The 110,406-nt window shown below is 48.4% G+C and overlaps 2 long non-coding RNA genes across 8 annotated transcripts; both read right to left on the reverse strand.

Moving 5' to 3' along the window:
• Nucleotides 1-4,738: 4,738 nt before the first annotated feature.
• Nucleotides 4,739-48,978, reverse strand: LOC148107260 (uncharacterized). 2 transcript variants are annotated; one of them, XR_015722820.1, is made up of 6 exons: nt 47,738-48,978; nt 24,744-25,537; nt 18,890-20,511; nt 17,961-18,076; nt 7,905-8,002; nt 4,739-6,335 (listed from the first exon to the last, which is right to left on the reverse strand). It is a non-coding gene; the product is annotated as an uncharacterized LOC148107260 (long non-coding RNA). The 2 variants fall into 2 exon arrangements; XR_015722821.1 differs by lacking the exons at nt 4,739-6,335; nt 7,905-8,002 and adding an exon at nt 8,011-8,726.
• Nucleotides 48,979-49,562: 584 nt separating this feature from the next.
• On the reverse strand, nt 49,563-95,376 carry LOC148107261 (uncharacterized). 6 transcript variants are annotated; one of them, XR_015722784.1, is made up of 5 exons: nt 81,164-86,307; nt 79,373-79,844; nt 63,493-65,578; nt 49,710-49,823; nt 49,563-49,608 (listed from the first exon to the last, which is right to left on the reverse strand). It is a non-coding gene; the product is annotated as an uncharacterized LOC148107261 (long non-coding RNA). The 6 variants fall into 6 exon arrangements; XR_015722785.1 differs by lacking the exon at nt 49,563-49,608 and adding an exon at nt 95,172-95,376 and having other exon boundaries at nt 49,633-49,823; nt 81,164-81,458; XR_015722786.1 differs by lacking the exon at nt 49,563-49,608 and having other exon boundaries at nt 49,633-49,823; nt 63,493-63,964; nt 65,284-65,578.
• Between the last annotated feature and the right edge of the window lie 15,030 nt (nt 95,377-110,406).

Raw genomic sequence — 110,406 nt, forward strand, 5'->3', positions numbered from 1 at the left:
GTGTGTAACACCCAGTGCTCCATGCAACACATGCCGTCCTTAATACCCATTACCAGGCCAGCAGATCCCCCCACCCCTCCCCTCCTAAACGCTCAGTTTGTTTCCCAGAGTCCATAGTCTCTAATGGTTCATCCCCCCTTCAGCTTACCCCCCCCTTCATTCTTCCCTTCCTTCTCCTACCAATCGCCCTGTTCATCAGTCTTATGTCAACTTAATTCTTGGACCAGCTGTAGAACCCAGAAGGGAAGAGGGAGAAGTCCTCACCCCTACACTATGAATCAAGAAAACAACTAGCCCCCTCTTAGTGCCTCTGCATTTCAGGCACAGGACGCATGTCCATTTTACCCCCGAGGGCCAGAAAAGGACACAGTGAACAGAGGACAGAATTGGGCCTTCAGTGTGGGAGCCCCGTCCTGCCCAGGAGGCCCTCCTGCTTCACACAGCTCCTTCCTGCTCTAAAATGGTAACATTCTGATGATTTGAATAAAAGAGAGACAAACGGAAAAGAAACTGGTCACTCTCCAGGAAGGGGATTTTGAGGGACTGGGAGAGACTGCAAGGCATGTGGGAACAAGGGGAGGCACATCCCAGTGCCAGGGGGTCAACACCAGCACAGCAGAGGGGCAGAAACTCCAGGGCCAGGGTTCCTCTGGAGAGGATGAGTTGTTTTGTAGAGTGGACAAAAAAACCGGGGTTGTCTGGAAGAGCCTTGGGGTACCTGCACCAGGAATAAGGTCAGGGCGGTGGGTCCAAGTCCCCCACAGCAGGGCCTGGAGCCAGAGCCGTGGCTAGGTCTATGACGGGCATGAGAACCTGTGAGGAGCAGCCCTGCCCAGCCCAATGCCAGAGCCCTCGGCCACTGGAGCCCAGAGCACCAAGGAGGGGTAGAGAGTGCACCAGGAAGGAGGTGGCCCAGAATCCTCTGCATGTCACATCCCACGGGCTGTGGTGGGTCACCGTTGGCCGTGCTGGCCAGCAGAAGAGGAAGGAGCCGACTACGCAGGGGCAGGTGCTAGAGACGCCAGGGCTCTGCCCACACAAGATGCTCTCTGTACTGTGGATGTTGCTGCCTGACTCCTGAGGGGCCCAGGGAGCTCCAAGAGAGCCCAGAGTGAAAAGTTTTCTCAGGAGGTGAGCCCAGGAAACAGAAGAAGCTGACAGAAGGCCTGTTGAAGCAGTTGCTCTGCTGGGCCCCCAAGGATCTGCCCACTGGGTGGGGGGGGGTGGCAGGGGCTGCGGCGGCATCCCCCCAACCCCCAGGAGTCATGGGCGGGGGGCTGCTGGTCGGCAACTCCCCTAGAAGCCCGGCCCCAGGGTAGAGAGCACCTTCGGGCACAGGGCACTGCCAGCGTCCCAGACGCTGCGGGATGGGCCTTGGCGGGGAGTGCCGGGCCCCGACCACGCACACGGCATCTGCCACCATCCAGAGGTCACGGTTTCTATCTTCGGGGCTGCTTCTGGCCATCATTTTTCTATGCATATGAACGTGAAACAAAACTGATTTTACTCCAAGTGCAGACTTTTCATTCGTGTCTTCTCACTACATCTCCCAAGCGTCATTCTTTTCCTTCAGAAACGTGAGTTTTGATGTCTGTACCATTCCACCGCATGGACCTGCTCTTCCAGGTGCCACCAGCACTGAGCCAGAAGCAGGGTGTTCGCAGCTCGATTTCCCAGGGCTCCTCTGCCACTGAAACACAGAGACGACGAGGCCCACTTCCTACAGCCACGGCGCTGGCTCTGAGGCAATGCATGGGACAGCAAGGACAGCATCACCATGTGCACCTGCAGGAAACCCGGCTTATTATCCCTGCCTCTGCTCCAGCTCCCACATGAACCACTGGGAGAAAGCCCCTCAGCCTGCGGGTATGTTCGTACTTTCCTCTTATCCGCCCTAAACTCAGGGTGATATACCCCAGTCCCCACTCTGGCCTGGTGAACATACAGACGGGCACCTCAAATGTCCTTACAAAGCCCTAGCCTCAACGGACAATAGAAGAGAGCCCTTTCCTGTGCCTAAATGGCAAAAGCAAGCAGCTGAGTACCCGTTCTTGCATTTCTAGAGAATAACAGGAGATAGTTTTGAGGGAGAAGAGTGTTTTGACGGAAAAGACTAGTTACATAATTACACTTCGAGCGAGATCAGAAACATTAGTGTGTGGGAAGCCAGTCTTGCAAAGAGATGTTTCCATTTATTTCCTATGAACACTGATCTGAACATTTGGAAGCTGTCTTCTCAACCCTCCTACAGCATCTGCAATTTGGGGTGCTAGCTGTAATAATATTCAGGTCACAGGTTACCCTGACAACATTTGCTACCATTACAACTGGACCATTACAACAAGATGTTCAAATGTGGTGTTTTTCTGCATTACAGGTAGACATAGCACTATTGTACTTTCTGTCTGTCTTGCCATGGTTGGAATGCTTAAAGTATTTATATACTGCCCTCTCCTTACCTGGATTTTTGTGATTTTTAGTGACCCCCCCCCACTGCCCTGGGACTATGGATCAAAATGTAAACTTTTGAATGTCCCTTAGGAGCTCTTATAACCTGGCTCCAACCTGCCTTTCCCGGTTCTTCTCCCTGTCATGTCCGTGTGAAACCTCTGCTGGGGAGCACCAGCTAGATGCTGGCACAGGGTGACGTCTTGGGCGACAAGAAGAAATTCTCTGGTGCGGGAGACACGGTGAAATACTAAACGGCCATGCGTTCCAGTGAACATTCGCTGAGTGCTTACCACGTGCTGGGCGTTGTCCTAACGTCCTCAGGCACAACTCAGTCAACACTAGGAGGGAGGGGGTGTTATTCCCATTTGAGGGATAGGGAAACCGAGGCACAGAAAGGCTCAGTAACGTGCTTAAATTCATCAGGCTGGGCTACTGAGTCTGCAGGGTTGCCCACATTGCCTTTGGCCTGTCTGGAGCATGGTGCTTCAAACCCAGGGGAGAGCAGAGCAGGCATCCCGGGATTCTTGAGTGCATTGTGCAGATCTTGGCTTGCTGGGGGTGCAGGGGAGAGTGAATCACACCACCTCGATGTGAGGTTGGGGAAACTTCCTGAGAACAGCTGGCTGACTCAGATCCTGAGATCGGTGTTGTTTGGCCTTTCCTCTCGCTGGGTCTCGCCCTCCACAGCCTGAAGAGGCTGAGCCCGTCGACCCTCCCACATGCCCCAGTCCTGCCACTGTGCCCCGAGTGGACTCAGTGCCCAGGGAGTGACGCGGCTACAAGTGCAGGGTGGCAAGAGGGGCCGCCACTCAGAGTGAGGAGTGGAAGGAGCCACAATGGCCCTGAGAGGGACTGGGGGCCCACTGACCCCAGCCTACGGGGCCTGCGTGCAGGTGACAGCACCTGCTCCATCCACCATGGAAACGGCACACGACGGGAAGGCACACAGGTTTCAAGTCCACATGAAAGTCTCTGTGACCAAAATTAAAAGGGGAACTTTTGCAACATCCGTGACATTGAATATTGTTAATTAGTTAATGATCATGTTGGGTGGTGTTTACTGGGCTAAGTTGCCCAGACCCTGTGTCACGGCACTAACAGAGCAGAGTCAGGCCTCCAACCCAGATTCAGAGCCCAACAGCGGACTCAGGTCTCTCAGCCACTTGGTACTCTGATGCTGCCAACGAGTAAGGTATGTGAGAGCCCATAAGGAAGGGGCGACTCCCCAAGAGAAAAATGGCCAAAGGACGTGTTACGGGCTGAATGGCATCCCCCAAATTCACAGGTTACAGTCCTTGCCCTGAGCATCTCCAATGTGACTGTATTTGGGGAGAGGGTCTTTACAGAGGGGATTAAGGTGAAATGAGGTCACTAGGGTGGGCCCTGATCCAGGGGGCACTGGCACCCTTACAAGAGGAGATCAGGACACAGGCACACACAGCGGGATGACTAGGTGAGGGAAGACATGGGAGGGGGGACAACGAGAGAGGCTGCTGGAGACACCAGCCCAGCCATGCCTGGATCTCACACCTCCAGCCTCTGGACTTGACAGAAAATAGATTCCTGCTGTTTAAGAAACAAACTAGTACAGAATATAAACTGGAAATTCCCCCCCCAAAAAATAATAACTTATGGCCAGTAAACTTTGAAAATGTTCTCTTCATATGTTCTATTTAATGTATCAAACTGGCCCAGATAAAAACAAACAAAAAACAAACAAACAAAAAGCCCATTAATGTTGATGTTGGTGAAGGTGGAGTGAGATGGGCACTGCTGTCAGGAGAGCTGACTGACCCAAAGTTTCTGGAGGGAAGAAGTTTCGATCCCGAGCCTATCGAGTGTTGGCAACGACGTGCAGAACCATGGGGGTCCTTACACCTGCTGGTGGGAGTACAAATGGCTATTACTGCTCAGGAAAGTGGTCGGGCGTCATTGTGCAGAGTTGAAAAGGCTCCAACTCTGTGGCCCACCAAGGCTGTTCCCGGGTGTGTGCCCCGGGGAACCCTTCCACCTGCGCGCCAGGAGGCAAGCACCAGGATGCTGGAGGCGCTGCGAGCATCCCGTCCGGTGTGTGCAGAGCCAGACAGCCAAGGTGTGTATGTAGGAAAGATTTGTGACGTGGGAAGAGAGGAGCAAAGTCACAGAAAAACACAGGACAGGAGTTTGCATGAAATCTAAAAATATGCAGCACTAGTATTAGCTTTTTAGGCTTAAGTTTACCTCTACGAAACTCATGCAGAAAATTGAAGGAGAGATAAACACAAAGTCCCTCAGGGGGCCTGGCGGGCTGTCCATGCTAGACGGGGTGGCAGGGACACGGGCAGGCCACCGCTGCTAAACATGCACGTGCTAGAACGAAGAGAATCCTTTCTAAGTAGGAACTATTTGTAATTAAAATAGTAGAAAAATGAACAGAAGAAAAAAATCGTAACATTATTTTGGGGTGGTGGAATTGTGGGTGATTCTCATTTTCTGCCTGTTACTTGTTTGAATTTTCTGTTTTTTAAAAAGTCTATAGTGAACGTGTTGTTTTTATCTTATGATCGTCCTTTTTTATTATAAATCTTTCAAACATACAGGAAATACTGGGAATGATACAGATGAAACACCCAAATATTGATTGTACCAAACTGAACAAATCTTGAGATTTTGCCAAATTGGACTGTTTTTGTTTTCATATAAGAGAAGAGACAGAAAAAGTTGAGGTTGTCTGGTGGCCCCACCAGCTCCTCTTCCTCAGAGGCCACGCCCCGTCTCAACTCCGGGTGTAGTCCTGTCCATGAGCTCACACGTTGACTGTACATGTAAATGACTATAGTAACACTCCTGGAGGTTTAAATGTACAGGAACATTCTCACGCTCTGTGGATTCTCCTGCAACTTGTTTTCCCCCTGAACACATGCTTGTGAGACTTCCTCACGTTGGCTCGTGTAGATCTTGGTCATTCCTGTAACTGCTATCATGTTTTCTGTTGCGTGAAGAGCCCAGGATACACATTTCTGTTGCCTGATTGATGGACACTTGGGTGTCTGGCTCTTTGTTTTTCCCTGTTATTGAACACGACACTGCAAGAGTGTCCCGTGTGTGTCTCCTTGGGTAGAGGTGTGAGAACTCCAGGATTTAAGACCTGACAGGAAGGGCCTCCGGGATGGAGAGGACAGATGGGGTCACCTCGCCCAGACATGACCATATCATTCTCCGGGAGCATATGAGCATGTGTTTGCCCACTTACCCATCTCACCTGGGTCGTATCAAGACTTTCTAGGACTCCCAATCTGAATAATGTAAATGCTACCCCATCATGGTCTGAGTTCTCCTTTCACAGTGCTTTCTCAAACAGACACACAAACGTTACAGATGCCCTTCAAAGTACGTGATGAGATTTTATCTTTGGACAGTGAGACTCGTGTGATGACAGTGGGCACAACCAGGCAGGGACGGCCGTGGAGTCACATCGAATGTAGACTTTAGAGGCACAGAAGGGGCAAAGGACCAGCAAGCACAGTGGGCTGGCCCTGGCTCAGGCCACAACGTCCCCATGTTTGCGAGGAGGACCCAGGATGAGACTGTGACAGGACAGAATTCACATTCTGTGCTCCAGAAAGGTTTCCTGTCTCACAGCAAGCTGGAGACACCCACTGGGTCATCAGATGTTTAGCCCTGCTCTGTCCAGAAGAGGCAGCAGCCGGGGCGTGGTGCTGAGGGGCTCCAGGAGACTTCTGGCCCATCCATGCACTCTGCAGACCATCTCCCGCCCCAGGTCTGGAGCACAAGGTGTGGGGCCTAACAGGTGTCTGGGATCCCATCTCATCCGACAGGATCTGAAATACCATTTCACCAGCAGCTTCCTCGCCGGCTCCTTGTGATTTTAAAATAGCAAGAACCTGCGGTTCCGAAGGTCACCCATTTCAGAAATACTGTACTCAGCAAAATACCCCACCCAGCAACTCCAGAAATCGCACGAGGAAGGGTCAGACTGAGGAGGGCCCAGCCTGGCAGCAGACGACGTCAGGATGCCTCAGGCTCTGTCCTCCCCATGTTCGTGACTCAAGAACTCAAAACTATTTGCCTCTCTAGTTGTTACCTAGAAGGCAAACCTGATTCCATCACTTTGCTGCTCAAAGCCCTTGGGGGACTCCCTACTGCCCTCAGCACAGATTATTTAAAAATGTTTTCTAATGAAGTAAAACCCTTTTTCAAACTGAATCTTAGAATCCTAATATCAGAAGCAGGTGTAAGTGGTGAATTTCACTACCTGTCTGTAAGCTCAGGTTTATAATCTTCCTGTAAACCACCCAGTACACGAGCTAACATATCTGGGGGTCTGCCGCGAGTCTGGATTAGGGACATAGCCTATCAGAGGCTGGCCTGGGTCTGGAGAGTAGATCGAGCCTGGGGCCCTGGCCGTTAGATGCCTGATTTCACAGGTCTGGGCCCCTGGGCACTCCCTGCATGGCAGAGCCGGCCATCCCCAGGCAACCCAGGCCCGGCCCTGCCCACATCCGCAGGCAGGGATCTGTCTACACTCTCACAGGAAGAAGGCATTCCCTCTGGCTGAGTGGACGTCCCTCTTCCCTTCCTCCAGGACTCCAGAGGCCACTCATCGACAAGATCCAGCTCTAAAGCCACCTTCCGTCCGCTGAGAGCCCCTTGGCCTGGGGGACCCGCTTGTGGATCATCTCGTGAACCGTTATTAGTCACCTATCACATTGCATCATCCTTGTGCCTCTCCCCAGTGGTGCCGTGAGCCACACGCCTCCTGAGGACAGGTGCATCTTCTTCACTCCTTACTGCCCACCATGCAGGCGACACCATGCATAGGGGAAGCCCTGAATTTGTCATGGTGAAGGGGTGACTAAATAAGGGAACTGATGATTTCTTTTTTAAATAAAACTTGCCTCCTTTGGGGAATAAGAAAAAATAAGGCTTTTCATCAATGCTATCAGAGTTGCCCCCCTGAATGAAACATTAAAAGTAAACCATTTCCTAGGGACCCAAGGCACAAAATTCACGCTGGAAACTTCTTAGAAGGATGAGGTGAAGGCCCTGCAGCCGAGGATGTTTCCTGGAACTTGGGAGCAAAGTCCAGGTCTCTGGTTCCCATGAAAAACGAGGCTGCTGCTTCCCAGACACCCATGGAAACAGCCTGGTTATGTCAGAGCTGAAGGAAGGGCCAATTACAGATGGTTTTGTTGTGAACCATGAACAAATGGAAGAAATTCTGGGCTAACAAAATGTAAATTTCAATCTGCAAAGAAACCTCAGAACACAGCTCCCAGGACAGTAGAGGGTCCCACATTTCCCAGCGCTAAAAATGCCGGGCTGTGGCAGGCAGGATTTTGTTGTTGTTGTTGTTGTTCAACCTCTTTGACATGTAACAAGAACAGAGGAAATCAATGCAATTGCGATTTCCCTCTGAGCTACGATCTCTTTAATCACGGCCGCTTCCTTACCCAGAGCGATGCCGTTGGGCTCCTCTGGTGGCTGCCACACCATCCACACGGACTGAGTGTCACTTCTGGCAACACGAGCCTCACTGGCAGGCCCAGGGCTGGAGGGAGGAGAGGAAACCATGAGGCAGGTGCCTCTACGGTGTTACGTGGAGACATGACGTGGAGACAGCCCAGGACTCTGTGGGCTGGCCGAGCATTCTCTACCACAGCTGACTCTGTGCATGGACCAGACACTCTAAGGCCACAGATGACTTCTGGAATCTAGCTGACTCCGTGTGGCCCCCTAATGATGGTAAGAAAACACCTCATTTAGAATCCAGCTCATCTGCTTTTCCAACTTCTAGAAGCGGTGCTCACACACTGTGCTGGGAGCCCATGAGTGCAAGGGGTGCGAGGCTGCAAGCACATCAAGCTGGAGGTCAAGATTCTGCCCATCTGGGCTGAATCCTTTCGGGAGCTTGACACCTGCCAGCAAGTGTTAGGTAAATCAGATGGCCTAAAGTCCCTCCCCACTGACAAAGTCACGTATTTACAAGGAGTGATTTTTCTCGTGTGCACCGTCTTAGAAAATTAAGAGTTGGCGCACGAATGCACAAAATAATCCCGTGTGATGTGGCCCCTTTGCCTCCAGCTCACAGCCGTCATAAATATATTCACGTAAACAGCCCGGTGAGTGAGTGTGCGGCCAGCACCAGAACTTGTGGTTGGAGCTTACCTGACTCCCAGATGAGAGGCAATGGGCTCGGAGCAATGCATACAGAGACAGGAGGATGTGTGTTACAGTCATTCCGGGGCCACTGAATTCTGCCTCTGGTTACTAAGCTGAGAACGGTATTTAAAAGTTTAAACCCGTGTTTGAATACATCTGTGACCCTTGCGCTTGGTAACCTAAACGTAAGGAGGCTATGGGCTCCCACACCAGGACCAACTGCACAAACGGGCAAATTTTGATGGCAGCCTCATGGGTCCCCATCCCCCGCGCCATCCCCAAAGCTGATCATTTGGATCGTGCTGAAATGAGGGAGAGGAAAACCTGCCTCCAATCACACTGCAGGAGAAGAAGGAAAAGTATTCTGTGACTTACAGCCTCTACTTTAGGAAGTTGTAACTGGCCAAGGTTGGAGGCTCCTTTTTCTTTTCGTTTGTGTAACCGGGACTCCATGGCTTCCCATAGTTTTGCAAACAACCTTGATCCAACTGCCCCCGTCAGACCCTAGCCCCCCGAGGCTCTGCACCCAGGAAAGGATGGTGTGAAGAGCTCCTTCCTCTCCTTGACTGAAGCCCAGCGCTGGTGCTGTCTCCTAGCAGAACACAGAGATGCCTTCCAGCTCGGCAGCCGAGCACCATGGGGGCTAATTGAATGACTTTGGCCGACATGTATCAGGAAATCTACAGTTGTCCTACTTCTGTGAGAAGCTTCTGATCCCTAACGTGTGTGTGTGGGGGGGAGCAGTATCTCCCCCAGGATATACACCCCTCCCTGACTATTTGCTACAGTCAGTGTAACAATAAAAATGTAAAAGGAGATAACCTTTAAATGTCTGACAAACTGGAAAAACATTTGCTGATGATTTAGACGTCCATAGAAGCAAAGCCATCAAGAGGCGCTTGTGATTCTGGCCCAGAAACACAGGTGCAGGGCAGTGTGGGAGCCCGTGGAACCCACCGCACTCTGTGTGGGAGCTTCTAGGGACCTCCGGGCATGTGGACGATGGGAGTGGGTGGCACCACGGAAATCAAGGCACCCAGGCTGGGAGTGGGGCTCTTAACCCGATCTGTGCTGACACTGCCAGCGGGGCGTTTTATGGCCCCCGCCCACCCAGCCTTTACTGTGCTGCCTCTCATAGAGTTATGACAGAAATTTGCAGAAGTTCATCATTAGGCTGTAGAAATTCACTCCAGGCTAAAATTGGCCATATAAATGCCCAGTGACTGAAAAACAATTCTGTTTTGTTTTCCTCAACTGAAAAAAGGGGTACAAAAGTGGTTCGAAATTTAAGTTAAAAATGACAACTGGGAGGGAGTTAAGATGGCGGAGGAGTAGGGGACCCCTTTTCAGCCGGTCCCCTGAGTTGAGCTGGATAGGTACCAGACCAGCCTAAATAACCACGGAATCAGCCTGAGACGCAGGATGATGCATCTGGATCTCTACAAATGAACGTCTCCAGCGCTGAGTATTGAGGTACGAAGAGGGGAGCTGTAAACCGTGCACAGATATCGGAAGATAAATGGAAGGGGGAGGGAGCCGCCGTGTTTGGGCGCCGGGAAGCGGCAGCCACCTGCACGGGGGAGCGGGCGGACTCACAGAGGGCACCCGCGAGAGAGCGGACTGAGACCGGTGAGCCGTGAACACGCGCCACCAGGCATCTCCCGGAACACCGGAATCCTGGTGTGCTCACGGGATCCAGACTGAGACCGGGAGCTCCTGGAGCGCGCGTGGGGCGGCTGGTGGCTGGCGGGCCACCTGCACGGGGGAGCGGGCGGACTCGCGGTCAGCACCCGCGAAACAGCAGACTGAGACCCTGAACCGGGTGCGCGCGCCACCAGGCTTCTCATGAAACTCCGGAATCGAGGTGTGCTCACTGGGTATAGACTGAGACCGGGAGACCCAGGAGCGTGCGGGGTGGCCGGTGGCTGGCGGCATTAGAAACACAAAGGACAGAGACGCGCCGGCCCTGGAAGTGAGGGCAGGGACTCCGAGCTGGTGCACACATCGCGGGACGCTGCAGGGTTGAGCAGCACCAACAGTAACAGAGTAAAAGTGGCCAGAACATCAGTGGAGAACGGGCCACAATCCCTCTGTTCTGTGACAATGCTGCCTCTGCTGCTCTGACTCTCAGAAGAGGCATAGCCGGCCGCCAGGGAAAGCCGCCAGAGAACAAAAGCCTGGAGATACCGGCTCAGAGAGTGCCCATCCCCATCCTCCCTCGCAGGGGACACGGAGACTCTAACCAAACAGGGTTGCCTGAGTATCGGCGCGGCAGGCCCCTCCCCCAGAACACAGAAGGCAGGCTGAAAAATCAAGCAGCCCACAACCCGAGGCGCCTGGGTGGCACAGTCATTGAGCGCCTGTCTCCGGCTTAGGGCGTGATCCCAGCGTTCCGGAAAGGAGTCCCTCATCGGGCTCCTCCGCTGGGAGCCTGCTTCTTCCTCTCTCACTCCCCTGCTTCTGTTCCGTTCTTGCTGACTGTCTGTCTCCCTCTCTCAGATAAGTAAATAAATAAAATCTTTAAAGAAGAAGCCCACATCTCTAATATCCCTATAAAACAAGGGGCACGGCCTGGGACCCAGTCAATAATTTTGGGCTCTGGACAACCCCGCAACCTCTCCTCATTAGAATGACAAGAAGGAGAAGCCCGCCCCAGCAAAGAAAAGACAGTGAGTCTGTGGCCTCTGCCACAGAAGTAACGGATATGGATGTAACCAAATTATCAGAAATGGAATTCAGAGTAACAATGGTCAAGATAATGAGTAGACTTGAAAAAAGTATTAAGGAAAATGTTACTGAGAATATAGAATCCCTAAGGGCGGAAATGAGAGCAAATTTGACAGAAATTAAAAATTCTATGAGCCAAATGCAGGCAAAACTAGAGGCTCTGACGGCCAGGGTCACGGAAGCGGAGGAAAGGGTTAGTGAATTGGAGGATGGGTTAATAGAGGAAAAAAAAAAAATAGAAGATGGTCTTAAAAAAATCCACGCCCACGAATGTTGGCTACAGGAGATTACTGACTCAACAAACGATCCAATGTAAGAATCATCGGCATCCCCGAGGGGGTGGAGAAAAACAGAGGTCTAGAAGAGATATTTGAACAAATTGTAGCTGAAAACTTCCCTAATCTAGCAAGGGAAACAAAAATTCGTGTCCAAGAGGCAGAGAGGACCCCTCCCAAGCTCAACCATGACAGACCTACACCACGTCACGTCATAGTGCAATTCGCAAATATGAGATCCAAGGATACAGTATTGAAAGCGGCCAGGGCAAAGAAATTTCTCACGTACCAAGGCAAAGGAATCAGAATTACCCCAGACCTGTCTACACAGACCTGGAATGAGAGAAAGGGTTGGGGGAGCATTTTTAAAGCTCTTTCAGAGAAAAACATGCAGCCAAGGATCCTTTATCCAGCAAGGCTGTCATTCAGAATTGATGGAGAAATAAAGACATTTCAGAATCGACAGTCACTAGCCAATTTCGTAACCATGAAACCAGCCCTACAGGAGGTATTACGGGGGGTTCTATAAAAGTAAAAAGGCCCCAAGAGTGATACAAAACAGAAAGTCACAGCCAATACAAAGACTTTACTGACAACATGGCAGAATTAAAAGCATATCTCTCAGTACTCAGTCTTAACATTAATCGTTTAAATTCTTGCTTTAAACGCCACAGCATTGCAGATTGGATAAAAAGAAATGACCCATCCATTTGCTGTCTACAAGAGACTCATTTCGAACCCAAAGATGCATTCAGACTGAGAGTAAGGGGATGGAGTACCATCTTTCACGCAAATGGACCTCAAAAGAAAGCTGGGGTAGCAATTCTCATATCAGATAAATTGGATTTTAAACTACAGACTATAGTTAGAGACGCAGAAGGGCACTATATTATTCTTAAAGGAAGTATTCAACAAGTGGATATGACAATTATAAATATATATGCCCCCAACAGGGGAGCAGCAAGATACACAAGCCAACTCTTAACCAGAATAAAGAGACATATAGATAAAAATACATTAATAGTAGGGGACCTCAACACTCCACTCTCAGAAATAGACAGAACACCCTGGCAAAAACTAAGCAAAGAATCAAAGGCTTTGAATGCCATACTCGACGAGTTGGTCCTCTTAGATATATATATATAGAACACTACACCCCAGAACCAAAGAATACTCATTCTATTCTAATGCCCATGGAACATTTTCAAGAATAGACCATGTTCTGGGACACAAAACAGGTCTCAGCCGATACCAAAAGATTGAAATTATCCCCTGCATATTCTCAGACCACAACGCTCTGAAATTGGAACTCAACCACAAGGAAAAATTTGGAAGAAACTCAAACACTTGGAGACTAAGAACCATCCTGCTCAGGAATGACTCGATAAACCAGAAAATCAAAAATCAAATTAAACAATTTATGGAGACCAATGAGAATGAAAATACAACAGTCCAAAACCTATGGGATACTGAAAAGGCATTCCTAAGGGGGAAATACATAGCCATCCAAGCCTCACTCAAAAGAATAGAAAAATCTAAAATGCAGTTTTTATATTCTCACCTCAAGAAGCTGGAACAGCAACAGAGGGACAGGCCTAATCCACGCACAAGGAAGCAGTTGACCAAAATTAAAGCTGAAATCAATCAAGCAGAAACCAGAAGTACAGTAGAGCAGATCAACAGGACTAGAAGCTGGTTCTTGGAGAGAATCAATAAAATTGACAGACCACTGGCAAGACTTATCCAAAAGAAAAGAGAAAGGACCCAGATTATTAAAATTATGAATGAAAAAGGAGAGGTCACGACGAACACCATTGAAATTGGAAGGATTATTAGAAATTTTTATCAACAGCTATATGCCAATAAACTAAGCAATCTGGAAGAGATGGAATCCTTCCTGGAAACCTATAAACTACCAAGATTGAAAAAGGAAGAAATTGATTTCTTAAACAGGCCAATTAATTATGAAGAAATTGAGTCAGTGATAAACAACCTTCCAAATAACAAAACTCCAGGCCCGGACAGTTTTCCTGGGGAATTCTACCAAACATTCAAAGAAGAAATAATACCTATTCTCCTAAAGCTATTTCAAAAAACAGAAACAGAAGGAAAGCTACCAAACTCATTCTATGAGGCCAATATTACCTTGATCCCCAAACCAGGCAAAGACCCCCTCAAAAAGGAGAATTACAGACCGATTTCCCTAATGAATATGGACGCCAAAATCCTCAACAAGATACTTGCTAATAGAATCCAACAGTTCATTAAAAGGATTATCCACCACGATCAAGTGGGATTCATACCTGGGATGCAAGCGTGGTTCAATATTCGCAAATCAATCAGCGTGATACATCATATCAACAAGAAAAGACTCAGGAACCATATGATCCTCTCAATCGATGCCGAAAAAGCATTTGACAAAATACAGCATCCTTTCCTGATTAAAACCCTTCAGAGTGTAGGAATAGAAGGTACATTTCTCAATCTCATAAAAGCCATCTATGAAAAGCCTACTGCAAATATTATTCTCAATGGGGAAAAGCTGGAAGCCTTTCCCTAAAGATCAGGAACTCGACAAGGATGCCCACTCTTGCCACTATTATTCAACATAGTACTAGAAGTCCTTGCAACAGCAATCAGACAACAAAAAGGGATCAAAGGTATTCAAATCGGCAAAGAAGAAGTCAAAATGTCTCTCTTCGCAGACGACATGATACTCTATATGGAAAACCCAAAAGAAGCCACTCCCAAACTATTAGAAGTTATAGAGCAGTTCAGTAACGTGGCGGGATACAAAATCAATGCTCAGAAATCAGTTGCATTTCTGTACACGAATAACGAGAATGAAGAAAGAGAAATCAGGGAATCCATCCCATTTACAATAGCACCAAAAACCATACGTTACCTTGGAATTAACTTAACCAGAGACCTAAAGGACCTTTATTCTAGAAACTATAAATCACTCTTAAAAGACATTGAGGAAGACATAAAAAGATGGAAAGATATTCCATGCTCATGGATCGGAAGAATTAACATAGTTAAAATGTCCATGCTACCCAGAGCAATCTACACTTTCAATGCTATCCCGATCAAAATACCGAGAACGTTTTTCAAAGAACTGGAACAAATAGTCCTTAAATTTGTATGGAACCAGAAAAGACCCCGAATCTCCAAGGAACTGTTGAAAAGGAAAAACAAAGCTGGGGGCATCACAATGCCGGATTTCGAGCTGTACTACAAAGCTGTGATCACAAAGACAGCATGGTACTGGCACAAAAACAGACACATAGACCAATGGAACAGAATAGAGAGCCCAGAAATGGACCCTCGGCTCTTTGGGCAACTAATACTTGATAAAGCAGGAAAAAACATCCGGTGGGAAAAAGACAGTCTCTTCAATAAATGGTGCTGGGAAAATTGGACAGCTACATGCAAAAGAATGAAACTTGACCACTATCTCACACCATACACAAAAATAAACTCCAAATGGATGAAAGACCTCGATGTGAGACAGGAATCCATCAAAAAATAGAGGAGAACATAGGCAGCAACCTCTACGACATCGGCCAAAGCAACCTTTTTCATGATACATCCCCAAAGGCAAGAGAAACAAAAGACAAAATGAATTTATGGGACTTCATCAAGATTAAAAGTTTCTGCACAGCCAAGGAAACAGTCAGAAAAACTAAGAGGCAGCCCACGGAATGGGAGAAGATATTTGCAAATGACACCACAGATAAAGGACTGGTATCCAAGATCTACAAAGAACTTCTCAAACTCAATACACGAGAAACAAATAAACAAATCAAAAAATGGGCAGAAGATATGAACAGACACTTTTCCAATGAAGACATACAAATGGCTAACAGACACATGAAAAAATGTTCAAAATCATTAGCCATCAAGGAAATTCAAATCAAAACCACACTGAGATACCACCTTACGCCAGTTAGAATGGCAAAAATAGACAAGGCAAGAAACAACAATTGTTGGAGAGGATGTGGAGAAAGGGGATCCCTCCTACATTGTTGGTGGGAATGCAAGTTGGTACAGCCACTCTGGAAAACCGTGTGGAGGTCCCTTAAAAAGTTCAAAATTGAGCTACCCTATGATCCAGCCATTGCACTACTGGGTGTTTACCCCAAAGATACAGACGTAGTGAAGAGAAGGGCCATATGCACCCCAATGTTCATAGCAGCAATGTCCACAATAGCTACATCGTGGAAGGAGCCGAGATGCCCTGCAACAGATGACTGGATTAAGAAGTTGTGGTCCATATATACAATGGAATATTACTCAGCAATCAGAAAGAACGAGTTCTCAACATTTGCTACAACATGGACGGCACTGGAGGAGATAATGCTTAGTGAAATAAGTCAAGCAGAGAAAGACAACTATCATATGATTTCTCTCATCTATGGAACATAAGAACTAGAATGATCAGTAGGGGAAGAAAGGGATAAAGAAAGGGGGGGTAATCAGAAGGGGGAATGAAACATGAGAGACTATGGACTCAGAGAAACAAACTGAGGGCTACAGAGGGGAGGGGGGTGGGGGAATTGGATAGACCGGTGATGGGTAGTAAGGAGGGCACGTATTGCATGGTGCACTGGGTGTTATACACAACTAATGAATCATCGAGCCTTACATCGAAAACCGGGGATGTACTGTATGGTGACTAACATAATATAATAAAAATCATTATTAAAAAAAAATGACAACTGTCTCCGTTGTTTGGGCTGTTCAAGCACACCGCTACCATACTGTCATCCTCGGTCCACTCTAGGATGAGGGGAGAGCTGGGGACTCCGTTGCCAATGCGGACGAACGTCAGCACCCGGAGCTTGCATAGCATGAACTTCTGGAGACCGGCCAGCAGCGCCGACTGTGTGTGGTTCCCTTGCACGATGGGACTGCGGGGCTCGGGGGTCCAGGTCGTTGGCCCGGAACAGAATCTGGAGCATCCACACACAAGCGTGCATGGTCATGGGGATGCAGGGTGCCAGGAGGGGGCCTCTCAACCACAGGGCAAGGACCAGCAACTGCGGCTTCTCCCCCACAGCAGCGGTGTTTAAGGCTTATGGATCTAGTTTCCATATGCTGGTATTTAGTGGGGAAGACGTGCTCCAGAGCAGAAGAGGAGCTGAGTTAGGACCCAGCCCATGGCAGGGGGAGCTCTCCTGAGCCGTGATTTCCCAGAGCTGAGGCACACGACAGCAGGCACACCAACCACATCCACTAGAACGAGGACTTGGTCATAAACACCGACACTGTGCTTCCTACAGAAGGAGCCAGCGCCCCCTCGGTTTCCCAGGTTCTTGGGAAATTGGGCTCCTGTCTCGAGAGAGTTGCTGGAATTCCCTGCACCCTGGGCCACAGTCCCCCTGGGCTCTGTGCTGCTGCCCATGCACAGACACAGCACCCTGGGAAACTCCAGTCCACGGCCCTGCCTGCTCCTGCTGGTTTGCTAAGTCCTCACTCGCAGCTCATCCTTCCTGAACTGGTCCCTTAGTCCAGGACCCAGAAGGCCATAAGAGATGGCGGACCTCAGGGAGGAGCTTGAAAACAGCAGGGCAAGCTCTCTTCTCCAGGACCCAGGTATGTGCTGTGGAGTTGTGGTCACTACACCTGCCCAGTGAGATCCCCACGTCCAGCAGGGCCTGGGGGAGCAACTGAATGCCCACGAGAACAGGAGGGGGAAAACCAGAGGCTGGGGATCAAAACCAAGGAAAGCCTGGAGTTCCGATGCTGGAAGGCTGTACAGGGAGTAACAGACAGGTGTGGGGCCCTATGGGCCACATCCAGGAAAATCCGTCCCACTGCTCGGGGGAAGTGATGTAAACAAAAGCACAGGTGGATAAGTGCAGGTAAGACTAAACCCAGCAAGGGCCCCCCAAGAGGCAGAAAGGTGCTCGCCCCTCCTGCTGTCGCCATTGCCCTGGATGACCCAGGATGCTGGTGTGCGCACCAGCATGCAGGTAGCTAAGAACACCCACTCAGCACACGCTAGGAGCACACCGCAGCTCACAAAATCAAACCCCCTTCCCTCTCAGACCAGATCAGAGTCAGCCACCATGATGACTCCCGTTGTACAAGCCAGGAAGCAGAGGCTCGAGCTTAAGTAGCCGGCTCCTACCCATGTGTTGTTTGGGCCTATGTTAGGAGGTTGTAGTCGTGCCTCCTCACCAGATGGCAAGGAAGTTTAGAGGAGAAAACAGATGTGAACATCACAACACAGGACGGTGCTGCAGGTCTGGAAGACGCCCTGCGCTCCTTAGTCTAAGGGAGTGACACGCAGGAGCACCTGCACAGTCTAAGCACAGGACGGTCACCTCTGACACATACCTTGTAGCCCAGTATGAGCCCGTTCTGGTCCTGTTCAGGCACCAAAGCCCACGTCAGTAAAATCTGGGTGGAGCTGACGGCCTCAGCAGACGTGTTTTCAGGAACGTCTGAAGGAACTGCAAAGGATGAGTAAAACAGATTGGTGCCCAAAGTCCAAAGGCTTCAATAAATAAAGGTCTAATTTTTAGCTAATCAAGTTGTCCTTGAAAGAGCAACCAGTTCTGAGCATTTTGGAATGATCAGATTAAGCCGGCAGAGGTATAACAGAAATGTAAATCCCTAACATTAGCAACAAATCCCACAAATCCTGGGTATGTAGGAGCTCAATTTTATCTGAATCTACCCAGCAAGAAAATGTGCTTGGTCTATTTTTAGATTAACTTGTGGGAGCTGCAGACTTGGATCTCAAATGGGAAATCCTCACTCTCAGCCACCCGGGCATCCATGACGCCCCACCTGCGCCATCCCCACTGCTCTGTAGTTACCCAGAGAGCTGTGGGCAGACTGGTTCTTTATTAGCCCATAACACTGTCTAAAACAGGTCTTTAAGAAAATGGCACTATTATGCACAAACAAGCACTAAGCGGGGTTTTTCCCCTTCCCATTTTTTGGAATGGAAACAGATTTATCTCTACCACCAGCATCTTCATTACAGGAAACCTGCTCGAAGCAGCCTTTAGAGAAGACTAGATGGTATCTTGGCTATTAGAGCACAGAGAATGGTTGCAGATGGCAGGGGTTTACAGAGAGAGCGAGAAGGCAAACGGGAGCGGCAAACGAAAACATAAAACATTTGCATTCTCCCCTTCTTTGTGCACCATAAAAATGCGGGTAGCAAGGTTTTGCTCTCTCTACAGTCAACAATTACTAATTAAACAAAGCAGAACCAGAAATACTTATAAAAGCTGCTTTCTAGAACTTTAACCCACATCTGAGCATCGGCTTAGTACAGGGCCTGGCAACGCGTGCTCCTCCAAGGATTAGGGTCTTTCCTTCCGTAATTCACTGAAAATAATGCCAAGTGATACAACCTTCCTGGTGTGCTTTCAAAGCAGTCAGAATTTAAAGAAAAGTTTTCTGCAAAGATGATGTGATTAAGTGGATCAAAAAAGAAAATACTGGTGTCCCGCCACGAAGTGTTTGGTAGGAGCCAAATCCTCAATCCTGGAAAGCCGCTCCGCTGTTGCCTGCCCTGCCCAACCTTCATGGCTCCTGGAGATGGGGCGCGATGCCACCTCCTCCTGGGCCTCCACCGCTCCCCAAGCCAGGGCGGTCCCTCCTCCCTATGTTCTGCTGGCACCCCAGGCTCACTCTGAAATCGCCCCCTGCTTTCAGTGTGATGAGTCCTTGGACGGCCGACTCCTCACCGGACATGGTGCTCCAGCCTCTTGCTCATCTCTGACGTCTGGCCTGCGGCCAGGCAAAGGGCAAAAGGCTGGACAAGGGAACCTGGAGTCTCGTGGCATAGAAAGCCTGGGTTCAGCTTGCACCCAACCAAAGAGAATTAGGTGAGGGATGTTCCAGAGATTTCACCTATCCCAGTGACAGTCTCAAGGGCCATGTTGCTCTGAGTTTAGGCAAGTTGGAGCCTGCCTCGACCACGGAACCCACTGAGATATTCTCGGAGAAGTAGCTGGTGAGCTGAAGAGAGGCTTCAGGGAGGGAACTCGACATGGGCAGACAGTACACATGGAGGCCAGGGACACAGTCCCTGCGGCCTGGAGGGCTGGCAGATACCAGAGGGGATTTCATTTGTAAAGTACCTCATGGCTAGAGAAAGCAGAGGTGCACACATCTTAAATAAGTCAATATGACAAGGTGTTCTAATTCTCTAGCAACCCCTCAGAGCAGGCAGTAACCTCCGTGCGTCACAGTCAAAGCACCTGAGCTGGGTGGCTTGCCTGTGGCCATCCCGCTGCGACGTGGCAGAGCTGGGGTTCAAGGTCCCATCTCTCTGACCCCAACGCTTGTCCCATTTGTTCTCATGTCACTGGCCATTTCATCTGGGCACCAGGTAGCCTCAGGGAACTTGTCTGTGGCCTTTCCTGGAGGATGAGTCGGACGGTGATCCATGGAAGGTGGTGAATGTCCGGGGGGGGCAGGGGAGAGGGGCAGGATGGGGTTTCCTGAAAGATCCCATGGCCAGAGTCCTGGCAGTAAGAGTAAGAAGAGGGACCGCAAATCTGCTCTTCCCCTGGAAGAGTGTCTGATTCTGCTGGGTCCCCACTTTCTGAACCTCCTATTTTCCTGGAGAAATGTGATTTTCCCCTGGTCTCTGTTCAGTCCAGTGGGGCCTCATGACCACAATTTATTCAGCCCCGGATTTCACCACGATTTTAGACTCAAAAGCCCCAGCAAGATCCTGAATCAACCCCCATGGAAGGGAGCTTATGTGGTTAGAGACCAGGCAGAGCATCTCCTAAAGCACGATACAGTGATGGAAGGCACTCATGGGTCCCAAGGCAAGGGCGATGGCTGAAAATGCGCTTCCTTCTTTCCGGTCATTAAACTCGGGGATTCCAGAACACCAAAAGGTGTCGTAAAGTTCATTCTGATGGAAGCAATAAATATAGTTAGGAACTTGTGCTTGCAGGTAAACAAGAACTTAGAGAGCATCTCAGGGACTTTAATATTAAAAAAAAAAACTGTCAGAATCTGCTGCCCATCTGCAGTCCCACAGCCCACCAACTCGTGCGTGGACACCGAGCCCCCAGGATGGGCAGTGCTGACGCGACATCCAGGGAGGGCAGCAGAGGGGCACTGGCCATGGCTGTCTGGTGCCTCCACGCACACGGCATCTCCCCCATTACCTCTGGTCTCCACCCACGTCCCTGGGCTCTGTGCAGCCCCTCTGGGCTGTGGGTTCCCCCAGACCTCGCTTCTCCTGCCTGCTGCCCTGCTCCCTCTGGACCTCAGACTCTCCCTCCTCACGCCCCTTGCCCCACGTCCAGCCTTCCCCCACCTCAGTGCACCAGACCAACCAGTTCTTTCCATTTTGTTAATTCAGAATTTTGGATCTAATGGAACAATTAAAAATCAAACCTTCTGGGCAATGAGTATCAATAGCTTCAAGTATCCCCAGTGTTCCCGACGTTCCTGTGGTGCTGTGAGCATGTGGCCTACGTTAGTTCATTCAGTCCTCACAGCAGAACTTCCAAGTCACTATCCCCGTTTGCAACTGAGAATGCTCAAGCGCAGAGAGGTTCGTGAACTTGCTGGAAACTAGCAAGGGTTTCTAGGGTTGGCCCGGGCTCCACACTTCCCCACAGAGCCTCCGTCCACACACAGCCTTCTCTCTGAAGCACTGATGTGTGTGTGCACACCTGACCGCCCCCCTGACCTCAGTGGGTCACACCTGATACATGGCTGAACGGTTTGATCCAAAGAGTCTTCCCTGAATGTACAGGAGGACAGGGCTTTATGTTCCAAGCTTGTCTACCAATTTTATTTTTTAAAATCTGATCTTGACCAAAATTTACAAAAATACGGCATGTTGTTCATCATGGTAACCTGGATCCCAATCCCAGCACTTCAAGCACCCTCCAGGGCAGCGTTGCTGGGGTCTGTGACGTCACCTTGATATGTGGGTGGGCTGGTGTTGTGGACGTGGACAAGACCAAAAGACACAAGCAAAGCCCCTGTGGCAGAAAGCACAGCCCGGACACATCACAGGGAACGGCATGGGAGGCTTGCCACACACAGATGGACAAAGCGGGGGGGCACGTGGCCGGTAGAGAGGCGCTTGGATTCCTGCACTGCTCCTCAGGGGGCATGCTCCTTGGGGGTGTGTGGCAGCTCAGGAACGTTCCACCTGCTCCAGCCTGCCAGGGGAGGTGGAGGGGCTGCCCCGGCCGGAGCTGGGCACCTTCAGCAGGCAGGTGTCTTACCTGCTCTGAAGGCTGCGTAATTGAGACTAATGACCGCAGGAGCTTCAGAAACCATTTTCTGTTGATCTGAAGTAAATTCTCCACAAGAGAGCAGTACGTCCAATCACAAGCTGTCCGTCTGCCTCCTGGCCCTCATAAATCAGAGTTTATGCAGGGAGAGTGTAAGACGCTGGAATTCACAATAAGCACGATGAGCAATATGCTCAGTGGGCCAGCCGCCCCTCCTTGGGGCTGCCTCTTTCTGATGCCGAACTGACAGAGGCCCGGGGCTGCTCACTGTGCATCGTGGCTGCTAAGTTACGGCTCCCCCAGGTGTCTGGACCACCTGGTGCCCCATGCGAAGGACCACACTGGACCGCTGTCGTCCACCCCACAGCCATTCCAAGGGCAGCTGCAGTAAGAAGGAGGCTCTGGAAGGATGGTCCGTGGTTTTCAGAGGCTGGGTTTGCCCACAGACCCAGCTTTTCTTGTGCTCCTCGGTGAGATACTCAGCCTGCAGTCTGGGATAGACTCTGTGTCGCTGCCGGCACGCCCCACCCAGAGCCCATCCATGGTGGGTGCTGGCCTGTCTGTGGGGGCAGAGAGAAGGCTGCACCGAGGGCAGGGGTCACCGGGGAGGTGGCTGGAAGAACGAGTAGTGAGGCCCAGGAGACAACAGCCACTGAGTTCAGCTCCCGTAGGCCCTCTTCCTCCGCAGCCTTCCCAGAGCTCCTGGATGCTGGGCATACGTCATAGCATGCATGGAAAAGGCAACAGCATGGGCCAGACAGAGCGAGATGGGGATGGGGACCGTGCCGCTGCTGGGAGGGACTGCAGAGCATCGCCCACAGCTCTGAGGTCACGGTGGTGTTGCCAGCCCAGGACCCCAGCGGGCAGCCGTGAAAATGCCAAGCTCCACGGAGACTGCTACTTTAATGACATGGATTTGTTGAAATAAAATACAAAAAGGAGTTCATTAAGCCCTATTAGCTGGTGAGAACAGAGGCTCATAAATGGAATATTGGCAACCACCGCTCATCTGGGATATGCTGGCCCTGCTCGGTGATGACGTGTGCCCATGGCTTCCCCAAAGCTTTACACCAGGAATGAGCTGTGTGTTGTGTTCACCAATGACCACGTGTGTATCTGAAGGAAGGAAGTCTCGGTGTGCATACGTCTACCCAGGCCTAGCCAGGGTTCTGAGGCTTGGCCCTCGTGAAGTCCGCGGGCCAAGCAGGCAGCCGTGGACACTCTGCCTCCGAAATCGATGGTGAGCGCAGCTCTCATTCCAGCCACGGGCCTGACCGGTCCCCGAGGCGTCTGCTGAGAGTCTTTGCTTCCAAGGGCAGCCTCCGTCTATGCACTTTTGGTGTTTCAGCTTTTTTGTTTTCCCTAGCACTGCCTGGCTTGCTTTTTCCTCCCTCTGTATGGCTTAAAGTTAAACTGAACGGGCTCCCTTCTCTGCCCACCCCGCACCATGTTCGGTTCTTCTGCTCCGGGAGACAGGAGGCCTCTCGCAGGTGATCCTGTGCTGAGAGACTGGAGAATGAGCTACCTGGTTCCTGCACTGCACTTTCAGTAGTGACTTCTCCCCTTTCCTGGAGCTACGTTGTTCCTGATGGTGACTATTTCAAAGCATTAGGTCTGAGGGCAGAACCAGACCCATACATGCACTCTGGTTAGAAGTGAGGGGCACAGGCGGCTTCAGAGCAGAGGTGCCCTCTGGGGTCTGTAGGGGTGGTCTGCAGGGGGCCCTGGCCCAGCACAGGCGACTATGTGTGGTTTTGAGACAAGAAGCAGGAGGGGTTGGCACCAGGAAGTTCCCTGACTAATGGGAGAGAAAAGAGTTTAGGGGAGGAACGCAGTCCCCAGGCTATGCCCTCAGGCACCCAGGACACGGCCTGGAGCCTCAGACACAGCACCGCGACACAGTGATGCTGGGCACCTCCCGCCTTTGTCCCTGGGGGACAATGGGGAGCTTAAGCTTGAGCTGTTCCGAAGTTCAGGGTGAGGGGGTGCTATACGCCTGTCTGTGGACACAGCCTGTCTTTGTGAAGCTGAGTTTCTGGTGGTTTCTGTGATACGGGAGCAGGTACAGCATGAAGACCAATGAGGGAAATTACGGAAATTAAGGTGGTGGCGTTCACTCCGATCCCACATTCAAGAAGGTGGGCAGAGCCCGATCCCATCAGGAACATCAGGAACACACATCCCTGAAGCCGCAGGATGCAGGTTGAGAGGACGGAGGCAGAAGCCCCAGGCATGGCAGGAGGTGCTGCAGGCAGAGTCCCAGAGAGCGCCTGCCACAGACTGTGTCCCAGACTGAGTGGCTGAGGTGTGGAAACATGAGCGGCTGGCTTGACGTTTCAAGTAATGCTCAGGAAATGGAAGGGGCCGCTGGAGGCTGTGGCCCTAGTGCCTCCTCCCTGCAGGCCCACGAAGAAATGGAGGGTCTGGAAGATAAGGTAAGGCTCCCACCTTCCTCTGAGGCCGAAGCCACCCAGATTTTTTTATTTTGAAGCCAAGATTTAAATTAAGCTTCCACTTTTCAGGTTAAAGCTCTTCTGTTCTAAAAAAAAATCATCGAAGCCCCACAACAGACACCTGCAGCCCGTGAGCAGTCTGCCTGGCAGCCTGGCTGTCCTCACTTCGAGTCCCCAGGGGACACTGGGTGGAGCACAAAGGGTGTGGGAGCCAGGACACACGGGCTGCACTGTGAGGTCCAGGTTTGGGCAGGGGTCAGTGCCGGGTGTGGTGACTGAGCTCTCTGCCCTCTGCCGACAGCCAGGCAGATGTGTCCACTTCCCTGAGAGGCTTCTGGTGCCCGTCCCCCAGCCAGCTGGGCTGTTTACAGCGATGCCCATCTCCCTTTTGGGGTGAGATTGTTTTTCCTTTTTCCAAAGACAGGGATACTAACCTGTAATGATGCCATTTTTCTCCAGGGGCTCTTACAAGCTGACCTTGAGCGACGTGTCCAGAATCTCCATGAAACTCAGGTGTCCCACAGCTCCTGGTTCTTGCAATGAAACCTAAAGTCACCAGTTAACACGAGGGCCCCCTTCTCCTTGGGTCAGATGTGCGTGGAAAGTTCTAACCAGGGAAGGGAAGTGGGAGCCCAGGCTGGGGCCTGCAGGCTGAACTCGAAGGAAATGCCAGCAAAAACTCAGAAGAGGCAAGGGACTTTGAGGTGCAAAAGGCCTCCTAGGTCTGAGCATGTAAATTGTTTTGCTCAGCTGCATCCCGGCCATGGCGAGAACCAAAAACAGGCAGTGGGAGATTTATACACACCTCCTTCTCCCTTACCTACTCTACTGAGAACAAGCAGGGGCAGAATCAGTGGCAAAGGAGGAACAGGAGGAGAACAGAGAGGAGCCGAGGGACCCACTCGCTCAGCACAGACTGAGGAAGTGCAGGCCACGTGCCCGGCAGGGACACCAGGCTCCTCCTGAGCTGCCCCGGCCTCATGACTCCCTTGGGCAGGCCCTGAATGTGCTACACCAAGATCTTTTTAATCATACCACATGCAGTATTTCAAGCTTTAAGTAGGAGAGCATGAAGACAAGGGTGTTGGTTGTCCTGCCCGAGAGCAGAGCTCGGGGCATCCCCGCAGAGAAGCCTCACCTGTTCTGGCAACTGCCGGCATCACTTGCAGACGGCGGATTCAGTACCCGCTGCTCAGCGCCACTCAGACCAAGCTCCCTAACACAACTCCTAATTAAAAAAGGAAGCAGGATGAGAGACTATGGACTCTGGGAAACAAACTGAGGGCTTCAGAGAGGAGGGGGTGGGGGAATGGGGTAGGCTGGTGATGGGTAGTAAGGAGGGCACGTATTGCATGGTGCACTGGGTGTTATACGCAACTAATGAATCATGGAACTTTACGTCAGAAACCAGGGATGTACTGTATGGTGACTAACATAATATAATAAAAAAAATTAAAAAAAAAAAAAAAGGAAGCAGGGCGCCTGGGTGGCTCAGTTGGTTAAGCCACTGCCTTTGGCTCAGAGGTCATGATCCCGGAGTCCCAGGATCCCAGGATGGAATACCGCATCAGGCTCCCTGCTCACCGGGGAGTCTGCTTCTCCCTCTGACCCTCCTGCCTCTCGTGCTCTCTCACAAATAAATAAAATCTTTAAAAAAACAAAAACAAAAACAAAAAAGGAAGCAAAGGTGGAAACAGCCTCAGCAAATATACTCATCTGGGTGAAACTTTCAAAAGACATTTTATGGATAAGCTCAAAGGGCCACTCTCTGAGTCAGGGAGATGGTAAAATAGAATGGTTGTCGAATCCAGCTCATATTCCTCTGGGTTTAGTTTCCAGAAAGACGATCTGATAGATTTTTGAACGGACTTGTTCTTTTCTTGATCGATAGAGCAGCAAAGAAAGTTTTTTGCTCCTTTTATACTCTCAGTGTCTCTGCTTCTTGGATTCCTGTCCATATCTGCTGTCCTCTAGCTCTGCTGGAACCAGCTGGCAACATCTAGTCTTAAAATTTATATTCTGTTTCCTCTTTACTGTGTTGCCCCCCCCTCCCTGCCCCACTCGTGAGTTCTTATCACTTGGAGCTTTGGAAAAGGAGGCCTGCAAGATGTGGAGCCACGGGAGGTGCCCTCAGCAGGAGAGCACAGGTGGGGGGGGGGGGCGGGTGCCTCCAGCACTGGCCAGTCCAAGCCATCTGCCCTCCTTCCACCTTTCCATAACACAGTGCATGCTCTGAACAGCATCGATAGGCTCCCCAGCTAACAAAAAATTGTGACTCTGTTAGAAAATTCTAAAAAGATGACATTGCTTCCAGTTTTCTCAATTTCCAAAAAGGAAATTTCCAATTTCTCTTTTTACCTAATGGGGGAATGCACTTAAAGTTCTGTTTCCTGGCCACAGAGCTTAATGGGAGGTGTCCCCACTATGTCTGTTGGCTTGCTTAACTGGCAACAAGTGTGTGTGTGTGTGTGTTTCGTAAGTGAGGAATTCAAGCAGGAGTCTTAACTCTCTTCTTTGGAAGGAGTTGCCTTCTTTTGCCACTTTTTATTTTTTAATAAACATCCTCCGAAAAATGAAATCTGATATTCAGTTGGACATGGCTGTGGCTGGAACAGAGGTGCTGCGCTGGCCTCTTCTTCAAATAAACGAAATAGAGGAAAACATCCACATAATGAAGAGCTATAAGGGGGGGGTGCTCGTAACATCTGTCCCTCCCCACCTCCCTCCCCACCCCATCAACACATGTAAAGGGGCTCCATTGTGCCTTCCTACAGATGAATGCAGAAAGTACCCTTCAGCCAAGCCAGGCTCCTCTCTCCTCCGACACCCCACGCGGGCCCCCTGCACGCCCCCTATGCACCCTCAGTCCCACACAACTGGGCCAGAACCCAGCGGTGTCACCCTTCTCTTAGCCCCCTTGTCCCATACTTTCCCCACCAGATCCCTATGAACCTTTTGATCCAGCTCTGTGTTTGTCTGTGTCTGTGTGTGTGTCCTGGGTTTCAATGTCAAATAGATGTCCTATTGTAGACTGTAGTCCAAAATGTCCACAGACTCCTGCAAATCCACCTACCATGTGAACAGAAGTTAAGATGAGATCTTGCTTCTTTTCCATTCTATATCCAACCTGCGCTGAAAATCTGGAAGTAATTTCTGTCCATGTTTGATACATGCAGATTGAAAAAAAACACAAATTCCAGCCTTTTCCAGCTATGTGACTTTGGGTAAGTTCATTACCTCTTAGAGCTCCCATTTATCTCTGTGGAATAGGAGCAGTGAAGCTTCTCTCTCAAGACTGCCGGGGGTATGACCAAGGTGAGGCATAGCATGTGCGTGCATAGCAGAGGATAACAAAACCTCTTACAGGGTGGCTTCCTCCAAACTGCTAGCTTCCTAGCCTTTCTTCTTTCCTGAAAATTCTAAAAGACTGAATTGAGCCCATTCCTGATGGAACATCCCACATCATTTTGTGCACTTCTTAATTAATGTTGTAGCTCATTCTGGGAGAATCTGCAACATTATCCTATTCTGTAGGTGCAGCCCGAGGTCTAGGACGTCTCAAGGATTGAGAAACAGATCTTTCGTGCAATGTTATTTATGCCACATTGACAACTTCCTAAGAGGAGATGAGAATGGAGCTTGCCAACCGAGTGTTCATTTATAATCCTTACTTTAGAAAACCTTTCAAAGCCCAAGTGAACATTTAGGAGCTTTTCCTAATGTTTCAGAAATGTGGATAACCCAACGTTTTTCCCATCTCTCTTTAAATATGAAATATTTCTTTTTCATTAGAAGGTAATGTTCAGAAACCAGAATCAATCATTATAGCACAAAAATACCTGTTACAGGAAAAAATGATAAAGAAGTAAAACCAGAAAAAATTAAAACCTTATTGTGTTCAAAATGATGATTTATACTATCATTTGTCTTTAGACCCTTTATAGAAACACCAGCATCTGTGTCTTTGTGACCACAGTTAAGAAACAGATGGAAGTTCGCTCATCTACACGGGCATATTTTAGGATCTAGTGGTCATCTCTCACACTCATGCTCCCACAGGATTCCATGCTCAGGCTCCCCTGAGAACCTGGCAGTCACACTGTGTCTGCACGGGTCTCTCACGGGAAGTTGAACCGTTTTTAACAAAACATGAACTCGGAGGCCAAACACTGCCTCAGCATTAGATTTGGACCCCTTGTTGCTTCAAATGACTATAGTACTCTCCTTCTCCTAAATGATAGGAAAGTTGCTGATGTCGACATTGGCAGTAAGAAAAATGGGCATTTAAGTTATGCAGAACTTACACGTTATGGCTTTTTTTCCACTTGCAACTGAAAGCATATGGATTGCCAGAGCGTTTTGAAAGAAATTCCTGAGTCAATTTAAGTTATTTTCCATTTCATTTTGGGAAATCATGATGGAAATCTGACGAGCTGATTCCAAATGAGCCGGCTTTTGGGCCGCAACTCCTGTGGCAGGAGGGACATTTCCTCTCACCCCCTTGGAACGTTCACATGGCTGGGACTTACGGTTTTGCTGCTCGATTTGTAAGTTAATATGTCACATTTTAAAAGGTCTAGAGCAGAGAGGGTCTTGGAGGCACGGCTAAGAAAATCTAGTCAATGGAATTGGCAGACAGGATAATGGCAGAATAGTGGATGGGCAGGCGGAGTATGAAGAGCGGGGGTGTGTGTGTGAGAAAGTTTATATTAAATAATCCCCACATGTCCAAGTTACCCCATGCTGACAATGCAAAGAGCCCAAGTAGACAAACCAGTCGTTTTTATAGATCTCAATAATAAATGGGATGGAAAAGAAGAATGGGCCATGTGACAGGTGAAGAGTAGGTTCAAAATTACTTCAGGGATCAATAGCACATTATGTTGAACTCAAGGTACAGATGACTTGCTCATCATCAATTCTGGGAGCTTCTGTGAAGGAAATACACTCGAGAGTCAACCTGTGTGCCCAGCAGCAGGTGGGCGCTCCCTGCCCCTGCGGACAATGCTTGCCCATCACACATGTCTCCTGTGGGTGTCAGCAAGGGCTGCCCGCATGTGCTTGGCTAGCCCCCAGGCTGAGGCTGGGACATTCCTGAGTGATCTTTGAGAATGACCAGCCACCATGTCACACACCGCCTCACGGTGGCGGGAGCCGCACCAGCTCTCCCTGGCGTTGTGATGCTTTCTCAAGAGGACCTAAATCCAAAGAGCTTATTAAAGTCAGGACAAATTCCATCTCATTTCCCCTAATGGATCGGGCTTGCCGCTTGGCCGAAAGGAGGAGGAAAAATCAGGCGGGCTGGCTGGAAGCTTTACTCTTCCTGAAGCCCAGGTGCTTCTTGCTGTTCCCAAGTCCTGACAGACTCCAGAATTATGTGCCTATATGTTCTGATAATTTTCCAAATTAGGCTGACAAATACTTTTATGAGTTATTCTCTTCCCCTGTAATACACAGGCATTTAAATTATTCTCTTTCCAGCTGCAAGGACCAGCTCACTCTTACAGGCTTTCTCGATACGCAACACTAGCAGCCATGGAGCACCCCAAGCCCACAGAAAGGGGACCCAGTGGCCACAAGCACCTTCAGCTGGTGCCCAAACAGACCACAAGCTGAGGCCTTGAGGCCAACGGCCCTCGGAGCCGTGGGGCTCATGTCTGCTAATTCTGATGTGGGCAATTCTGAAGAATCATGAGGCCCTCTGCATGCAGCCAGCCATGACACAGAAGGTCACATGATTTTAGTCTAGAAATTGCATCTCCTCTGGGTTTCACTCCTCAGCAGGATTTGCTGTAGAAAGCAAGGCAGAAACTGCTAGCTGCCTTCGACTGTCTGCCCCCCCTTCCTTTCTTAGCAACGGACGGAAATGTATAGAGCTGAAAAAGCACCTTTCCAGGCTTTCCTGTACAGAGATATTCCATGAATTCTAAGCATAAGTCGTCAGCAGAAGGAACTTCTAAGAATGTTCTTCAAAGACTAGTGTTACTTGCATAGTTGGCCACAAGATGTAACCCTGTGCCTTCTTCCTTCTAGAATGTGGACATGACAGCTGGCATCCCAGGAGCCAGCTTGCAGCCCCAAGGCAAACTCTAAAGATGGTAAAGCAAAAAGAAGCCTGACCCTGTGGGTACCACGGAGCTGCCACTAACACCCCATGCAGCCCAAGGCCCGCTCTTGATGGGAGAAAATAAAAACACCCCTGCACTGTGTTTCAGCTGTTACGCTGGGTCTGTTTCTCACAGCTGGAGAGACCACCACTACAGACAGTGGAACCCTAACTCCTCTGCTGCAGTCCCACCATGTAGATCCCAATAAAGCCCCTTTTCATGTCGATGGAGGATCCCTCTGAGTCTCTGTGCTGGCAGTCGTTGAAGCACGCCTGTCACACCGACCTTGTGCACAGCCGGGGTGTGGCCACACCCGAGCGAGGCTGGCTTCGTTGGTCGTTCTCACTCTGCTGTCACAGATGTTCATACCCCCTTCCGGGCTAGGCTGCAAGTCACCAAGAGTCACGGTGTGTCGTAGGAGCTCAGGGCTTTCCAGACCTTGACCTCATCTTCTCTCGCAACCGCCCCCGAGGCAGTCAGCACAGACAATGTTACAGATTATAAGCTTATAGTGGGGAACTTGGGGCTCACAGATGTTTCTGGGCAGATGTGAGTGAACGTGTGTGTGTGTGCAGACAGCTCACAAACCCTTGCTCTCCATCATCGTCTCTCTAAATTATTCATGGCCCCCGTTGTTGCCATTTTTCTTCCTAATGCCTCACCTTCTAATCAGCTCATTTTTTATCTGGTTTATTCCACCCCTGCTCCGGACAAGGTCCCCCGCCCCCACACCCTGGTTCTTCCCAACCACACGTCTAAATCCTCTCTTATGTACTTCCTGTCTTGGGCGGGAACATTGATTCAGAGACAGAATTTACAAGCTGCTTTCCCTTTGTTCAGCTGTGGGGTGGTTGACCAGGATGCTCCCGAGGAGCAGGGCTGGACCCACACAGTGTGAGCACACGGCATGCATGGGGCCAGCTGCCTCCCCTGCACATGCAGCCCTCCTGACACCCGTCGAGTGTCACAGCCATGCCCAAGGGACAGTATCCCAACGCTGTGGTCAACAAGGGTCTCACCCCTGATCTGTCCTGGGGCTCGGGCTTGCCCCTCAAACAAAGGAGGGTCAGGGTGAGCAGTGCTTCCCAGTGAAGACTCAGAGGCTGTCACAAGCCTAAGAAGCTCTGTCGAGTGACCAGGGGATGGGCGTGGGAGTACGTATACGGCAGGATCTGGAAACATCAGGAAAAGACCCACTGCATTCCAGAAGCACGGGGTCCTTTCCCCAGGGTGTTACAGTCATGTGAGCATGCAGGAAGAGTCTGAAACATGGCGAGAAGAGAGGGCTGTGTCCCTCAGAGGGAGGACAAAGATGCCCGTGCTTCCTGTGCCCATGCTGGTTGGGAGCAACGTCAAAGCACAAATGCCTGCAGGGAGGGAAGATGTGGATTGTGACCACTCCCCTGGGTGCCCCCGAGACCTGCAGGGACTCGGGGCTTAGAGCTCCAACAATAGCCATTCAAAGCCCAGACAAAGGAAGAAGGCCCACCTGCATGATGAGATGAGATGGGGAAACTACACACAGGGCATCTTCAGGAATGTCAGCTCATCGAGAGTTTAAAAAAAGTGATACTACAAACCATACTTGCACAGAGAGCTAAGAGAAGTCAGGTTCTCACCTAGAGGAGGAAAGCGAATCCTTGCACTGAGTAGAAGCATCCTCAGTCTCTCCATTCAGAAAATCACCTGACCCAGAGGTGGGAGCCAGCCCGCCCACCCACCGCCTCTGCCTAGCCCTGAGTGCTGGCGTTTCAGACCAGCTAAGCTCGAGCTAGCCAGCGTTCAGTTCCCCTATGTGTGAGCAACTGCAAGCAAAACCTGCCCTGTTCTAGCCAGTGCCCCACCAGCAATCTGAAGAGGGGCTGGGCCCCACTACTTTTCACATGCAGTCTCATGCACAGGGCACCACGCTCCCAGGGCAGGCTGTTGTGAAGCTATCAGAGGGAATAGAACACGAATGATGAAGCACCGCCCAAACATACCAGCCCACCCTTCTCGTGGCCAGTGTCAGAGCTCCAGGGAACCCATGAATTCATGGTCAAATCATTGCCCATCAGCCTGGAGTCATGTGGCCCCTGGGGCTCCCTGTCAGCTCGCCTGCACAGCCACCAACAGGTTCGTCCTCCTCATACAGGATTTTGCTCCTGTCGCTCACTGCTCTCAACCTTTAAAGGCTCCCCAGTACCAACCGAGTCAAAGCCAAACTCTAAGGCCACAAGCCCTTCTCTGTGAGGTGGAGATGTGCTTCCCATATCCCAAGTCCTTCTCTGTGAGGTGGAGATGTGCTTCCCATGCCCCGCACTCAGACACCCCGGTACTAAAATGAAGCAGTCCTAGTTAACAGTGAGAGAGGACTGTTAATAGCAACATTCATTATTTTTTTAATGTTTTTTTTCTTATATTATGTTACTCACCATACAGTATATCCCTGGTTTTTGATGTAAAGTTCCATGATTCATTAGTTGCGTATAACACCCAGTGCACCATGCAATACGTGCCCTCCTTAATACCCATCACCAGCCTATCCCATTCCCCCACACCCCTCCCCTCTGAAGCCCTCAGTTTGTTTCTCAGAGTCGATAGTCTCTCACGGTTCATTCCCCCTTCTGTTTAACCCCCCCTTCTTCTTCCCTTTCTTCTCCTACCGATCTTCCTACTTCTTATGCTCCATAGATGAGAGAAAACATATGATAATTGTCTTTCTCTGCTTGACTTATTTCACTTAGCATTATCTCCTCCAGTGCCGTCCATGTTGCAGCAAATGTTGAGAAATCATTCCTTTTGATAGCTGAGTAATATTCCATTGTATATATGGACCAGCTTCTTAATCGAGTCATCTGTTGAAGGGCATCTCGGCTCCTTCCACGATTTAGCGATTATGGACAAACCTGCTATGAACATTGGGGTGCATATGGCCCTTCTCTTCACTACGTCTGTATCTTTGGGGTAAATACCCAGCAGTGCAATGGCTGGATCATAGGGTAGCTCAATTTTTAACTTTTTAAGGGACCTCCACACTCTTTTCCAGAGTGGCTGTACCAACTTGCATTCCCACCAACAATGTAAGAGGGACCCCCTTTCTCCACATCCTCTCCTGCAATTGTTGTTTCTTGCCTTGTCAATTTTTGCCATTCTAACTGGCGTAAGGTGGTATCTTAGTGTGGTTTTGATTTGAAATTCCTTGATGGCTAATGATTTTGAACATTTTATCATGTGTCTGTTAGCCATTTGTATGTCTTCATTGGAAAAGTGTTCATATCTTCTGCCCATTTTATGATTTGTTTATTTGTTTCTCACGTATTGAGTTTGAGAAGTTCTTTGTAGATCTTGGATACAAGTCTTTTATCTGAAGTGTCATTTGCAAATATATTCTCCCATTCCACGGGCTGCCTCTTAGTTTTTTTGACTGTTTCCTTGGCTGCGCAGAAGCTTTTGATCTTGACGAACTCCAACAAGTTCATTTTATCTGTTGTTTCTCTTGCCTTTGGAGATGTGTCATGAAAAAGGTTGCTGTGACTGATGTCATAGAGGTTACTGCCTATGTTCTCCTCTAGGATTTTGATGGATTCCTGTCTCACACCGAGGTCTTTCATCCATTTGGAGTTTATCTTTATGTATGGTGTGAGAGAGTGGTCAAGTTTCATTCTTTTGCATGTAGCTGTCCAATTTTCCCAGCACCATTTATTGGAGAGACTGTCTTTTTTCCACTGGATGTTTTTTCCTGCTTTGTCAAAAATTAGTTGCCCAAAGAGCCGAGAGTTCATTTCTGGGTTCTCTATTCTGTTCCATTGGTCTATGTGTCTGTTTTTGTGCCAATACCATGCCATCTTTGTGATCACAGCTTTGTAGTAGAGCTCGAAATCCGGCATTGTGATGCCCCCAGCTTTGTTTTTCCTTTTCAACAATTCCTTGGCGATGTAGGGCCTTTTCTGGTTCCACACAAATTTAAGGGCTATTTGTTCCAGTTCTTTGAAAAATGTCATTGGTATTTTGATCGGGATAGCATTGAAAGTGTAGATTGCTCTGGGTAGCATGGACACTTTATGTTAATTCTTCTGATCCATAAGCGTGGAGTATTTTTCCATCTTTTTGTGTCTTCCCCAATGTCTTTCAAGAGTGATTTATAGTTTCTAGAATATAGGTCCTTTACGTCTCTGGTTAAGTTAATTCCAAGATAACTTATGATTTTTGGTGCTATTGTAAATGGGATGGATTCCCTAATTTCTCTTTCTTCAGTCTCATTGTTCGTGTATAGAAATGCAACTGATTTCTGAGCATTGATTTTGTATCCCGCCACATTACTGAATTGCTCTCTAAGTTCTAGTAGTTTGGGGGTGGAGTCTTTTGGGTTTTCCATATAGAGTATCATGTCATCTGCTAGTATGACATTTTGACTTCTTCTTTGCTGATTTGCATACCTTTTATCCCTTTTTGTTGTCTGATTGCTGTTGCAAGGACTTCTAGTACTATGTTGAATAATAGTGACGAGAGTGGGCATCCTTGTCGAGTTCCTGATCTTAAGGGAAAGGCTTCCAGCTTTTCCCCATTGAGAATGGTATTTGCTGTAGGCTTTTCCTAGATGGTTTTTATGAGATTGAGGAATGTACCCTCTATCCCTACACTCTGAAGGGTTTTAATCAGGAAAGGATGCTGTATTTTGTCATATGCTTTTTCTGCATCTATTGAGAGGATCATATGATTTTTGGCTTTTTCCTGCTGGATAAAATCTATGACACTGATAGATTTGCGAATGTTGAACCACCCTTGCATCCCAGGGATGAATCCCACTTGGTCATGATGGATAATCCTTTTAATGCACTGTTGGATTCTATTGGCCTGGATCTTGTTGAGAATTTTGGTGTCCATATTCATTAGGGAAATTAGTCTGTAATTCTCCCTTTTGATAGAGTCTTTAGCTGGTTTGGGGATCAAGGTAATATTGGCCTCATAGCATGAGTTTGGTAGCTTACCTTCTGTTTCTATTTTTTGAAATAGCTTTAGGAGAATAGGTATTATTTCTTCTTTGAATGTTTGGTAGAATTCCCCGGGAAAACCATCCGGTCCTGGTGTTCTGTTTTTTGGAAGGTTGTTTATCACTGTTTCAATCTCTTCATAATTAATTGGCCTGTTTAAAAATTCAATTTCTTCCTGTTTCAGTCTTGGTAGTTTATAGGTTTCCAGAAAGGCCTCCATCTCTTCCAGATTGCTTAATTTATTGGCACAAAGCTGTTGATAAAAGTTTCTAATAATCCTTCCAATTTCATTGGTGTTGGTTGTGACCTCTCCCTTTTCATTCATAATTTTATTAATTTGGGTCCTTTCTCTATTCTTTTGGATAAGTCTTGCCAGTGGTTTGCCAATTTTATTTACTCTTCAAAGAACCAGCTTCTAGTTCTCTTGATCTGCTCTACTGCGCTCCTTGTTTCTAATTCATTGATCTCTGCTCTAATCTTCATCAACTGCTCTGTCGTACGTGGATTAGGCCTGTTCCTCTGTTGCGGTTCCAGCTTCTTGAGGTGAGAATATAATAACTGCATTTTATATTTTTCTATTCTTTTGAGTGAGGCTTGGATGGCTATGTATTTTCCCCTTAGTATTCCCTTACTGCCTTTGCAGTATTCCATAGTTTTGGACCATTGTGTTTTCATTCTCGTTGGTCTCCATAAATTGTTTAAATTGATTTTTGATTTCCTGCTTTATCGAATCATTCTTGAGCAGGATGGTTCTTAGTCTCCAAGTGTTTGAGTTTCTTCCAAATTTTTCCTTGTGGTTGAGTTCCCATTTCAATGTGCTGTGGTCTGAGAATATGCAGGGAATAATTTCAGTCTTTTGGTATCGATTGAGACCTCTTTTGTGACCCAGAACATAGTTTATTCTTGAGAATGTTCCATGGGCATTAGAATAGAAAGAGTATTCTTTGGTTCTGAGGTGTAGTGTTCTATATATATCTATGTGGTTCAGCTCGTCGACTATGGGATTCAGAGCTCTTGTTTCTTTGTTGGTTTTCTGTTCTGGTGCTCTGTCTATTGCTGATAGTGGAGTGTTGAGCTCCCCTACTATTAACGTATTTTTATCTATATGTCTCCTTATTGTGCTTGAGAGTTGGCTTGTGTATCTTGCTGCTCCCCTGTTGGGGGCATATATATTTATAATTGTCATATCGACTTGTTGGATACATCCTTTAAAAATAATATAGTGCCCTTCTGTATCTCTAACTATAGTCTTTAGTTTAATATCCAATCTGTCTGATATGAGAATTGCTACCCCAGCTTTCTATTGAGGTCCACTGGCATGAAAGATGGTATTTCATCCCTTTACTTCCAGTCTGGATGTATCTTTAGGTTCAAAATGAGTCTATTGTAGACAGCAAATGGATGGGTCATGTCTTTTTACCCAATCTGCAACCCTGTGGTGGGTTATGGGAGCATTTAGGTCATTTACATTGAGACCGATTATTGAGAGATATGATTTTAATGATGTCATATTGCCAGTAAAGTCTTTGTTTCTATCGATTGTGACTTTCTGTTCTGTATCACTCTTGGGGCCTTTTTACTTTTATAGAACCCCCCTTAATATCTCCTGTAGGGCTGGTTTCGTGGTTACAAATATGTTTAATGACTGGAGATTCTGGAAGGTCTTTATCTCTCCGTCAATTCTGAATGACAGCCTTGCTGGATAAAGGATCCTTGGCTACATGTTTTTCTCTGAAAGAGCTTTAAAAATGCCCCCCAACCCTTTCTCTCATTCCAGGACTGTGCAGACAGGTCTGACGTAATTCTGATACCTTTGCCTTGGTTGTGAGAAATTTCTTTGCCCTGGCCCCTTTCAATACTGCATCCTTGGATCTAGTATTTGCGAATTGCACTATGACGTGCCGTGGTGTAAGTTTGTCGTGGTTGAGCTCGGGAGGGGGTCTTCTCTGCCTCTTGGACACGAATGCTTGTTTCCTTTGCTAGATTAGGGAAGTTTTCAGTTACAATTTCTTCAAATATCTCTTCTAGACCTCTGTTTTTCTCCACCCCCTCGGGGATGCCGATGATTCTGACATTGGAATGTTTCATTGAGTCAGTAATCTCCCGTAACCTACATTCCTGAGCATGGATTTTTTTGAGTCCAGATTCTATTTTAGCTTTCTATCATCCTCCAATTCGCTGATACGTCCTTCTGCCTCATTCACCCTGGCCGTCAGAGCCTCTAGTTTTGACTGCATTTGGCTCATAGAATTTTTAATTTCTGCCAGATTCACTCTCATTTCTGCCCTTAGAGATTTTATATTCTCATTAACATTTTCGTTAATACTTTTTTCAAGTCTACACATCATCTGACCATTGTTACTCTGAACTCCATTTCTGATCATTTGGTTATATCCATATCCATTAGTTCTGTGGCAGAGGCCACAGACTCATTGTCTTTTCTTTGCTGGGGGGGGGGTTCTCCTTCTCGTCATTCTGATGAGGAGAGGTTGCGGGGTTGTCCAGAGCCCAAATTATTGACTGGGACCCAGGCCGTGCACCCTTGTTTTATAGGGATTTTAGGGATGTGGGCTTCTTGATTTTTCAGCCTGCCTTCTGGGACAGGGACCTGCCGCGCCGATCCGCAGGCAACCCTGTTGGGATAGAGTCTCCGTGTTCCCTGTGAGGGGGGATGGAGATGGGCACACTGTGAGCCAGTATTTCCAGGCTTTTGTTCTCTGGCGGCCTCCCTGGCGGTTTGCTATGCCTCTTCTGAGAGTCAGAGGAGCAGCAGCCGCATCTCAGCCTCTGTCTCAGAACAGAGGGATCGTGGACCGTTCTCTACTGATGTTCTGGCCACTTTAACTCTGTTACTGTTGGTGCTGCTTAACCCTGCAGTGTCCCGGGATGTGCGCCCCACACCTGGCATCACAGCCCTCACTTCCAGGGCCAGTGCATCTCTCTCCTTTGTGTTTCTAACATTGCCAGCCACCAGCTGCCCCCGCGCGCTCCAAGAGCTCCCGGTCTCATTCGGGTTCCAGTGAGCCCACCGGAGCTCCATTTCAGTCCGGTCGTGCGCGTTCCCCAGCTCACGATCTCAGGCTGCTCTTTCACGGGTGCCGGTCTGCTGCAACATTCATTATTTTAAGTATTTCCAAATTTGTTATTTTATTAAGTAGATGAATTAAAGCAAACATGAATTGTCCAGGGGCTCAGCTGTCTCCATTTTCCCATGAGTCACATGCAGCTGAGCGGGTCCTTCCTGGCTGTCTCATATATTTCTGCCAGTGAAATATTTCCATGTGGAAGCAGAACTGATGGTGCTTCATTTATAAAGGAGGCTTTCTGGACTCATGGATGATGACAGTCAGTCAGTCGATAAGAGGTGATGATAACAGTATGTAATATCAGGGCACGTTAGGTCTCTGGCATGAATTGGGGAGAGAAGTGGCCAGTTAGAAACCTTATCATTTGAAACAGGTCAAGGCCTGGTGGCAGTAAAAATGTGTAAGCAAATAAACTCACACCTGTGAGTCGGCAGAGGATAAAAGCGCTGGACGAAAGAAGTTGTCGACTGAGTGGGGAAATTGCTTCCCTGGACCAGGATCGGGGTGCTGTGGGCACATGCAGCCACTCCAAGACACGGCCCATTGATTCTTGCCAAGCGCACCAGCAGTGAAATACGTTCTGAATGCCAGCTCTTCCTGTGGCTGAGGCGTAGCCTACAAAGGCAGGGCCCACTGGCTTTAGGTCATTCTGCCTGGCCATATAGGGGAGGGTGGGCTCAGGGAGGGGATTTTACCGATTTAGTAAGTTGTCTGGCTCGTGTAACTGAAAGTCTTCCCCCCCCAAGAAGGAGCACCAAGTTGCAAATTCCTTTACCAATAATCATGATGCATTAATTACTAAAAACATAATTCTAAATAATCCCTCTCTGGAAGAACGCTCAAAAAACATCAATGACACCATTTAAATAATTATATAATAAATGCCTAGAAAAACACTAGAATGAAATACAATAAAATATGGAATGGGCACTATTAAAAAATTAACAATGATGGTCTTTGATGTCAGTGAATTCTACAACTTTCCACGATGTTTACGCATTTCTCCAGTAATGAAAAAGATCTTAATTGAAAACAAAATTAAATGAGCCCACATTCCCATGAACTCCACACAAGCTGAAATGAATTAACAAGGATAAGTAAGTCTAGAATGTAAAACCCACTGTAGTTTGTCCAAAAAGCTAAATGCCTGACAATGGGTCACTAAGGGCAAAACACTATCCTCATGACCTCAGGAAGTTATTTGTGGCTACTTAAAATTTTTCTTTTATAACATTCGTCAGGGAACTAGGGAGAACAAAATGAACTTACTACTTTTTTCTTAGTGTTTACCAAAGAAACCTTAGCTCACTTCTGAGCCAACAAAAATAAAATTCATTTGTCTCCACTCCAGGATGTCACTTTGGGCAAGGTAATAACTAAGTCATTTGTATACTACACGTCTAGCCATACTTACATTATTTATAAGCTCATGAAGTCTGTAATTATAATGTATCCATGCACTACAAATGTGAATGTACCTTTGTTCATTTTTTCCCCTTTTACTAGAAATTGCATTAGAAGTATAGGCTTCTAATGATTAAAAATAATTGACGGGGAGGTTGCGTGTATCTTCTTTGTTGCTACACGATTTTGTTGACTGGACTCCTAAGGGCTCGTTCATACGGGTCTCACTGCCTCTTCTGCCTTCCTGTACTTCACAGACCGTCGCACCACAGGTCTGCAAGCTCCTTAGAGAAGGGGCACGATCTTTCTCATCACTGCAAATTTCCTTATTATGGCACCTAGCACAGAAATTTATGAAAAGATACTTGACATGATTCATAGGGAATCAGAAATTTCTACTTCTAATGACGCTTCGTTTCCTGAGCAAAGTGACGGGTTAACCCGGAGAAGCCAGGACAGAGCCTAATTGCTGAGTGTAAATCTAGACAGAGAGGGAGGGCTGGTTTCTGAGAAGGTGAAGAATGGTGCCTGCCAGCCTGGCTGGTGTGAGGGAAAAGTCACACAGCAGACTCTAGGTGGTGGGAAGGCTGGAGAAACGGGAGGGACCCTCCTGCTGTCCCTATAAAAAGTCAGTAAAATCTATCCTCCTAACAGCTGTGGAATGGGAACCCTGCTAGCAGATGAGTGCAGGGTAAAACCAGATGCTTATCCCAGGGACTGCCGACATAGGGATAGGACACGTGTTTGTTCAATTGGATCAAGAGCCCAACAGTTATCTACTAAGAACCTGCTCTGTGCCCTTAACTGTTCTAGCTTCGGGGCCCACCAAGGAAGCACAGCCCAACATGCGCTCTGCCCTCCGGAACCCCGTGGTTCCCTAACGCTTGTCCCGGATCTACTTCCAACAGTGGATCCTTATTCCCCATGGATTCCGTACCTGTGGAGCTACCCGCTCACTAAAATTTGTAACCCCCAAATCCAACGTTCTTGGACATGCAGAGTGGCAAAAAAAAGGGGGGGGTCCCAGCTGAGGTCAAAGAAGGCCAAACTGCCTTGTTTCAGCTCTCCTACTGTAAACAAGAATCCCCTTCACAGTCGATTATTGCTGCATTTTTTGGCTTTTTTTTTCATCCCTGCCGGTGATTTCCATTTAAAATGGTCCTCAGGTGTAGTGCTGAAGTGCTCTCTAGTCTTCCAAGCAAGAAAAGGCTGTGTGTCTCATGGGGGAAATGCGTGTTAGATAAGCTTCATCCAGGCAGCAGTTACGGGTTGTTGGCCATGAGCTCAATGTGAACAGATCAGCGATGCATATGTTAAATAAGTTGTCTTTAAGGAAACACACATAAAGTAAAGTGATGTACTGACTGGTTGACAGATAAGTGAGGAGGGACCTAACTGTGCTGCCCCTCGGAGCACCGATTCAGTGCTCACTAACTCAGGGTTTGCAGGACCACGAATAATGAGAATGAAGTGAATCTGTGCCTTCCTCTATTGCTGTTCAAGTGAAGGGAAATGCAGAGCAGAAGTAATCTTTAGGAACGGCCAATTGTGGGCCAAACGTGGTGCTAAACATTTAAAATACATTCACTCAGCGTAACTCTCACAACCAACTTGTGAGGTAGGTAGCAGCTTCACTTGACAGATGAGAAAACTGATGCTCAGAGAGGTTAAGTGAATTGTCCAAGGTCACACAGCCGGTGATAGAATACTATCCCTACCACTGCCTGGGAGATGACCGGGGGAGAGGATACAATTAAACGGAACATTTATTCTCAGTCTCAGTTGTTGTGATGGTAGGATGTGAGTATAAGCGACAATTTGAGAAGACGACAATTAGGACGATCTCAGCCAAGGGACAAAAAGATTCTCCTCGAGGCTGGGGGACCTATGAGCTGGACCGTCACCTCTCCCTGTTGGAGATCCCGAGGGGGAGGGTGACAGGGAGAGGCTGGGCTTCCACCAGTGTGAAGGTTCCCCTTTCCCACAGGGCACATTATAATCCACTCTTAATTACTCATTCGTTTACTCAACATGTACTGAATACCTACTATCTTACCCCAAGTTTAGACACTGGGGATTCAACAGTGAACAAAACAAATACAAAGCACTAGGCTCAAGGAACTTCTGCGCTAGTGACAGGATTGAAAGACTGAGTTGTGCGGCCTCAGGTTAGTACTTTTCCTAAAGTACTGTGGTATTCCAACTTTCACGAACACCAACAAATACTGATGCAGAAATATGTCCATACTGCCTGACTCTGATAACAGCACTGAAACTGCCAAGGAGATAAGCAGCAGCCAAACCAGCCTGCTGCTTGCACGCAACGGAGCGCTCAGTTTTCTAGGCCCCCCTTCCCACGGTGAACTAGATATTCTGAAAAGCTGCCCTGCTGCGAGACTTCACCTGCTGGATAAATGGAGCAAAAACTGGCCCATCATTATCAGAGTTAGCCTAAGGAAATGATGCACCTCCAAAGTCACTTGAAGTCTTTTTAGAACAATGGTTCTGACCCTGGCCTGCACACAGAATCTCGGGGCTTGTAAAAGTCCTGTTGCCCAGGTCACGAGCAAACCAATTAAATCAGAATCTTGCAGGAGAACTCGGCCATCAGGATTTTATAAGACTCCCCAGGGGATTCTGATGTCCAGCCAAGGTCAAGAACCACTGCTTCAGAATGTGACAGAGCACACGGTGTGCAGGGAGAGTTGGTGATTCCAGTGTTCTGTCAATTTCACTAAAAACTGCAGAAGCCGGTGGATCTGAAAAGTTACCTAGCTTCTTAAATTTCCTCTCCATTCCCTCCTTTCTTCTGCTCTCCACCCTGGGCTGGGAGGTGTGGCCTCAGACTGACAAACCAGAGACCAAGAGGCACGTGCTCTACGACAGAGCAGTCAGGTGCGCCTTGACTCTTGTTTTAAACTGATTATTGTGAAATAACTTTAGGCTTACAGAAGAGGAAGAGAGTGCAGAGAGCTGAGGCTGTGGGTCTGGGTGCCACACTTTGAACAGCAACCTGGACAATACCTAGATTGACACACCAGAAATGCCATTCACTGGCTGTGTAGATAGCTGACCTGCAGTTCCCTTATTTGGAAATGGGAAACTCCCCTTACCTTCCAAGGTTGCTGGGAAGAGCAAAGGAGCAAACATCCACCGAAGCCCTCCGTTAGCCATGAGTTACCCACAAGCATCCATTATTCTCACTACCTACAAGCTACCGTGTAGAGGCTCGCCCAGTTACAGTCAAGAATGACGGCATTAACTTGGTGTCACCCACTGTACGGTGACTTCATGTCCGTTCCACAGTTTGAGCTCCACATAATCCTGGGAAGCAGGTACACGACGCTGTCCTTCACTTACTAAATGGCTCACCCTGCGGGTCTGAGGGTGTTGCTTTTCCATATAAACTCTCCCTGGAATATGCGGGCTGCTCCTTGGCGCTCTCGCTGTCAGGAGTGACTGAAGACGCCTTATGAATGTGGCGGCTCGGTCAGCACGGGGTTCCTAGGTCTGTGTCGCCAGGCCCGAACCACTCCTACTTTTCAGACAGAGCTTCTCTGCAACCTCAGCCTGCTTTGGGGCCCAGCCCATTCCACCCCGGCTCCTCTCCTGGGGAACCCAAGGAGGCACTAAGGGAGGTGGGGCTCGGGCTCCCTCCAGCTGTTCCGCACCCAGGGCACCCTGCCCTCCATGTAGAATGGTAAAGTCAATTCAACACATTAGCTTTTTCATCAAAGGAGTTCAACTATTTAAGGCATCCATTTGAAGTAAAAACAAAAAGAAAAACAAAACACAAAACACACACCATCGCCCCCCATGAACATCCCTGGCTTTCCTCTCCTGACCTCTTCACTTTCCTTTGTAGGCTTTGTGGGGCAGTGGAGTGTTGGGACTTATCCACCTGAAAACCCCATCCTGAACAGCCTCGAGACAGTTTTTCTTAGACATATCTAGTCCGTCCCACCCACCTTCCGGGAAGAGTAAAGGTCTCATGGGGAAATCTTTACAACTGCCTAAAATAAGCTCACATTCATTTATACACTCACAAGTCTTCTCCAGCCTCCAATCTTTCTAACAGTGCCAATTCTGGATCGAAATAACAAAAAACGTTTACATTCATGTGCTCCCTGGCTTAAAAGTTCTTCTCATGACAATGCAGGGTTCCTTCTTAATTAGCTGCTAAAAACTAGAGGCCGTCTTACAATTAAAAACACAAACAAGTTGAGATCATTTGTGGGCTAGCTTAAGGTAAAGGAAGCACCATAATCTTATCCTCTGTGGGGAGGAATTTAGAATGAAGGAAGGCTAGCTGTCCTTGGGCTCCATCCAAAGAGTGTTGTCACCAAACTACCCAAAGAGAGTCTTATAGGGCAGCTTCTTGTTCTCATCTCTCTTCTAAGTCCATTCCAACTCCCACACTAGCTCTGCTCCAGCCAATTCCTTCACATCTCTGCTCAGGACCTTATTCTATCAGGAAGCCATTCTGGCTCTTTTTCTACAAATCTGGGGGAAGGATCCTCCTCCTCTGGGCTCTCTGATGATCTTACAACCTAAGTGTGTTAGTTTAACAAGTATTGCATGGACTTTCATTCCCCCCATCCCTGGAGATAAACCAGACAATCAATGATTTCATTTAATTTTCAAATCCCCATATCGACTTTCAATAAAGTTCTACAATTCTGACACCAGTTGCAATGTGTTTTTTCCACGTGACAAGCAAGTCTTTGACACCACCCGCATGTCCTTTTCTGACACGACCTATCTGGAGATAGTGTCAGCTTGCACAGCTCAGTCCCACCACACTGGACCCCCAGCACCCTCAGATGCCCATCACAAGTCCAGTTTGCCACCTGTGCTTGACTAGCCACAGATGGAAGGTTCCAACCACTGCCTCCTTAGGCTCAATTAATTTGTTACAGTGGCTCACAAAATTCAGACAAACATTTCACTTACAAACCTACCGGTTTATTATAAAAGGATACAACTCAGGAAGAGTAAGAGAGAAGATCTGCGTAGGGCCAAGTACGGGGAAAGGGGTATGGATCGAGTTTCCATGCCCCGTTCCAGAGCGCCACTCTCCCAGCACCTCCAATGTTCACCAACCCAGAAGCTCTCAGAACCCGTCCTTCAGGGTATTTGTGGAGGCTTCATCACATGAGCATGATTTTATGATTTCATGACAATCATTGTGCTCCAGCCCCTTCTCCCCTCCCAGGAGGTGGAGGGCGGGCCTGAAAGTTCCCACCCAATAATCAAGTGGTTGGTTCCACTGGCAGGCAACCAGCCCCCTCCTCAGTCCCAAAGTCTCTCATTAACACAGCAAACAAAAGATACCCCATCACCCTCCACACTTAGGAATTCCAAGGGCTTTAAGGAGCTTTGCTGCAGAAACGGGGTAAGATCACATCTATATTATAAAACACAACACCGCAAGTTCATAACTCAGTGCTGGACAGTAATACAGCATGGATATTTAAATGATAGGTTCATTTTTATGTTGATAACCGAAAAGGAGCTTCTCAAAGAGCAAATGTTTAAAATTCATCAAATGAAATGACTTTCGGAAAACCAAAATCTTTTACTAAAGTTTTTTCCATTTACAGAACAGTTTCTGCAGCTCTGAACCTAATTCTTACCAAAAAGGGGATTAATAAATGTTGGGATCTGGGGGGGAAGTGACCTCCTAATGTTAGAGCTCAGGGATAGCACTGGAAGGAAGATGAGTCAATGCTCAGATGTATTCCTTAGCCTAGACTTCAGGAAGGCAGAATATACAAGGAGAAAAGAAAACAGACAGGTAGAAGAGTCTCTCAGAGCCTGCATTTGCAAACGGGAAGGCCCTTTCCTACATGGATTCCTTGGTTTCATCAACAAGTATTTATCAAGTGTCCAACTAATCAGCAGCGAGGATATTTATAAACAATTACACGATGGAGTCCCTCTTTTCGGACGTTCCTAGTCTAGTGGGGAAGACAGACATTCCAAGAGCCCTTTGGAGAAAATGGGGAGGCTCTATTAACCAGCAGAGCTTCTTTTTCCCTCGGGAATTCTGGGCCCTTGGCTGAAATCCTCACCTGGATCCTCTGTGTGGTTGGCCCATCCTCACTTAATACTGCTCCTCCATCCCTAGCCTCAATTCCACTTCCCTCTTGTACATTCCTCACAGCACCTGCTATTACATGAAAGTGTGTGCTTCTGTCTAAAGCTTACAGTAGAAGCCATGAGAAAGGGATCTTGTTTATTTTGTTCAAGGCCGCTTGCCCTGAGACTAGAAGAACGCCTGGCAAATTCATATATTCATTCACCGTATGTTTAAAGCATCTACTAGTGCCAGGCACTGACCTGGGCAGAGATTGGGAAGCGGAAATTCCCTCTCCTCGTGGAGCTTCCATTCAAGTACCATAAAGACAATGACTATGATGGAGTGTTTTCGCTGGAGAAACTCCACAACACTGAATCCTAACAGCAACTCTGAGACAGGTAGGATTATAATCCTTGCATTACAGGCAAGGAAACCTGGACCCAAGAGGTCACGTGACTTGCCTAAGGAGAAGGGGCAGGGTTAAGATGCGCACCCAGGGAGTCTGGCCCTAGAGCGCAGTGTCTTACTAATCTGCTAGAACGCCTCTTGCTTACATACCCACAGTATGTGTGCAATAAGTATTGTTGGAAAATGGCTGGAAGCCTACGGAGAACCAAAGGAAGACAAGGACTTCATTATGGAGGTACAGGGTAGATGATGTGGGCTGAGGGGGAGGTTAAGGAGCTTCATAGAGAAAGGGACATGGCCGATTCTTGAAGGCCTGGAGTGCAAAGGGTGGGAATACAGGGAGGGTGTGAATGCAAACAACAGACACAGCAACACTTAGTGTGACTGGACCATAAGGGGGTTGGAGAGAGGACACCAAATTCATATAGTGATGGTAAAGGGCCTCGTATGCCCTGTTACATAGTTTGAACTTGGTCCCGAAAGTACTCAACACAGAGACCTGAGGTGGCTGAAATGGAATCGCCGAGAAGCTCAGATTTAAAAGACCACGGACAAACCAGGAGCAAAAGGTGTTAAGCCAGAACCAGAATAAAGGAGCGCCATATTCCCTTCCAACTGTGTGATTTCTTTACAGATCTCAGCACCTCTATAACTGTGGATTAAACGAAGTTCTCAAATCCCCTCTTCCACTTACGCATGACCTCAGGGACCTCAATAAGATCTAACGGCACTGAATTCATGATGACGTTCCAAGGTTTGAGATGATTACCTCATTAACCTTTTGGACACGTTTTCGAGAAGATGGCTTTTCTTCTTATCACAGAGACAGAAAACAAGCAGATCAAGATCCTTCCCCAGATGGTAGGTAAGTGGTGATCTCACAAAAGAAGGGGAGGATTGGGAGTGTCTCCAGGGCTCCAAGGAAAGCACTTAGGGAGGTGAGACTGCAACTTATATGGAAACTTTCTTCATCGGCAAGACCGGATCTGCCTGTGCTAGGACCAGGGCCTCGGCTATAGAACACCCAGCACCGTGCTGACAGCTGCTACATGCTCACTAACTGGGGGGTACCTCGATTTATGCGGTAAACCTGCACTAACGCACGATTCTGCCAACAGAAGCAACCTCTGGTTCAGAGTTTTTGTGTGGGGCGAGGACTTGCAGAACTTTCTACATCTGTCCTACTAAGGTCTTTTCCCCAAAGAACCAACTGTGTATTTTCTTTTTAAGGACCTGTCTCCAATGTCACAGCCAAGAAGAAGGTATCTTTTCCCCTCAGATGTAAAGACAGAAACCACCAAAAGAGGACATCCAAATAAAGGCCTGAACCTCAACCCTGGCGGGAGGTTCAGAACCAAGACAACTTACCACTGTGATGCAAAACCACCGGGGAGATGACAGGGTGGACCATTCTTGTGCCTATCTCACTGGAACCGGCGGCGAAGACGCAGAGGTCAGACGCGTTGCATCCTACCCGCCAGGCCAAGGAATGTGAGCCAAGAAGAACCGTCTGTAAAACAAGTACAGCTTTGAGTTCAGGTCTTAGGGATTGCACTCTGGGAGACACAGAGTCACCCCCAAACGGAAAGTGTGCTCCACACTGCCAGCAGGGAGTGCAGGCTCAAAGAGGTCAAAATCACAGGGTCGCACAAGCTGGGAAAGAATTAGGATTGCTGCGAGCAGACCTTAAACTAATGCATGGTTGGCGGTTTGGCTACCAGGTGTTCCATGATGTCTATTTCAGACCAAAGCAGGAGGATGGGGTCCTGGAGGTGGCCCAGAGGTCAGTGATCATTTGCAACTACTGACAAAAGTCCAACGTTCATGCTGCTCCCAGAACCTAAACAGAAGATGTGCATCAACCCTATTTCAACTACATTTTGCAGGACTATCTTAGCAATGCTTACTCCTCCTGGAATCTTCTTTCACATTGGAAATGTGTTCTCATTCATCAACCCCTGGATCTTCCATTTTATGGAACTGAAACAGGAGATGTGCATAAACCCTACCTCCTCCATGTCTTTTCAACTCTATGTGAGTGACTCTCTCAGTCTTTCTTCCTTCTTTCACAACTCTATTTTTAATAGCATCTTAGCAGTATTTCATTCTTAAAGAGAAATCGGTGAGGTTCAACAGGCAAATTGCATTAACACTTGTTGAAAGTAAGCCCTGATCTTTGCCATCTCTAAAGTCTCTATTTGGCTGAAATCGGCCTGGGGTCTTTTCTTGTGAAGATTTGCCTCTCACAGACACCTGAAGTCAAAACACTCATCACCACAAAATGCAAATTTAAATTTCGGAGGAGATTTAAAGGGGTTTAAATCCTAACCAGCATTTATGATACTGACCCAAGGTGCAAGCACTCGAACCACCAGCTTCTAGGGGATTCCAAGATTACTTTGGGTGGCATTCCGATAGGATTTGCCCAATCAGAAAACACTGTCAGTGTCAAAAGTGATGTCTCCAACCTAACTTGCAAGATAAATGGTTTCATAGCTGAAGGGGACCCATTTTGAGGCACAGAAATATCAGGCGTGTTTGCAGTGTGTGCTAATCCAGATGGGTGATGCCTTTCAGTTACACGGATCTGTGATTGTTTCTTAGATGAAAGAAGGCTGCAGCGATCATCGCACACTTGCTGGCTTAGCATCTACTCTTTCTTTTTTTTTCATTTATTTTTATTACGATGATATATGAGTCACCATACAGTACATCATTAGCTTCTGATGTAGTGTCCCATGATTCACTGATTGTGTATAACACCCAGTGCTCCACACAACACGTGCCCTCCTGAATACCCTTCACCCGGCTAGCCCATCCCCCCACCCCCTTCCTCTCTAAAACCCTCAGTTTGTTTCCCTGGGTCCAGAGTCTCTCATGGTTCCTCTCTCCCTCTGTTATCCGTCCCCCTTCCTCTTTCCCTTCCTTCTCCTAATGATCTCCCTGCTACTCCTTGTGTTCCACAAATAAGGGAAACCATGTAATTGTCTTTCTCTGCTTGACTGACTTCACATAGCATCTATTCTAACTAAGCTCAGCAAGAACAGTAATGGACCGTATACATTTGTAAACCTTGCTTTGCCAGAACTTTTCGTAAGGAATCTTCTAGATTGAACTGGCAATCGTGTCTTGAGGCCAGAGGCCAAGCCAAATATTCACCACAGACTTGCCTGCAGTACCTGTAGATTCGGGACAATTCTTCTTTTTGAGATCCCCAAACTATCCTGAGGTTCCGATACCTGCCGGGAAGTAACTCTCTTTACTCATCTGGCAAGGCTCCTGAGAACTCTGTAAGCAAGGTTATCAGGCCAATATGTCCAAGGGGCTCCATCAAGTCAACCTGATATCCTTCAACTTGTCTGGTCATATCAGGGTCTATATGCATGTCTCTCTCTCTCCAACAGGACACTTCATTCAACGCCTTGGTAAAATAACTAAAGTTTCCAGGAGTGACCTGTTGCAAGGAAAACAGACTTGTGTTGAACTTTGGCAAATAATCAAACTTACCTTGAAAGAAGGAATACTCACTGAGAGCTGCTGAATTCTGGAGGATTCGGGTAGGGAGAAAAGTGAAATGTTTCCACTTGTTCACAAAAACATATTTTATCCGATCTCCCTATATCATGCATATTTTAACATAAAGTTTCCTTAAATCTGGAAGAACACATATTAAAGAACCAGCAATGTTTCAAACAAGAGTCACAAAACTATCATCATCGTCCTCAACTCTTTCTGCCCCATAGTATTAATTCTTGTTCTGTTTGAATGCAACAAAACCGGCTCCATTAGTTCTGGAAATTCTTACCCAGTTGAGTTTTAGGATTTTAAAGAGCACAACTTATAGTTGTCAAAAATTCCTTTCATGAATCTCCTTGAGGATGAAACACATTCGACAAGGGCATAAATGACACAAGAATCACAAATGTACATGGTTCAAGATCTGATGAGAGCTCATTACAACGCACTTGACAAGGAAATCCCGTTACTTCTGTGACACAGAACATTTCCATAATTAGCACAGCGAGTGAGGACCTTATACTGAGACATATTAAAGCTTGAGGAATTCACATAATTCCTACAACAATTATAACATTTACCCATACAACAGAACCCATGGTTTCCCAATCATTTATTTCACAATGCTTCCCAAGTGACTTAACATACCAAAGAAGCCTAAGTAGTAAAATGAAAAGAACAGAAAAGCAAAGTCTCCACTTACAATTTAAATCCCAGGCAATTTGTTTAAAAATTCAGAATGGTTTAAAGCATAGGCCTAAATAGATATATGGATCATGACAAAACTCACTACTTAAACTGAACCAAGGAGGCCAAAAGACATTTTAGGGAAGATTGTGCAGTCTTTAGCAAAACTTAGCTTCTTTCAAACTGAGACATTTCAGTCCTCTTAAGTCATCAAAAACCTGATAAAGACAAAACATAGAAACTTTGCTTTTCTGCAAAGGTAAAGAAAACACATAATAATAATAGTAATAACATCTTTGTTTACAACTCCCTCTTTTTAATCTTTCATCTTTTTTTTTTTTACGATATGGTAGTCACCATACCGTACATCATTCACTTTTGATGTAGTGTCCCATGATTCATTGTTTGCATATAACAACCAGTGCTCCATGCAATACCTGCCCTTCTTAACACCCTTCACCGGTCTAACCCATTTCCCCACCGCCCTCCCCTCTACAACCCTCCTTTGCTTCCCTGGGTCCATGGTCTTTCACTTATTTGTGGAACATAAGGAATAGCAGGGAGATCCTTAGGAGAAGGAAGGGAAAAATGAAGGGGGGGGCACCAGAGGGGGAGATGAACCATGAGAGACTATGGACTCCGGGATACAACTCTTTCACATCAAGAGCAGACCAACAATCCAGGAAAATTTTGTCCTTTTAACAGAGAGAAAAAAAGCAAAATTTCAGACTTATACCATTGTACCTATAAAATCCATTCATTTCAATCTTAGTCCTGACCATAAATAAAAGTTTTTTCCGAAGTTGCGCTTCACAAACTTCCTACACCTTTCTTTTTCATTCAGATTTTGTCCTGAGACTTTTCTCTCTGAATAAACAGTCTTTATTTAGTACAAAATAACAAAATTGCTTTTTTTCTTTCCTGAACAAAAATGGATTCTCATTCCTTATAGTGCCCTTATAAAAATACAACTTAACCTTTCTTGCATACACAGTTGCTTCCCCTATCATTTCCAGCAATCTCAATGTACACTTAGCAGAATTTTAACTTTTACAAACCTTTGCCTCCACTGAAAACTAAGCAGTAACCAATCCCGAACTGTTATACCAGAATTCTTTAGATTGGCATTGTATTATTAAAATAACATATTAAAGGGGAACAATGAAGCAAAGAGAGAGTCCAGAAGGACAAAGATCAGAAAGGAAGGGAGCCAATATACAGAAACAGGGACTTTACAAGCAATACAATGGCAGTAAATTCACAGCTCTCAGTAGTTACTCTGAATGTAAATAGGCTCAATGGCCCAATCCAAAGACAGGAGCCTATCAGATTAGATGAAAGGCAAGACCCATCAACATGCTTTCTTTTTTTTTTTTTTAATGATGATATTTTTTATTATATTATGTTAGTCACCATACAGTACACCCCTAGTTTTTGATGTAATGTTCCAGGATTCATTACTTGCCTATAACACCCAGTGCACCATGCAATACAGGCTCCTCCTGTGGACTGGGCTGTGGTTTGCCAAGCCCTGATCTCCATCAGAGACCTCACCGGCCCCACCTTGCAGGTGTTCCCAGGCCTGCTCGCTCACTGCAAGACCCAGTGACCTGCCTGGGATGTTCCTGGAAACCTCTGCCCCTTAAATTCTCAGATTGTGATCGTAGCGTAAACCAAATCGGACAATGTGCTGTGCTCCGGATTTCAAAATGTTTTCTCAGAAGAGCCATTTTTATCATTCTCTGTCCCCATCAACCCCATATTTTGTAAGATCTTATCCACTTAGATTCAGAGTCACTCAAAGGCAACAGCAAATTCACAAACCACATTTAGTGGTGCTTGTTCTGGGCATCATGAGAGACAGTCATCAGCAGAGACTACTCAGGAGGCCAGGACAAGTACACATGATGGGGGGTTGGGAGGGAGAAGACGAACAGGGCAGGGGGAGAACGGGCTTCGGTCCCTGTGTTTTCATGTCACAGGTTAGATACGCAAATATTTCCAAAACCTCATTACTAATTTAAAACAAAAACAAAGACAAAAAATGTAGGACGCTTTCCAGCACTACGGAACTCTAAACAGATGATGGGACTGACCCAAGGTACAATTTCTTAGCTAAAAGGGCCTAGGTTGTTCCAGAACAAAATGCTGACCACAGTTCTCTTTCAGGGTGAGGGCTCTGAACCAGCGTAGTGGATTTTGATTTGGACGGTGGTACATTTACCTAAAAGCCTACGAGCAGGAAGCGGTTGGCAGTGAAGTCTTGGCGTGGTTGGTGTGCGGCAGTCTGGACTTCTTTGTCTAAGCAGGTGCCGGGGCCCTCCACCTCTGGTTTTTCTGTGGACGTCTGGGTGGACAGGCCCCCACTGGAGGGACCAGTTCTGGCTTGAGGTGTCCTGAGCTGATTGTGCTGGGGACAACAGGAGTCTGCAGACGGCTTCCCCGCCCACTTCTCACTTACACCTCAAAACAGCTTAGTGTGGTATTATAAATAATTAACAAATTGGAAAGCAGCAGCAATCCTCCCAAGACGACACGGCTAGGTCACAGCCCACCCGCTTCAATTCACGTCTGTGACCAGCGCCCAGGGTGCCCGGAGAGGATAGGCACTGGGGAGGGGGGCAGTCAGCCTTGATGCCCTGGCATCATTTTCCTCTTCTGTTTGAGAAGATACACTGTGTGCGTGGTGACAAATTCAGACCGTGCCAAGGCTGGAGGTAACCAATGTTACCGAGTTCTTGTCCATCGTTCCAGAGGTGGTCTTTACACATCCTGAGTGTGTGTGTGTATGTGTGCATTTACACACATGTGTGCACACACTGGACAGAGCACCCTTCTTTTTCCTCCTAAGGGCATAACTTGAGGCTTGCTCTGTGCCTACTGATGTTACTTCAGCTCACACGTTCAAACAGCTGTGTAGGTTCCAGCGTGTGGACACGGCAGATTTCATTTCCTGTCTCGGGGGGACTGGGGACATCCGTGCTACAGGTGGCACTGGGCCAGAAGGGCCTTGTGTCCAGGCCCACGCGGGAGCCGCGTGGCCCTACTGAGGTGGATGATGAACCTCTCTAGCAGACATGTCCATGGAGGCCTTCTGAGGGGCTTGTTTGGGTCTCTGTCTGGCTTCTGTCACACCTCATCTCTGGAGCAGCCAGTCCCTGATCTTTTGGCCCTGAACGTTCTTGGAAAAAATGTTCCCTAAGACAGAGGGAGCACAGGACTCCCAGCTGTAGGCTCTGGGCTTCGCCCAGCGGAATGTGATTTTGTTCTTGGGCTCTCCTTAGGGACCCCAATGGGCCCCCCAAGTCATCAGGGTGATTATGACGTCCGCTGGATGTCTCAAAAATATGCATTTTTTACCTGGCTCCCATTCAACTCCATAACGTAGTGGTTTGCTCAATGACTGTAGAGTATGGTCTCATCTGAGGAGAAGCAGGACATTTTAAGACCGCAGAGCCCAAAATTAACAGCCTGGAATTTTGGCCCATGCTCTCTGTTGACTGACTTAAGCCATTACACGGAAAGACGCTTTGGCAAATCCTGAACTACTTGTACAAGAGAAGCCACAGACATGATCAGACCATTTAACAAGAGGCATCTGGCCAACCGAACATTTTAGGAAATGGTCTCTACCATTAGTAGGATTGCAAACCCTTCCACACAACCCAAACACAGTGACTGAGAACAGTTCCACCTCGACACAGAACCAAACCCTTAAAACCCACTACGAACATCACAGAAGCTGGCAACCACTGCATCAAATTACGGTTTTCTGGGTTAACACGCTGAGGCCTTGTCACCAACCTCCAAACCTCTTCTCGCTTTGCCTTTTCATGGTGCTGTGGGGCTTGGTGCCTGAGGTAAGAACCAGGGTGAACAGAGCCTGGGCAGAATCACCTCAGATGCTCAGGAGGTGGAGGCCAAGGGGTCAAGGGTCAGCTCAGGCCCTCTGGCTTCTCTCTCCTACAGGCAGACGTCCCGTAAGGTGCACTGGCGGGGCTGACAGGGGACGCCCCGGCCTGCTGGTCGGGGTCAGAGCTGCGGCTGTGAGCAGGAGGGCCAACAAGCTGGAAGGTGAGTGGGCAGGAAGGCCCTGGCTCGGAGTGCTCATGGGCATGAGTCAACACCAAATACTCTGGCAGGGTGCACGTAGCAATGCTGACCTCCAGAGCTGGGCCCCCAACAGGTTGTGGCCATTTAGAATCAGTTTATGATTTTCAATGAGTTTTTTCTTTTTTTTTTTCCCCCCAAATACCTCAATTTACAAAAAGCACACATTGGGCTTCCATCCATAGCTGACAGCAAATAAGCGACTGCCTTGGTTGGAGAATCTTTTCTGGAACGACGCACCGTTTGTCTTCTCCATAAGCCCTGTGCCACCATCTTTCTGCTGAGCCCAGGCAGCAGTGTGGGTGCTACTCCCCGGCCTGAGGGCTCTAACCCGGGCTGGGCTCCTGAAGCCTCTGCAGCCCCACAAGCTGGACCCTTTTGGGATGCCACACTGCCATCCCTCAGAGCTCAGTCCCTAGAGCGAGGAGGGTCACCCCCCTGCCCTCAGGTGCAAGAAGCAGGGTTCTCCGCCGCATGGAGGTTTAGGGTCTCAGGCTAACCTATGCAAATGGAACTCATGCACAGAACCACCGGAGCTTGCCCCGTTCGCAGGAACAGTTTGGGAAACTGACAAAAAAACAGGCGATCTCTCAGAAGGCAAGCAGAGATGCTTCCAGCTTGCCCGTCTGCAGCTGGAGACTCACGCTGCCAGGAGGCAGCAGCCACACCACCCCCGGGGCCTAGGCTGGGCACTTGTGGCCTGGCAAGCTGCCATGTAGTGTGTGGCCTTGAGGAGAGATGATGCCGCAGAGGCGGTGAGGGCGCAGGTGTGCAGGGAAAGGCAGCCAATGTGTGAACGACCCCTCTGCATAATCTTGGCCAGGGGACGCAGCTCTGCTCAGAGGCGCTTTTGCAAGGGTTGCGCCAGAGGCTCAAGCCCCCAAGAGGGGCTCAGGTCCCCATTATCCTGTGGATGGGGTACCAGTGAAGGAGAAGAGGACCCAGAGCCCCAGGTTCCTTCAGTGGAATCCTAACTGGTAGAGACGTAGGGCCCCACCGTTTCTGTGCCCACTGATGTTCACTCTGGGCCTTCTGAGGCTGGGCGCTGTAGGACTCAGGGTGCAGGAATCCCCCAGTGTGTTGTGTTCCTCTCCTGCCCCTTCCCTGACCCCAGTGCTGTCCTCAAGGAGTAAGGAACTGCATTCAGGACTCCGAGGCTGGGACTCTCACCCATGCTGCTTTTCCAGCCTGGGGCAGTTCACCTGGCTGGTGAGCCGAGTCTCATTGCCAGGCAGCGGGCATGAACATGGCGCTCTGCGCGGTGACCACATTGTGCAGGTGTGGCCTTGCCTCCCTATGTGCCACTACCTTGTACCTGTACCGGGCTTGCCTGCCCACGGCCTGCTGCTTCCACAAGTTGTAGTAAGTAGGGTGAGGAGTAGTGGCGCCTGGAGCTTAGCAGCCTCGACGACAAGCACCTCCATGGGCACACTAGCCGGGCTCTCACCAGTGATGTCGTACGCCATCCGGATGAGCTCATAGTGCCGCTATTTCTTCACACCTACAGGTGGAAGGAAACAGGGGTCAGCTGGCCCAGGACCACCTCCCTCTCTTGGAACCACACCGAGGGGCTGCGGGGCAGGCCGTGGGTGTCACCAGAGGGTCGCTGGAACGTTCTCCTCCTCCTTCCCTGACCCCAACGTAACAGCCACCCTGCGCTGCAGTGCACCCCTCCCACTCTCCGCTCACGGGAAAGGTGGCAGCAGGCCACCTATAAGGCCACCTTAACTAACACTTCAATAAAAATCTGAAAAGAAATAACAAAGAAAAACCTTACGGACAATACATTTAGAGCAACGTCTCTTTACTGAAAAAACCCACGTAATAAGCAGACTGCCCAGTTCAGACCCACGTTGGCCAAGCGTCCACTGCAATACTGGAAATCCTAGCCAGAGCAATTACACAAGAAAACTAAATCAATAAAAGGCATCCAAACTGGAAACCAAGAAGTGAAGGTCACTCTTTTCAGATGACATGATATTATATGTAGAAAACCCTAAACACAACCACAAAAAAAAACTATTGAACAAATTCAGTAAAGTGGCAGGGTATAAAATGCATAAAAATCTGTGCTCCCTCGTTTCAAACTCTATTACAAAGCTCTACTGATTGCTGGCATATTGGCATCAAAGCAGACACACAGATCAACAGAACAGAAGACAGAGCCCAGAAGTAAACCCACACTTCTACGGTCCAGTACTTTATGACCAAGGAGCCAAGAATATGCAAGGGGGAAAGGACAGTCCCTTTACTAAGCGGGGCTGGAAAAACCGAACAGACCCATGCAAAAGAATGAATCCGTACCACTATCTTACACTCGACACAAACATTAACTCAAAATGAATTCAAGACCTGAAACCTTACAACTCTTAGCAGGAAACATAGGGACAAAGCTGCCCTACGTACTACTCAGGCGTGATTTTTTTTTTTTTTTTTGGATCATGTTCCAAAAGCCAAGGCAGTAAAAGCAAAAGTAAATAAGCGAAGCTACAAGAAACTAAAAAACTCCTGCCCAACCATGAAAATCACCAACTAAATAAAGAGGCAACCTACCGCCTGGGAGAAAAGACTTGCTACTCATAAATCTCATAAAAGGTGACTTTCCAATATATAGAATGAATTCCTACAACTCAATCACAACAACAACAAAAAACAAAGTGGAAGGATTTTCCAAACGGACATTATGCAGAGCAGACACAGAGACGTCAACAGTTCCGTGCAAAGATGCTCCACATCAATAATCATCAGGGAAATGCAAATCGAAACAACACTGAGGTATCGCCTCACGCTGCTTAGAAGGTTCAGTATCAAAAAGACAGAAATAACAAACGTTAGCTAAGATGTGAAGGAAAGGGATCCCTGGTGCACTGTTGGTGGGTACAGAAGTAGGTGCACACGCTGTGGAAAACCGTATGCAGCCTCCGCAAACAAAAGAAAAATTAAAAAGAGAACTATCCTACAATCCAGTAGCTTCTCTTCTTAGCTTTTAACGGAACAAAATGAAAACACCTATTTGAAAACATATTTATACCTGCATCTTCATTGCAGCATTAACCATATGTAACTAATTTAACATATAAAGCATCATATTGAAGTATACAATATATAAAACATCTATAAAATAAATTATAATACAAAACTGTATATACATATCTTAGAGGACCCAAGAGAGAAGAATAACCTACAAGACCATGTCCGTGGAGAAACAGATCCAGAAAGAGCCCCTTCCAACCCAACCCATCTCCCCACCACCCAAGCAACAGCCTTTCCTGCTGTGGCCACCGCTGAACATACGGCCCATGCCCTCTCCCATCTCTGCCTAGGACCATACGGCTGCTGCCCTCGCCACCCATGACAACTCACAATCCTCGCCCTCACCGCCGCCTGGGACTCAGAGCCCTAACCAACCATGCCATCCTCTTCCCCGCCAGGGAACCCACGACTCCACGGCCCTTGACGTCACTGCACACCTACAATGCAGGTGCCGCTGCCACCAGGGCCCCTGACCTCACTGACGCGCAACCACCGTCGCCACGGAAATCAACACCCGCGCCACAGCACGACCACGGAACTCCCCGCCGCTGCCCTCACCACCCTCACCGCCCCTTGCGTCGCAGCCCATGCCACTTGGGAACTCACCGTCGCCCTCGTTGCCGCTGCCTCCACAGCCGCCGCAGCCGCCTCCAGCGCCGAGGCCGAATCTGTGGATGCCGCCTCCAGCGATGCCTCTAGCGACGCCACCTTCAATGCCGGAGGCGGCGCACCACTGACGTCAAAGGGAGGCGCCGCCGCCAGCGCCGCCGAGGCTGGGGCTGCCTCCAACACCGAGACCTCTTCAGTCGACGCCCCTCCAATACAGCAGCCTCTGCTGCCTCCAGGGACGCCGCCGCTCTCGCTGACTCCCTCGAAGCCCAGGACACCTCCAATGCTGCCGCCGATGACACGATCAACGCTGCCGAAGACTCCACCGCTGCCAACACGTCCGCACTGGAGTCCGCGCAGCACGGAAGTGAGAAGCGACCAGCCTGCGGGGCTCCGCCCCCAGCCTGCGGGGCTCCGCCCCCAGCCTGCGGGGCTCCGCCCCCAGCCTGCGGGGCTCCGCCCCCAGCCTGGGGGGCTTCCATAGTCGCCCCTGCTGCTTCCTGTGCCAGGGGCACTGCCTCCAGAAACAGCGGTGCCCCGGGAGCTTCCAGCAGGGGCGCTGCAGCGGGCACCTCTGGCAGGCACGCTGCATCTTGTGGTCGCCCCTGCTGCCTCCAGCGAGAAGGGCGCCTCCTCCACTGCGGCGGGCACCGGTCCCAGGAAGGATGCTGATGCACGAGCCGCCTCCAGTAAGAGCAAAGCCTCCTGCAGCTCCTGCAAGGGAGCCGCCTCCATTGTTGTCTCAGTGGTCGCTGTAGGCCTCCAGCCCAGTGGGCACTGCCGCTGGTGCCTGCAGCAGGGGCGCTGCATCCGTGGACGACCCTGCTGTCTCCAGTGGGGGGGGGGTGGGACTCGGACCCACCTCCAGCAGGGGGGCACTCCCTGCATGTCCCTGCTCCCTTCACTACTGCGGAGGCCGACTCCAGCCTGCAGGTGCTGCCTCTTGCATGTGGGCTCCGCCTCCAGCAAGTCGCCGCCACCACTTTTAACTCTCATTTTAAGTTGCAAACAGTCTCAACTCAGCCGACAATGAACAGTATGAAAATGCCTTTTTTTCTTTCCTAACCAAGCTGTGGTTAAATATGTGAAGAGATTGTTGATTTTCTTTTTCCATGCTTATTTCCCCTTCACTACAAAATGCCATTTTCACATTCCTGGTAAAAGCCTGGAGAGGGACCAGAGGTAGGGATACAAGAAAGTTCTTTATTGACTGCTATTTTTCATTCTGATTTGTGATCTCAGGGCCTGACCAAAATGTAAATCTGTCTCCCCTAAGGTCTTCAGAGAACTTAACAATACTGTTGCTCTTTTCACTGTTACTCCCCTAGAACAGGATGTATGCGGTTTTTATATCTATTTGTTGGTGATTGTCCCTCAGGATCAGATGATCACCAGTCAAGCTCGACCTAAGTGATTCCCACGTAGTGCCTTCCTCTCTCCCGGAGGTTGTCTTTGGACCCTAGGAACCTCTAAGGCAAACTTTACCTTACATTCCGCGGAAGTTCAGTTACTTCACAACAAAGTCTTGTGCCCCTCCCCCCTTCTATCTGTGTATCTTTCCTGCTGTCTGAGGAAACAGGCTCTTGCCTTCAGGCTCCTCAGCCGTATGTCAGATGCGAGTATGCCCCCCAAAATCCAAAGGATATATATTCAGCTCTTCTATTGATCCCGCGGAAACCCAACCTCTTATCTTGGAGACAAGAGCATCCTACCCATTCCCCTTGCTTTTGTTGGAAGGTTGGATAGGCAAGTATTAATGAACATAAAGAGGATTCAGACAATCCTCTTTACAAATTCTATTTCCCCTTAGTTTCAGGGTGAAGGATCCCCCTCCTCTGGGCTCTCCGACGATCTTACGTCCTAAGTGTGTTAGTTTAACAAGTATTGCATGGACTTTCATTCCCCCCATCCCTGGAGATAAACCAGACCATCAATGATTTCATTTAATTTCAAATCCCCGTATCGACTTTCAATAAAGTTCTACAATTCTGACACCAGTTGCAATGTGTTTCTTCCACGTGACAAGCAAGTCTTTGACACCACCCGCATGTCCTTTTCTGACACGACCTATCTGGAGATAGTGTCAGCTTGCACAGCTCAGTCCCACCACACTGGACCCCCAGCACCCTTCAGATGCCCATCACAAGTCCAGTTTGCCACCTGTGCTTGACTAGCCACAGATGGAAGGTTCCAACCACTGCCTCCTTAGGCTCAATTAATTTGTTACAGTGGCTCACAAAATTCAGACAAACATTTCACTTACAAACCTACCGGTTTATTATAAAAGGATACAACTCAGGAAGAGTAAGAGAGAAGATCTGCGTAGGGCCAAGTACGGGGAAAGGGGTATGGATCGAGTTTCCATGCCCCGTTCCAGAGCGCCACTCTCCCAGCACCTCCAATGTTCACCAACCCAGAAGCTCTCAGAACCCGTCCTTCAGGGTATTTGTGGAGGCTTCATCACATGGGCATGATTTTATGATTTCATGACAATCATTGTTCTCCAGCCCCTCTCCCCTCCCAGGAGGTGGAGGGCGGGCCTGAAAGTTCCCACCCAATAATCAAGTGGTTGGTTCCTCTGGCAGGCAACCAGCCCCCTCCTCAGTCCCAAAGTCTCTCATTAACACAGCAAACAAAAGATACCCCATCACCCTCCACACTTAGGAATTCCAAGGGCTTTAAGGAGCTTTGCTGCAGAAACGGGGTAAGATCACATCTATATTATAAATCACAACACCGCAAGTTCATGACTCAGTGCTGGACAGTAATACAGCATGGATATTTAAATGATAGGTTCATTTTTATGTTGATAACCGAAAAGGAGCTTCTCAAAGAGCAAATGTTTAAAATTCATCAAATGAAATGACTTTCTGAAAACCAAAATCTTTTACTAAAGTTTTTTCCATTTACAGAACAGTTTCTGCAGCTCTGAACCTAATTCTTACCAAAAAGGGGATTAATAAATGTTGGGATCTGGGGGGAAAAGTGACCTCCTAATGTTAGAGCTCAGGGATAGCACTGGAAGGAAGATGAGTCAATGCTCAGGATGTATTCCTTGGCCTAGACTTCAGGAAGGCAGAATATACAAGGAGAAAAGAAAACAGACAGGTAGAAGAGTCTCTCAGAGCCTGCATTTGCAAACGGGAAGGCCCTTTCCTACATGGATTCCTTGGTTTCATCAACAAGTATTTATCAAGTGTCCAACTAATCAGCAGCGAGGATATTTATAAACAATTACACGATGGAGTCCCTCTTTTCGGACGTTCCTAGTCTAGTGGGGAAGACAGACATTCCAAGAGCCCTTTGGAGAAAATGGGGAGGCTCTATTAACCAGCAGAGCTTCTTTTTCCCTCGGGAATTCTGGGCCCTTGGCTGAAATCCTCACCTGGATCCTCTGTGTGGTTGGCCCATCCTCACTTAATACTGCTCCTCCATCCCTAGCCTCAATCCCACTTCCCTCTTGTACATTCCTCACAGCACCTGCTATTACATGAAAGCGTGTGCTTCTGTCTAAAGCTTACAGTAGAAGCCATGAGAAAGGGATCTTGTTTATTTTGTTCAAGGCCGCTTGCCCTGAGACTAGAAGAACGCCTGGCAAATTCATATATTCATTCACCGTATGTTTAAAGCATCTACTAGTGCCAGGCACTGACCCGGGCAGAGATCGGGAAGCGGAAATTCCCCCTCCTCGTGGAGCTTCCATTCAAGTACCATAAAGACAATGACTATGATGGAGCGCTTTCTTTGGAGAAACTCCACAACACTGAATCCTAACAGCAACTCTGAGACAGGTAGGATTATAATCCTTGCATTACAGGCAAGGAAACCTGGACCCAAGAGGTCAAGTGACTTGCCTAAGGAGAAGGGGCAGGGTTAAGATGCGCACCCAGGGAGTCTGGCCCTAGAGCTCAGTGTCTTACTAATCTGCTAGAACGCCTCTTGCTTACATACCCACAGTATGTGTGCAATAAGTATTGTTGGAAAATGGCTGGAAGCCTACGGAGAACCAAAGGAAGACAAGGACATCATTATGGAGGTACAGGGTAGATGATGTGGGCTGAGGGGGAGGTTAAGGAGCTTCATAGAGAAAGGGACATGGCCGATTCTTGAAGGCCTGGAGTGCAAAGGGTGGGAATACAGGGAGGGTGTGAATGCAAACAACAGACACAGCAACACTTAGTGTGACTGGACCATAAGGGGGTTGGAGAGAGGGCACCAAATTCATATAGTGATGGTAAAGAGCCTCGTACGCCCTGTTAGATAGTTTGAACTTGGTCCCGAAAGTACTCAACACAGAGACCTGAGGTGGCTGAAATGGAATCGCCGAGAAGCTCAGATTTAAAAGACCACGGACAAACCAGGAGCAAAAGGTGTTAAGCCAGAACCAGAATAGAGGAGCGCCATATTCTCTTCCAACTGTGTGATTTCTTTACAGATCTCAGCACCTCTATAACTGTGGATTAAACGAAGTTCTCAAATCCCCTCTTCCACTTACGCATGACCTCAGGGACCTCAATAAGATCTAACGGCACTGAATTCATGATGACGTTCCAAGGTTTGAGATGATTACCTCATTAACCTTTTGGACACGTTTTCGAGAAGATGGCTTTTCTTCTTATCACAGAGACAGAAAACAAGCAGATCAAGATCCTTCCCCAGATGGTAGGTAAGTGGTGATCTCACAAAAGAAGGGGAGGATTGGAGTGTCTCCAGGGCTCCAAGGAAAGCACTTAGGGAGGTGAGACTGCAACTTATATGGAAACTTTCTTCATCGGCAAGACCGGATCTGCCTGTGCTAGGACCAGGGCCTTGGCTATAGAACACCCAGCACCGTGCTGACAGCTGCTACATGCTCACTAAATGGGGGGTACCTCGATTTATGCGGTAAACCTGCACTAACGCACGATTCTGCCAACAGAAGCAACCTCTGGTTCAGAGTTTTTGTGTGGGGCGAGGACTTGCAGAACTTTCTACATCTGTCCTACTAAGGTCTTTTCCCCAAAGAACCAACTGTGTATTTTCTTTTTAAGGACCTGTCTCCAATGTCACAGCCAAGAAGAAGGTATCTTTTCCCCTCAGATGTAAAGACAGAAACCACCAAAAGAGGACATCCAAATAAAGGCCTGAACCTCAACCCTGGCGGGAGGTTCAGAACCAAGACAACTTACCACTGTGATGCAAAACCACCGGGGAGATGACAGGGTGGACCATTCTTGTGCCTATCTCACTGGAACCGGCGGCGAAGACGCAGAGGTCAGACGCGTTGCATCCTACCCGCCAGGCCAAGGAATGTGAGCCAAGAAGAACCGTCTGTAAAACAAGTACAGCTTTGAGTTCAGGTCTTAGGGATTGCACTCTGGGAGACACAGAGTCACCCCCAAACCGAAAGTGTGCTCCACACTGCCAGCAGGGAGTGCAGGCTCAAAGAGGTCAAAATCACAGGGTCGCACAAGCTGGGAAAGAATTAGGATTGCTGCGAGCAGACCTTAAACTAATGCATGGTTGGCGGTTTGGCTACCAGGTGTTCCATGATGTCTATTTCAGACCAAAGCAGGAGGATGGGGTCCTGGAGGTGGCCCAGAGGTCAGTGATCATTTGCAACTACTGACAAAAGTCCAACGTTCATGCTGCTCCCAGAACCTAAACAGAAGATGTGCATCAACCCTATTTCAACTACATTTTGCAGGACTATCTTAGCAATGCTTACTCCTCCTGGAATCTTCTTTCACATTGGAAATGTGTTCTCATTCATCAACCCCTGGATCTTCCATTTTATGGAACTGAAACAGGAGATGTGCATAAACCCTACCTCCTCCATGTCTTTTCAACTCTATGTGAGTGACTCTCTCAGTCTTTCTTCCTTCTTTCACAACTCTATTTTTAATAGCATCTTAGCAGTATTTCATTCTTAAAGAGAAATCGGTGAGGTTCAACAGGCAAATTGCATTAACACTTGTTGAAAGTAAGCCCTGATCTTTGCCATCTCTAAAGTCTCTATTTGGCTGAAATCGGCCTGGGGTCTTTTCTTGTGAAGATTTGCCTCTCACAGACACCTGAAGTCAAAACACTCATCACCACAAAATGCAAATTTAAATTTCGGAGGAGATTTAAAGGGGTTTAAATCCTAACCAGCATTTATGATACTGACCCAAGGTGCAAGCACTCGAACCACCAGCTTCTAGGGGATTCCAAGATTACTTTGGGTGGCATTCCGATAGGATTTGCCCAATCAGAAAACACTGTCAGTGTCAAAAGTGATGTCTCCAACCTAACTTGCAAGATAAATGGTTTCATAGCTGAAGGGGACCCATTTTGAGGCACAGAAATATCAGGCGTGTTTGCAGTGTGTGCTAATCCAGATGGGTGATGCCTTTCAGTTACACGGATCTGTGATTGTTTCTTAGATGAAAGAAGGCCGCAGCGATCATCGCACACTTGCTGGCTTAGCATCTACTCGTTCTTTTTTTTTCATTTATTTTTATTACGATGATATATGAGTCACCATACAGTACATCATTAGCTTCTGATGTAGTGTCCCATGATTCACTGATTGTGTATAACACCCAGTGCTCCACACAACACGTGCCCTCCTGAATACCCTTCACCCGGCTAGCCCATCCCCCCACCCCCTTCCTCTCTAAAACCCTCAGTTTGTTTCCCTGGGTCCAGAGTCTCTCATGGTTCCTCTCTCCCTCTGTTATCCGTCCCCCTTCCTCTTTCCCTTCCTTCTCCTAATCATCTCCCTGCTACTCCTTGTGTTCCACAAATAAGGGAAACCATGTAATTGTCTTTCTCTGCTTGACTGACTTCACATAGCATCTATTCTAACTAAGCTCAGCAAGAACAGTAATGGACCGTATACATTTGTAAACCTTGCTTTGCCAGAACTTTTCGTAAGGAATCTTCTAGATTGAACTGGCAATCGTGTCTTGAGGCCAGAGGCCAAGCCAAATACTCACCACAGACTTGCCTGCAGTACCTGTAGATTCGGGTCAATTCTTCTTTTTGAGATCCCCAAACTATCCTGAGGTTCCGATACCTGCCGGGAAGTAACCCTCTTTACTCATCTGGCAAGGCTCCTGAGAACTCTGCAAGCAAGGTTATCAGGCCAATATGTCCAAGGGGCTCCATCAAGTCAACCTGATATCCTTCAACTTGTCTGGTCATATCAGGGTCTATATGCATGTCTCTCTCTCTCCAACAGGACACTTCATTCAACGCCTTGGTAAAATAACTAAAGTTTCCAGGAGTGACCTGTTGCAAGGAAAACAGACTTGTGTTGAACTTTGGCAAATAATCAAACTTACCTTGAAAGAAGGAATACTCACTGAGAGCTGCTGAATTCTGGAGGATTCGGGTAGGGAGAAAAGTGAAATGTTTCCACTTGTTCACAAAAACATATTTTATCCGATCTCCCTATATCATGCATATTTTAACATAAAGTTTCCTTAAATCTGGAAGAACACATATTAAAGAACCAGCAATGTTTCAAACAAGAGTCACAAAACTATCATCATCGTCCTCAACTCTTTCTGCCCCATAGTATTAATTCTTGTTCTGTTTGAATGCAACAAAACCGGCTCCATTAGTTCTGGAAATTCTTACCCAGTTGAGTTTTAGGATTTTAAAGAGCACAACTTATAGTTGTCAAAAATTCCTTTCATGAATCTCCTTGAGGATGAAACACATTCGACAAGGGCATAAATGACACAAGAATCACAAATGTACATGGTTCAAGATCTGATGAGAGCTCATTACAACGCACTTGACAAGGAAATCCCGTTACTTCTGTGACACAGAACATTTCCATAATTAGCACAGCGAGTGAGGACCTTATACTGAGACATATTAAAGCTTGAGGAATTCACATAATTCCTACAACAATTATAACATTTACCCATACAACAGAACCCATGGTTTCCCAATCATTTATTTCACAATGCTTCCCAAGTGACTTAACATACCAAAGAAGCCTAAGTAGTAAAATGAAAAGAACAGAAAAGCAAAGTCTCCACTTACAATTTAAATCCCAGGCAATTTGTTTAAAAATTCAGAATGGTTTAAAGCATAGGCCTAAATAGATATATGGATCATGACAAAACTCACTACTTAAACTGAACCAAGGAGGCCAAAAGACATTTTAGGGAAGATTGTGCAGTCTTTAGCAAAACTTAGCTTCTTTCAAACTGAGACATTTCAGTCCTCTTAAGTCATCAAAAACCTGATAAAGACAAAACATAGAAACTTTGCTTTTCTGCAAAGGTAAAGAAAACACATAATAATAATAGTAATAACATCTTTGTTTACAACTCCCTCTTTTTAATCTTTCATCTTTTTTTTTTTTTTTTACGATATGGTAGTCACCATACCGTACATCATTCACTTTTGATGTAGTGTCCCATGATTCATTGTTTGCATATAACAACCAGTGCTCCATGCAATACCTGCCCTTCTTAACACCCTTCACCGGTCTAACCCATTTCCCCACCGCCCTCCCCTCTACAACCCTCCTTTGCTTCCCTGGGTCCATGGTCTTTCACTTATTTGTGGAACATAAGGAATAGCAGGGAGATCCTTAGGAGAAGGAAGGGAAAAATGAAGGGGGGGGCACCAGAGGGGGAGATGAACCATGAGAGACTATGGACTCCGGGATACAACTCTTTCACATCAAGAGCAGACCAACAATCCAGGAAAATTTTGTCCTTTTAACAGAGAGAAAAAAAGCAAAATTTCAGACTTATACCATTGTACCTATAAAATCCATTCATTTCAATCTTAGTCCTGACCATAAATAAAAGTTTTTTCCGAAGTTGCGCTTCACAAACTTCCTACACCTTTCTTTTTCATTCAGATTTTGTCCTGAGACTTTTCTCTCTGAATAAACAGTCTTTATTTAGTACAAAATAACAAAATTGCTTTTTTTCTTTCCTGAACAAAAATGGATTCTCATTCCTTATAGTGCCCTTATAAAAATACAACTTAACCTTTCTTGCATACACAGTTGCTTCCCCTATCATTTCCAGCAATCTCAATGTACACTTAGCAGAATTTTAACTTTTACAAACCTTTGCCTCCACTGAAAACTAAGCAGTAACCAATCCCGAACTGTTATACCAGAATTCTTTAGATTGGCATTGTATTATTAAAATAACATATTAAAGGGGAACAATGAAGCAAAGAGAGAGTCCAGAAGGACAAAGATCAGAAAGGAAGGGAGCCAATATACAGAAACAGGGACTTTACAAGCAATACAATGGCAGTAAATTCACAGCTCTCAGTAGTTACTCTGAATGTAAATAGGCTCAATGGCCCAATCCAAAGACAGGAGCCTATCAGATTAGATGAAAGGCAAGACCCATCAACATGCTTTCTTTTTTTTTTTTTAAATGATGATATTTTTTATTATATTATGTTAGTCACCATACAGTACACCCCTAGTTTTTGATGTAATGTTCCAGGATTCATTACTTGCCTATAACACCCAGTGCACCATGCAATACAGGCTCCTCCTGTGGACTGGGCTGTGGTTTGCCAAGCCCTGATCTCCATCAGAGACCTCACCGGCCCCACCTTGCAGGTGTTCCCAGGCCTGCTCGCTCACTGCAAGACCCAGTGACCTGCCTGGGATGTTCCTGGAAACCTCTGCCCCTTAAATTCTCAGATTGTGATCGTAGCGTAAACCAAATCGGACAATGTGCTGTGCTCCGGATTTCAAAATGTTTTCTCAGAAGAGCCATTTTTATCATTCTCTGTCCCCATCAACCCCATATTTTGTAAGATCTTATCCACTTAGATTCAGAGTCACTCAAAGGCAACAGCAAATTCACAAACCACATTTAGTGGTGCTTGTTCTGGGCATCATGAGAGACAGTCATCAGCAGAGACTACTCAGGAGGCCAGGACAAGTACACATGATGGGGGGTTGGGAGGGAGAAGACGAACAGGGCAGGGGGAGAACGGGCTTCGGTCCCTGTGTTTTCATGTCACAGGTTAGATACGCAAATATTTCCAAAACCTCATTACTAATTTAAAACAAAAACAAAGACAAAAAATGTAGGACGCTTTCCAGCACTACGGAACTCTAAACAGATGATGGGACTGACCCAAGGTACAATTTCTTAGCTAAAAGGGCCTAGGTTGTTCCAGAACAAAATGTTGACCACAGTTCTCTTTCAGGGTGAGGGCTCTGAACCAGCGTAGTGGATTTTGATTTGGACGGTGGTACATTTACCTAAAAGCCTACGAGCAGGAAGCGGTTGGCAGTGAAGTCTTGGCGTGGTTGGTGTGCGGCAGTCTGGACTTCTTTGTCTAAGCAGGTGCCGGGGCCCTCCACCTCTGGTTTTTCTGTGGACGTCTGGGTGGACAGGCCCCCACTGGAGGGACCAGTTCTGGCTTGAGGTGTCCTGAGCTGATTGTGCTGGGGACAACAGGAGTCTGCAGACGGCTTCCCCGCCCACTTCTCACTTACACCTCAAAACAGCTTAGTGTGGTATTATAAAAAATTAACAAATTGGAGAGCAGCAGCAATCCTCCCAAGACGACACGGCTAGGTCACAGCCCACCCGCTTCAATTCACGTCTGTGACCAGCGCCCAGGATGCCCGGAGAGGATAGGCACTGGGGAGGGGGGCAGTCAGCCTTGATGCCCTGGCATCATTTTCCTCTTCTGTTTGAGAAGATACACTGTGTGCGTGGTGACAAATTCAGACCGTGCCAAGGCTGGAGGTAACCAATGTTACCGAGTTCTTGTCCATCGTTCCAGAGGTGGTCTTTACACATCCTGAGTGTGTGTGTGTATGTGTGCATTTACACACATGTGTGCACACACTGGACAGAGCACCCTTCTTTTTCCTCCTAAGGGCATAACTTGAGGCTTGCTCTGTGCCTACTGATGTTACTTCAGCTCACACGTACAAACAGCTGTGTAGGTTCCAGCGTGTGGACACGGCAGATTTCATTTCCTGTCTCGGGGGGACTGGGGACATCCGTGCTACAGGTGGCACTGGGCCAGAAGGGCCTTGTGTCCAGGCCCACGCGGGAGCCGCGTGGCCCTACTGAGGTGGATGATGAACCTCTCTAGCAGACATGTCCATGGAGGCCTTCTGAGGGGCTTGTTTGGGTCTCTGTCTGGCTTCTGTCACACCTCATCTCTGGAGCAGCCAGTCCCTAATCTTTTGGCCCTGAACGTTCTTGGAAAAAATGTTCCCTAAGACAGAGGGAGCACAGGACTCCCAGCTGTAGGCTCTGGGCTTCGCCCAGCGGAATGTGATTTTGTTCTTGGGCTCTCCTTAGGGACCCCAATGGGCCCCCCAAGTCATCAGGGTGATTATGACGTCCGCTGGATGTCTCAAAAATATGCATTTTTTACCTGGCTCCCATTCAACTCCATAACGTAGTGGTTTGCTCAATGACTGTAGAGTATGGTCTCATCTGAGGAGAAGCAGGACATTTTAAGACCGCAGAGCCCAAAATTAACAGCCTGGAATTTTGGCCCATGCTCTCTGTTGACTGACTTAAGCCATTACACGGAAAGACGCTTTGGCAAATCCTGAACTACTTGTACAAGAGAAGCCACAGACATGATCAGACCATTTAACAAGAGGCATCTGGCCAACCGAACATTTTAGGAAATGGTCTCTACCATTAGTAGGATTGCAAACCCTTCCACACAACCCAAACACAGTGACTGAGAACAGTTCCACCTCGACACAGAACCAAACCCTTAAAACCCACTACGAACATCACAGAAGCTGGCAACCACTGCATCAAATTACGGTTTTCTGGGTTAACATGCTGAGGCCTTGTCACCAACCTCCAAACCTCTTCTCGCTTTGCCTTTTCATGGTGCTGTGGGGCTTGGTGCCTGAGGTAAGAACCAGGGTGAACAGAGCCTGGGCAGAATCACCTCAGATGCTCAGGAGGTGGAGGCCAAGGGGTCAAGGGTCAGCTCAGGCCCTCTGGCTTCTCTCTCCTACAGGCAGACGTCCCGTAAGGTGCACTGGCGGGGCTGACAGGGGACGCCCCGGCCTGCTGGTCGGGGTCAGAGCTGCGGCTGTGAGCAGGAGGGCCAACAAGCTGGAAGGTGAGTGGGCAGGAAGGCCCTGGCTCGGAGTGCTCATGGGCATGAGTCAACACCAAATACTCTGGCAGGGTGCACGTAGCAATGCTGACCTCCAGAGCTGGGCCCCCAACAGGCTGTGACCATTTAGAATCAGTTTATGATTTTCAATGAGTCTTTTCTTTTTTTTTTTCCCCAAAATACCTCAATTTACAAAAAGCACACATTGGGCTTCCATCCATAGCTGACAGCAAATAAGCGACTGCCTTGGTTGGAGAATCTTTTCTGGAACGACGCACCGTTTGTCTTATCCATAAGCCCTGTGCCACCATCTTCCTGCTGAGCCCAGGCAGCAGTGTGGGTGCTACTCCCCGGCCTGAGGGCTCTAACCCGGGCTGGGCTCCTGAAGCCTCTGCAGCCCCACAAGCTGGACCCTTTTGGGATGCCACACTGCCATCCCTCAGAGCTCAGTCCCTAGAGCGAGGAGGGTCACCCCCCTGCCCTCAGGTGCAAGAAGCAGGGTTCTCCGCCGCATGGAGGTTTAGGGTCTCAGGCTAACCTATGCAAATGGAACTCATGCACAGAACCACCGGAGCTTGCCCCGTTCGCAGGAACAGTTTGGGAAACTGACAAAAAAACAGGCGATCTCTCAGAAGGCAAGCAGAGATGCTTCCAGCTTGCCCGTCTGCAGCTGGAGACTCACGCTGCCAGGAGGCAGCAGCCACACCACCCCCGGGGCCTAGGCTGGGCACTTGTGGCCTGGCAAGCTGCCATGTAGTGTGTGGCCTTGAGGAGAGATGATGCCGCAGAGGCGGTGAGGGCGCAGGTGTGCAGGGAAAGGCAGCCAATGTGTGAACGACCCCTCTGCATAATCTTGGCCAGGGGACGCAGCTCTGCTCAGAGGCGCTTTTGCAAGGGTTGCGCCAGAGGCTCAAGCCCCCAAGAGGGGCTCAGGTCCCCATTATCCTGTGGATGGGGTACCAGTGAAGGAGAAGAGGACCCAGAGCCCCAGGTTCCTTCAGTGGAATCCTAACTGGTAGAGACGTAGGGCCCCACCGTTTCTGTGCCCACTGATGTTCACTCTGGGCCTTCTGAGGCTGGGCGCTGTAGGACTCAGGGTGCAGGAATCCCCCAGTGTGTTGTGTTCCTCTCCTGCCCCTTCCCTGACCCCAGTGCTGTCCTCAAGGAGTAAGGAACTGCATTCAGGACTCCGAGGCTGGGACTCTCACCCATGCTGCTTTTCCAGCCTGGGGCAGTTCACCTGGCTGGTGAGCCGAGTCTCATTGCCAGGCAGCGGGCATGAACATGGCGCTCTGCGCGGTGACCACATTGTGCAGGTGTGGCCTTGCCTCCCTATGTGCCACTACCTTGTACCTGTACCGGGCTTGCCTGCCCACGGCCTGCTGCTTCCACAAGTTGTAGTAAGTAGGGTGAGGAGTAGTGGCGCCTGGAGCTTAGCAGCCTCGACGACAAGCACCTCCATGGGCACACTAGCCGGGCTCTCACCAGTGATGTCGTACGCCATCCGGATGAGCTCATAGTGCCGCTATTTCTTCACACCTACAGGTGGAAGGAAACAGGGGTCAGCTGGCCCAGGACCACCTCCCTCTCTTGGAACCACACCGAGGGGCTGCGGGGCAGGCCGTGGGTGTCACCAGAGGGTCGCTGGAACGTTCTCCTCCTCCTTCCCTGACCCCAACGTAACAGCCACCCTGCGCTGCAGTGCACCCCTCCCACTCTCCGCTCACGGGAAAGGTGGCAGCAGGCCACCTATAAGGCCACCTTAACTAACACTTCAATAAAAATCTGAAAAGAAATAACAAAGAAAAACCTTACGGACAATACATTTAGAGCAACGTCTCTTTACTGAAAAAACCCACGTAATAAGCAGACTGCCCAGTTCAGACCCACGTTGGCCAAGCGTCCACTGCAATACTGGAAATCCTAGCCAGAGCAATTACACAAGAAAACTAAATCAATAAAAGGCATCCAAACTGGAAACCAAGAAGTGAAGGTCACTCTTTTCAGATGACATGATATTATATGTAGAAAACCCTAAACACAACCACAAAAAAAAAACTATTGAACAAATTCAGTAAAGTGGCAGGGTATAAAATGCATAAAAATCTGTGCTCCCTCGTTTCAAACTCTATTACAAAGCTCTACTGATTGCTGGCATATTGGCATCAAAGCAGACACACAGATCAACAGAACAGAAGACAGAGCCCAGAAGTAAACCCACACTTCTACGGTCCAGTACTTTATGACCAAGGAGCCAAGAATATGCAAGGGGGAAAGGACAGTCCCTTTACTAAGCGGTGCTGGAAAAACCGAACAGACCCATGCAAAAGAATGAATCCGTACCACTATCTTACACTCGACACAAACATTAACTCAAAATGAATTCAAGACCTGAAACCTTACAACTCTTAGCAGGAAACATAGGGACAAAGCTGCCCTACGTACTACTCAGGCGTGATTTTTTTTTTTTTTTGGATCATGTTCCAAAAGCCAAGGCAGTAAAAGCAAAAGTAAATAAGCGAAGCTACAAGAAACTAAAAAACTCCTGCCCAACCATGAAAATCACCAACTAAATAAAGAGGCAACCTACCGCCTGGGAGAAAAGACTTGCTACTCATAAATCTCATAAAAGGTGACTTTCCAATATATAGAATGAATTCCTACAACTCAATCACAACAACAACAAAAAACAAAGTGGAAGGATTTTCCAAACGGACATTATGCAGAGCAGACACAGAGACGTCAACAGTTCCGTGCAAAGATGCTCCACATCAATAATCATCAGGGAAATGCAAATCGAAACAACACTGAGGTATCGCCTCACGCTGCTTAGAAGGTTCAGTATCAAAAAGACAGAAATAACAAACGTTAGCTAAGATGTGAAGGAAAGGGATCCCTGGTGCACTGTTGGTGGGTACAGAAGTAGGTGCACACGCTGTGGAAAACCGTATGCAGCCTCCGCAAACAAAAGAAAAATTAAAAAGAGAACTATCCTACAATCCAGTAACTTCTCTTCTTAGCTTTTAACGGAACAAAATGAAAACACCTATTTGAAAACATATTTATACCTGCATCTTCATTGCAGCATTAACCATATGTAACTAATTTAACATATAAAGCATCATATTGAAGTATACAATATATAAAACATCTATAAAATAAATTATAATACAAAACTGTATATACATAACTTAGAGGACCCAAGAGAGAAGAATAACCTACAAGACCATGTCCGTGGAGAAACAGATCCAGAAAGAGCCCCTTCCAACCCAACCCATCTCCCCACCACCCAAGCAACAGCCTTTCCTGCTGTGGCCACCGCTGAACATACGGCCCATGCCCTCTCCCATCTCTGCCTAGGACCATACGGCTGCTGCCCTCGCCACCCATGACAACTCACAATCCTCGCCCTCACCGCCGCCTGGGACTCAGAGCCCTAACCAACCATGCCATCCTCTTCCCCGCCAGGGAACCCACGACTCCACGGCCCTTGACGTCACTGCACACCTACAATGCAGGTGCCGCTGCCACCAGGGCCCCTGACCTCACTGACGCGCAACCACCGTCGCCACGGAAACCAACACCCGCGCCACAGCACGACCACGGAACTCCCCGCCGCTGCCCTCACCACCCTCACCGCCCCTTGCGTCGCAGCCCATGCCACTTGGGAACTCACCGTCGCCCTCGTTGCCGCTGCCTCCACAGCCGCCGCAGCCGCCTCCAGCGCCGAGGCCGAATCTGTGGATGCCGCCTCCAGCGATGCCTCTAGCGACGCCACCTTCAATGCCGGAGGCGGCGCACCACTGACGTCAAAGGGAGGCGCCGCCGCCAGCGCCGCCGAGGCTGGGGCTGCCTCCAACACCGAGACCTCTTCAGTCGACGCCCCTCCAATACAGCAGCCTCTGCTGCCTCCAGGGACGCCGCCGCTCTCGCTGACTCCCTCGAAGCCCAGGACACCTCCAATGCTGCCGCCGATGACACGATCAACGCTGCCGAAGACTCCACCGCTGCCAACACGTCCGCACTGGAGTCCGCGCAGCACCGAAGTGAGAAGCGACCAGCCTGCGGGGCTCCGCCCCCAGCCTGCGGGGCTCCGCCCCCAGCCTGCGGGGCTCCGCCCCCAGCCTGCGGGGCTCCGCCCCCAGCCTGCGGGGCTCCGCCCCCAGCCTGCGGGGCTCCGCCCCCAGCCTGCGGGGCTCCGCCCCCAGCCTGCGGGGCTCCGCCCCCAGCCTGCGGGGCTCCGCCCCCAGCCTGCGGGGCTCCGCCCCCAGCCTGCGGGGCTTCCATAGTCGCCCCTGCTGCTTCCTGTGCCAGGGGCACTGCCTCCAGAAACAGCGGTGCCCCGGGAGCTTCCAGCAGGGGCGCTGCAGCGGGCACCTCTGGCAGGCACGCTGCATCTTGTGGTCGCCCCTGCTGCCTCCAGCGAGAAGGGCGCCTCCTCCACTGCGGCGGGCACCGGTCCCAGGAAGGATGCTGATGCACGAGCCGCCTCCAGTAAGAGCAAAGCCTCCTGCAGCTCCTGCAAGGGAGCCGCCTCCATTGTTGTCTCAGTGGTCGCTGTAGGCCTCCAGCCCAGTGGGCACTGCCGCTGGTGCCTGCAGCAGGGGCGCTGCATCCGTGGACGACCCTGCTGTCTCCAGTGGGGGGGGGGGACTCGGACCCACCTCCAGCAGGGGGTCACTCCCTGCATGTCCCTGCTCCCTTCACTACTGCGGAGGCCGACTCCAGCCTGCAGGTGCTGCCTCTTGCATGTGGGCTCCGCCTCCAGCAAGTCGCCGCCACCACTTTTAACTCTCATTTTAAGTTGCAAACAGTCTCAACTCAGCCGACAATGAACAGTATGAAAATGCCTTTTTTTCTTTCCTAACCAAGCTGTGGTTAAATATGTGAAGAGATTGTTGATTTTCTTTTTCCATGCTTATTTCCCCTTCACTACAAAATGCCATTTTCACATTCCTGGTAAAAGCCTGGAGAGGGACCAGAGGTAGGGATACAAGAAAGTTCTTTATTGACTGCTATTTTTCATTCTGATTTGTGATCTCAGGGCCTGACCAAAATGTAAATCTGTCTCCCCTAAGGTCTTCAGAGAACTTAACAATACTGTTGCTCTTTTCACTGTTACTCCCCTAGAACAGGATGTATGCGGTTTTTATATCTATTTGTTGGTGATTGTCCCTCAGGATCAGATGATCACCAGTCAAGCTCGACCTAAGTGATTCCCACGTAGTGCCTTCCTCTCTCCCGGAGGTTGTCTTTGGACCCTAGGAACCTCTAAGGCAAACTTTACCTTACATTCCGCGGAAGTTCAGTTACTTCACAACAAAGTCTTGTGCCCCTCCCCCCTTCTATCTGTGTATCTTTCCTGCTGTCTGAGGAAACAGGCTCTTGCCTTCAGGCTCCTCAGCCGTATGTCAGATGCGAGTATGCCCCCCAAAATCCAAAGGATATATATTCAGCTCTTCTATTGATCCCGCGGAAACCCAACCTCTTATCTTGGAGACAAGAGCATCCTACCCATTCCCCTTGCTTTTGTTGGAAGGTTGGATAGGCAAGTATTAATGAACATAAAGAGGATTCAGACAATCCTCTTTACAAATTCTATTTCCCCTTAGTTTCAGGGTGAAGGATCCCCCTCCTCTGGGCTCTCCGACGATCTTACGTCCTAAGTGTGTTAGTTTAACAAGTATTGCATGGACTTTCATTCCCCCCATCCCTGGAGATAAACCAGACCATCAATGATTTCATTTAATTTCAAATCCCCGTATCGACTTTCAATAAAGTTCTACAATTCTGACACCAGTTGCAATGTGTTTCTTCCACGTGACAAGCAAGTCTTTGACACCACCCGCATGTCCTTTTCTGACACGACCTATCTGGAGATAGTGTCAGCTTGCACAGCTCAGTCCCACCACACTGGACCCCCAGCACCCTTCAGATGCCCATCACAAGTCCAGTTTGCCACCTGTGCTTGACTAGCCACAGATGGAAGGTTCCAACCACTGCCTCCTTAGGCTCAATTAATTTGTTACAGTGGCTCACAAAATTCAGACAAACATTTCACTTACAAACCTACCGGTTTATTATAAAAGGATACAACTCAGGAAGAGTAAGAGAGAAGATCTGCGTAGGGCCAAGTACGGGGAAAGGGGTATGGATCGAGTTTCCATGCCCCGTTCCAGAGCGCCACTCTCCCAGCACCTCCAATGTTCACCAACCCAGAAGCTCTCAGAACCCGTCCTTCAGGGTATTTGTGGAGGCTTCATCACATGGGCATGATTTTATGATTTCATGACAATCATTGTTCTCCAGCCCCTCTCCCCTCCCAGGAGGTGGAGGGCGGGCCTGAAAGTTCCCACCCAATAATCAAGTGGTTGGTTCCTCTGGCAGGCAACCAGCCCCCTCCTCAGTCCCAAAGTCTCTCATTAACACAGCAAACAAAAGATACCCCATCACCCTCCACACTTAGGAATTCCAAGGGCTTTAAGGAGCTTTGCTGCAGAAACGGGGTAAGATCACATCTATATTATAAATCACAACACCGCAAGTTCATGACTCAGTGCTGGACAGTAATACAGCATGGATATTTAAATGATAGGTTCATTTTTATGTTGATAACCGAAAAGGAGCTTCTCAAAGAGCAAATGTTTAAAATTCATCAAATGAAATGACTTTCTGAAAACCAAAATCTTTTACTAAAGTTTTTTCCATTTACAGAACAGTTTCTGCAGCTCTGAACCTAATTCTTACCAAAAAGGGGATTAATAAATGTTGGGATCTGGGGGGAAAAGTGACCTCCTAATGTTAGAGCTCAGGGATAGCACTGGAAGGAAGATGAGTCAATGCTCAGGATGTATTCCTTGGCCTAGACTTCAGGAAGGCAGAATATACAAGGAGAAAAGAAAACAGACAGGTAGAAGAGTCTCTCAGAGCCTGCATTTGCAAACGGGAAGGCCCTTTCCTACATGGATTCCTTGGTTTCATCAACAAGTATTTATCAAGTGTCCAACTAATCAGCAGCGAGGATATTTATAAACAATTACACGATGGAGTCCCTCTTTTCGGACGTTCCTAGTCTAGTGGGGAAGACAGACATTCCAAGAGCCCTTTGGAGAAAATGGGGAGGCTCTATTAACCAGCAGAGCTTCTTTTTCCCTCGGGAATTCTGGGCCCTTGGCTGAAATCCTCACCTGGATCCTCTGTGTGGTTGGCCCATCCTCACTTAATACTGCTCCTCCATCCCTAGCCTCAATCCCACTTCCCTCTTGTACATTCCTCACAGCACCTGCTATTACATGAAAGCGTGTGCTTCTGTCTAAAGCTTACAGTAGAAGCCATGAGAAAGGGATCTTGTTTATTTTGTTCAAGGCCGCTTGCCCTGAGACTAGAAGAACGCCTGGCAAATTCATATATTCATTCACCGTATGTTTAAAGCATCTACTAGTGCCAGGCACTGACCCGGGCAGAGATCGGGAAGCGGAAATTCCCCCTCCTCGTGGAGCTTCCATTCAAGTACCATAAAGACAATGACTATGATGGAGCGCTTTCTTTGGAGAAACTCCACAACACTGAATCCTAACAGCAACTCTGAGACAGGTAGGATTATAATCCTTGCATTACAGGCAAGGAAACCTGGACCCAAGAGGTCAAGTGACTTGCCTAAGGAGAAGGGGCAGGGTTAAGATGCGCACCCAGGGAGTCTGGCCCTAGAGCTCAGTGTCTTACTAATCTGCTAGAACGCCTCTTGCTTACATACCCACAGTATGTGTGCAATAAGTATTGTTGGAAAATGGCTGGAAGCCTACGGAGAACCAAAGGAAGACAAGGACATCATTATGGAGGTACAGGGTAGATGATGTGGGCTGAGGGGGAGGTTAAGGAGCTTCATAGAGAAAGGGACATGGCCGATTCTTGAAGGCCTGGAGTGCAAAGGGTGGGAATACAGGGAGGGTGTGAATGCAAACAACAGACACAGCAACACTTAGTGTGACTGGACCATAAGGGGGTTGGAGAGAGGGCACCAAATTCATATAGTGATGGTAAAGAGCCTCGTACGCCCTGTTAGATAGTTTGAACTTGGTCCCGAAAGTACTCAACACAGAGACCTGAGGTGGCTGAAATGGAATCGCCGAGAAGCTCAGATTTAAAAGACCACGGACAAACCAGGAGCAAAAGGTGTTAAGCCAGAACCAGAATAGAGGAGCGCCATATTCTCTTCCAACTGTGTGATTTCTTTACAGATCTCAGCACCTCTATAACTGTGGATTAAACGAAGTTCTCAAATCCCCTCTTCCACTTACGCATGACCTCAGGGACCTCAATAAGATCTAACGGCACTGAATTCATGATGACGTTCCAAGGTTTGAGATGATTACCTCATTAACCTTTTGGACACGTTTTCGAGAAGATGGCTTTTCTTCTTATCACAGAGACAGAAAACAAGCAGATCAAGATCCTTCCCCAGATGGTAGGTAAGTGGTGATCTCACAAAAGAAGGGGAGGATTGGAGTGTCTCCAGGGCTCCAAGGAAAGCACTTAGGGAGGTGAGACTGCAACTTATATGGAAACTTTCTTCATCGGCAAGACCGGATCTGCCTGTGCTAGGACCAGGGCCTTGGCTATAGAACACCCAGCACCGTGGTGACAGCTGCTACATGCTCACTAAATGGGGGGTACCTCGATTTATGCGGTAAACCTGCACTAACGCACGATTCTGCCAACAGAAGCAACCTCTGGTTCAGAGTTTTTGTGTGGGGCGAGGACTTGCAGAACTTTCTACATCTGTCCTACTAAGGTCTTTTCCCCAAAGAACCAACTGTGTATTTTCTTTTTAAGGACCTGTCTCCAATGTCACAGCCAAGAAGAAGGTATCTTTTCCCCTCAGATGTAAAGACAGAAACCACCAAAAGAGGACATCCAAATAAAGGCCTGAACCTCAACCCTGGCGGGAGGTTCAGAACCAAGACAACTTACCACTGTGATGCAAAACCACCGGGGAGATGACAGGGTGGACCATTCTTGTGCCTATCTCACTGGAACCGGCGGCGAAGACGCAGAGGTCAGACGCGTTGCATCCTACCCGCCAGGCCAAGGAATGTGAGCCAAGAAGAACCGTCTGTAAAACAAGTACAGCTTTGAGTTCAGGTCTTAGGGATTGCACTCTGGGAGACACAGAGTCACCCCCAAACCGAAAGTGTGCTCCACACTGCCAGCAGGGAGTGCAGGCTCAAAGAGGTCAAAATCACAGGGTCGCACAAGCTGGGAAAGAATTAGGATTGCTGCGAGCAGACCTTAAACTAATGCATGGTTGGCGGTTTGGCTACCAGGTGTTCCATGATGTCTATTTCAGACCAAAGCAGGAGGATGGGGTCCTGGAGGTGGCCCAGAGGTCAGTGATCATTTGCAACTACTGACAAAAGTCCAACGTTCATGCTGCTCCCAGAACCTAAACAGAAGATGTGCATCAACCCTATTTCAACTACATTTTGCAGGACTATCTTAGCAATGCTTACTCCTCCTGGAATCTTCTTTCACATTGGAAATGTGTTCTCATTCATCAACCCCTGGATCTTCCATTTTATGGAACTGAAACAGGAGATGTGCATAAACCCTACCTCCTCCATGTCTTTTCAACTCTATGTGAGTGACTCTCTCAGTCTTTCTTCCTTCTTTCACAACTCTATTTTTAATAGCATCTTAGCAGTATTTCATTCTTAAAGAGAAATCGGTGAGGTTCAACAGGCAAATTGCATTAACACTTGTTGAAAGTAAGCCCTGATCTTTGCCATCTCTAAAGTCTCTATTTGGCTGAAATCGGCCTGGGGTCTTTTCTTGTGAAGATTTGCCTCTCACAGACACCTGAAGTCAAAACACTCATCACCACAAAATGCAAATTTAAATTTCGGAGGAGATTTAAAGGGGTTTAAATCCTAACCAGCATTTATGATACTGACCCAAGGTGCAAGCACTCGAACCACCAGCTTCTAGGGGATTCCAAGATTACTTTGGGTGGCATTCCGATAGGATTTGCCCAATCAGAAAACACTGTCAGTGTCAAAAGTGATGTCTCCAACCTAACTTGCAAGATAAATGGTTTCATAGCTGAAGGGGACCCATTTTGAGGCACAGAAATATCAGGCGTGTTTGCAGTGTGTGCTAATCCAGATGGGTGATGCCTTTCAGTTACACGGATCTGTGATTGTTTCTTAGATGAAAGAAGGCCGCAGCGATCATCGCACACTTGCTGGCTTAGCATCTACTCTTTCTTTTTTTTTCATTTATTTTTATTACGGTGATATATGAGTCACCATACAGTACATCATTAGCTTCTGATGTAGTGTCCCATGATTCACTGATTGTGTATAACACCCAGTGCTCCACACAACACGTGCCCTCCTGAATACCCTTCACCCGGCTAGCCCATCCCCCCACCCCCTTCCTCTCTAAAACCCTCAGTTTGTTTCCCTGGGTCCAGAGTCTCTCATGGTTCCTCTCTCCCTCTGTTATCCGTCCCCCTTCCTCTTTCCCTTCCTTCTCCTAATGATCTCCCTGCTACTCCTTGTGTTCCACAAATAAGGGAAACCATGTAATTGTCTTTCTCTGCTTGACTGACTTCACATAGCATCTATTCTAACTAAGCTCAGCAAGAACAGTAATGGACCGTATACATTTGTAAACCTTGCTTTGCCAGAACTTTTCGTAAGGAATCTTCTAGATTGAACTGGCAATCGTGTCTTGAGGCCAGAGGCCAAGCCAAATACTCACCACAGACTTGCCTGCAGTACCTGTAGATTCGGGTCAATTCTTCTTTTTGAGATCCCCAAACTATCCTGAGGTTCCGATACCTGCCGGGAAGTAACCCTCTTTACTCATCTGGCAAGGCTCCTGAGAACTCTGCAAGCAAGGTTATCAGGCCAATATGTCCAAGGGGCTCCATCAAGTCAACCTGATATCCTTCAACTTGTCTGGTCATATCAGGGTCTATATGCATGTCTCTCTCTCTCCAACAGGACACTTCATTCAACGCCTTGGTAAAATAACTAAAGTTTCCAGGAGTGACCTGTTGCAAGGAAAACAGACTTGTGTTGAACTTTGGCAAATAATCAAACTTACCTTGAAAGAAGGAATACTCACTGAGAGCTGCTGAATTCTGGAGGATTCGGGTAGGGAGAAAAGTGAAATGTTTCCACTTGTTCACAAAAACATATTTTATCCGATCTCCCTATATCATGCATATTTTAACATAAAGTTTCCTTAAATCTGGAAGAACACATATTAAAGAACCAGCAATGTTTCAAACAAGAGTCACAAAACTATCATCATCGTCCTCAACTCTTTCTGCCCCATAGTATTAATTCTTGTTCTGTTTGAATGCAACAAAACCGGCTCCATTAGTTCTGGAAATTCTTACCCAGTTGAGTTTTAGGATTTTAAAGAGCACAACTTATAGTTGTCAAAAATTCCTTTCATGAATCTCCTTGAGGATGAAACACATTCGACAAGGGCATAAATGACACAAGAATCACAAATGTACATGGTTCAAGATCTGATGAGAGCTCATTACAACGCACTTGACAAGGAAATCCCGTTACTTCTGTGACACAGAACATTTCCATAATTAGCACAGCGAGTGAGGACCTTATACTGAGACATATTAAAGCTTGAGGAATTCACATAATTCCTACAACAATTATAACATTTACCCATACAACAGAACCCATGGTTTCCCAATCATTTATTTCACAATGCTTCCCAAGTGACTTAACATACCAAAGAAGCCTAAGTAGTAAAATGAAAAGAACAGAAAAGCAAAGTCTCCACTTACAATTTAAATCCCAGGCAATTTGTTTAAAAATTCAGAATGGTTTAAAGCATAGGCCTAAATAGATATATGGATCATGACAAAACTCACTACTTAAACTGAACCAAGGAGGCCAAAAGACATTTTAGGGAAGATTGTGCAGTCTTTAGCAAAACTTAGCTTCTTTCAAACTGAGACATTTCAGTCCTCTTAAGTCATCAAAAACCTGATAAAGACAAAACATAGAAACTTTGCTTTTCTGCAAAGGTAAAGAAAACACATAATAATAATAGTAATAACATCTTTGTTTACAACTCCCTCTTTTTAATCTTTCATCTTTTTTTTTTTTTTACGATATGGTAGTCACCATACCGTACATCATTCACTTTTGATGTAGTGTCCCATGATTCATTGTTTGCATATAACAACCAGTGCTCCATGCAATACCTGCCCTTCTTAACACCCTTCACCGGTCTAACCCATTTCCCCACCGCCCTCCCCTCTACAACCCTCCTTTGCTTCCCTGGGTCCATGGTCTTTCACTTATTTGTGGAACATAAGGAATAGCAGGGAGATCCTTAGGAGAAGGAAGGGAAAAATGAAGGGGGGGGGCACCAGAGGGGGAGATGAACCATGAGAGACTATGGACTCCGGGATACAACTCTTTCACATCAAGAGCAGACCAACAATCCAGGAAAATTTTGTCCTTTTAACAGAGAGAAAAAAAGCAAAATTTCAGACTTATACCATTGTACCTATAAAATCCATTCATTTCAATCTTAGTCCTGACCATAAATAAAAGTTTTTTCCGAAGTTGCGCTTCACAAACTTCCTACACCTTTCTTTTTCATTCAGATTTTGTCCTGAGACTTTTCTCTCTGAATAAACAGTCTTTATTTAGTACAAAATAACAAAATTGCTTTTTTTCTTTCCTGAACAAAAATGGATTCTCATTCCTTATAGTGCCCTTATAAAAATACAACTTAACCTTTCTTGCATACACAGTTGCTTCCCCTATCATTTCCAGCAATCTCAATGTACACTTAGCAGAATTTTAACTTTTACAAACCTTTGCCTCCACTGAAAACTAAGCAGTAACCAATCCCGAACTGTTATACCAGAATTCTTTAGATTGGCATTGTATTATTAAAATAACATATTAAAGGGGAACAATGAAGCAAAGAGAGAGTCCAGAAGGACAAAGATCAGAAAGGAAGGGAGCCAATATACAGAAACAGGGACTTTACAAGCAATACAATGGCAGTAAATTCACAGCTCTCAGTAGTTACTCTGAATGTAAATAGGCTCAATGGCCCAATCCAAAGACAGGAGCCTATCAGATTAGATGAAAGGCAAGACCCATCAACATGCTTTCTTTTTTTTTTTTTAAATGATGATATTTTTTATTATATTATGTTAGTCACCATACAGTACACCCCTAGTTTTTGATGTAATGTTCCAGGATTCATTACTTGCCTATAACACCCAGTGCACCATGCAATACAGGCTCCTCCTGTGGACTGGGCTGTGGTTTGCCAAGCCCTGATCTCCATCAGAGACCTCACCGGCCCCACCTTGCAGGTGTTCCCAGGCCTGCTCGCTCACTGCAAGACCCAGTGACCTGCCTGGGATGTTCCTGGAAACCTCTGCCCCTTAAATTCTCAGATTGTGATCGTAGCGTAAACCAAATCGGACAATGTGCTGTGCTCCGGATTTCAAAATGTTTTCTCAGAAGAGCCATTTTTATCATTCTCTGTCCCCATCAACCCCATATTTTGTAAGATCTTATCCACTTAGATTCAGAGTCACTCAAAGGCAACAGCAAATTCACAAACCACATTTAGTGGTGCTTGTTCTGGGCATCATGAGAGACAGTCATCAGCAGAGACTACTCAGGAGGCCAGGACAAGTACACATGATGGGGGGTTGGGAGGGAGAAGACGAACAGGGCAGGGGGAGAACGGGCTTCGGTCCCTGTGTTTTCATGTCACAGGTTAGATACGCAAATATTTCCAAAACCTCATTACTAATTTAAAACAAAAACAAAGACAAAAAATGTAGGACGCTTTCCAGCACTACGGAACTCTAAACAGATGATGGGACTGACCCAAGGTACAATTTCTTAGCTAAAAGGGCCTAGGTTGTTCCAGAACAAAATGTTGACCACAGTTCTCTTTCAGGGTGAGGGCTCTGAACCAGCGTAGTGGATTTTGATTTGGACGGTGGTACATTTACCTAAAAGCCTACGAGCAGGAAGAGGTTGGCAGTGAAGTCTTGGCGTGGTTGGTGTGCGGCAGTCTGGACTTCTTTGTCTAAGCAGGTGCCGGGGCCCTCCACCTCTGGTTTTTCTGTGGACGTCTGGGTGGACAGGCCCCCACTGGAGGGACCAGTTCTGGCTTGAGGTGTCCTGAGCTGATTGTGCTGGGGACAACAGGAGTCTGCAGACGGCTTCCCCGCCCACTTCTCACTTACACCTCAAAACAGCTTAGTGTGGTATTATAAAAAATTAACAAATTGGAGAGCAGCAGCAATCCTCCCAAGACGACACGGCTAGGTCACAGCCCACCCGCTTCAATTCACGTCTGTGACCAGCGCCCAGGATGCCCGGAGAGGATAGGCACTGGGGAGGGGGGCAGTCAGCCTTGATGCCCTGGCATCATTTTCCTCTTCTGTTTGAGAAGATACACTGTGTGCGTGGTGACAAATTCAGACCGTGCCAAGGCTGGAGGTAACCAATGTTACCGAGTTCTTGTCCATCGTTCCAGAGGTGGTCTTTACACATCCTGAGTGTGTGTGTGTATGTGTGCATTTACACACATGTGTGCACACACTGGACAGAGCACCCTTCTTTTTCCTCCTAAGGGCATAACTTGAGGCTTGCTCTGTGCCTACTGATGTTACTTCAGCTCACACGTACAAACAGCTGTGTAGGTTCCAGCGTGTGGACACGGCAGATTTCATTTCCTGTCTCGGGGGGACTGGGGACATCCGTGCTACAGGTGGCACTGGGCCAGAAGGGCCTTGTGTCCAGGCCCACGCGGGAGCCGCGTGGCCCTACTGAGGTGGATGATGAACCTCTCTAGCAGACATGTCCATGGAGGCCTTCTGAGGGGCTTGTTTGGGTCTCTGTCTGGCTTCTGTCACACCTCATCTCTGGAGCAGCCAGTCCCTAATCTTTTGGCCCTGAACGTTCTTGGAAAAAATGTTCCCTAAGACAGAGGGAGCACAGGACTCCCAGCTGTAGGCTCTGGGCTTCGCCCAGCGGAATGTGATTTTGTTCTTGGGCTCTCCTTAGGGACCCCAATGGGCCCCCCAAGTCATCAGGGTGATTATGACGTCCGCTGGATGTCTCAAAAATATGCATTTTTTACCTGGCTCCCATTCAACTCCATAACGTAGTGGTTTGCTCAATGACTGTAGAGTATGGTCTCATCTGAGGAGAAGCAGGACATTTTAAGACCGCAGAGCCCAAAATTAACAGCCTGGAATTTTGGCCCATGCTCTCTGTTGACTGACTTAAGCCATTACACGGAAAGACGCTTTGGCAAATCCTGAACTACTTGTACAAGAGAAGCCACAGACATGATCAGACCATTTAACAAGAGGCATCTGGCCAACCGAACATTTTAGGAAATGGTCTCTACCATTAGTAGGATTGCAAACCCTTCCACACAACCCAAACACAGTGACTGAGAACAGTTCCACCTCGACACAGAACCAAACCCTTAAAACCCACTACGAACATCACAGAAGCTGGCAACCACTGCATCAAATTACGGTTTTCTGGGTTAACACGCTGAGGCCTTGTCACCAACCTCCAAACCTCTTCTCGCTTTGCCTTTTCATGGTGCTGTGGGGCTTGGTGCCTGAGGTAAGAACCAGGGTGAACAGAGCCTGGGCAGAATCACCTCAGATGCTCAGGAGGTGGAGGCCAAGGGGTCAAGGGTCAGCTCAGGCCCTCTGGCTTCTCTCTCCTACAGGCAGACGTCCCGTAAGGTGCACTGGCGGGGCTGACAGGGGACGCCCCGGCCTGCTGGTCGGGGTCAGAGCTGCGGCTGTGAGCAGGAGGGCCAACAAGCTGGAAGGTGAGTGGGCAGGAAAGCCCTGGCTCGGAGTGCTCATGGGCATGAGTCAACACCAAATACTCTGGCAGGGTGCACGTAGCAATGCTGACCTCCAGAGCTGGGCCCCCAACAGGCTGTGACCATTTAGAATCAGTTTATGATTTTCAATGAGTCTTTTCTTTTTTTTTTCCCCCCAAATACCTCAATTTACAAAAAGCACACATTGGGCTTCCATCCATAGCTGACAGCAAATAAGCGACTGCCTTGGTTGGAGAATCTTTTCTGGAACGACGCACCGTTTGTCTTATCCATAAGCCCTGTGCCACCATCTTTCTGCTGAGCCCAGGCAGCAGTGTGGGTGCTACTCCCCGGCCTGAGGGCTCTAACCCGGGCTGGGCTCCTGAAGCCTCTGCAGCCCCACAAGCTGGACCCTTTTGGGATGCCACACTGCCATCCCTCAGAGCTCAGTCCCTAGAGCGAGGAGGGTCACCCCCCTGCCCTCAGGTGCAAGAAGCAGGGTTCTCCGCCGCATGGAGGTTTAGGGTCTCAGGCTAACCTATGCAAATGGAACTCATGCACAGAACCACCGGAGCTTGCCCCGTTCGCAGGAACAGTTTGGGAAACTGACAAAAAAACAGGCGATCTCTCAGAAGGCAAGCAGAGATGCTTCCAGCTTGCCCGTCTGCAGCTGGAGACTCACGCTGCCAGGAGGCAGCAGCCACACCACCCCCGGGGCCTAGGCTGGGCACTTGTGGCCTGGCAAGCTGCCATGTAGTGTGTGGCCTTGAGGAGAGATGATGCCGCAGAGGCGGTGAGGGCGCAGGTGTGCAGGGAAAGGCAGCCAATGTGTGAACGACCCCTCTGCATAATCTTGGCCAGGGGACGCAGCTCTGCTCAGAGGCGCTTTTGCAAGGGTTGCGCCAGAGGCTCAAGCCCCCAAGAGGGGCTCAGGTCCCCATTATCCTGTGGATGGGGTACCAGTGAAGGAGAAGAGGACCCAGAGCCCCAGGTTCCTTCAGTGGAATCCTAACTGGTAGAGACGTAGGGCCCCACCGTTTCTGTGCCCACTGATGTTCACTCTGGGCCTTCTGAGGCTGGGCGCTGTAGGACTCAGGGTGCAGGAATCCCCCAGTGTGTTGTGTTCCTCTCCTGCCCCTTCCCTGACCCCAGTGCTGTCCTCAAGGAGTAAGGAACTGCATTCAGGACTCCGAGGCTGGGACTCTCACCCATGCTGCTTTTCCAGCCTGGGGCAGTTCACCTGGCTGGTGAGCCGAGTCTCATTGCCAGGCAGCGGGCATGAACATGGCGCTCTGCGCGGTGACCACATTGTGCAGGTGTGGCCTTGCCTCCCTATGTGCCACTACCTTGTACCTGTACCGGGCTTGCCCGCCCACGGCCTGCTGCTTCCACAAGTTGTAGTAAGTAGGGTGAGGAGTAGTGGCGCCTGGAGCTTAGCAGCCTCGACGACAAGCACCTCCATGGGCACACTAGCCGGGCTCTCACCAGTGATGTCGTACGCCATCCGGATGAGCTCATAGTGCCGCTATTTCTTCACACCTACAGGTGGAAGGAAACAGGGGTCAGCTGGCCCAGGACCACCTCCCTCTCTTGGAACCACACCGAGGGGCTGCGGGGCAGGCCGTGGGTGTCACCAGAGGGTCGCTGGAACGTTCTCCTCCTCCTTCCCTGACCCCAACGTAACAGCCACCCTGCGCTGCAGTGCACCCCTCCCACTCTCCGCTCACGGGAAAGGTGGCAGCAGGCCACCTATAAGGCCACCTTAACTAACACTTCAATAAAAATCTGAAAAGAAATAACAAAGAAAAACCTTACGGACAATACATTTAGAGCAACGTCTCTTTACTGAAAAAACCCACGTAATAAGCAGACTGCCCAGTTCAGACCCACGTTGGCCAAGCGTCCACTGCAATACTGGAAATCCTAGCCAGAGCAATTACACAAGAAAACTAAATCAATAAAAGGCATCCAAACTGGAAACCAAGAAGTGAAGGTCACTCTTTTCAGATGACATGATATTATATGTAGAAAACCCTAAACACAACCACAAAAAAAAAACTATTGAACAAATTCAGTAAAGTGGCAGGGTATAAAATGCATAAAAATCTGTGCTCCCTCGTTTCAAACTCTATTACAAAGCTCTACTGATTGCTGGCATATTGGCATCAAAGCAGACACACAGATCAACAGAACAGAAGACAGAGCCCAGAAGTAAACCCACACTTCTACGGTCCAGTACTTTATGACCAAGGAGCCAAGAATATGCAAGGGGGAAAGGACAGTCCCTTTACTAAGCGGTGCTGGAAAAACCGAACAGACCCATGCAAAAGAATGAATCCGTACCACTATCTTACACTCGACACAAACATTAACTCAAAATGAATTCAAGACCTGAAACCTTACAACTCTTAGCAGGAAACATAGGGACAAAGCTGCCCTACGTACTACTCAGGCGTGATTTTTTTTTTTTTTTTGGATCATGTTCCAAAAGCCAAGGCAGTAAAAGCAAAAGTAAATAAGCGAAGCTACAAGAAACTAAAAAACTCCTGCCCAACCATGAAAATCACCAACTAAATAAAGAGGCAACCTACCGCCTGGGAGAAAAGACTTGCTACTCATAAATCTCATAAAAGGTGACTTTCCAATATATAGAATGAATTCCTACAACTCAATCACAACAACAACAAAAAACAAAGTGGAAGGATTTTCCAAACGGACATTATGCAGAGCAGACACAGAGACGTCAACAGTTCCGTGCAAAGATGCTCCACATCAATAATCATCAGGGAAATGCAAATCGAAACAACACTGAGGTATCGCCTCACGCTGCTTAGAAGGTTCAGTATCAAAAAGACAGAAATAACAAACGTTAGCTAAGATGTGAAGGAAAGGGATCCCTGGTGCACTGTTGGTGGGTACAGAAGTAGGTGCACACGCTGTGGAAAACCGTATGCAGCCTCCGCAAACAAAAGAAAAATTAAAAAGAGAACTATCCTACAATCCAGTAACTTCTCTTCTTAGCTTTTAACGGAACAAAATGAAAACACCTATTTGAAAACATATTTATACCTGCATCTTCATTGCAGCATTAACCATATGTAACTAATTTAACATATAAAGCATCATATTGAAGTATACAATATATAAAACATCTATAAAATAAATTATAATACAAAACTGTATATACATAACTTAGAGGACCCAAGAGAGAAGAATAACCTACAAGACCATGTCCGTGGAGAAACAGATCCAGAAAGAGCCCCTTCCAACCCAACCCATCTCCCCACCACCCAAGCAACAGCCTTTCCTGCTGTGGCCACCGCTGAACATACGGCCCATGCCCTCTCCCATCTCTGCCTAGGACCATACGGCTGCTGCCCTCGCCACCCATGACAACTCACAATCCTCGCCCTCACCGCCGCCTGGGACTCAGAGCCCTAACCAACCATGCCATCCTCTTCCCCGCCAGGGAACCCACGACTCCACGGCCCTTGACGTCACTGCACACCTACAATGCAGGTGCCGCTGCCACCAGGGCCCCTGACCTCACTGACGCGCAACCACCGTCGCCACGGAAATCAACACCCGCGCCACAGCACGACCACGGAACTCCCCGCCGCTGCCCTCACCACCCTCACCGCCCCTTGCGTCGCAGCCCATGCCACTTGGGAACTCACCGTCGCCCTCGTTGCCGCTGCCTCCACAGCCGCCGCAGCCGCCTCCAGCGCCGAGGCCGAATCTGTGGATGCCGCCTCCAGCGATGCCTCTAGCGACGCCACCTTCAATGCCGGAGGCGGCGCACCACTGACGTCAAAGGGAGGCGCCGCCGCCAGCGCCGCCGAGGCTGGGGCTGCCTCCAACACCGAGACCTCTTCAGTCGACGCCCCTCCAATACAGCAGCCTCTGCTGCCTCCAGGGACGCCGCCGCTCTCGCTGACTCCCTCGAAGCCCAGGACACCTCCAATGCTGCCGCCGATGACACGATCAACGCTGCCGAAGACTCCACCGCTGCCAACACGTCCGCACTGGAGTCCGCGCAGCACCGAAGTGAGAAGCGACCAGCCTGCGGGGCTCCGCCCCCAGCCTGCGGGGCTCCGCCCCCAGCCTGCGGGGCTCCGCCCCCAGCCTGCGGGGCTCCGCCCCCAGCCTGCGGGGCTCCGCCCCCAGCCTGCGGGGCTCCGCCCCCAGCCTGCGGGGCTTCCATAGTCGCCCCTGCTGCTTCCTGTGCCAGGGGCACTGCCTCCAGAAACAGCGGTGCCCCGGGAGCTTCCAGCAGGGGTGCTGCAGCGGGCACCTCTGGCAGGCACGCTGCATCTTGTGGTCGCCCCTGCTGCCTCCAGCGAGAAGGGCGCCTCCTCCACTGCGGCGGGCGCCGGTCCCAGGAAGGATGCTGATGCACGAGCCGCCTCCAGTAAGAGCAAAGCCTCCTGCAGCTCCTGCAAGGGAGCCGCCTCCATAGTTGTCTCAGTGGTCGCTGTAGGCCTCCAGCCCAGTGGGCACTGCCGCTGGTGCCTGCAGCAGGGGCGCTGCATCCGTGGACGACCCTGCTGTCTCCAGTGGGGGGGGGGGGGACTCGGACCCACCTCCAGCAGGGGGGCACTCCCTGCATGTCCCTGCTCCCTTCACTACTGCGGAGGCCGACTCCAGCCTGCAGGTGCTGCCTCTTGCATGTGGGCTCCGCCTCCAGCAAGTCGCCGCCACCACTTTTAACTCTCATTTTAAGTTGCAAACAGTCTCAACTCAGCCGACAATGAACAGTATGAAAATGCCTTTTTTTCTTTCCTAACCAAGCTGTGGTTAAATATGTGAAGAGATTGTTGATTTTCTTTTTCCATGCTTATTTCCCCTTCACTACAAAATGCCATTTTCACATTCCTGGTAAAAGCCTGGAGAGGGACCGGAGGTAGGGATACAAGAAAGTTCTTTATTGACTGCTATTTTTCATTCTGATTTGTGATCTCAGGGCCTGACCAAAATGTAAATCTGTCTCCCCTAAGGTCTTCAGAGAACTTAACAATACTGTTGCTCTTTTCACTGTTACTCCCCTAGAACAGGATGTATGCGGTTTTTATATCTATTTGTTGGTGATTGTCCCTCAGGATCAGATGATCACCAGTCAAGCTCGACCTAAGTGATTCCCACGTAGTGCCTTCCTCTCTCCCGGAGGTTGTCTTTGGACCCTAGGAACCTCTAAGGCAAACTTTACCTTACATTCCGCGGAAGTTCAGTTACTTCACAACAAAGTCTTGTGCCCCTCCCCCCTTCTATCTGTGTATCTTTCCTGCTGTCTGAGGAAACAGGCTCTTGCCTTCAGGCTCCTCAGCCGTATGTCAGATGCGAGTATGCCCCCCAAAATCCAAAGGATATATATTCAGCTCTTCTATTGATCCCGCGGAAACCCAACCTCTTATCTTGGAGACAAGAGCATCCTACCCATTCCCCTTGCTTTTGTTGGAAGGTTGGATAGGCAAGTATTAATGAACATAAAGAGGATTCAGACAATCCTCTTTACAAATTCTATTTCCCCTTAGTTTCAGGGTGAAGGATCCCCCTCCTCTGGGCTCTCCGACGATCTTACGTCCTAAGTGTGTTAGTTTAACAAGTATTGCATGGACTTTCATTCCCCCCATCCCTGGAGATAAACCAGACCATCAATGATTTCATTTAATTTCAAATCCCCGTATCGACTTTCAATAAAGTTCTACAATTCTGACACCAGTTGCAATGTGTTTCTTCCACGTGACAAGCAAGTCTTTGACACCACCCGCATGTCCTTTTCTGACACGACCTATCTGGAGATAGTGTCAGCTTGCACAGCTCAGTCCCACCACACTGGACCCCCAGCACCCTTCAGATGCCCATCACAAGTCCAGTTTGCCACCTGTGCTTGACTAGCCACAGATGGAAGGTTCCAACCACTGCCTCCTTAGGCTCAATTAATTTGTTACAGTGGCTCACAAAATTCAGACAAACATTTCACTTACAAACCTACCGGTTTATTATAAAAGGATACAACTCAGGAAGAGTAAGAGAGAAGATCTGCGTAGGGCCAAGTACGGGGAAAGGGGTATGGATCGAGTTTCCATGCCCCGTTCCAGAGCGCCGCTCTCCCAGCACCTCCAATGTTCACCAACCCAGAAGCTCTCAGAACCCGTCCTTCAGGGTATTTGTGGAGGCTTCATCACATGGGCATGATTTTATGATTTCATGACAATCATTGTTCTCCAGCCCCTCTCCCCTCCCAGGAGGTGGAGGGCGGGCCTGAAAGTTCCCACCCAATAATCAAGTGGTTGGTTCCTCTGGCAGGCAACCAGCCCCCTCCTCAGTCCCAAAGTCTCTCATTAACACAGCAAACAAAAGATACCCCATCACCCTCCACACTTAGGAATTCCAAGGGCTTTAAGGAGCTTTGCTGCAGAAACGGGGTAAGATCACATCTATATTATAAATCACAACACCGCAAGTTCATGACTCAGTGCTGGACAGTAATACAGCATGGATATTTAAATGATAGGTTCATTTTTATGTTGATAACCGAAAAGGAGCTTCTCAAAGAGCAAATGTTTAAAATTCATCAAATGAAATGACTTTCGGAAAACCAAAATCTTTTACTAAAGTTTTTTCCATTTACAGAACAGTTTCTGCAGCTCTGAACCTAATTCTTACCAAAAAGGGGATTAATAAATGTTGGGATCTGGGGGGAAAAGTGACCTCCTAATGTTAGAGCTCAGGGATAGCACTGGAAGGAAGATGAGTCAATGCTCAGGATGTATTCCTTGGCCTAGACTTCAGGAAGGCAGAATATACAAGGAGAAAAGAAAACAGACAGGTAGAAGAGTCTCTCAGAGCCTGCATTTGCAAACGGGAAGGCCCTTTCCTACATGGATTCCTTGGTTTCATCAACAAGTATTTATCAAGTGTCCAACTAATCAGCAGCGAGGATATTTATAAACAATTACACGATGGAGTCCCTCTTTTCGGACGTTCCTAGTCTAGTGGGGAAGACAGACATTCCAAGAGCCCTTTGGAGAAAATGGGGAGGCTCTATTAACCAGCAGAGCTTCTTTTTCCCTCGGGAATTCTGGGCCCTTGGCTGAAATCCTCACCTGGATCCTCTGTGTGGTTGGCCCATCCTCACTTAATACTGCTCCTCCATCCCTAGCCTCAATCCCACTTCCCTCTTGTACATTCCTCACAGCACCTGCTATTACATGAAAGCGTGTGCTTCTGTCTAAAGCTTACAGTAGAAGCCATGAGAAAGGGATCTTGTTTATTTTGTTCAAGGCCGCTTGCCCTGAGACTAGAAGAACGCCTGGCAAATTCATATATTCATTCACCGTATGTTTAAAGCATCTACTAGTGCCAGGCACTGACCCGGGCAGAGATCGGGAAGCGGAAATTCCCCCTCCTCGTGGAGCTTCCATTCAAGTACCATAAAGACAATGACTATGATGGAGCGCTTTCTTTGGAGAAACTCCACAACACTGAATCCTAACAGCAACTCTGAGACAGGTAGGATTATAATCCTTGCATTACAGGCAAGGAAACCTGGACCCAAGAGGTCAAGTGACTTGCCTAAGGAGAAGGGGCAGGGTTAAGATGCGCACCCAGGGAGTCTGGCCCTAGAGCTCAGTGTCTTACTAATCTGCTAGAACGCCTCTTGCTTACATACCCACAGTATGTGTGCAATAAGTATTGTTGGAAAATGGCTGGAAGCCTACGGAGAACCAAAGGAAGACAAGGACATCATTATGGAGGTACAGGGTAGATGATGTGGGCTGAGGGGGAGGTTAAGGAGCTTCATAGAGAAAGGGACATGGCCGATTCTTGAAGGCCTGGAGTGCAAAGTGTGGGAATACAGGGAGGGTGTGAATGCAAACAACAGACACAGCAACACTTAGTGTGACTGGACCATAAGGGGGTTGGAGAGAGGGCACCAAATTCATATAGTGATGGTAAAGGGCCTCGTACGCCCTGTTAGATAGTTTGAACTTGGTCCCGAAAGTACTCAACACAGAGACCTGAGGTGGCTGAAATGGAATCGCCGAGAAGCTCAGATTTAAAAGACCACGGACAAACCAGGAGCAAAAGGTGTTAAGCCAGAACCAGAATAGAGGAGCGCCATATTCTCTTCCAACTGTGTGATTTCTTTGCAGATCTCAGCACCTCTATAACTGTGGATTAAACGAAGTTCTCAAATCCCCTCTTCCACTTACGCATGACCTCAGGGACCTCAATAAGATCTAACGGCACTGAATTCATGATGACGTTCCAAGGTTTGAGATGATTACCTCATTAACCTTTTGGACACGTTTTCGAGAAGATGGCTTTTCTTCTTATCACAGAGACAGAAAACAAGCAGATCAAGATCCTTCCCCAGATGGTAGGTAAGTGGTGATCTCACAAAAGAAGGGGAGGATTGGGAGTGTCTCCAGGGCTCCAAGGAAAGCACTTAGGGAGGTGAGACTGCAACTTATATGGAAACTTTCTTCATCGGCAAGACCGGATCTGCCTGTGCTAGGACCAGGGCCTTGGCTATAGAACACCCAGCACCGTGCTGACAGCTGCTACATGCTCACTAAATGGGGGGTACCTCGATTTATGCGGTAAACCTGCACTAACGCACGATTCTGCCAACAGAAGCAACCTCTGGTTCAGAGTTTTTGTGTGGGGCGAGGACTTGCAGAACTTTCTACATCTGTCCTACTAAGGTCTTTTCCCCAAAGAACCAACTGTGTATTTTCTTTTTAAGGACCTGTCTCCAATGTCACAGCCAAGAAGAAGGTATCTTTTCCCCTCAGATGTAAAGACAGAAACCACCAAAAGAGGACATCCAAATAAAGGCCTGAACCTCAACCCTGGCGGGAGGTTCAGAACCAAGACAACTTACCACTGTGATGCAAAACCACCGGGGAGATGACAGGGTGGACCATTCTTGTGCCTATCTCACTGGAACCGGCGGCGAAGACGCAGAGGTCAGACGCGTTGCATCCTACCCGCCAGGCCAAGGAATGTGAGCCAAGAAGAACCGTCTGTAAAACAAGTACAGCTTTGAGTTCAGGTCTTAGGGATTGCACTCTGGGAGACACAGAGTCACCCCCAAACCAAAAGTGTGCTCCACACTGCCAGCAGGGAGTGCAGGCTCAAAGAGGTCAAAATCACAGGGTCGCACAAGCTGGGAAAGAATTAGGATTGCTGCGAGCAGACCTTAAACTAATGCATGGTTGGCGGTTTGGCTACCAGGTGTTCCATGATGTCTATTTCAGACCAAAGCAGGAGGATGGGGTCCTGGAGGTGGCCCAGAGGTCAGTGATCATTTGCAACTACTGACAAAAGTCCAACGTTCATGCTGCTCCCAGAACCTAAACAGAAGATGTGCATCAACCCTATTTCAACTACATTTTGCAGGACTATCTTAGCAATGCTTACTCCTCCTGGAATCTTCTTTCACATTGGAAATGTGTTCTCATTCATCAACCCCTGGATCTTCCATTTTATGGAACTGAAACAGGAGATGTGCATAAACCCTACCTCCTCCATGTCTTTTCAACTCTATGTGAGTGACTCTCTCAGTCTTTCTTCCTTCTTTCACAACTCTATTTTTAATAGCATCTTAGCAGTATTTCATTCTTAAAGAGAAATCGGTGAGGTTCAACAGGCAAATTGCATTAACACTTGTTGAAAGTAAGCCCTGATCTTTGCCATCTCTAAAGTCTCTATTTGGCTGAAATCGGCCTGGGGTCTTTTCTTGTGAAGATTTGCCTCTCACAGACACCTGAAGTCAAAACACTCATCACCACAAAATGCAAATTTAAATTTCGGAGGAGATTTAAAGGGGTTTAAATCCTAACCAGCATTTATGATACTGACCCAAGGTGCAAGCACTCGAACCACCAGCTTCTAGGGGATTCCAAGATTACTTTGGGTGGCATTCCGATAGGATTTGCCCAATCAGAAAACACTGTCAGTGTCAAAAGTGATGTCTCCAACCTAACTTGCAAGATAAATGGTTTCATAGCTGAAGGGGACCCATTTTGAGGCACAGAAATATCAGGCGTGTTTGCAGTGTGTGCTAATCCAGATGGGTGATGCCTTTCAGTTACACGGATCTGTGATTGTTTCTTAGATGAAAGAAGGCCGCAGCGATCATCGCACACTTGCTGGCTTAGCATCTACTCTTTCTTTTTTTTTCATTTATTTTTATTACGATGATATATGAGTCACCATACAGTACATCATTAGCTTCTGATGTAGTGTCCCATGATTCACTGATTGTGTATAACACCCAGTGCTCCACACAACACGTGCCCTCCTGAATACCCTTCACCCGGCTAGCCCATCCCCCTACCCCCTTCCTCTCTAAAACCCTCAGTTTGTTTCCCTGGGTCCAGAGTCTCTCATGGTTCCTCTCTCCCTCTGTTATCCGTCCCCCTTCCTCTTTCCCTTCCTTCTCCTAATGATCTCCCTGCTACTCCTTGTGTTCCACAAATAAGGGAAACCATGTAATTGTCTTTCTCTGCTTGACTGACTTCACATAGCATCTATTCTAACTAAGCTCAGCAAGAACAGTAATGGACCGTATACATTTGTAAACCTTGTTTTGCCAGAACTTTTCGTAAGGAATCTTCTGGGTACACCCATTGTACCATGTAATACATGCCCTCCTTAATACCCATCGCCAGCCTATCCCATTCCCCCCCTCCCCGAAACCCTCAGTTTGTTTCCCAGAGTCCATAGTCTCTCATGGTTCATTCCCCCTTCTGTTTATCCCCCCTTCTCCTTCCCTTTCTTCTGCTACCGATCTTCCTACTTCTTATGTTCCATAAATGAGTGATAATGCCAAGCGAAATAAGTCAAGCAGAGAAAGACAATTACCATCAACATGCTTTCTGCAAGAGACTCCTTTGACCCAGAGACACCTGCAAATTTGAAGGGAGGGGACGGAAAATCACTTATCATGCTAATTGACGTCAAAAGAAAGCTGGGGTGGCAATCCACATACCAGACAAATTACATTTTCAACCAAAGACTCTAATAAGAGGTGAGGAAGGACACTATATCCTACTTAAAGGGTCTATCCAACACAATCTAACAATTGTAAATATTTACGCCCCTAACACAGGAGCACCAATTAATCTCAGCTAATTAATAACAAAATTAAAGAAACACATCAAAAATAATACAATAATACTAGGGGACTTTAACACTCCACTCACTGCAATGGAGAGATCATTTGGCAGAGAATCAACAAGGAAACAAGGACTCTGAAGGACACACTGGACCAGATGGACACCGATCCCAAAGCAAGGTGGAAAATCCCTACCTTGACATTCACATCACGGAACTCTAACCGCGAAAATACTTCACAAGGAATTGTTCTCTTGGTTGTGCAATGGACACAGGAGCTGGGACACTGGCAATTGTTCATTACGAACATACCCAATGGTGAAGTGTTCTGAGAAATGCTGACTGCAACACTGGGGAACAGGTAACAAAGAAAGGAGGCAAGCTCACTTCAACAGGTCAGTACTTCCAAATGTGTCAGCACTACTGAGGGGGATTTCTGTCTGTCCAAATCACGAATACTGCGCTGACTAAAAATTCCCAATGCTGTCATCGACGAAAGCCCAAATGAACAAGAATAAGGAGAGCATGCACTAACGCCAGGTGATTGTGTATATTTCGCAAGAGACTCCAAATTAAAGACTCTCTAGACTAACCACGACAGAAGGGACCTCATCAGCTACTGTTCACCACTTCCTGTGACACCAAATTAGAGGGAATAAACCAATGGGTCCATGTTTCTCACTTTTTTTAAAAAAAGCCACTTTCACCGGAATGGACTTCAACTCCTATGACTGACACCCGGCTCCTCCTGTGGACTGGGCTGTGGTTTGCCAAGCCCTGATCTCCATCAGAGACCTCACCGGCCCCACCTTGCAGGTGTTCCCAGGCCTGCTCGCTCACTGCAAGACCCAGTGACCTGCCTGGGATGTTCCTGGAAACCTCTGCCCCTTAAATTCTCAGATTGTGATCGTAGCGTAAACCAAATCGGACAATGTGCTGTGCTCCGGATTTCAAAATGTTTTCTCAGAAGAGCCATTTTTATCATTCTCTGTCCCCATCAACCCCATATTTTGTAAGATCTTATCCACTTAGATTCAGAGTCACTCAAAGGCAACAGCAAATTCACAAACCACGTTTAGTGGTGCTTGTTCTGGGCATCATGAGAGACAGTCATCAGCAGAGACTACTCAGGAGGCCAGGACAAGTACACATGATGGGGGGTTGGGAGGGAGAAGACGAACAGGGCAGGGGGAGAACGGGCTTCGGTCCCTGTGTTTTCATGTCACAGGTTAGATACGCAAATATTTCCAAAACCTCATTACTAATTTAAAACAAAAACAAAGACAAAAAATGTAGGACGCTTTCCAGCACTACGGAACTCTAAACAGATGATGGGACTGACCCAAGGTACAATTTCTTAGCTAAAAGGGCCTAGGTTGTTCCAGAACAAAATGTTGACCACAGTTCTCTTTCAGGGTGAGGGCTCTGAACCAGCGTAGTGGATTTTGATTTGGACGGTGGTACATTTACCTAAAAGCCTACGAGCAGGAAGAGGTTGGCAGTGAAGTCTTGGCGTGGTTGGTGTGCGGCAGTCTGGACTTCTTTGTCTAAGCAGGTGCCGGGGCCCTCCACCTCTGGTTTTTCTGTGGACGTCTGGGTGGACAGGCCCCCACTGGAGGGACCAGTTCTGGCTTGAGGTGTCCTGAGCTGATTGTGCTGGGGACAACAGGAGTCTGCAGACGGCTTCCCCGCCCACTTCTCACTTACACCTCAAAACAGCTTAGTGTGGTATTATAAAAAATTAACAAATTGGAGAGCAGCAGCAATCCTCCCAAGACGACACGGCTAGGTCACAGCCCACCCGCTTCAATTCACGTCTGTGACCAGCGCCCAGGATGCCCGGAGAGGATAGGCACTGGGGAGGGGGGCAGTCAGCCTTGATGCCCTGGCATCATTTTCCTCTTCTGTTTGAGAAGATACACTGTGTGCGTGGTGACAAATTCAGACCGTGCCAAGGCTGGAGGTAACCAATGTTACCGAGTTCTTGTCCATCGTTCCAGAGGTGGTCTTTACACATCCTGAGTGTGTGTGTGTATGTGTGCATTTACACACATGTGTGCACACACTGGACAGAGCACCCTTCTTTTTCCTCCTAAGGGCATAACTTGAGGCTTGCTCTGTGCCTACTGATGTTACTTCAGCTCACACGTACAAACAGCTGTGTAGGTTCCAGCGTGTGGACACGGCAGATTTCATTTCCTGTCTCGGGGGGACTGGGGACATCCGTGCTACAGGTGGCACTGGGCCAGAAGGGCCTTGTGTCCAGGCCCACGCGGGAGCCGCGTGGCCCTACTGAGGTGGATGATGAACCTCTCTAGCAGACATGTCCATGGAGGCCTTCTGAGGGGCTTGTTTGGGTCTCTGTCTGGCTTCTGTCACACCTCATCTCTGGAGCAGCCAGTCCCTGATCTTTTGGCCCTGAACGTTCTTGGAAAAAATGTTCCCTAAGACAGAGGGAGCACAGGACTCCCAGCTGTAGGCTCTGGGCTTCGCCCAGTGGAATGTGATTTTGTTCTTGGGCTCTCCTTAGGGACCCCAATGGGCCCCCCAAGTCATCAGGGTGATTATGACGTCCGCTGGATGTCTCAAAAATATGCATTTTTTACCTGGCTCCCATTCAACTCCATAACGTAGTGGTTTGCTCAATGACTGTAGAGTATGGTCTCATCTGAGGAGAAGCAGGACATTTTAAGACCGCAGAGCCCAAAATTAACAGCCTGGAATTTTGGCCCATGCTCTCTGTTGACTGACTTAAGCCATTACACGGAAAGACGCTTTGGCAAATCCTGAACTACTTGTACAAGAGAAGCCACAGACATGATCAGACCATTTAACAAGAGGCATCTGGCCAACCGAACATTTTAGGAAATGGTCTCTACCATTAGTAGGATTGCAAACCCTTCCACCACACAACCCAAACACAGTGACTGAGAACAGTTCCACCTCGACACAGAACCAAACCCTTAAAACCCACTACGAACATCACAGAAGGTGGCAACCACTGCATCAAATTACGGTTTTCTGGATTAACATGCTGAGGCCTTGTCACCAACCTCCAAACCTCTTCTCGCTTTGCCTTTTCATGGTGCTGTGGGGCTTGGTGCCTGAGGTAAGAACCAGGGTGAACAGAGCCTGGGCAGAATCACCTCAGATGCTCAGGAGGTGGAGGCCAAGGGGTCAAGGGTCAGCTCAGGCCCTCTGGCTTCTCTCTCCTACAGGCAGACGTCCCGTAAGGTGCACTGGCGGGGCTGACAGGGGACGCCCCGGCCTGCTGGTCGGGGTCAGAGCTGCGGCTGTGAGCAGGAGGGCCAACAAGCTGGAAGGTGAGTGGGCAGGAAGGCCCTGGCTCGGAGTGCTCATGGGCATGAGTCAACACCAAATACTCTGGCAGGGTGCACGTAGCAATGCTGACCTCCAGAGCTGGGCCCCCAACAGGCTGTGGCCATTTAGAATCAGTTTATGATTTTCAATGAGTTTTTTCTTTTTTTTTTTCCCCAAAATACCTCAATTTACAAAAAGCACACATTGGGCTTCCATCCATAGCTGACAGCAAATAAGCGACTGCCTTGGTTGGAGAATCTTTTCTGGAACGACGCACCGTTTGTCTTCTCCATAAGCCCTGTGCCACCATCTTTCTGCTGAGCCCAGGCAGCAGTGTGGGTGCTACTCCCCGGCCTGAGGGCTCTAACCCGGGCTGGGCTCCTGAAGCCTCTGCAGCCCCACAAGCTGGACCCTTTTGGGATGCCACACTGCCATCCCTCAGAGCTCAGTCCCTAGAGCGAGGAGGGTCACCCCCCTGCCCTCAGGTGCAAGAAGCAGGGTTCTCCGCCGCATGGAGGTTTAGGGTCTCAGGCTAACCTATGCAAATGGAACTCATGCACAGAACCACCGGAGCTTGCCCCGTTCGCAGGAACAGTTTGGGAAACTGACAAAAAAACAGGCGATCTCTCAGAAGGCAAGCAGAGATGCTTCCAGCTTGCCCGTCTGCAGCTGGAGACTCACGCTGCCAGGAGGCAGCAGCCACACCACCCCCGGGGCCTAGGCTGGGCACTTGTGGCCTGGCAAGCTGCCATGTAGTGTGTGGCCTTGAGGAGAGATGATGCCGCAGAGGCGGTGAGGGCGCAGGTGTGCAGGGAAAGGCAGCCAATGCGTGAACGACCCCTCTGCATAATCTTGGCCAGGGGACGCAGCTCTGCTCAGAGGCGCTTTTGCAAGGGTTGCGCCAGAGGCTCAAGCCCCCAAGAGGGGCTCAGGTCCCCATTATCCTGTGGATGGGGTACCAGTGAAGGAGAAGAGGACCCAGAGCCCCAGGTTCCTTCAGTGGAATCCTAACTGGTAGAGACGTAGGGCCCCACCGTTTCTGTGCCCACTGATGTTCACTCTGGGCCTTCTGAGGCTGGGCGCTGTAGGACTCAGGGTGCAGGAATCCCCCAGTGTGTTGTGTTCCTCTCCTGCCCCTTCCCTGACCCCAGTGCTGTCCTCAAGGAGTAAGGAACTGCATTCAGGACTCCGAGGCTGGGACTCTCACCCATGCTGCTTTTCCAGCCTGGGGCAGTTCACCTGGCTGGTGAGCCGAGTCTCATTGCCAGGCAGCGGGCATGAACATGGCGCTCTGCGCGGTGACCACATTGTGCAGGTGTGGCCTTGCCTCCCTATGTGCCACTACCTTGTACCTGTACCGGGCTTGCCTGCCCACGGCCTGCTGCTTCCACAAGTTGTAGTAAGTAGGGTGAGGAGTAGTGGCGCCTGGAGCTTAGCAGCCTCGACGACAAGCACCTCCATGGGCACACTAGCCGGGCTCTCACCAGTGATGTCGTACGCCATCCGGATGAGCTCATAGTGCCGCTATTTCTTCACACCTACAGGTGGAAGGAAACAGGGGTCAGCTGGCCCAGGACCACCTCCCTCTCTTGGAACCACACCGAGGGGCTGCGGGGCAGGCCGTGGGTGTCACCAGAGGGTCGCTGGAACGTTCTCCTCCTCCTTCCCTGACCCCAACGTAACAGCCACCCTGCGCTGCAGTGCACCCCTCCCACTCTCCGCTCACGGGAAAGGTGGCAGCAGGCCACCTATAAGGCCACCTTAACTAACACTTCAATAAAAATCTGAAAAGAAATAACAAAGAAAAACCTTACGGACAATACATTTAGAGCAACGTCTCTTTACTGAAAAAACCCACGTAATAAGCAGACTGCCCAGTTCAGACCCACGTTGGCCAAGCGTCCACTGCAATACTGGAAATCCTAGCCAGAGCAATTACACAAGAAAACTAAATCAATAAAAGGCATCCAAACTGGAAACCAAGAAGTGAAGGTCACTCTTTTCAGATGACATGATATTATATGTAGAAAACCCTAAACACAACCACAAAAAAAAAACTATTGAACAAATTCAGTAAAGTGGCAGGGTATAAAATGCATAAAAATCTGTGCTCCCTCGTTTCAAACTCTATTACAAAGCTCTACTGATTGCTGGCATATTGGCATCAAAGCAGACACACAGATCAACAGAACAGAAGACAGAGCCCAGAAGTAAACCCACACTTCTACGGTCCAGTACTTTATGACCAAGGAGCCAAGAATATGCAAGGGGGAAAGGACAGTCCCTTTACTAAGCGGTGCTGGAAAAACCGAACAGACCCATGCAAAAGAATGAATCCGTACCACTATCTTACACTCGACACAAACATTAACTCAAAATGAATTCAAGACCTGAAACCTTACAACTCTTAGCAGGAAACATAGGGACAAAGCTGCCCTACGTACTACTCAGGTGTGATTTTTTTTTTTTTTTGGATCATGTTCCAAAAGCCAAGGCAGTAAAAGCAAAAGTAAATAAGCGAAGCTACAAGAAACTAAAAAACTCCTGCCCAACCATGAAAATCACCAACTAAATAAAGAGGCAACCTACCGCCTGGGAGAAAAGACTTGCTACTCATAAATCTCATAAAAGGTGACTTTCCAATATATAGAATGAATTCCTACAACTCAATCACAACAACAACAAAAAACAAAGTGGAAGGATTTTCCAAACGGACATTATGCAGAGCAGACACAGAGACGTCAACAGTTCCGTGCAAAGATGCTCCACATCAATAATCATCAGGGAAATGCAAATCGAAACAACACTGAGGTATCGCCTCACGCTGCTTAGAAGGTTCAGTATCAAAAAGACAGAAATAACAAACGTTAGCTAAGATGTGAAGGAAAGGGATCCCTGGTGCACTGTTGGTGGGTACAGAAGTAGGTGCACACGCTGTGGAAAACCGTATGCAGCCTCCGCAAACAAAAGAAAAATTAAAAAGAGAACTATCCTACAATCCAGTAACTTCTCTTCTTAGCTTTTAATGGAACAAAATGAAAACACCTATTTGAAAACATATTTATACCTGCATCTTCATTGCAGCATTAACCATATGTAACTAATTTAACATATAAAGCATCATATTGAAGTATACAATATATAAAACATCTATAAAATAAATTATAATACAAAACTGTATATACATAACTTAGAGGACCCAAGAGAGAAGAATAACCTACAAGACCATGTCCGTGGAGAAACAGATCCAGAAAGAGCCCCTTCCAACCCAACCCATCTCCCCACCACCCAAGCAACAGCCTTTCCTGCTGTGGCCACCGCTGAACATACGGCCCATGCCCTCTCCCATCTCTGCCTAGGACCATACGGCTGCTGCCCTCGCCACCCATGACAACTCACAATCCTCGCCCTCACCGCCGCCTGGGACTCAGAGCCCTAACCAACCATGCCATCCTCTTCCCCGCCAGGGAACCCACGACTCCACGGCCCTTGACGTCACTGCACACCTACAATGCAGGTGCCGCTGCCACCAGGGCCCCTGACCTCACTGACGCTCAACCACCGTCGCCACGGAAATCAACACCCGCGCCACAGCACGACCACGGAACTCCCCGCCGCTGCCCTCACCACCCTCACCGCCCCTTGTGTCGCAGCCCATGCCACTTGGGAACTCACCGTCGCCCTCGTTGCCGCTGCCTCCACAGCCGCCGCAGCCGCCTCCAGCGCCGAGGCCGAATCTGTGGATGCCGCCTCCAGCGATGCCTCTAGCGACGCCACATTCAATGCCGGAGGCGGCGCACCACTGACGTCAAAGGGAGGCGCCGCCGCCAGCGCCGCCGAGGCTGGGGCTGCCTCCAACACCGAGACCTCTTCAGTCGACGCCCCTCCAATACAGCAGCCTCTGCTGCCTCCAGGGACGCCGCCGCTCTCGCTGACTCCCTCGAAGCCCAGGACACCTCCAATGCTGCCGCCGATGACACGATCAACGCTGCCGAAAACTCCACCGCTGCCAACACGTCCGCACTGGAGTCCGCGCAGCACCGAAGTGAGAAGCGACCAGCCTGCGGGGCTCCGCCCCCAGCCTGCGGGGCTCCGCCCCCAGCCTGCGGGGCTCCGCCCCCAGCCTGCGGGGCTCCGCCCCCAGCCTGGGGGGCTTCCATAGTCGCCCCTGCTGCTTCCTGTGCCAGGGGCACTGCCTCCAGAAACAGCGGTGCCCCGGGAGCTTCCAGCAGGGGCGCTGCAGCGGGCACCTCTGGCAGGCACGCTGCATCTTGTGGTCGCCCCTGCTGCCTCCAGCGAGAAGGGCGCCTCCTCCACTGCGGCGGGCGCCGGTCCCAGGAAGGATGCTGATGCACGAGCCGCCTCCAGTAAGAGCAAAGCCTCCTGCAGCTCCTGCAAGGGAGCCGCCTCCATTGTTGTCTCAGTGGTCGCTGTAGGCCTCCAGCCCAGTGGGCACTGCCGCTGGTGCCTGCAGCAGGGGCGCTGCATCCGTGGACGACCCTGCTGTCTCCAGTGGGGGGGGGGGTGGGACTCGGACCCACCTCCAGCAGGGGGCCACTCCCTGCATGTCCCTGTTCCCTTCACTACTGCGGAGGCCGACTCCAGCCTGCAGGTGCTGCCTCTTGCATGTGGGCTCCGCCTCCAGCAAGTCGCCGCCACCACTTTTAACTCTCATTTTAAGTTGCAAACAGTCTCAACTCAGCCGACAATGAACAGTATGAAAATGCTTTTTCTTTCCTAACCAAGCTGTGGTTAAATATGTGAAGAGATTGTTGATTTTCTTTTTCCATGCTTATTTCCCCTTCACTACAAAATGCCATTTTCACATTCCTGGTAAAAGCCTGGAGAGGGACCAGAGGTAGGGATACAAGAAAGTTCTTTATTGACTGCTATTTTTCATTCTGATTTGTGATCTCAGGGCCTGACCAAAATGTAAATCTGTCTCCCCTAAGGTCTTCAGAGAACTTAACAATACTGTTGCTCTTTTCACTGTTACTCCCCTAGAACAGGATGTATGCGGTTTTTATATCTATTTGTTGGTGATTGTCCCTCAGGATCAGATGATCACCAGTCAAGCTCGACCTAAGTGATTCCCACGTAGTGCCTTCCTCTCTCCCGGAGGTTGTCTTTGGACCCTAGGAACCTCTAAGGCAAACTTTACCTTACATTCCGCGGAAGTTCAGTTACTTCACAACAAAGTCTTGTGCCCCTCCCCCCTTCTATCTGTGTATCTTTCCTGCTGTCTGAGGAAACAGGCTCTTGCCTTCAGGCTCCTCAGCCGTATGTCAGATGCGAGTATGCCCCCCAAAATCCAAAGGATATATATTCAGCTCTTCTATTGATCCCGCGGAAACCCAACCTCTTATCTTGGAGACAAGAGCATCCTACCCATTCCCCTTGCTTTTGTTGGAAGGTTGGATAGGCAAGTATTAATGAACATAAAGAGGATTTAGACAATCCTCTTTACAAATTCTATTTCCCCTTAGTTTCAGGGTGAAGGATCCCCCTCCTCTGGGCTCTCCGACGATCTTACGTCCTAAGTGTGTTAGTTTAACAAGTATTGCATGGACTTTCATTCCCCCCATCCCTGGAGATAAACCAGACCATCAATGATTTCATTTAATTTCAAATCTCCGTATCGACTTTCAATAAAGTTCTACAATTCTGACACCAGTTGCAATGTGTTTCTTCCACGTGACAAGCAAGTCTTTGACACCACCCGCATGTCCTTTTCTGACACGACCTATCTGGAGATAGTGTCAGCTTGCACAGCTCAGTCCCACCACACTGGACCCCCAGCACCCTTCAGATGCCCATCACAAGTCCAGTTTGCCACCTGTGCTTGACTAGCCACAGATGGAAGGTTCCAACCACTGCCTCCTTAGGCTCAATTAATTTTACAGTGGCTCACAAAATTCAGACAAACATTTCACTTACAAACCTACCGGTTTATTATAAAAGGATACAACTCAGGAAGAGTAAGAGAGAAGATCTGCGTAGGGCCAAGTACGGGGAAAGGGGTATGGATCGAGTTTCCATGCCCCGTTCCAGAGCGCCACTCTCCCAGCACCTCCAATGTTCACCAACCCAGAAGCTCTCAGAACCCGTCCTTCAGGGTATTTGTGGAGGCTTCATCACATGGGCATGATTTTATGATTTCATGACAATCATTGTTCTCCAGCCCCTCTCCCCTCCCAGGAGGTGGAGGGCGGGCCTGAAAGTTCCCACCCAATAATCAAGTGGTTGGTTCCTCTGGCAGGCAACCAGCCCCCTCCTCAGTCCCAAAGTCTCTCATTAACACAGCAAACAAAAGATACCCCATCACCCTCCACACTTAGGAATTCCAAGGGCTTTAAGGAGCTTTGCTGCAGAAACGGGGTAAGATCACATCTATATTATAAATCACAACACCGCAAGTTCATGACTCAGTGCTGGACAGTAATACAGCATGGATATTTAAATGATAGGTTCATTTTTATGTTGATAACCGAAAAGGAGCTTCTCAAAGAGCAAATGTTTAAAATTCATCAAATGAAATGACTTTCTGAAAACCAAAATCTTTTACTAAAGTTTTTTCCATTTACAGAACAGTTTCTGCAGCTCTGAACCTAATTCTTACCAAAAAGGGGATTAATAAATGTTGGGATCTGGGGGGAAAAGTGACCTCCTAATGTTAGAGCTCAGGGATAGCACTGGAAGGAAGATGAGTCAATGCTCAGGATGTATTCCTTGGCCTAGACTTCAGGAAGGCAGAATATACAAGGAGAAAAGAAAACAGACAGGTAGAAGAGTCTCTCAGAGCCTGCATTTGCAAACGGGAAGGCCCTTTCCTACATGGATTCCTTGGTTTCATCAACAAGTATTTATCAAGTGTCCAACTAATCAGCAGCGAGGATATTTATAAACAATTACACGATGGAGTCCCTCTTTTCGGACGTTCCTAGTCTAGTGGGGAAGACAGACATTCCAAGAGCCCTTTGGAGAAAATGGGGAGGCTCTATTAACCAGCAGAGCTTCTTTTTCCCTCGGGAATTCTGGGCCCTTGGCTGAAATCCTCACCTGGATCCTCTGTGTGGTTGGCCCATCCTCACTTAATACTGCTCCTCCATCCCTAGCCTCAATCCCACTTCCCTCTTGTACATTCCTCACAGCACCTGCTATTACATGAAAGCGTGTGCTTCTGTCTAAAGCTTACAGTAGAAGCCATGAGAAAGGGATCTTGTTTATTTTGTTCAAGGCCGCTTGCCCTGAGACTAGAAGAACGCCTGGCAAATTCATATATTCATTCACCGTATGTTTAAAGCATCTACTAGTGCCAGGCACTGACCCGGGCAGAGATCGGGAAGCGGAAATTCCCCCTCCTCGTGGAGCTTCCATTCAAGTACCATAAAGACAATGACTATGATGGAGCGCTTTCTTTGGAGAAACTCCACAACACTGAATCCTAACAGCAACTCTGAGACAGGTAGGATTATAATCCTTGCATTACAGGCAAGGAAACCTGGACCCAAGAGGTCAAGTGACTTGCCTAAGGAGAAGGGGCAGGGTTAAGATGCGCACCCAGGGAGTCTGGCCCTAGAGCGCAGTGTCTTACTAATCTGCTAGAACGCCTCTTGCTTACATACCCACAGTATGTGTGCAATAAGTATTGTTGGAAAATGGCTGGAAGCCTACGGAGAACCAAAGGAAGACAAGGACATCATTATGGAGGTACAGGGTAGATGATGTGGGCTGAGGGGGAGGTTAAGGAGCTTCATAGAGAAAGGGACATGGCCGATTCTTGAAGGCCTGGAGTGCAAAGGGTGGGAATACAGGGAGGGTGTGAATGCAAACAACAGACACAGCAACACTTAGTGTGACTGGACCATAAGGGGGTTGGAGAGAGGGCACCAAATTCATATAGTGATGGTAAAGGGCCTCGTACGCCCTGTTAGATAGTTTGAACTTGGTCCCGAAAGTACTCAACACAGAGACCTGAGGTGGCTGAAATGGAATCGCCGAGAAGCTCAGATTTAAAAGACCACGGACAAACCAGGAGCAAAAGGTGTTAAGCCAGAACCAGAATAGAGGAGCGCCATATTCTCTTCCAACTGTGTGATTTCTTTACAGATCTCAGCACCTCTATAACTGTGGATTAAACGAAGTTCTCAAATCTCCTCTTCCACTTACGCATGACCTCAGGGACCTCAATAAGATCTAACGGCACTGAATTCATGATGACGTTCCAAGGTTTGAGATGATTACCTCATTAACCTTTTGGACACGTTTTCGAGAAGATGGCTTTTCTTCTTATCACAGAGACAGAAAACAAGCAGATCAAGATCCTTCCCCAGATGGTAGGTAAGTGGTGATCTCACAAAAGAAGGGGAGGATTGGGAGTGTCTCCAGGGCTCCAAGGAAAGCACTTAGGGAGGTGAGACTGCAACTTATATGGAAACTTTCTTCATCGGCAAGACCGGATCTGCCTGTGCTAGGACCAGGGCCTCGGCTATAGAACACCCAGCACCGTGCTGACAGCTGCTACATGCTCACTAACTGGGGGGTACCTCGATTTATGCGGTAAACCTGCACTAACGCACGATTCTGCCAACAGAAGCAACCTCTGGTTCAGAGTTTTTGTGTGGGGCGAGGACTTGCAGAACTTTCTACATCTGTCCTACTAAGGTCTTTTCCCCAAAGAACCAACTGTGTATTTTCTTTTTAAGGACCTGTCTCCAATGTCACAGCCAAGAAGAAGGTATCTTTTCCCCTCAGATGTAAAGACAGAAACCACCAAAAGAGGACATCCAAATAAAGGCCTGAACCTCAACCCTGGCGGGAGGTTCAGAACCAAGACAACTTACCACTGTGATGCAAAACCACCGGGGAGATGACAGGGTGGACCATTCTTGTGCCTATCTCACTGGAACCGGCGGCGAAGACGCAGAGGTCAGACGCGTTGCATCCTACCCGCCAGGCCAAGGAATGTGAGCCAAGAAGAACCGTCTGTAAAACAAGTACAGCTTTGAGTTCAGGTCTTAGGGATTGCACTCTGGGAGACACAGAGTCACCCCCAAACCAAAAGTGTGCTCCACACTGCCAGCAGGGAGTGCAGGCTCAAAGAGGTCAAAATCACAGGGTCGCACAAGCTGGGAAAGAATTAGGATTGCTGCGAGCAGACCTTAAACTAATGCATGGTTGGCGGTTTGGCTACCAGGTGTTCCATGATGTCTATTTCAGACCAAAGCAGGAGGATGGGGTCCTGGAGGTGGCCCAGAGGTCAGTGATCATTTGCAACTACTGACAAAAGTCCAACGTTCATGCTGCTCCCAGAACCTAAACAGAAGATGTGCATCAACCCTATTTCAACTACATTTTGCAGGACTATCTTAGCAATGCTTACTCCTCCTGGAATCTTCTTTCACATTGGAAATGTGTTCTCATTCATCAACCCCTGGATCTTCCATTTTATGGAACTGAAACAGGAGATGTGCATAAACCCTACCTCCTCCATGTCTTTTCAACTCTATGTGAGTGACTCTCTCAGTCTTTCTTCCTTCTTTCACAACTCTATTTTTAATAGCATCTTAGCAGTATTTCATTCTTAAAGAGAAATCGGTGAGGTTCAACAGGCAAATTGCATTAACACTTGTTGAAAGTAAGCCCTGATCTTTGCCATCTCTAAAGTCTCTATTTGG

This window comes from Ursus americanus, chromosome 33, assembly GCF_024610735.1.
Source record: "Ursus americanus isolate L20-20 chromosome 33, mUrsAme1.1.p, whole genome shotgun sequence".
NCBI classification, from domain to species: domain Eukaryota; kingdom Metazoa; phylum Chordata; class Mammalia; order Carnivora; family Ursidae; genus Ursus; species Ursus americanus.